Source organism: Budorcas taxicolor, chromosome 2, assembly GCF_023091745.1.
Source record: "Budorcas taxicolor isolate Tak-1 chromosome 2, Takin1.1, whole genome shotgun sequence".
In the NCBI taxonomy this organism is placed as follows: Eukaryota; Metazoa; Chordata; class Mammalia; order Artiodactyla; family Bovidae; genus Budorcas; species Budorcas taxicolor.
In genome coordinates this window covers 80,542,081-80,655,384 of record NC_068911.1, presented here as the reverse complement: position 1 = coordinate 80,655,384, position 113,304 = coordinate 80,542,081, and the positions used below count along the sequence as shown (strand labels likewise).

The window sequence follows — 113,304 nt, the reverse complement described above, 5'->3', positions numbered from 1 at the left end:
CTTGGAGCCCTGCAGGCTGCCTTCATCAAGAGAGCAGCAGGCCCAAAAGGACGAATACTTTTAAAGGTTGTTGTTGGCAGAAACCGATACAACTGTATAAAGCAATTTCCCTCCAATTAAAAAAGAATATCCAACTGCTCCCACCCCCATGTACCTCATTCTCAATATTGCCCAGACGTAGTCACTTTCCACAAAGACTTTTTTGTCTCTCTTTCCCAAAATTTCCTGCCACTTCCTCAAACCCAGCCGGGAAAGCATGCTCTCTCCCTTCCCCTTAACAGCTCAGTTCAGATCGACCAACTATTGCATTCTTGTAATGTTTCTGTTTTTTCTCCCAGGTCCAGCTGCCACTCTGGACTTGGGCACAAGACTTGCTGTAGCCCTTGACCCCTGGTGAGTTAGTGGAAAACTGTGGCTCTACCCCCAAGAGGACTGTGTGGGTTGGTGCTGGGGCGACTCTCAGCTTAGACGTGGGGGGCCAGGTAGAGCCAAGTGGCTCTGGGGTGTACATAAACTGGATCAGTACCCTGATAGTGTATATTTACTTGTTTGGGATAAAGAAATACATATATTTGTTTATATTTTTTCCTCTATGCTTCCTGACTTGGGAGCATAGAGACTAGTTATTTTGTTCATTGCTGAATCCATAATCATAAGAAATATGTCTGGCATACATTAGGTACTCAACAAAACTGACTGAATGAGTTCATTGAGCCCTTACTGTGTATCAGAGATTGTTATAGGTGCTAGAAGAGACAGGCACTGCTACCATTTTACAGATGGGAAAAACTAAGCAGAAAAGTGACTTTCTCAGGACTATTCAAAATGGGAACAGTTTCCAGATTTCCAGACATCTGGCCTTTAGTCTACAAGAAGCATTTTGTTTCTGAATATTAGCATGCTTAACTTGAGTTCCCTTGTCTTTTTGTAAAGAAGGGGTCTTTTTTCTGAGAGAAAGGACTTTTTCTAAGCTGACTTCCTTTGTGAGCATTTGGTCCCTCTCTGCTTAATTTTTCTGATTTGAGAAATGAGCATCACACCACGAAGTCTACAGATGGATGCTCAGGAAGACAGCACTACCTGACTCTTTGTTAGTTTGCTGGGTCTGCCATAACAAAGTACCACAGACTGGGGAGCCTAAAGAGAATAAATTTTCTCACAGTTCTGGAGGCTAGAAGTTCAAGAGCAAGCTGTTGGCAGGTTCTTCCAAGGCCCCTCTCCTGAGCGCCATGGTGGCTCAGACGGTAAAGCGTCTGCCTACAATGCGGGAGACCTGGGTTCAATCCCTGGGTCGGGAAGATCTCCTGGAGAAAGAAGTGGTAACCCACTCCAGTATCCTTGCCTGGAGAATCCCATGGATGGAGAAGCCTGGTGGGCTACAGTCCATGGGGTCGCAGAGTCGGACACGACTTCACCTTCACTTTCCCCTTGTCTTTACATGGTCTTCTCTTTGTGCATCTGTGTGACCTAATCTCTTCTTATAAGGACACCAATCATATCAGCTTAGAGTGACCTCATTTCAACTCAGCTCTTTAAATTTCTTAGCTCCAAGTGCAGCCATATTCTGATTAAGACGTCAGATTGTGAATTTGGGGGCGAGAATCACAATTCAGCACACACACTCACCCTAAAGAACTTCATTTTACACAATGTGGGGTAATGTCCAGACCTGCTTAAAAACCTTGCGATGTCAGTATTATAAACTTGCAGCAGATTACAGCCGACACTCTGCTGTCGCCTGCCTTCAGTGGCTGCCTCTTTCTGCTCTTCTCCTTGGCTGAGACCAGCAAAGCGGTCAGAACAGGTCACCCAGGAATACAGAAATCCAAGAAGAGGGTTTTGTGCCAGGTAAATAAAAGGAATTCTCATTCATCTAAGGTTCATTGTTTAAATTATGATGTTTATTTATGTCAATGCAAAATACAATAAAGCAACTTACAAAAAAAACACCATTGTATCTTCATGTAACATAACTCTTCAGTGAACAGAAGTACTACTGTTAATGTTTTGACCTTTGCAAGGTCCAGCCTTGGGTCAAAACAAGATGCAGAGAAAGAGCAGATTTTTTTCTACCTTCCCCAAGATACACACAAAGGAAATTTATATATCCTAAAATCCCATTCTAGTAGTAATACAAAAATATCACACGTAGAGATGAATACCACCGTTGTGTCATTGGAATCGCAACTTCCTTATTGCTTGAGATTTCCCACCAACCCTGGGCTTCAGTCAGGAATGCATGGGTACATCAGCCCTTCAGGTTTCCCAAGTGATTGTTTAGTAATTCTTTTAGTATAACTGTATACTCCCCAAGTGTCTAATTTACCTGAGTTATTTAGAAACCTGAAAAAAAATAAGTCTCTAAGTGAGCAAACTGTGTACCAAACTCTCTGACAGAATGGAAGAGACTTATCATAGATTATTCTGCGCCAGTTCAGTGGAGAAACATGAAGCCTCCATTACCTAATGAACTACTCACCTAGTAAAAGGCATCACATTACAATTTTCTCAAAGGTAATAAACATTGCACAAAAGTACAAGACCTCATCTACATTCCAGTAGTTTAAGTGCTATTTGTCTAGCCACTACATTTTCAAACAAATGGCAATTATCACTTAACTAACAAAATCTTTCTATCATTTCACTGATAAGAGTCAGTCTCACACTGTGGAAAGAAGCAGCAGCTTGGAGCTAGAAGATCTCAGTTCCAGACCAGTTCCACCCACTCTCTGAGGCTTAGTTTCCTTCTGAGGATCAATGAAATGAAAGTGCTTTGTGAAGCAGTATTAACTATAAGGAATAATATTCTACGGAGTTCATCTTTTCAATTAACCTGTGGATCCCTAATTACCCACATGTATTTTGCAAGTAAAATCCAACTTTTTCAAGTAGCATATTCACCATATGCAACTGAAATATGCAAGCTGGGTTATGCAAATGGAAAAAGAATACAGATTTAAGTAAGCCTATTACTCACAGGAGACTTGTATATTCTTGATATGTTTGGTTTAAACCATTAAAAATTTTATTCTGTTTAATGCATGGTCCTTTTGTGTTATTGGAGCTCAATTTGAATAAGCTATCTCACTATTTAAAATTTTTGACAAGAAATTAAAACTTTCATATGAAATTTACAGGGTTTACATGACTGTGAAACTGAGTTAAATGGGTTGAGAAATACAGAAGGAGTAAGTCTGAAAACTAAGGGTCAATAGGGAAACTGAATGTAGAAGTTTATTTTTCAGGCCATTAAACATAATCTAATGATAGGCCTGTTATTTTTGTTTTTTTACTGGTGACTACCTAATCTATAAATTACTTTTTCTTCATCTGTAAAACAAAAAAAATTTGACTTTTAGGGACATTCAAATCTGTAGAAATTATTAATACTTCATTTTCATTCTTACATGAGGAGCATCTTTAGGAGAACTATATCCTATAGCTTAAGTAAGAGTCAGTATCTCATTTTTTCATTGGTTAAGAAAAAAATCTTCCTTTAGGAAAGGGCAGATTTACTAAAAGTTTAGAATTCGTTGGCAAATTTGACTATATAATGTGGCATATGGATTTGTGACTTTGGTGAGACAAAGACTTCAGGTAGCTGTATTTCTGTAATAAATGAGATTCTAATTTCAAACATTTTTCAAATGCAAATCAGGCCTTCACAAATCATTCTGATGATTTTTTGAGGCATTAATGCAACAGAGTTAGTATTTTTGAAATGATCCCCAAAGTCACCCCATGCTAAGGATATCTCTCTTCTTATTTTGAAACTGTCAACATCGTCTCTAACCTTCACACAGAAAATGACTGATCTCCCAATGACCTATTATTATCTTAAACCAACCTTAAAACAACAAAGAGAGAAAAATTAAATAGTGCAATAACATTTCATATCAGTGAAACAAAATTTGTCTGTGCATAAAGTAGTTCTATCCATCCGTGGAAAGATCAACCTTTTGTTTTTCCTTGTGTTTATAGGTTACATTTTTAAAGGTACTGGTGGAGCCTCTGTACAGTGGATTTGTTCCCTAAAAAAGGAAAAAAAAAAATGGTTCAAATGAAAGTATGTGTATATTTTGTTACTACACAGTTTTAATATATCTAAATAATTTCGGTGTACATTACAGATTAGAAAAAGAAAGGCTTAATCTTGGAAGATATTTGAATAATTTTGATTAATTTGATATGTCATACTTTTAGCATTTAAAAATATATACTTTACTTCATTGTTTTTTATTATGAAAAATAATTCTGTATCCTAAAAATCTTACCCTTTTTGGAAATGCACTAAATCCTGGATTTTTGGAAATGCACAAGGAACAAAAAATGGCTGCTTTGTTCGCTGCTGTTTTACCAGAGCTGAAAACAGTTCAACTAGCCCATAGCAGGCACTCAGAATTTGTCAAACAAAGAGAATGAACCAACAGGTGACCCAAAAGTAAAATGTGAAAGATAAAAATGGGAAAAGTGAACTGCTAGAAGCATACAAAGATGAATGACATACACACTGAGTGAAGTCAGACAGAGAAAGGGAAATATTGTATGATCTCCCTAATATGCTGAATCTAGGAAGAAATGATACAAATGAACTTGTTTACCAAACAGACTCACAGACTTAGAGAACCAATTTATGATTACTGGGGGGAGGGTTGGGGTAAGGGATAGTCCGGAGTTTGGGATGGGCAAGCATACACTGCTATATTTAAAACAGATAACCAACAAGGACCTACTGTATAGCACAGGGAACTCCGCTCAAGGTTATGTAACAGCCTGAACGGGAAGGGGTTTGAGGGAGAATGGATATATGTATATGCATGGCTGAGTTCCTTCCCTGTGCACCTGAAACTATCCCAACATTGTTAATCGGCTACAATCCGATACAAAATAAAAAGGTAAAAAGAAATAAAAGTATCCACCTTTAAGAAATGGACATAGTATCCACCTTTAAGAAATACATTGAGATGATGAGAAGCATCAAACTAGGGCACAAATAATCTTGCTAAAGTGAAACCAAAATTCAGAAGGAGTTACAACTAGCTTCTTGGGACAGCAAACACCTGTTGCTGCTGCTGTTGTTGCTGCTGCTGCTGTTGCTGCTGCTGCTGCTGCTGCTGCTAAGTCGCTTCAGTCGTGTCCGACTCTGCGACCCCATAGACGGCAGCCCACCAGGCTCCCCAGTCTCTGGGATTCTCTAGGCAAGAATACTGGAGTGGGTTGCCATTTCCTTCTCCAACGCATGAAAGTGAAAAGTCAAAGTGAAGTCGCTCAGTCGTGTCTGACTCTTTGCGACCCCATGAACTGCAGCCTACCAGGCTCCTCCGTCCATGGGATTTTCCAGGCAACACACTGCTAGTACATAGTAAAAAGAATTTGGTGGCTTTCCCTTGCTAGAGAATAACAGTGTGGGAAGGAGAGAGTCACAAGAGCTGGGCATGTGGGATGCCGGGCTCATGACAGAGTACTGGTCCCCAGGAGGACTGGGCAAAACAGTGTTGCCCCCAGGGCAGTAGAAAGGTTGTGTGCAAAGCCTGGATAATTCAGTTGCTCTGTCTGGACTGTAGATGTGTGCCCAGGGGCCAACACTGGGACCAGACAGCCCAAAGCTCTCTAGGTGTTTGAATAAATGCTCAGCTTGAGCCTCCAACTTCTCTCCTTCAGTTTCATTGTTCCATGCAGGCACGCAATGTCTGGATAAGGAACATTTCCTTCCCTCCCATTCCCCAAGGTTGGTCATGCAGACTTTAGCTTCAGAAAGCCTCAGTTCTAACCCCGCTCTACCATGTAACCTTACTTAAGCAGTTCTGAATCTTGGCATTCTCATCCATAAGAGGGATTACCAAAGTGCCCACCTGGTCCATGAGGACCGTACTTCAGCAGGTACCTGGCACATAGTAAATGCTCAAAAAATTCTGCTTCTCATCAGTTCAATTCAGTTGCTCAGTTGTGTCTGACTCTTTGTGACTCCAGGGACTGCAGCACACCAGGCTTCCCTGTCCATCACCAACTCCCAGAACTTGCTCAAACTCATGTCCATCAAGTCGGTGATGCCATCCAACCATCCGTCGTCCCCTTCTCCTCCTGCCTTCAGTCTTTCCCAGCACCAGGGTCTTTTCCAGGGAGTCAGTTCTTCCCATCAGGTGGCCAAAGTATTGGAGCTTTAGCTTCAGCATCAGTTCTACTTACATATAACTTATTTGCATTTGGAATTTCCTTTTTTTAAGGTCCTGGATAGGGTGCTAAAAATATGCCCCATTTCTGGGCTTTGGGAATCAGCACAGCATTTCCAAATCCATTTTTGAGTATGTATGGAGTCTGGGTGCCACCTCTGACCCTCCAAATTATCATACTTTGGTCTCCTTATCCCCTGAATGGCAGAGATGGTAGCATTTTCTAGGCATAGATTTGAAAAAAAAAAAAAAAAGCAATTGTATTTGCTTTCTCAGTACATTTCTCTCAGCTCTCAGAAGAACTGAATAAAATTGAAAACCATTCTCTGGCCTCTCCCTCTTGTTTCCCTTGGATGCACTGCAGCATCTTCATTGTGAAGAGGAATCACACCTGCACCTGTTTCTGTGTTGCCCAGAGCCAGTGGCCTACCTCTGACTGAGCAACATGTTACCTTTGTCCAGGTGCCTTTGCAGAGAGATGCTATCTCAGTAATGAGGGCAAATAAAGAAGAGGTTCCCTGGTGGTGGGTGACGAGTGAAGGCCAAGTCACTATATTGCTTCTACTCCTGAGGTCAGCTTGGATAATCATGAGAACTCTCCAGTCCTTATTTAGTCCTACTGCAATAAGAACTCGAGATTTGGAGGGTATATGGCAGATGGATGTGGTCTTAGATGCAAGCAGAGTCTTGCTCACAAACAAAATTCATGTGTGGAATTCTATTAAATTTAAGAGATTAATTTAATTGCAAACTAGTAAGTTTAAGTTGGGTACAGAAGAATAAGGGACTTGACTGAAGAGGAGAGATGGGAGACAACGAGATGTGAAGGCTGGGAATAATGGGTGTGGCACTGTCCTGGAGGAATTGAGGGACTTAGGAAACCAGACGCTGTGTAAGAGGAAACAAGCTGTGAGTAGGGCCAGGGCAGAGCTTGTAGGACTAGGAGCTCTTTTGTGGATCCCATCCCAGATCATGTCAGGCATCCCACATCTCACACTAAACACAGCTGATATGCACAACAAAGGAGGTGACTTGAGTTGCAATTGACTGGATACACAATGCTATTGGGCAGATATTTTGTTGAATGTTTCATTTTGATTGTGCAATTTTCTTTCTATGTTTTGAAGCAACTTTGTTTATTCAAGTTTACAATATTTGGCGGGGGCAGGTGGGGGGAGGTCTCTTGCAAAGGTAGTCATAGGGTCTGGGCATGCTAACAGGGGTGGTGGACGAAGCAGATCCCAACATAGTACGAGGGTAAGGTGGAAGCTTAAAGCTAGGGTAAAAGCAAGTACATTTGATGCGGGCCGGTAGAGTTTTTGCTGGCCGCAGCTGATGATCAGAACTCAGAAGGATGAGTTCAAATAAAATGTTGTTGGCAGGAGGAAGCGGGGTGATGCCCAGCACTGCCTCCTTTAGTGCCGTGCCAATGGCAGCCTCTCTGCCTAGGATTTCCAGCTGAGACACAGGCTTGTGTCTGGCTCCATTTCCAGTAGATCTGCCCTCCTGCACTGTTTAAACAAGGTCAGGTTTCCTCTAACCCTCTGGAGTCACTAGGCTGACTCCCCCAGGAGTTCTGGGCGGTGCTAATTTAGGCTGTGGATTTTACAAATGTAATGGCACATTTTTTGAGCTTGAAAAAGTGGTAATAAGAAAGCTCTCTGTCATGACCCACAGCTGCCTTAATGACTGCCTAACTGCCAAATGTAGACCTGATTTGCTTAGCACAGTGCAAAATCAATCCATGACTGTAACGAATGTCAGACCGAACGTTCTTCACCTTTAGTTAATGACTTGTCATCCTAGGAAAAAATGTCTAATCAAAAATGGATTTAAATATCTTCCCTTTGTGTTTTCATAAAGACTATGGATGGGGGGCATTTCTAAAAGTGTAATAAGAGGTAACCTTTCTTTATAGTTGATGAATGAAATATTTTAGGAGGCAAGAACAAAGCTCTTTCTTATCCAGAGCTCTATCACCTTTAGAGTCTAATGGGGGCCTAGGGGTTGGAAGATCCCACTGTTGTCCCTTGAGATCCCCTGGGCTTGAAGACCAAATTCAGTTCTTCAAGAGGCAAAAGGTTTTAGATAAAAACAAAATCAAATAAAAAAACCCCAAAATGGATGCATGGAGCAGCATTCTTCTTTTTTTTTTTTTTTCCAAATAGGACATATTAGTGAAATTTGAATTGAATAATTTGAATTAAACCTCTTTTGCATCCAAGTGAATAATTATGACCTAGTCATTATCTAGTCAAGAACATCAAACATTTGTTATTCAAAGAAACTCATTTTAACAGGGAATAATACTTTTCATTTATGCTTTTATCTGTTTAATGCATATTTTAATTCCACTTTCGGTGAAGAGACAACAAAAATTCAGCATTTGAATTTCAGTCATGTTCTACATCCTAAGGGAAAACAATTCATGTTTTGGGGGAAATTAACTGTTAATTAAAATGTTATTTTAAAGATATTAATCACTTGTCAGGATTCATGCCTTTGTAGGAGAACATGAAAAAGTGCTGGTTAGTAGATACACATCATATAATTGCCCAAGTGCTTGTTTTCAGAACACCTGCCTATTATTTCTAGGACGGTCAAGGCTGTGCTTGGAAGAAAAGGCTGCAATTAGGATTTCAGCTCCATCATAAAGCAGCAATTTGGGAAATCTCTTATCCTTCCTGAGCCTCAATTTTCTTACATTCAAAAATGGGAGTATCAAGACTACTGCCTAGGGCTCGTGGTCTTTCAACTAACTACTGCTGTTGTGTTTTGTACTAACTTAATCACGCTCTTGTTTGCTTCTTGTCCAAAAATTTTTCCAGTTTAGGTTATTACAGAATACTGAATCGAGTTCCCTGTGCTATATGCAGTAGGTCCTCGTTGGTTACCTGTTTTACAATAGTAGTGTGTATGAACCTATGGTGACCACGGAAATGGGCTGGGTGGGTAAGGGATGGATTGGGGGTTTGAGATTGACATGAACACACTAGTCACATTGTTTAACCCAATTGCCTTCTGACCCCTTCCAGCCATTTTCTTGACAGTTGGTAAGAGTTAAAAACAACATTTATGGCCAGGGAGTCAGGTGAAGTTAATTGCTTCAGTACTTTGGCTTCATAGTACTGGGCTCTAAGTCACCAAGCTAACTTGTCAGGTTACATTTTTACCTCATTAGAGATAGAAACATTATATCTTCATTGCAAATCCTCATTTTACATTACTAAGGATTTTGTTTAATTAGGAAAAGTCTACACATACACAAAAGAAGAGGAAAGTCATATCATGAACCTCTGTAGACCCATCACCCAGATTCAGGGGTTATCAGGATTTTGCCACAGTTACTTCAACTATTCCTCTCTCTCTCTTTTGGCTGAATTATTGAAGGGCAAACCCAGTTTTCACTTCTTTTTTACTGTAAACCTTAATTATTTTCTATCAGCCTCATGCCATTATCCTACCTAACTGAATTAACCATAATTTCTTGCTATCAGTCTAATACCCAGGTCTATACTTTTTTCCAGTTGTCAAAAAATATATATTAGAGTGCTCAAATCAAGATCTAAACAAGATCCATACATTGCATTTGGTTGTTGCATCTAAAGGTATTTTTAATGGGAAGATAAAGCAGATAAAATTTTCATGGTCTATTGCCCTGCACCATATATTATATTTATTTCAGAATAACTGCATAAGATATAACATCCCTTATTAGGATAAATGTACCTAAAACAGAAAATTCCACTTGCTTTAGGTACGGAAGATATCATTACAGAACTAGAGAAAAAAGCGTTAACATCAATTGTTTGGGGAGATGAACCCAAAGGAGTATTGCATTTGCCTGTATTTTCTCCAGTGATATCATGGTTTTAAGAATCAGCAGTGTAAGGTAATTGCTATCAGATAGCTGGACACACCATTAGAGAGAGAGAGATGAAATTAAAACCATGAAATTGTTTCTATGGGCCTCTAGAAATGTAATTATCTCTCCTGTGGAAAAGAAACACAGAAAATTGGAGTCCTGTTTTGTGTTTGCCCACTGTGAAGAGAAGACACATAAATTATATCTACTGAGTACATATATTTAAAAGTTGATACTTTGGAGGGTTCCCCCCCCACCTCAGGTAGCTGTTTAAAATGGATGCTATTCAGAAAAGCTAACAGGATGGTATTTTAAAAGTCTTCTTGCCTTACTTTTTTAACCTATTATGAGTAATGAGTATTTCCACGGAAATTGGCATGAACTGTCATACTACTCCTGAACATTATTCCATTAGCTCTAACAGCCGATTTATGGAAATGTTTAGATGTAGCATGTATGCTTGTCAAATGGGGCCTGCAGGAAACTTCTGGTGGTAAAGAATAAAATGTGTTGCCTTGATGTTCCTAAGTAGCTAACAGTATAAGCAGTTTCATGAGACTCTTTAGGGGAAATCTTCATTGCAATGAGAGACAAATGAATGCTGTGAGGACTGAGTTCCAGATAATGGACAGAGGTCCCTTTGTCCCCAAAGCAGAACAGAAACCAGCTGTTGGGGACATGGTGAGAGGAGCAGAGAAAGAATGTGACAGTTTAACTCTTAGTGCAGAAGAAATCCAACACCCCTTCTTTTCCTCAGGACTAGGAGCAGCTAGCCCCTAGGTGTGCGCATACCGTTTGCCACTTGGCCTTTGACCTTTCTGCTTCAAATTTGGCAACTTCTTTCCTATCATGAAAAGACACCAGGAGCTTCCAAATGCACAGTAGGACGACTCCAATAAGAAGAATAGCCAGCGAAACCCCCAACATGATCATGGGAATATTTGGAGGTTTTGGACAGTCTGTGAAAACAAAGAAAATTACATTAAGGAGATTGTTCAATTAATGTTCTGATGCAGAGAAAACACTTCTCATTAAATTTTCAAACCATGCTTTTTCTCCAGTAGAGGAAAGATAATAATCTCTTTTGTTTTGCTGAATTTTAAAAAACGAGTTACTTGTTGAAGGATAGCCCTATTTCTTCAAAGAAAACAAACGATAAAGTAAGAACTTGATTATTCAAAGCAAATGGATATATACTTGAACGACTGACTGAAAAAGAATTAAAATTCAAAAGAGTGACAGTTAATACACATGAAGTATTTAAAGGATCAGTGAAAAGACTGTAGTTTACTAAAGATGACCTCTTCTGAGTATAAGACAAACTAGAAATGGAATGTGTACACACATATACACTTTTTCATGGATTTTCTTGAATCGTATAGGAGATTAACTCAAAATTAAATACAACCTACCCCCGAGAAGGACACTACTTGTTCTTCCTTTTAAAATATATAGACAGAAAATAATCATGATTTTCAGTTTTATTTTCACTCTAATGCAGTGCCCTGATGTCTTGGAAAATTCCTGAATTGGGTTCAGGAGAGGTGGGTTCCATTCCCATATGATGGACAGTACCTGCCTGAAATCCATTAAATCTCTCCATCTCTCTGAGCCCCAGTGCCCTCGTCTGTAAAACCAAGGTGTGGGGCTTCAGTGTTCCCTTACCTTCCTGACAAGATTAAGCCCAGGTGCTCATGCTTATTAAACCCACCTCTGAAATTCCTAGACCCATCCCCTGAGATTCTGATTCAGTTGGTTTGGATGAAGCCACAGACTCTTTATTATTAAAATATCCCAAGTGATTCTTATCTCCAGGGAAGTCTGAGAAATCAGGTGTTCTGCATAGCCCTTTCTCCTCAAACATTCTATGAGATGCTATTTTGACTCTATTGATGATACTGATACAATTTTGTAATTATACAGTACCTTCTCTCATTGACAGCAGAATGACTAATAATACTTGCAATAAGCCTGGGAGAGGATACATTTCTTAATGAAGCATTATAATTAAGCTCTCCCTCTGCTACCATGGGAAAAAAAATCCCCATAAAAATTATCATCAAATATCTGCCTCCCTCTGCAAGAAGTGAGGCAAATTCATGGCATCTCAGGAGGAAACGAATCATGCTTAGTTTATCCTAACTCTTATTGCTTTTAGATATTTAATAAGGAGAGTTATACACACAGGACGAGTCATGCTGCTTTCAAGGTAAGATCTATAGCTGATCTGAATTTGAGCGGGACTAATGACCCTCTAACAGCATGACGCCTGGCTTTACACAGTTTTGTTCTTTAGCCAAAAAGCCATGTAAGGTGATTAGGCAGAAAGAAGTAGAGGAGTTAATGAAATAGCTACTACAGTACGAAGATCTAAAGACGGTTTCTAGAATAGCAAATGAACCATGGCTGCTTCTAATAGGTTAGCAACACTCCTGCAAAGAAAGTGGCAAGCCTGTGTCCATGAGAATATATACTGGCTACATCTTTGACTATGAAATGTCTGGGGTGGAGCATAGAATGTTCTTGCTCGAAGCAAAATGAAGCTCGCTGAGACCCTGAAGCCAGAACATGAATTAGGAGGGCTCTCTGGTAGGCAATAAATATAGGAGGAGCGGGCATGGCCTGGTGGAGATAATCATTTTAAGAATTTAGAGTCACTGGGAATTAAACATTTCTCAAGCGAGGATTTTGGCCCAGCCTCCAGAGCAGGTATTACACAGAAGAAATCTCCACTTTCCATACTCTCTTTGGTATCTCTTGAGATGCTCATACTGAAGACATGTTGTAGGTAGGAGGAAAGGCTTTCTCTATCACTGTATGCCATCCAGGCTTGTCTGTTGAGTCCAGATCAGTGCGGCACCTAATTCTAAGGTGCTGAATTTCTAATACTGCCAATCTGGTAGTCACGTGTGGCTATAGCTCAATAGTCACTAGAAATGTGATTTTTCAGAATTAGACTTTGTGTTAAGTGTGAAATGCATAGTGATTTTGAAAACTGGATTAGAAAAAAAAGTACAATATCTCATTAACAATTTTATATTGACTGTACCCTGACATAAGATTTTGGATGTAATGGATTAAATAAAACATACTATTAAAATTAATTTATTGTATACTTTTTATGGGAGGCAGAAGGATGGCTCCAAGAGGGAGGGGATATAGATAAAATTATGGCTGGTTCGTGTTGTATGGCAGAAAGCAACACAACATTATAAAGCAATTATCCTCTAGTTAAAAATTATACAAAGGTTAACTAGAAATTTTAACAATACAATGTGGTTTGCATAACATTTCTATGGGAAAGGATTCAGATTTCTTTATGTTCGTTCAGCCAGTGGGAGGCACTATAGCACAGTAGTTAAGAGCACGGGTGCCCAGCCAGACTGCCAGAGATCCCAACCAGCGCTAGGATTTAATTGCTGCAGGACCTAGCAAATTATTAACGTCTCGATTTCCTTACCCATAAGATGGAAATGACAGCAACACCTGCTTTACATGGTTGTTGAGAATGTTAAATTAATACATGTAGAATATATAGGATAACACGTGACAGGGTGTTAATAAGGGCTCGGTGAATGACAGTTGCCATTATTGTTAGTAGCAGTAATAGTAGTGTCACAACAAAGGCGCTTCTCCCTTCCTGTCCTCACGACCTCAAGGCTTGGAATCTCCAAGGTGGAACCTGTGGATGTCAGATCTACACTCATATCTGTGCCAGGAAGCCTCCCCAGCTGTCATTCACCGTGGTTCTCACGGATGCGGCTGTTGTCTGCTGAAAGTGTCTCTGAAAAATAGATGAGTGAAGATTCACACACACACTGATGGTGACTCTTCACTTGGCTATCTTTTTCTATCTGGCTGGAGAACCCTGGGACTCCTTAACTTTCACATCCTCCTCTCTCATTTTGCCTCTTTTCTCCGGGTGCCTCCATCCAGCTGCCCTGGGGCTCTCTGGTCTTAAAGCTGTGAGAGGGAACAACAGACTGCAGGGCCCCCGGAAGTTCTGCTCTATCTGGGAACATTTACCAGGAAAGGAGCATCCTTCAAGCTGTCAGGGGACTCCTGTTAAACCTTAGGGAGGTCATTTCCCCCTCACTTTTTCCTGCTACAAAAGCAGAGAGGGAATAAAAAGTCTTAATAAAGAGACATCAGGGCAGCTGAGGGCTTCTCTGAAAGATGGCATGTTGACGTGCCACCCCTATTGTGTGGACAAAAGAAGAAAAACCCAACAGTTCAGTAATGAGGAAGCATTTAGCAACCAAAGGCAAGTTTCACAAGAGAGGGAAAAAAAAAGAAAATCAACTAGATACAAAAGTCCTTGAATTAAAAACAGAACCTATTCTGGAAAGTTTCATTTTTGCTTGAAACTTGCTTTTCCAATGGAGTTAATAGTATAAGGAGCGGCTTTGATTTCAGGAAAACTAGTTCAAGCCATTACCATGGTCACAGAGGGCAGGGGTGTAGGTGAAGAATTTGCCTTTAGAAAACAGATAATGAGGAGGCAGGTGTTTGTACTATAAAGTATTTCTTCTTGGTACAGCAGGAATCCCCTTAAATTTCCTTAACTAATGGCCTCTACAGTGCCCTTTATGTATGCATTTCAGACGATCGGGTGTGTTCAGGGTGGTATGGCTGTAGACAATATGTATGCATTTCAAAGAAGCTGATTTACAGGAGCTATGCAAGAGCAAGTCTCCAGGAGTGCTCTGCCCATCTGAGCGGCAAGGTCACCATCAGACAGCTGCATCTTGCATTGTGCTGACCTCTACCTCTCCCTGACCCTGAGCACTGCAATGTGGTGCTTTTCTAATCTTGTTTTCTTGGTGAGTTCACAGTGTTTTGAGCTTACTTCTTGACAATGGTATCATTGCTTTTCACACTCTCAAGCGATGGCAGTTTGGTGCTCTTGGGTTCACATTCAGGACTCAATGCTTCGTCAGCCCATTGATAGACCAGCACACACAACACAACACCTCGGCCTTCTAGCCTGCCTTGCTGCTATTTTCTGGGCCAGAAGTTGGGCTCCAGGCTTTTGGGGGAAAGGAGAGGAGGCTGATGACAAGAGCCAGAGGTCTGATTTCATGCAGCTTTCGTTCTGCTGCAAAGGTCTAGGGGCACATGATTAACCGAAGACAGAAAAGGGGAGGCACCTGTGAGTGTCCAAGCAGGCAGGCAGGCCTGTGAGGGTCAGAGTCGCCCAGAAGAGGCCTAGAAGCCAGCTGTATCACAGTTGCCTGCAGAAGTGTTAAAATGCAGAGTCCTGGGCCATATCTGGCCCGCTGACTCAGGACACGGGCAGTCTGACAAGCTCCCCAGGTGAAACTCACCAAAACTTAAGAACATCGCAACAAAAGTGCTTTTCTCACTATTTTCTTCTCCCCTGGCTATACGCTTCTCTCTCTCCTTCACTGAAAATGAAGCTGACTCCATGAATTGGTATGGAGGAAAACTCATAAGAAGCGATGGACTCTGACTTCCTGTAGAGATTACTTCCTTCCTTCTTTGTCACTCATGCCTTTTCTGACTCAGCTGTCATTTAATGACCCATTGGGTAAGTTATTAACCAGTACATGTTTTACATGCATTTTTTTCACTTAATCCTTGACTCAACCCTTAGAAGAAAGTACTGTTGTTTTTCCCGTTTTACAGATGAGGAAATAGAGACGTGCAGAGCAAGTATCTTCCAAAACGTCACTGAAGTGGTGGAGCAGGATCTGAGCCCAAGGTCTGCCTGATTCAAAGCTTGCTCTCTTAGACTGTTGTATTCCTCTTCCCTGTTAGTCTTTCCTAAAACCATACCTTTCGATGACCTCTAATTGGTCCACCTTTCTATAATTCATCAGCCACCTTTTTGGATTGGAACACTCTTCTCTTGTATTTGGTCTTAATAAGAGACATTGGAACATACCAAACCTTTCAATAGGTATCTTTCAGTCATTGGGAAATCAAAAATTTGGAATGTCTTTCCTGGCAAGCTACCCAGAGTATCTTTCTGGTTGTTTTCTCCTTTCCCATGTAGTATCTCTTATCACTGACAAGGGAAGGCAAGCCACCCACCTTTCTCGTTGATGCTGTGAATGACGGTTTTCCCTTCATTATCTGTAGTTAGTAGGAATGTAATAAGGCATTCATTTTCTCCTTGTAGAGAACAGGAAACAGAGCTATCCTTTGAGAAATCTGTAGATAAAGAAGTCATTCATTAGGTTAAATGAGTTTCCAAAAGATGTTTTTTTTTTTTTTAAAGCAAAGTAGTATTGAGTTTTATTAGGCAAATAGGAATTTCCAACATTGCAGAATAGGAATAGGAAAGACGGGATTTTCCTCCACCCACTGAGGGTTTAATTTCTATTCCTGTTCCAGAAGAACAGTTCCAGGTGTGGTCAATCAGGACTGACCATCAGATGCACCCATCAGTCTGAGAGGTGCACAGTTTCAATGGAGTGAAGTGCTTCAAGGCAGGTACTGTATTGGGAATAGAATGGCTCAGATTATGCCAGTGAGGAGGCCATATGGTTTCTTTGGCTCAGAGTACTGGGAAGAAGCCTAGATTACATTTCAGAGAGAGACTACACAGTTCAAACATAGTGGTATTTCTAAAGGGGCCTTTTCCACAATGTCCTAGTCAGATTGCTGGACATGTATGCTCACAACAGTAAATATAAGTCAATACGAGTTAACAGAGATTGAAGTGTTATATAGCATAGGGACCAACAGGATAAAGGTAAATCTCAGAATAAAAGGAGACTAGGAAACTTGCCTGCCAGTGCAGGAGGCTTAAGAAATGTGGGTTTGATCCCTGGGTTGGGAAGATGCCCTGGAGAAGGAAATGGCAACCAACCTACTCCAGTATTCTTGCCTGGAGAATCCCATTGACAGAGGAGCCTAGCTAGCTACAGTCCATACAGTTGCAAAGAATCGGACATGACTGAAACAATTTAACACAAACACACACACAGGACGCCCACTGGCCTACCACTCATATAGCCCTTTTCTCAATTAAAAAAAATTCAATATTCCTCAAATCTTTTTCAAATAAAAAAAAATTTGAGGTTATTCAAGAACCAGAGAATGAATGCCATGACAGAAATTGATAATACAGTAAAATGGTCAATAATGTTAATACTATGTATCAGACATTTTAGTGGTCTGGCACTTATGCCAAAATTATGTAAGGTTTTTCTAATTAAAAAAAAAAAAACTTACTTAAAATTCTCCTCTAAGTTAGAGACTTTTTAATGATACTGTTACACTTTCTTTTTGTAAACCTGTAAATAGAATGACTGTTTGCTTTTATCTTCAAATTTTAAGACATGTGATCCAAGTGAAAGTCGCTCAGTTGTGTCCGACTCTGTGACCCCATAGACTATACAGTTCATGGAATTCTCGGGGCCAGAATACTGGAGTGGGGAGCCTTTCTCTTCTCCAGGGGATCTTCCCAACCCAGGTCTCCCACATTGCAAGCGGATTCTTTGCCAAGCAAGCCACAAGGGAAGCCCAAGAATACTGGAGTGGGGAGCCTTTCTCTTCTCCAGTGGATCTTCCTCATCCAGGAATCCAACTAGGGGTCTCCTGCATTGCAGGCGAATTCTTGACCAACCAAGCTATCAGGGGAGTCTATATGATCCAAAGCGAGTGTCTTACAATACAATGGGTCAGAATCTGCAACTGGGATTGTCCGTCTCTGATAATCTTGGACATAGTCTTGTTAGATCTGTAACTTTTCTCATTAGCTTCAACATAAAATTTTCTTCAATAAAACAGAATCTAGCTATGTTCCTCTGACTCTAATGAAGAAAAGTTAAACAATAATCTGTTTTTGGTTTCACAATGCCATAGCCATAGAAAGACAGAAATTTTTTTTTTTTTTTTTTGCCTTTAATTTATAAAGTTAAACACCTCATGCCAAAGTCTTATAAGAGGTGTGCCTGTATATCCATAACAACTGAGACTGGTAAAACATTTGAAAGTGAAAGTTGCTCAGTTGTGTCCAACTCTCTTCAACCCCAGTGGACTATACAGTTCAGGGAATTCTCCAGGCCAGAATACTGGAGTGGGTAGCCTACCCCTTCTCCAGTGGATCTTCCCCACCCAGAAATCAAACCGGGATCTTCTGCATTGCAGGCAGATTCTTTACCAACTGAGTTATCAGGGAAGCCTTTAGCATTATTAATAAGATTTCAGAGGATAAATTTAAGTGAACAAACTGATCCTGAGTCCATTTGTTGCTGCTGTTTAATCACTAAGTTGTGTCTGTTTTATGACCCCATGGACTGTAGCCCCCCAGGCTCCTCTGTCCATGGGATTTTCCAGGCAAGAATACTGGAGTGGGTGGCTATTTTCTTCTCTAGGGGATCTTCCCCACCTAGAGATCAAACCTGCATATCCTGCATTGGCAGGTGGATTCTTTACCACTGAGCCACCTGGGAAGCCCCTTTGAATCTATTAAAAGCATCTTATTTACATAGGAATATTAAGAAATCTAATTACAAATTATTCTCATCTGGTCATTCCCAACAGTTTACCATCATCTAAATCACCTGGGAGGTTTCCCAGGCAGCACTAGTGGTAAAGAACCCATCTGCCAAGGCAGGAGACATAGGAGACACAGGTTCAATCCCTGGATCCAGAAGATCCTTTGGAGGAGGGCATGGCAACCCACTCCAGTATTTTTGCCTGGAGAATCAGACACGACTCAAGCGACTTAGCATGCCCACACGGAAATCACCTAGGAGTTTTGAAATGATGGATTCCAGGGACTCACCCTGGCTATTCTGAGAAGTCCGTGGACAGGAGCTTGCATATTCGTGAATTGTTAATAGTATCTTTAAAGAGGTGATTCTGATGAAGAGGTTTGGGCACCTCCAGGCAACAGTTGATTAGTGAAATCTGTGTTGTTTCATGTGTTTGACAGCAACAACACTACATATATAATTCATACTTTCTCATTTTCAGATGACCTCCACCACACATTCTCCTACCAAACCGTTCCAGTTAGCTAGGACTCATGGAATCTTGTGGACTATGCTTTTTCTAGCTGGAGTGTTTTTTCCCTTCCATTCCTGCTTTGCCATGACAGTGCACACCTGCCCTGCTCTTCTAAAACTTACTTAATGGAACATTTTATTCTCAGGTAGAAAATATGTGGACAGCTTATAATACTGCTTTCAGTAATACTAATCCTGCTTTTTTATTTCCTCTTAAATAGCTACACTGAAGCACAGGGAGGCTTAATTTACTTGGCCAGGATTTTTAAAGTTTTAATGGAACTGCTAACATGACCTTTGAGTCATGACTCCCTTCTTGCTTTAATTACTTCACCACTCCTTTTCATGACTGTTATGACTCTGGATTTTGCCTGTTTTGTAGTGTTTGGGTATTAAAATGGCATTATTGAATGTGCAGTGAAAAGGTCCAGCTTGGGCTGGAGATTTGCATAATTAGCTGCTAAGGTTTTCTTTTGTTGTTCATTAGAAATGGACCTCTCTGTTTTACCCACTTGTATGAGTGCTAGCAGCACTGTTTTAGAATAATAGAATGAAAATAAGATCTCAGGCAGTCCATGAAATCATACAGAGAAAAGGGAGAAATGTGAGAATGGAGGTGAAGAGGCCGGGGTCTGGGAAGGTCTGGGAAGGATGTGGAAAATATAAACTCTCTGCACCATTGACTCAAGATAACCATGTATTTGAGACCTTCCCTTTGAGGGATAGACAGTACTTCTCAGAGAAAACAGTTTCCCAGGAAAGGAGAAAAAAAAGGGTTCTGGGGTCAAATAAGTTTGGGAATCCCTCCCTACTCTAATTTTTCCTTTTGCCTCACCTGAAGCTTCACAATGCACATTTAATTTAATGTAAATGACAGCTCTCAGTCTTGCAAAGCAAACAAAAAGCTTAATTTCCCACTTGCAAAATTCATATGCCCATTGGTGCTTTTGTCCATGTGACATTTTCAGGACTAGGGTTCCATGGAACATACTTTGAGTAACAATGCTCTGAGTACATGAATGTTGGGGTAAATTCAAGACTTCTATTTCAGCAAAAAGGAATATGAAAGTTAAGCCACATGGCCTTAGAAATGCTCACACAAGTCATCATAGCACATTTGAGGAATAATTTATTTAGATTATGAAGTTTATACTTACTTTACTCTTCATGTTCTTGTGAGGGGAAGGATGAGCTGATAAAAGATCCCATGGAAGAGCAAATATGCAGTGATAATTTCAAGATGATATGATCAACAACATGACTGGGTGAGTAATTTGAAACAGGACTTATTTTAAAAAGGACCATTAGAAGATACATATGCTTGTGGCACTCGTGGTAAAAGAATCTGCCTGCCAATGCAGGAGACACAAGAGACATAGTTTCGATCCCTGGGTCAGGAAGATCCTTTGGAGTAGAAAATGGCAACCCACTCCAGTACTCTTGCCTGGAAAATCCCATGGACAGAGGAACCTGGCGGGCTACAGTCCATGGGGCCGCAGAGTTGGATAGGACTTAGCAACTTAATAACAACAAGAACAACAACCCATTAGAAGAGTGACTTTTAAATTCTCAGGCTGACAAAGATATTTTTTCTTTCAAGTGCATCACGATTACTGCTTTAAATGGTATTAGTCAACCAATCACTTTGATTTCTGAATTAGAAATAGTTATATTCCCCTATTTGGAAGATAATTTAGTCAATTACACCATAAGAATAATGAAACAATTTATAGGCTACTTGAGAAGATAATCTTCCTCTCAAATCCAGGCATTTATGATCATCTATACTCAGAAAGGCATTTCCACGGTGGCTCAGACGATAAAGAATCTGCCCATGATGCAGGAGACCCGGCTTTGGTCTCTGGGACGGGAAGAGTCCCTGGGGAAGGAAATGGCACCCCACCCAGTATTCTTGCCTGGAGAATCCCATGGACGGGGGAATATGGCAGGCTACCATCTATGGGGGCTCAAAGAGTCAGACATGGTTGAGCAACTAACACTAACTAACCATACTCAAAAAACTGCATATATACATTCCCTATTTGTGATTTACGTGTTTCCAAGGTTGATTTCTTTTTCCCCTCAGCACATTAGATATCCCATGCTGTTAGTTAATTTGGTTCCAGTCATTTGCAGGGCATTTTCTGCAATTTTTAGTCATTTCTTTGAAACACATGGTAAATATACCAACTGTTTGCTGTGAAATGAAGCCAGAAGGATATGCTGAGATTGTGGACTTGTTACTAATGTGGACAGGCCACAACGCCATCTTACTTAGTGCTTTTACCACATCTCATCTTCAGTATGAGTGTAAGGTACATACCATCTTGTCCAATTTATGGCTATTTGGCATATTTATCTTAAGGCACCAGAAACACACAGGCAAGGGGTTTCATGAGCACTAAACCCACCCTTCCATATAGGGTCATTTAACTGTGCACAGTCAGAAACCTCAATTTTAAAACAATGTTGGTAATTTTCAAAACAATAGAAATATCATTAACATATCACTTTGGAAATGGATTAATTTCTGTATTCTAGTTTCATTATTCAAGACGCATATGCTAGATTGTCATAAATTATCATCTTGGTTATTTCACTCCACCCAAAACACATCGGAGCCGCACCTCTAAGGTGTGCAGACATGAGCAGCGGTTCCTACCTCACGGCGGGTTTGTGATGATGGGAAAACAAATCCCCGCAGACAGTCCCTTTAGGAGGGGCAGTCATCAGTTTTCTTTTAAAGATCACAAATTAGTTTTTAAATGCCTTCTCAGCTAAAATACAACCTATTTACATATCTGAGATAACCTTTTGCCATTGTTAGAAGGAATCTGATTTTAAGTAAGTCACTTCAAAAATGGCAGACGGAAGCAAGAGCAGAGTTTGCTTAGCAGTTAAAGGTAACAAGGCTTCCCAGGTGGCACAGTGGTAAAGAATCTGCCTGCCAATGCAGGAGATGCAAGAGATGCAGGTTCAGTTCCTGGGCCGGGAAGTTCCCCTGGAGGAGGAAACGGCAACCCACTCCAGTATTCTCACCTAGGAAATCCCATGGCCAGAGGAGCCTGATGGGCTGCAGTCCATAGCGTCATAAAGAGTGGGACATGACTGAGGTACTAAGCAAGCACCTCCCAAAGGTAACAGGCCTTTGTTGGAGTTTGGGACTGAGGGCACAGGGGATTAATGATGACCATGTGAGGGGGCAGAGTGGGAGGGAGGTCCGTGACACGGGGGGATACATGTTTACACATGGCTGAATCTTTTCACTGTACAGCAGAAACTAAATATTGTAGAGCAACTGTACTTCAATTAGAAAAAAAAACGACGACGTAATATCCATGTTTGGAAAGTTGGGACTAAAAACATTGAGGGAAGGGGAGGAAAAATGGCCATTAACCAGAAACTGCCGGATGCCTGAGAGCTGCTGTCAAAAAACCCACTTGACACCTCACTTCTTCCTATCATGAAATAAGGCAGGCAGACGACAGAGGATGATTTCAAGTTAGGGGGCTAATATTTTGCTCTTTCTTCAATTTTCCTCTTTTCTAATTCAAAAAAAATTTACAGCATTCTGGAATTCTCTCCAGCTGCATGAGTTTAGCAGAGATGAATCTGCCAACAGAGCTAAGTCAAACAGAAAAGCTGGGACTTTAAATTGCTTGTATCCCAAACCATCAAGTCTTTAGCCTTCTGGAATGGATTTACTCTTAAAAATGAATGCGAGTGAACTAACCCCCTGGCACAAATGAGGTTGAGCTACTGAAAAGCCCTCCACAGAGTTTCTGCCTCTCTAAAACTGTGCAAAGGAAAGGAAAGCAGTTTAAGACAAGTAGAACCTTCTTCTTCGTTGATGGTCGCACCAGCTAGCTTGCATTTGTCAACACATTCTTCTTGGGCCTGGCCATCAGCAGACAGGTAGCATTCAATGCAGCTCCTGTGAACATTAGTCAATAGAGTTAATCAGTTTTGTGATGGTGTAAAAATGGATATGCAATTGGGATATTGCTTTCATGCTGTTACTGTAATTCTAGCTATAGAAATGTCTCAGAGAGGATGTTGTGTTTTGTTACTTTCAAAAAGATGGTTGGGTGATATCCAAGAGGAAACTGCTTTAGTTTGAATTCCACTCAGTAATCAATGCTCCCTACTCCAGTATTCTTGCCTGGAGAATCCCAGAGACGGCGGAGCCTGGTGGGCTGCCGTCTATGGGGTCGCACAGAGTTGGACACGACTGAAGCGACTTAGCAGCGGCAGCAGCAGCAAGCCAGCCTTGATAATAGCTGCTATCCTCATTATCGTTAATGATTGCTTCTGATTGGCTAGATTAAAAAAAAATTTTCCCCAACAAAAAAAATCCCAAATATTTTGGTTTTTAATTTAGCTATATTTTCATTATACATTTTCCTGGGAAGGGTTTATGCTGCTAAAATAAGATTAGAGACTAGATAAAGTGTGAATTTCTTAACAGAAATGGTCTGTATTTTAACAAGAATTCCAAAAATTCTCATATGTCATGAACGACTGTTTCAAAGATTCGCTTTTCTGTAACTCTTTTGAATGAGTTCAAACCTTGATAAGAGTATTTTCAAAAGCCGAGGATTACAGCCTGGATCCTCATTAATGCAGATTTTTAAATAAAGGATTGCTACTTATTTAAAAGTGTATTTCCAAGAACATAACCCAGGAATTAAGCTACCCTAGGAAGAAACACAAGCTGGAATCAAGATTGCTGGGAGAAATATCAATAACCTCAGATATGCAGATGACACCACCCTTATGGCAGAAAGTGAAGAGGAACTAAAAAGCCTCTTGATGAAAGTGAAAGAGGAGAGTGAAAAAGTTGGCTTAAAGCTCACCATTCAGAAAACGAAGATCATGGCATCCGGTCCCATCACTTCATGGGAAATAGATGGGGAAACAGTGGAAACAGTGTCAGACTTCATTTTTTTGGGCTCCAAAATCACTGCAGATGGTGATTGCAGCCATGAAATTAAAAGACACTTACTCCTTGGAAGAAAAGTTATGACCAACCTAGATAGCATATTCAAAAGCTGAGACATTACTTTGCCGACTAAGGTCCGTCTAGTCAAGGCTATGGTTTTTCCTGTGGTCATATATGGATGTGAGGGCTGGACTGTGAAGAAGGCTGAGCGCCAAAGAATTGATGCTTTTGAACTGTGGTGTTGGCGAAGACTCTTGAGAGTCCCTTGGACTGCAAGGAGATCCAACCAGTCCATTCTGAAGGAGACCAGCCCTGGGATTTCTTTGGAAGGAATGATGCTAAAGCTGAAACTCCAGGACTTTGGCCACCTCATGTGAAGAGATGACTCATTGGAAAAGACTCTGATGCTGGGAGGGATTGGGGGCAGGAGAAGAAGGGGACGACCGAGGATGAGATGGGTGGATGGCATCACTGACTCGATGAACATGAGTCTGAGTGAGCTCCGGGAGTTGGTGATGGACAGGCGTGCTGCGATTCATGGGGTCGCAAAGAGTCGGACACAACTGAGCGACTGAACTGAACTGACTGAGTGAGGGCTATACAGCAAAAGTAAAACTTAGATTCTGAATTAATCTTGTGCTGAAAATCACTTTACAAACAGACAGTGTTTGGGGTAATCCAAAGCTGCAAAAGTTTTCTTACTGTGGGCACTCATCATACTGCCTCTCTCTTACTCTGGCCCAGGAAAGGTACGCTCTTCTCAGCACTGGAAACACTCACCATTCCCACTCATGCCTTATCACCTCTCAGCCGAAACCACACTTCCTTAGGCAAGCTTTCCTAGCCCTTATCAGTTCCCTTGCAGTGGAAGCCTCTGAATTCCTCTGCTGGAAGGTCTTAGGAGCAGCACTCTCTGCGGAGTGGGGATAGGAATCTTATCTGGAAGTTGCTTTTGTACGGCAAGCACACTGCACTTATCAAGGTTATATATTTACTTGGGGTGGTTTTGTAGGGGGCTGCTGAAGATTGTGGAAGCCTTAAAACCTCTATCTCTTTGTGTACCCCATTGACAGCTGCCCAAGCTAGCCTGGTAGCTTTATCTCCTGCCAGAGAATTCTATTGTTCCCTCTTTATCCCCTATTATAACTGTCAGCCCAGATATCATTATAATTACTTTTTAAACGTTCTGTCTTTGCCAGTAAATGCTTAGCACCTGTGACAGCAGGAACTATAGCTGTTTCACTATCACTATATGCTATGACTTAACATGATTTTGGCCTGTAAGTAGGTACTTAACACCTATTTAATAAACAAGTGCATGAAAGAATAAATGGAAGAATGGATTCACCTCAAAACTAACAAATACCAAGTGGACCACTCTACTCAGTTCCTCAAATTCAAACTACTTTGACCATTAATTTCATACCTCATAAACCAGATCTAAGATCGAAACATGTCTGATGAAACAAATCTCTGGTTACCAAAGGGGAAAGGGGAGAGGGTGGGGATAAATGAGGAAGTTGGAATTAACATGCACATAGTACTGTGTATAAAATAAACAAGAATTTACTGTATAGCACATGGAACTATATTCAATATCTTATAATAACCTATAATGAAAAAGACTCTGAAGCAGAACATCTAAAACTAACACAATATTGTAAATCAACCATAGTTAAATAAAGTTTATTTTTCAAAAGAGATTAAACCAGGTTTACAGAGAAGATAAAATAGAAAAATAATGGAAGAAATACTTTCAAATAACATTTAATATTAAATTGTATTCAAGACTGCCAGAAGAAATATCAATAACCTCAGATATGCAGATGACACCACCCTTATGGCAGAAAGTGAAGAGGAACTAAAAAGCCTCTTGATGAAAGTGAAAGAGGAGAGTGAAAAAGTTGGCTTAAAGCTCACCATTCAGAAAATGAAGATCATGATATCCGGCCCCATCACTTCATGGGAAATAGATGGGGAAACAGTGGAAACAGTGTCAGACTGTATTTGTTTCGGCTCCAAAATCACTGCAGATGGTGACTGCAGCCATGAAATTAAAAGACACTTACTCCTTGGAAGAAAAGTTATGACCAACCTAGATAGCATATTCAAAAGCTGAGACATTACTTTGCCAACAAAGGTCCGTCTAGTCAAGGCTATGGTTTTTCCTGTGGTCATGTATGGATGTGAGAGTTGGACTGTGAAGAAGGCTGAGCAATGAAGAATTGATGCTTTTGAACTGTGGTGTTGAAGAAGACTCTTGAGAGTCCCTTGGACTGCAAGGAGATCCAACCAGTCCATTCTGAAGGAGATCAGCCCTGGGATTTCTTTGGAAGGAATGATGCTGAAGCTGAAACTCCAGTACTTTGGCCACCTCATGTGAAGAGTTGACTCACTGGAAAAGACTCTGATGCTGGGAGGGATTGGGGGCAGGAGGAGAAGGGGACGACAGAGGATGAGATGGCGGGATGGCATCACCGACTCGATGGACGTGAGTCTGAGTGAACTCCGGGAGTTGGTGATGGACAGGGAGGCGTGGCGTGCTGCGATGCATGGGGTCGCAAAGAGTCAGACATGACTGAGCGACTGAACTGAACTGAACTCAACTGAAGCCTAACTTTGGGCTTCCCAGGTCATGTGCTAGTGGTAAAGAACCCGCCTGCCAGTGCAGGTTAGACGTAAGAGACACAAGTTCGACCCCTGGTTTGGGAAGATCCCCTGGAGGAGGGCATGGCAACCCACTCCAGTAATCTTGCCTGGAAAATCCCATGGACAGAGGACTCTGGCAGGGTGAAGTCCTTAGGGCCTCACAAAGTCAGACACAACTGAAGCAACTTAGCGTGCACAGACACAAGCCTAACTTTGTGCCAGTGCTTCTCTTGGCATCTGCTCAGGCACAGTGACAGGGAAGTTTTGACACCTGAATAGTGAGTAAACACTGAGTGAATATTGGTAATATTGGTTTTCTTACTTTGTTCGCATTGGATATGCACATGTCCCCATTGTGGGTACCAAAGTTAATGAAAATATGCACTGCTGAAGCACATTTGCTGTCTAATACATTAAACCTGCAAGGTCATAACACAGCCAGTTTGGAGATTTGCTTTTCTTGACCTCAATTTTTCATTAAGAAGTTAGCTGCCAAGCTAAGAAGAATTTTTTTTTTAACTGGGAAAAAAAAAAGATTGCTTTTTGTTGTTGTTCGATGATAAAAAGAAAGTAATTCACAATAGCTCTGTAGAATGGCAACCAAAGAAAGTTGCCAAAGAGCATGAGTGGTAAGAAAGAGGGGAGGAATTGAGAGCCAAGATCATCTTTCTGCTTCTTTGCCTTTTTGAGCTGTAGATGGGAATGAATCAGTAAGATCAGGCTATAAACTCGATAAGAAGCTCCTCTGTTTCCCTGTAAAAAGTACTGAAAGTGAGTGTCAGTCCCCCCCCTGCCAGGGCACTCCTGATGTGTGGCTGGTATTGTAAGGGAGAGGCTATCTGATGTTATCAGTGTGGGACCTCAGCTTAGCTTCCTCGATAGGCTCTCATAGAAATGTGACTTTGTGGTCCCGGATAATCAGCATTGGGAGGTAATGGAGAGGCGATGTTCCAGGCTGATGATCACAGGGGCCCTTTGGGTTTGTGTGTTTTGATGGATGCTTGGAGACCAAAGCCAGCAAGAACAGTCTGAGGTCTGAGTTTATAAAATGTCGTTATAACTTTGATCATCATGAAACCTAGGGACAAAGAGACATTTTTGTTAGATGGTAGATACATTACCGTTTAGAGTTACAGGGATCGCCGCAGGTGGGACAACGTTCACAGGTGGGTCCCGAGGCTCCAGGATTTGTGCAGATGCACTTGCCGCACACACAGTCCCCTCGGCCACTGCAGAGGATCCCGTCTTCGGAGACACAGGGGTCCGTGCTGGTGGTGCAGTTACAGTACTCACCTGTCCAGCCGCTCCTGCACACGCACTCGCCACAGTCACAGTCGCCATTATCTGCAAAACAAAGTTCTGGGTTTCTTCGGGCTAAAACCACTTCCGGATTTTATAGACCATCTTTTTTCTTTGCCTTTAAACACCATCAAAAAGACTGAAGGGAAAAAAAGAGGGGAAAAAGTGAGTGCTGTGCAGGGGTGGGAAGGAGTATAGATAGGAGTTGTTTTGCTAATGGTGTGTATTTATTGACTTGGTCTCTTAACTGAAGATCAACTAGGTTGCCTGATGTTATATCAAATAGAATTTATGGGCTGGCTTCCCAGGTGGCACAGTGGTAAAGAATCTGCCTGCCAGTGCAAGAGACTCAAGAGATGAGGATTCAATCCCTGAGTTGGGAAGATCCCCTGGAGAAGAAAACTGCAACCACTCTAGTATTCTTGCCTGGAGAATCCCCATGGACAGAGGAGCCTGGCAGGTTCCATGGGGTTGCAAAGAGTTGGACACCCCTGAGTGACTAACTGTATTTATCGATACTGTAAGTTTACTAGATGAATCATCTGGCAGTACCTACATCAAAATCACCTTATAATACTGTAGATATTAGGCAAATTACTAATACTAGATATCAAAATTGAAAAGATAATGTGAAAAAGAAATTCACGTTTATTTACAGATATAGCTATTGATACATTGATAAAAGCAGAGACATTACTTTGCTGACTAAGGTCCGTCTAGTCAAGGCTATGGTTTTTCTTGTGGTCATGTATGGATGTGAGAGTTGGACTGTGAAGAAGGCTGAGTGCTGAAGAATTGATGCTTTTGAACTGTGGTGTTGAAGAAGACTCTTGAGAGTCCCTTGGACTGCAAGGAGATCCAACCAGTCCATTCTGAAGGAGACCAGCCCTGGGATTTCTTTGGAAGGAATGATGCTAACGCTGAAACTCCAGGACTTTGGCCACCTCATGTGAAGAGATGACTCATTGGAAAAGACTCTGATGCTGGGAGGGATTGGGGGCAGGAGGAGAAGGGGACGACCGAGGATGAGATGGCTGGATGGCATCACTGACTCGATGGACGTGAGTCTGAATGAACTCCGGGAGTTGGTGATGGTGAGGCCTGGCGTGCTGCAATTCATGGGGTCACAAAGAGTTGGACACGACTGAGAGACTGAACTGAACTGAACTGAACTGAATGAAGAGACAATGATGTGATTACTTTATGGCAGCCCAGTGTAATTAGTATCATTGCTTCAGAGTAGCCTAGCCTATACACCAATGAATGTATTGTTAAAATATTTATGGCTATAGTATTATGGACATATTCATATTACAAACATGATTCCCTTTTCTTGAAAACCACTTACCTTTAATAGTAGGCTGATATGCAGTTTCTCCAATTATGAGAGAGGCATACTAGACAGTAATATAATGCTTTGAAAGCAAAGTTATCAAACAGTAAGAAAACTAACACATTATTAATTTTACATTAAATATCACTTACTTTATGCCTATGTAAGAATAGAGCAACATCTATATATACTTTATGCATTTACAACATACGTAAATCTTCTTTTTCGGTATCTCTGTCTGGCTACATACTTCATCTGTGAATATTTTCAAATTGTTGCAAGTCTCCAAAAGTATTTCCAATATATTTATTGAAAAAATCTGCATATAAGTGGATCCATGCACTTCAAACCTGTGTTGTTCAAGGATCAACTGTGTGCATGTGTTTATGTATTATTTCCCTCCCAGAAATAGAGATAAGCTGTGAGTCCTGAGAAGTGTCTGTGGGCTTGGAGAGGAAAAGGGATGAAATTCAAGGCATGAGATGCCCAGGGAAGAGGGGGAGGGAGAGAGAGGATGGAATTCTTCAGATGACCAGACTGGGCTGCGAGCTGGATGGGGCATCTTTTTACTGCCCTCGAATGGAAGTAACTCATGTGGTGCCTTTTCCCCAATGCCTGGCATAGAAAGTTTCTAATTTTTAAGTGAATAGATTGCTCTGAAGGAGAGGGGGAAGAGCAGCTTAGGACAGGGAAGACAATGAGTTCATTTTTGGTTCTGTGAAGTTTGAAAGACCTGTGGGTGGTTGGATACGTATATACAGCCCTGAAGTTTGGGTTTTGTAATCCACTGGGGATAAGTGGCAGTTGAAGCTGATGGGGATGAGATTATCTGGGGCAAGCAGATAGAGTAAGTCCCTGGAGAGTATCAACATTTATAATGTAACCAGAGATCGTCATAGAAGAGCCAGAGGAGTAAGAGAGGTTCCTGAAGAGCTGGCCAGAGGAGTGTATGAACTACTACAAAATGGTAAATAAAGTGTTTCAGATAATGGGCCTGTGTGTTCTTGCAGAGTATGTTTTGGTTGCCTACCTTGCCCAAGATTCTAAGCTGGCATTTGATGATCCAAACAAGCAACTCTTACTTGCAAATTTTGTAACATACTTTTCTTCAGAAAAAGAAGTGTGCCCCAGGTATTGCCTCTCAAGTTTTGCTTCTTGGCAACATTCCAAAGACACATGGGTGTGGCGGTTGCTCATGGGTACACAGTGTGCGAGTGCATGGACATAGACGCTGGTGGCACAGGTTTGGATCCTGGCTCTGGTGCTTCTGCCTGGGCAAAGTTGGGGAAATTACTCAACCCCTCTGTGCCTCAGTTTCCTCATTGGTAAGGAGGAATTATTAATAGCACTACTTCATAGGACTGTTATGAAGATTACCTAAGATAAGACATAACAGTGTTTAGAACAGTGCCTGGCCCATAAATAAGCAGGGTGGGCTGTGCTGTGCTGTGCTGTGCTAAGTCGCTTCAGTGGTGTCCGACTCTTTGTGACCCACTGGACTGCAGCCTGGCAGGCTCCTCTGTCCATGGGATTCTCCAGGCAAGCATACTTGAGTGGGTTGCCATGCCCTCCTTCAGGGGATCCTCCCAACCCGGGGATCAGACCCACATCTCTTATGTTTGCTGCGCTGAAAATTGGGCTCTTTACCACTAGTGCCCACTGGGAAACACGAGTAGTGTATAAACGTAAGTTATTATCATGATTCCTAAATACTATCCAGTAGGAAGAATTTGATAGCAAAATTATCCAGCAGTATTAAAACTCCAGTAATTATACTGAAAACCAAACAGATGTGAAAGAAATCCCAAATGAGGCAGGTTTCCATTTTTTGGAGATACTGCCATATTCATTACAGAAAGAAGGATTCTGATTTTTCTCTTGTAAACTTTGGTCCAGTAGGTGGTTACTTTTCTGTCTTCATGACTCGGCCTTAAGAGGCATGGAATAAGTAATCCCAGAACAAATGATAAACCACAAAGATTTTGAAGCTAGATTCTGACTGCTCCTGGTATGTGTGTGTGTATATGTGTGTATGTACACATATGTACGGAGAAAGACAAAGAAAATATAACATACACTTTTCTAATGAAAGATGAGTTGAAATTTATCTGGATCCATGACATCAATGCTGCATTTCATAACCTATTTAATTCATAATTGAACTAATTAATTTAAAGCTAAGAATAGTTAGCTGATTTAGGCCAAAACCATTCAGTTCCTTTTTATATGTAAACTGTCATCTAAACTTCAATGGCTTTTTGTTTATTCCTTATCAAAGGGGGAAACTTACTTTCATGATAGGGAGAGATTTCTATACTAAAGTTTATTCTGAAAAATACATATAGTGTATAAATATTGTCAAATGAAATGAGCATTTTGAAAGGCTTTGAGAAAGCCCAAGTATATCACTCCATATAAAAATTACTTGGCAGAAATTTTAGAAACCCTTCTAAGAGGTCCTTGCAGAATTTGGAAACTCTCCTTTCTTTGGGACTTCAGAACCATTAACTGAGTCACAAAAGTTGTTAATTGATATCCACAAACAACTTCTTATCTAAAGCACCTGTAACAATAGCTTTATAATGACTTCATGTAGAAACAAGATGATAATCAAAGATCAAGGAAAAATTATTAGGCTTTTTTGATAGAGATAGATCTTTCTGGAATGTAACTGATAATTAAGAGCACAATGGTAGGAAGTTTTTTCTATAATGCTATTTGTCTGTAGGAGTTTCCAGTTTCTTAGAATCAATATTTTAAAGACTAATGGAATTTGGACAAGGGAAAAAAAAAATCAGTGGAGCCCTATAGCTTACAGATGGATGGAAGAAGGTATATGGGAAGAACATCATGATAATAGCCCTTTGGAAAAGCAACACAGTGCAGAGTCTATTTGTTATAAAATAAGTAGATTTACTTGAGAAGTGGGGGCTTCCCAGCTGCGTCTAGTGGTAAAGAACCCAGCTGCTAAGGCAGAAGACTAAGAGATATAGATTCAGTTCCTGGGTTGGGAAGATCCCCTAGAGGAGGAAATGGCAATTCACTCCAGCATTCTTATCTGGAGAATCCCAAGGACAGAGGAGCCTGCTGGGCTACAGTCCATGGGATTACAAAGAGTCAGACATGACTGAAGCAACTTAGCACGCACACACACACATGAGAAGTGAGGCTGTAGTATAGTCAGGCTGCTGTTGGAAACAACAGCATCAAGAGCACGTGTGTTCACAGGCCAGGATCAATTTTACCCCCACACTAAGCACAATGCCAGGCACACAGTACATATTCCATTACTCTTTCTTGAATTGAAAGCTAAGAATAGTTAGGTGATTAAGGCCAAAACTATTCATTTACTTTTGTACTTTTTTGTACTTGATTGTGCTCTTAAAAGAGAAAGTTACAGAGTGACATCATTTGAGATGTTACTAAACACAAAATTGCTTTTGAGAAACAGTCATGGTTGAGGATGGGGAAATACTCCAATAGATGAAGGAAAAAGGCATTGGTAAAGTTTTCTGAGTCCAATTGCAGAAATTATTGTATTTTCTATATAGAATTTCTTCAGTGATCATTGTATCTGATACAAAAAGAGGCAGTATTGTCAGACTGTCTGAACTACAAATGGATAGATCAAATTGACTCTTTGAATTTATATCTGTCTGCACGCATGACATAAAATAAAATGAAAGACCATCAAACCTTGGGACGAACTGTGTTGTTGAACACAATCCAGGATTTCTACAGCCTTAGATCTCTTTGACTTCAGATTTAAAGGGTAAAATATAGGTGGGGTCAGTATTGCTGTTATGCTGTATTTGATTACATTTCAGATTTTTTTTAAAAGGCAATTTCAAACGTCTTGAGCACATATTTTATTAAAGATTTCTATTAGAACTGCAATCTAAGGTCCTGCTGAATAGATTCTTTCTGAGATGCGGTGATGGTCTCTGGCTTCAGGCTGTGTTCTGGGTGCATCTTGTGAAAAGAGGACCGATGTGGGTTTGGAAACACACCCATTAGATAAGGAAAAACACCTTTGAATGAAAGAGGCGAGAAATGTGTCTCAGTCTGGACAGACACTAAACTTTTCACTCTCCAAGGGGAAAGAAAGAAGGCAGCCTCAGAGGAATCTGTTGCAGTAGCAGAAGCCAAGAAATGAAACGGGGGTGCCCTTCTAAGGGTATCAGATGGTTTTCAAAGAGCTTGGGATTCTCCGAGGCTTTCTTTCTCAGGCCTTTTCTTCTGAAAATCAGTCTCTTTTATATGTTCCTGACACTGTGGTTGAAAAACATAACTTGCTTGGTTTTCTCTAAAGGTAATGGCTTTCTGTTTTGAAAAGCTATCTGTTCACACACTGTGGAAAAAAAAAAAGATGTGAGGGCTTAAATTTAGCAGTCAGTTACTGTTTAAATTGTAACACAAATCTGTATCATTTAAAAGTATATGAACACATTTGTATTTCTTGTCTAACTAGACTGTACTTAGCTATATATGTGTATCTCTCAATGATTTTATCATAGTAATTTAATAGGTAATATATTCTTAAACTACAGTGATTTCACATCTAGAAGGGATACTAGAATGTAAATTTTTCTGCTATTTATAGTTTTTCTCAATCTCAAAAAATTCAAGCAATTGTTCATTTTTACCCTTTCCATAGCCTTTTTCACATATGTCCTTATTCATCTTGTTATGCATGCCTGCATGCCAAGCTGCTTCAGTTGTGTCCAACTCTTTGCAACCCTATGGACTGTAGCCCACCAGGCTTCTCCGTCCATGGAGTTCTCCAGGCAAGAATACTGGAGTGGATTGCCATGCTTTCCTCCAGGGGCTCTTCCCAACCCAGGGATTGAACCTGTGTCTCTTGTGTCTCCTGCATTGGCAGGCAGGCTCTTTACCACTAGCACCACCTGGGAAGTCCAAATGAGCTTATTATACCCAGTGCCTAACCTAGTATATCACATAACATGTGTGTGGTGTGAACAAAGGTCCTGAAAGACCATTTAGTATTTTTGTGTCCCTTGTCCTTTGCCGTGTGTCCCTAAAGCAGCCTGGCTTCTTATCTTCCCAAAGTAATAGGCATTTAAGAGTTGGGTCACATACAAGGAGCCTGAACTAGAATAGTCTGGAAGATAATGGAATTTGATTACATGCAGTTTTGTGGCATCTGAGTAATAACCAAAAAGAAGCAATCTTTTATCCCCAGGGAAATAATAATAGAGATGTAAGTTCAGTTGGCAGAGATCTCACCCCTAGGAAATGTCAGAGCCAGAAGAAATATAAGTGAAGATCGGTTACCTTAGTCTAAAGGTGAACATGTTCAGTTGATCAGCAAACATTTATTGAGCACCTATTACGTCCAGGCGGCTGTGGCACGGGCCAAGGATGCAAAGCTCCTCCTTGACACCTGCACAGTCTCCCAGGAAGGTGGATTTGGACATAGCCTACCTCCGCAGAGCAGCCCCTTGTGTCTCATGCAGGAGAAGTTGTCACACTGGCAGTAAGGCCCGTAAATGTTTCCATAGGGGGACAGGTGGCAGACACACTGCCCGCAGTAGCAGTCGCCTCTCCCGCTGCACGAGGGGAGCTCTGGGGCCTCTTTGCAGGACTCGGTGCTCAGCATGTCCTCCCCGCACTCACAGTGGTGACCCATGTGGCCAGGGTTGCAGGCACACACCCCGCACTGGAAGGAGCCGTTGCCGTTGCTGCACCTGGAGCTGTTCACCTCCACTTCTTTCTGGCAGTCACAGCTGCATTCCGGGCTGACGAGGATTTCCAAAGCATCCCCCAGCCCCACAGGCTTTAGGATAACGTGCCTGCTCCTTCTCTCACAGTTTGGTAAACTCACAGTCACGTTGAATGAAGCCTGGAAAAGAAAATACTAATTATCTTCTTCTAATCACCAGAATAATGGCAACCCACTCCAGTGTTCTTGCCTGGAGAATCCCAGGGATGGCGGAGCCTGGTAGGCTGCCGTCTATGGGGTCGCACAGAATCAGACAGGACTGAAGCAACTTAGCAGCAGCAACAGCAGCAGTCACCAAAATGATCTTCCCTCGTGGCTCAGTGGCAAAGACTCTGCCTGCTAATGCAGGAGATGTGGGCTCAATCCCTGGGTCAGGAAGATCCTCTGGAGAAAGAAACGGCAATTCACTCCAGTATTCTTGCCAGGCAACCCCATGGACAGAGAAACCTGGTGGGCTACAGTCCACGGGGTCACCAAAGAGTCAGATATGACTTAGTGACTAAATGACAAGAGCAACAAGCCATCAAAATGCACTGGAGTATACAGAGCCCATGGGAATCAGCTTTCCCGGAAGCGTTTATTAGGAACCCTTTGAAAACCGCTTTTGAAATTCTTGAAAGGAAAAGCCCAGCTTTACTGCACTAAGATAGCTTCTGAGAGATCGTCTGAATGACTTTTCAGATGCCCTGTTGATCTCTGCTTACCGTGTCTCCCACCTTCATGTGAGAGCATTTCTTTTGGTGTGGAAAGGGGACCCCGCTGTTACAGATGGCCGTGAATGACAGGTTTAGTCCTTCCGTGTCTCCCAACACTTCCAGCTCCACCTCAGACCGCAGTTCCTTTAGACGAGACATAAAGAGTTGAACAAGATCACAACCAAAAAACAGAGCCAGAAGAGAAGAATCTGTGATCATGTTCATTACACAGCAAATGAATAAAATTCAGTTTGGTCTAAAAGAAATTTACCAGATCACCAGTCAAGCAAGAAAGCGAGTAATACATACACACACACAAGCATATTTTATCAAGTCTAAGGTGCCGTCCATTACAAGATCCACCATTATTTTATGACAATTAAACTATGATAAAATACTTCGAGATTGTTCAGCACTACATATGAATTAAACCTGTCAGTTCATCATTGATTTAAAGATTATTTTATTCATCTTGAGGGTTTGGCAAATTTCTCTAGTCCTGAATTGCAAGGACTGGATTACAGTCCAGTCTGATGAATTATAGTCCAAGCATGGCATATAAAAGGCAAATCTTTTGCTTATATCTCAGTAGCAAAATATAACAATAGCTTCCTTTACCTGTCTCCTAAGTATCATCATTTTTTAGGTCCCATAAAGCAGCTGGTTGTTACTCTGAAAGGCATACAGATCATTCCTCCAACAATGAATACTTGCTTTGCTGATATCAGTATTTGCTCCCCTGTTATTCTGCTTTGGTACATTTCCACATAGATAATAAATTTTCAATATCAAATCATAGTGAAAATTTGGAAGATATTTAAAAATTGTGATTGTCCTCAACACTTTCAGTACCAACAGTGCACATAACGAATTGAAGTGACAACACATTCAATTACTGCCAAGTTATACATGTGCAGGCAATGAACACGACATCGTGACTTTCATTCTACTGAAAGCATCGGTAAGATATGACCAATCAAAATGCACCCTAATGTTAGAGATGCTAAAATGTGAGAGAAAATGTGCCTTGAAATCAATGCGAATTTATAGAGTCCCTTTTGTACATTTAGTATAGAGCCAGGTCTGGGGGAATGCGTATAAGATAGGGTTTCTGCCATCAAGATGATCATCTTGCTGAAAAAAAATAAGATGCAATCAAGTGAAGCAGTTAGCATACAGTGTCAGTCAGTGTACCATTAAATTAGGAAAAAAAAAATGTGTAATACATAAGGGTTTGGGAGACTTCAGAAAAGAGGGTAGTCAGTGAAGGCTGAAGTATTAGAAGACTGGACCTTAATGGCTGTGTTGGATTTAGATTGCTGGAGGGGATGACAATGGTATTTCAGGTGAGGGGGCCAGAAAAGAGAAAACTCTGTGCCAGGAGTGGTTCAGAATGGAGACAAGAGGGGCTCAGCCCACGCCTACACCCCAGCTGTCTGGGGAGATACCCGACCACAGAAAGCCCTATAGTTTGGAGAGATGAGTTAAGACCTGTGGGAAACATTTCCTGAAGCTTTAAAACAGGGGCCTGATTTACTGAAAATACCACTGCAGGGAGGCTGTCTGGAAGGTGTGTGCAGGATAGGCTAGAGGAGAGGATAGGAAAATTTGAGTCAAGGAAGCTGGCATGTGGCTGCATTCACCCCTGCCTGAGGCATGATGAGGAATGGGACTGTTGACTACAAAGGCAAAGGAGAGGACTAGATAAAAGTTAAAAGATTCCTCTTTCTTTCGTAAAAGAGAAGTCTGCATTTGGGGGACAAAAATAAATTATGTTTTAAAAACAGAATAAAAACAAATTGTAAAATATTATGAATTAAGTGATGCCTCCTCTAAAAGGACTGGAGTCCCTATGCACATTCCATTGATAGAATTTTAAAGGCATATTCAGATTCAAACTTTCCTGAAGTATACTTTGTCAACTGCATGTTAAGAGGACCCCGCCTTCCTTGTAATTCTAAATTGCTTACTGTAAATTCTAAGTCCCTCCTCTTCCCTGCTTTGTTATTTGTTCCACATGATCGCTCCTTCCACTGACAGACACAGGCCGACTTTTTAGAATGTAGTCTTTGTCAGAGATTAAAGTGTCATTTCTCAGTCCTAAAGATTATTCACATCATGTCTTAAGATTTCAAATTCTGCCAATTTAGCATTAAAATGAACCCTGCAAATCTGTTTTATCTTAGCTAGCTACATTTCCAATTTATTCACTCAGAAAATATTTATTGAGTGGCCACTATGTACTGGGCACTGTTCTATAAAACCTCTAACATAGCTGATCCCTTGACTGAGTTTATACTCCAGTGTGGGAGGACAGAAAGGAAACCACACAATACATAAGAAAATTATGTAGTGCTGGAAGGTAATAAATGCTACAGGAAAAAGTTAGGGTGGGATAATGAAGATTAAGATAGTGTGGGCAAGGGGGTATAGGCTGTGATCTTTTAAAAGTGGTCAAGGTGGGATTTGTTAAGAAGGTGATGTTTCAAGAAAGCGAGAGAAAATTAGCCATGTGTATTTATGTGAGAAAATGTGTTTCAGGAAGAGGATGCAGCCAGTGTGAAGGCCCAAAGACAGGATGATGTCTGGAAGCAGAACAGCAAGGAGGGCAGAGTTACTGTCCTAGAGCAGAAAGTTAGAGTTAACAGAAGGTGAGTTCAGAGGTAATGGGTGGAGGGGACCAGACCTGGTAGGGTACTCACGGAATGTTATAAAAACTTCAACTTTTACTCTACGTAAATGAGAAAACAATTGGGGTTACCTATAGAAGGGTGATGGTAACCTGCCTGCCAGTGCAGATGTAAGAGCGGCGAGTTTGATCCCTGAGTCAGGAAGATCCCCTGGAGAAGGGCGTGGCAACCCACTCCAGTGTTCTTGCCTGCAGAATTCCATAGACAGAGGAGCCTGGTGGGCTATGGTCCATGGGGTCACAAGGAGTCAGACACAACTGAAGCAACTTGGCACACATGCAGGCATGCACAGAGAAAAGTGATAGGAGTTAATATTTTTAATGAAAATTCTAGCTGCTTTGTTGAAAGCAAGATGCAGGAAAACAGAAGTAGAAACAGGACATAGCACTTAGGAAATTTTGCAATAATTCAGGTGAATGAGGAGGGTGGCTCCAACCAGGATGACAGTGATTGGACCAAATTCTAAGTAAATCTGAGGGTAGAGTCCATAAGATTTCCTGATGGATTAAATGTAAAGTGTAAGAGAAAGAGAGGAGTCAGGATCATTTCAAGCATTTTGTCTCTAGCAATGTGAAGAATGGAAATTACCATTAGTTGAGGAGGAGAAAACTGTTGGTGAAGTGTGTTTGGGAAAGTCCAGCTTATTCTGCTGAATAACCTAGACTAACATATCAACTGACTCCTAGATATCTCCATTTGGATGTTTAATAGAAACATATATCCTGGTTGCCAGGCAGCATGGAGGGCCTGCTTGAGGTCCATGATCATGAATTTAAAGTGAGACCAGGTAGCATGACTGTATGTTTTTCCCACTTCCATTCAGCTGTGCAGAGTGACTGGATTTGACCAGGACTACAGTTGGCCAGAAACCTCAAAGGAGCAATAAGGTTCAGGGAAGTTGAGAGTATATCTAAGGAGTGGCCAGAATAATTGAATTTAAACTGGAGAACCAGGTGAGAGAACTGTACAGAGAAGATATGGTCAATTAATTCGAGATCCTAGTGGGGCTGGAAAAAACATTAGGGGAATTAGCAAGAATAAGGTGAAAAGATTAGAAATGGTGAGTGGGCAACTGATTGCACACAATTGCTATTATGGAGGTGTTTATTGGCAAGGATAAGGTTTAAGGTATGACAAGAGAGTGAAGATATGAAGAAGTAATTAAGTGGGAAGGGAACAAGGTCATTTCAGAATCAGAGTTCAAGAAACTGAGAGCCCATGATATGGGAAGGACCATATATATGGGCTGAAATCATCAAAAAAATAAGATAGGAGTAGCACTGGAGATAGAGGCACAGTGAACTAAATGAGAAATGAGGGATATAACCTGAAAGTCTGTAGATTACAGCAGTTAGGGGTAGTGAGTAACATAATCTAGCCAAAATGAAGGAAATCTCAGCATTGATATAATACATCCTATTGCAGATTTCGCCAGGAATATTTGAATATGAATTTGCCAGAGCAAGGACATAAATATATGTCTGTAGGTTTCATCTTTTCATTCACTCATTTTTTGAGCATCTACTATGAGTTAGACAAAACAAAACAAGTCACTTCTCTTCTAGAACTTAAATGCCAACCGGTGAGCTTACCCTTGGGAGCATTAATATTTCAACAGTTTTATTATGTGATTAGAGAAGAAAAGAGAGTAATAAATGATGGCCACATGAATACACATCTGGTATTTAAGGTTTTTTTTTTTAATGTCTGTGTAAAATACTGAGCTGAAGTTTGTAGTCACTGAGTATAAACACAAATTGTTTTCCCCTGCTCCACTACAAGTCAGAAGTGTTTTATGTTTTCTCTCAGTATGGTCTCTTTCCTTCTCTCTCTTTCTCTAGGTTGGGAAGAAATCCAGTCCATGGGTCCCCATGTTTTAAAATCCTTTTCAGTTCAGTTCGGTTCAGTCACTCAGTCATGTCCTTTTTGGATACATTTAAAAATTACACAATAGAAAACAAGGTGAACTAGTGCCAAGATTTGCTGCGTGCCTCATAGTGACTCATCGAGTTTCAGCCATAACTCCAGAGCAGAATTGTTTGATTTAGACACTTCATCATTTTGAGACAGTAAAATAAAACACAAGATTCACTTCAAATGTTTGATGTCTTGATTTCAACTACTCTGTAAGTTATGTGACTGGGGACATAAAGTGAGACATAAACTCTGACAGAGCAAGCAGGGGCCTGGACAGGGCTGGTCAGACGGGAGGGGAAATATTTTTGACAATTCACAGTTTTATAATTTGCTTACCTCCTGTGAAGATGCTAGTAGCCAGCATTTTTGAGAGTCCTGAATTAAAGAAAATTGAGCGTGTTCTAACACAGTGAAGGTTTGCCACGTGATTTTATTTGATTCTACACATTAAAACTTTATTGCTTGAGAGGGAGGAAGGTTTTTATAGTATTTTGTTGACAAGCTTTCCTGTCTGGAAGAATTTCAAGCATGAACTAACATGGTGATTAATTTTTGATGTGAGCTAAGAAAACTGAAGTTTCTGAGGATATGAATTAAAAACACCCTCATCTCATAACTTTAATGAACCATCTGTGTTTTATTCTTTGAGAAAATGTCTTTGAGAAAAAATACCTTGCTTTCCCCTGTTAGAGTCTCAAAATTGGTGGGGTGATGTCAAAAAAAACTGGGGTGGGGAGTTTCTTAAAATATGTCACTCTTCCTCCCCTTAAAGTTCTCCTAAGACATTTGTGAAAGGAATCTAGACACACCTATTTTAAAAAAAGCATTCCAGGTGATTCTGAAATGTCAGGGAACACGGGTTCTGTATATGCTAAGTATTGTTATACAGTGCATGTGTATCACTTATTTGTAGTTTTAAAACATCAAAAATTAGCATTTTATTCATTTGTTATTATGCAACTGACATTTGGAGCAAATACGAGAGCTTTACTGCTTTATAAAATGTCATTTTTTTCATTCCTGTCCTAATGTAGAATTTCATCTTTTTGTCTGTATGTGTGTTTCTTTGTAAGGAAAAGCAAAAGAGGGGCTGATAGTGATATTTAGGAACCAAAATAAAAAGAGTTGGCAACAGGCCACCCACTGTTGATTGGGTTATGAAATGGAGACAAAGAGAGAAAACAGAGCAACACTGTAGGTATGTATCTTATTTTAAGGGAAGAATTCTGTCCTCAGGCACTAATTTACAAAGACAAGGCAAAAAAAGAAAGAAAGTTAAAAATGTATGTATACGATATAACACTAATGGAAAATTTCCCTGATTCCTCAAAGCAGGGAATCTACAAAGCAGTGTTCCTGATGTGTTTTGCTGTGTTTTCCCCTGAGTTATGATGGAGTCTCATTAAGCCTGTGGAGTTAGTTCTCATAGCTGTTATTCATTGGCAATTTAAACAATTTTTTTTTTTTAGGCAGAGAAGAGGAAAGCTTAATTGTATGACTCATGAAGCCTTTTCAGTAGAATTAAAATTCTGCAGGTGACAATGCTGCTGTTGGTTATTACTATAAAAACAACCTTAATTTTATGATCAGGTTTATGAGTTTTCTACCTTCTGCCCCACCTTCTGGGAAAAATATCTGCAAATAAAGTGAACAAAATTTACATTTTGGCTGCATTAATGCAGAGAGATTTTCTACCAACTATCTCTACCAACAAAGGAGAGTGCATTTATCCACCTGAAACGTAGTTTTTAAACATCAAATAAATGCAAAAAGACCCCAACAGTAAAATATCATACTTCATAAGCTGAGATGATCAGCTGGAGAATGTTTCCAGAGTCCTTCTGAAGTACCCCTACTGTAGCTCCAGGAATGAGTTTTGCATAATTCTGTAAACAAACAAACAAAATAAGTCAATCTTTGCTCACTGTAACTGAGAAGCATTAAGCGTGGGGTTCAACCTATGGTTGAGATCACCTCTATTTAACTGGCCGGGAGAAACAGGTTCCTGATAATAAACGGTGTTTGTCCTGAAACTAGTTGTGCCTCGTGCTGCTGCTTCCCGAGCTCAAGCAGGAAATGAATGGCCAGAGTTGCTGCCGGGGAAATCTAATGTCTGTGGTGGCCTTAGTCTAGGGCTGTAATTAACATCACAACAGGAGTTAAGTCCCAAATAGAAATAACATGTATATAATGTTTTTGATTTGGGGAACATCCTTTTTCTAAAAAGCTCTGCGCTCACTGCCAGGAACTGTCTTCCTTTTTTTTTTTTTTTCCTGTAGCATTGCAGAAACTAAGGTTGGGCTCTGAGCTCACTACCAGGAACTGTCTTCCATTTTTTTTTTCTGTAGCATTGCAGAAACTAAGGTTGGGGTCACTTGAGTCCCTCACTGCCCTCAGACCACCCCTCAGGTCAATCAGCCCAGAGGTCTTCCTTGTCAGTCATTGTCAGTTGTCCGTAGAGCAAAGGAGTGAATTGTTTGAATGCTTGCTGTTAACTCCTCCTTTCCTAGCAGTAATGAGTACTCCCTTAGGGATGTCAGCACCGTACTGGAGTGGGCTGGAATCGCTCCTCACTCGTGAGGATTGTGTGAATCAGCACTTAGCTCTAAACCATCTGCATTCTCCATGTACATTCCTTCCCCTGAGATGTCGTTCCCACCAGAGGAGAATTCACTGTATTAGTTCAACCCTTCAGGTATCAAACATGGCTAAGGAGTGAAGCATTGCAAAGAAAGCAATTTTCTAGACTGCTGAAAATTGTCCCTTCCTTAAGTTTCTGCTTTAAAACTGTTTTCAAACAAAAATTTTCTTAAAATATATAGGACAGACTTCTGTCTTCTTAAATCAAGACATTCAAGCATACCTTGACATTTTTCTTGACTAAATAGTCATACTTATAATATTAACTATAATTCTATAATCATCAAAGACTTCTAAAATTTAGAGATGGATCACACCCTTACCAAATGGACCCCACTCTCTGTGCTTTTGTTTCTTTTGTTTTTAAATAGTTTCTGTCTTCTTGTTAAGCTGTAAGGTGTCACTCACCTACCAAGTCATTCATTCATTTGCTATTGCATTCAGCAATATCTATTAAGTGGGCTTAATATGCTGTGCTACATCAAGAAGAAACAATCACTCATTTTGTCAGCTGTTCTCTTCTAAAGTATTTGTGTGCTGTGAAATTAAATGACTGAATTTATTATAATTGTAGGGAAAAAAGAGAAATAAGCTTTGAGTGAAGAATTTAGGGCATTTCCTATGGTTCAAACATAGTAACACCCTACCTCATTTAAGTAGTTTTAAAAATGCACGAAACTAAATTAGAATTGGGGCTTCCCCAGTGGCTCAGCAGTAAAGAATCTGGTGCAATGCAGAAGACACAGAAGACATGGGTTTGATTCCTGGATTAAGAAGATCCCCTGGAGGAGGGCATGGCAACCCATGCCAGTATTCTTGCCTGGAAAATCCCATGGATGGAGAAGCCTGGTGGGCTATGTAGGCCATAGGGTCGCAAAGAGTTGGACACAACTGAAGTAACTGAGCACAAATTACATTAATTTTTATTATTAATTATAATCATGATGCTAAATAAATCAATCAAGACAAAGGGAATCAAAGAGAGGAACAAATGAAGCCTAGCTGATGTGGGAGGTCTCCCACTAGAGGTGGGCACCCAGGTTAAATCCAAACCTTCTACTCCGTGTATACGGGAAAATGAGCTTTGGTTTTAATTTGTGGGTTTTGTCATGTCCTACTAATTTCACCGTTTGTGATTGTGTTTAAGTTTGAAGTGGATGGAAATCTGAACTCTTAAAAGAGTATCAGTTGTCCGTCTGTTTTGATCTGCATTTTATTATTGAGGCGGCTGTGGGTAATCATCCAGGTAAGCTGGTTCTCTGCATCACTGCTTGTTGAATGGGGCCCCCTTTGGTTTCCCCAAGTCAGGTAGAACTTGTCAAAGATGAGGAAGGCACCGGTTCATCGACTTACCTTTTCAAATAAACACATGTCAAAAGGGCCATGAAGCATGAGAACTGTGGTTAGCAGATACCTAAATGGGAACTTGGATTTCACTCAAGTGGAGCTGGAATGTGTGTAAATTTGACTGGTCCCAGAAGAGAAGGTAGAGGGAATCTTTAGAGCTTGTCAAAGAAAGGTTTAGAGCCATTTGACAAAGAATTCCAAGGCCTTTAGCTCTGCATGAAGCTGTTATCCTTGAAAAATGTCCTGGCATCCCCAAGGCCAATATATAATGAATATTTTCTAGAAGCACTAGTTCAAGTGGCCTCCAGATTTGGAGTTAATTCTTGGTTAACAAAGCCAAATCCATCCACTTCCTAAAGCATAATTATGATCCTGCCTGTGGATGACATTTGACTTTTGGCTGTCAGGACAAGTGGTTTAACGTTAATAGCATTTGCTGATTGCCACCAGAGCGAGGGTACAAAGGAGTTGGCAGCTAGTAGTACCCAGGGATGACACTGATCATTGTGGAGAGGAAGACTATTAATTAATTTCTGGATGCTGATTCCCTGTAAAAGCAGTGCAAATAACTAACTAAGGATGTGGGCAATTTGGCTTTCTGATCTAACACTGTAAAAAAAATTACACTTTAAATCTTGTAGTAGTATGATTACTGTAAATATCATGTGTCAAATGCCTCTCTTTTACTAAGACTCTAAAGTGCTATTATAAATTGCCCTGATTAAACATGTTTAATGTTAGAAAAAGGGTGACTTTGCATGCCTGGATGTGAAAAATTATAGCAGTGTGATTGGGAAAGAGAACTCTTGGATATTAGAAATGGTGAACTCTGAAAACACAAGGTTGTATGAGCTGATTAGATAAGCAGACTTCTCTGCTTGGGCCTGATTTCCTGGGCTTGTGATCCCTGTTACCTGTCCATGGATTTTCCTAACTATGGATTTCCCCCTCTTCCTCACCACCATGCCACCCACGAGTTCCTGAGGTTGCTTTTCTCACTCGTGTTTGCAAGGTTGGCTTTTTCTGCTCACCTTCATTTTCTTGACTTCCTTCATCAAGCCCTACTTTTTTCTTTTTGGCTTACTTTGCCCCCATCTCAGAAAAAAATTTTTTTGTCCAACAGTCTCCATTTGCTCCCTGGAAATCGCCTGTCTGTCAAGGGTAGAGGATAAGACAAGGACAAAGAGTGATTTAGCTGGCAGGCATCAAAGCCTTCAGAGGACCGTGCCTGAGTTCACACCTGCACAGATCGGGATACTCTCAGACAGCGTCTTTAAGTTCAGGGCCTCTGGGTGTCTGACTGCCAGAACTGGCTATCAGGTGCGGTCTTGTGGTTGCCCGAGGGCAGAGGAACCACAGATCCACATACCTGCCGCCCCAGGTCACCATGGATAGGCCATCGGGTTGTTATTCTCCTCGGAGACTTGGGCTGAGGACTTGGCTGCCCCTTGGCTGCTTTTGACGCTCTCTTGCTGTCCTCTCCTTGGGAGAGGCGGCTCCCGAAGGGGCTGCCGCTACCGCTTTGATGGCACTTCCTGTTGGGTTAACGCTCATCTTCAGGTTCAGAGCCTGGCTCTGTTCTTCGATATGGTTTATTATTAGCTCTATCCTTGCTGGACATCGTGATGGGTTTTTGCCTTTGGTGGTGACTCTCCTGGACCCATATATCCTTCTCTTGTGACATTTCTGCTGTTGTGTCCTGGGTTCCTCACCACCTCAGACTCATCTGCACCATTTTGTACAGACCACACTATAATATTCCTTAGCGGAGGAAGGGGGCTTCCCCACTGGTGCTAGTGAACCCTCTGCCAATGTAGGAGGCAGAAGAGATGCAGGTTCAATTCCTGGGTCAGGAAGATCCCCTGGAGGAAGTCATGGCAACCCACTCCAGTATTCTCGCCTGGAGAATCCCATGGACAGAGGAGCCTGGCAGTCTACAATCCATGGGGTTGCAAAGAATCGGACACGACTGAAGTGACTTAGCATGCACATAGCAGAGGATGAGAAGCCAGAAGTCAACTTGCCATCTATCTGCTAGTAGCATTTAAAAAAAGAATTTGTAAAACCAAATATTTAGAGCAACCTGCTGCTTCTCTTCAGGCTTGCTTAACTCTTTCTGTGGAGCCTCATTAATACAGAGGGATTTTACACTCAGCCCTGTTTATTTTCAACATTATAGGATTAACCAATGCCACTGTTCTCATTCTTTAACTATACCTACTAAATGTTTTCCTGCTAAAATATATTTATTACAAGGTCAGCTTATAAGATTAAGAATCTATGAGCTTATATATACTGTTTACAAATATTTTCTCTAGTCTTTCACTGTATTTTCTTTTTGGTCATTATCTTAAAATCTCTTTCTGTTCGTGCATTTTCTGTTTGTGCAAAATCTCTGTTGTACATTTTCTCTCTCCTTCTCTCACAACTTTAGTAGCAGTATAATATATACACAACATACAAGGAATAAGTATATAGTTCACTGAATAGTTAAAAAGTAAACAAGCAAGTGTAACTACCAAGATCAAGAAATAGAACACAATCAGCCCCTAGAATCCTCCCTTGTAGTAACTACCTCCCAGTCATTGTGGAAAAAAAAAAAAAAGAATGCAACAGTGTTAGTCGCTCTTTGTGACCCTATGGACTGTGGCCCACCAGGCTCCTCTCTCCATGGGATTTTCCAGGCAAGAATACTGGAGTGGGTTGCCAATCCTTTCTCTAAGGGATCTTCCTGATCCAGGGATCAAACCCACATCTCTTGCATTGCAGGCAGATTCTTTACCATCTGAGCCATCAGCTCATTACTCCTCCTCTAAAAGCCTACCCAATGTTTTGACTTTTCTCACTATAGATAGAAGTCAGGGGAGATAACTTCATGCCCTACACCAAAGCATAAAGGAAAAGATAAATAAATTAAAGAATTTCTGCTCTGAAAAGATGCCTTTACGGGAATGAGAAGAAACCGCTGAGTGGGAGAAAGTATCTATAACACATGAATCTGATTTGGTACCAGAATGTCCAAACAACTCCTATACACCAGCAAGGAAAAGACTTCTTTTAGTTTAAACAAACAAACAACAACAACAAAATATATATATATAATATATATATATATGTGTGTGTGTGTGTGTAAGAGGCAAAAGAATATGTAAAAAGTGTTCAGTATCATTAATCATTAGATAAATATAAATGGGGGCTTCCCTGGTGGCTCAGTGGGTACAGCGTCTGCCTACAAGTGGAAACCACAATGAGATGCCAGGCTGCATGCACCACAATGGCTACAACTGAAAAAAGTGACAGTGCCTGCACGTGCTTCCCACAGGAGCCTAAACAGGTAGGCAGTAGTCACTTTGGAAACTGGCAGTAGTTACTATGGCTGAACTTGACCTAGCAGTTCTGCTCTTAGGTACATCCACATAGCAGAAACAAACCCACAGTATATGGGTGTTCTGAGATGAGAAAACGCGCAGAGAGGTGAACATTCTGTTGTCAAGACGATGCTTCTCGGTGGTCATCAACGCATGCATGCTAAGTCACTTCAGTCGCATCCGACTCTTTGTGACCCTATGAGCCATAGCCCGCCAGGCTCCTCTGTCCATGGGATTTCTCACACAAGAATACTGGAGCGGGTTGCCCTGCTCCCCTCCAAGTGATCTTCGCGACCCAGGGATCGAATTGGGCACCTTTCACGTCTCCTGCATTGGCAGGCAGGTTCTATACCACTGGCGCCACCTGGGAAGCAAGACGTCACCTAAACTGGAGAAAATGCCAGTAATTCTGAAGTAGTGTCAGACCTTTCGGGTGTTGGCCACAGGGAATAATTAGCTTCTACCAGGATTCCTTCTGCCTGGGGGGTGGGCCTAAGGGAGGGGTCCACTGGGCAAACTCCTCCGCATTCACAGAACAGCCTGACTTGCTTGTTAACCTCACACCTTTCACAGGAGTTGGTTTCAGGACAGAGTCCTCCTGAGCTGCAGTTACCAATTCAGGGGGCCTCGTGAAAGGATGGAGCGGTCCTAGCTAGCTTCCTGACATCTCCAAGCACCTCCTGCTTTTTGGCGCCTGCATCCTCAGAAACTCAAGACTCCTGGAGAATCTGTTGTTTTGAGGACTCTGGATGGGCCTCAGGGAAGTTGCAGGAGCGCTGAGGAGGGGATCCTATTGTTTGTCTCCTCAGTTCCATCCACATGGCTCACTGGTCTGGAGTGATGAGCATACAGTGCTGAGGGGGATAAAGGAACCAGAATTTGCCTGATCCACTAAACTACTATGATCTGAGATAGAATAAGTGGCCTTGACGTTCCTACCTGACAGTGTCATCTATTTAGATTTCCACAGAAGCTCTATTATTGTACTTAGATATCATTATTATCTGCAATAATATCCATTATTATACCAAGATAGTGAGGCCCAGAGAGTTTAGTTAACTTGGCCAAGGTCAACCAGCCAGGAAGTAGTCAAGTTAGACCCACCTGTCATGCTCTGCCCTGGAGTTAGCTCTCTTGACCAGACCACGGACAATATGTGCCTGGAAATGGTTCTCCTGGTCTAGAGACATCATTGGTGAGCCAGAAGTTAATGAAAAAGTCTAAATTAGCTGGGTGCATTCGCTTCCTGGGGCTGCTGTCACTAAGTAGCACTAACTTGGTGACTTACAACAAACAAAAATTGTTCCACAGTTCTAGAGGCCAGATGTCTGAGAGTAAGTGCCTCATGCTGCTCCTGTAACCAGTTGGGGAGAATCTTATCCTTGCCTCTTTCTAGCTCCTGGTGGTTGTTGATAGTTCATGGCTTTCCTTGACTTGTAGATTGTTACTCCAAATCTGCCTCCATCATCTCTTGGTGCTTGCTCTTCTGCATCTCTCTAAGATCACCAGTCTTACTGGATCCATCCTGCTCAGGTATAGCCTCATCTCAACTAATTACACCCACAAGGCCCTATTTCCAAACAAGGTCACACTGAGGTACTAGATATTAGGACTTTAACATATTTTGGGAGTTGGGGGTAGGGCCTAACTCAACCCATAACATTCTGCTAGGGCTCTTTTTATTTCTTTAACTTTGAAGATTTTAAGCCTTCATTTTAGCTGGAGAAGTGGGTACCTTGCCTGGTCACAGAACTAATACATGGTAGAAACGGATCTTGACTTCAAAGCCATTGCTCGCTTGGCTCCCCTTGCTCACTGTGCAAATGCCAACAGCCATGAAGGGGCTGTCTCATTAGAAAGTTAAGACAATAATGGCTGGTACTTATATATATATATAGGGGCTTAGAGATTATAGAACACTTTCTTGCTCAAAGTAGAGGGAAAGGAAGAGAAAGGGTTGTGGCTGTAATCGCTTTCAAATTCAAGGCTACATCTTGAAAGAAATGTAGGAAGTCATGAAACCATAGAGGCAAAAAACATGTTTTTTCCCTGTAGACTGTATTGCGCTATTTATCTGGTCAAAGGAAAACAGCTCTTTGTGGATGGAGGCTTGCTTTTGTCAGGCAGTGTGCTTCTCCCAGAGCTAGGGGCCAGCTGGTTTGACTGAAATAAGGCCTTCTGAAGGTAATCAGAAGGATTTCTTCCCAAGAGGTCTTTCATTCTTGTGAGATTTTATTTTTCTGTTCTAAACACAGGGCTCCCAATATTATGCAAAAGTTTACCCTGAGGCTCGACTGTGTTACTAGGACACCCAAGATTCCAAAAAGAATATGTAATTCGTTTTGGCACAAGGTAGCGTGAATGTCTATCTCTGAGTTGCACGATACCTGGTTTGCCTTTAGGCTTTTAATTGTCAGCTTTCCGCAATCTGGCGGGCAGGGATGGGGGTGTGCTAATTAGATCAGGTGCTTGATCTAGAATTCTGCACCAGCAATGACTAGGTAGTTGGCTTCGGAACTTTTGAGCACTCCCACTCTTTCTCCCTGTCTGCCCAGGAATGTAATTATCTTGTCAGCCGAGAAGCTGCAGTGCACAGCTGAACGAGTGCTAGGCAGCAGTCACAGAGCGATAAGGGGAGACGAATGGGCCCACCATGCGTGACTGTTCTGAGACAGACACACGCACAGAGAGCCACTGGAGAATGGAGGCGGGGAGAACAAAGGGGCACACTGAGTGTTTGTTCCTGAGGATACTTCAGACCTTCTCTTAATAAGATAGCCTGCTTTTTGGAGGGATTGCACATGCAAATCCCAAAGCTTTGGAAAGCTTCTTTTAAAGCTGGAAGACACGTTGGGCTCAGTAGCTAGCAGCCTATGTGCTTTGCAGACCAAAAAGCAGGTAATAGAACTTGAAGGATGGCTGGTAGGAACACAATGAAGGGACCGAAAAATAGAAAGCAGGTGTCTGGGTAGATGAGGACTGCTAAAAACCTAATGGCCCTCTCTGCTCAAAGAGGGGGGTTGGGTAGACCAGTAGCATCGGAAGCTTCTGAGAGATGCAAAATCTCATTTCTTAAAAAACTTTTGGGCAAAACTCCATATTTTTTTCCATAGTGGCTGCACCAGTTTACATTCTCCCCAACAGTGCACAGGGGTTCTCTTTTCTCCTTCTCCTCACCAATACTTATTTCTTTTCTTTCTAATGTTAGCTATTTCTAACAGGTGTGAGGTAATATCTTATTATTGTTTAGATTTGCATTTTCCTGATAATTTGCATTTCCTGATGTTGAGTATCTTATCATGTGCCTGTTGGCCATATCTTCTTTGGAAATATATGTATTCAAGCCCCCTGTCCATTTTAAAATCAGATTTTAAAAAAACTATTGAATTGTATGAGTTTTTAAAATATGAGATATTAACCCTTTATCAGGAATATGGTTTGCAGATACTTTTCTTCAATTCTTTGGTTGCCTTTCATTTTGCTGATTGTTTCCATTGCTATGTAGATGCCTTTGAGTGGATGTAGTACCACTTGTCCACTTTTGCTTTCGTTGCCTTTGCTTTTGAAGTCAGGTCCAAATGATTACTGCCAAGACTAATCTCAAGAGTAGCTCACTACCTATGTTTTCTTCTAGGAGTTTTACAGTTTTAGGTCTTCACATTCAAGTCTTTCATCCATCTTCAGTTAATTTTTGTGTATAGTAGAAGATAATGGTCTACTTTAATTCTTTCATATGTGGACATCCTGTTTTCCCAGAACCATTTATTGAAGAGACTGTCCTTTTCCCATTGCATATGCTTGCTTCCTTCATCATAGATTGATTGACCACACATGCATGGAGTTATTTCTACCATATGATCTAGCAATTCCACTTATGGGTATTTATCCAAAGAAAATAAAAACACTAATTTGAAAAGATACATGCACCTCACGTTCACTGCAGCATTATTACAATAGTTAAGATATGGAGGCAGCCTAAGTGCCCATCAATGAATGAATGGATAAAGAAGATGTTGTATACATATACAATGGAATATTACTCAGCAATTTAAAAAAAGAAGCTTGCCATTTGCTACATGAATGGACCTTGAGGGCATTATGCTAAGTTAAACAAGTCAGAAAAAGACAAATACTATATGATTTCATTTACAAATATGGAATCTAAAACAAACACACAAATCAAATCAAAACAAACAAAAAAGCCAGAGTCATAGATTCAGAGACAGGCTGGTGGTTGCCAGAGGAAGAAGGAGGGGGTGTGGGTGAAATAGGTGAAGGAGTCAAAAGTTAGAAACATTCAGTTATGAAATAAATAAGTGATGGGATGTAAGAAATGGTGTGGTAACTATTGTTAATAATACTGTATTGCATACTTGGGGTTTCCCTGGTGGCTCAGATGGTAAAGAATCCTCCTGCACTGTAGGAGACCTGGGTTAGATCCCTGGGTTGGGAAGATTCCCCTGGAGAAGGGAATAGCTACCCACTTGAGTATTCTGGCCTGGAGAATTCCATGGACTGTATAGTTAATGCGGTTGCAAAGAGTCAGACATGACTGAAAGACTTTCATTTCACATTGCATATTTGAAAGTTGCTAAGAGAATAAATGTTAAAAGTTCCCATCATGGGAGTGGAGTTTGGAAAATAGATACGTGTATATGTATGGCTGAGTCCATTTGCTGTTCACCTAAAACTATCACAACATTGTTAATTGGCTATAAGTTCAGTTCACTCACTCAGTCATGTCTGACTCTTTGCGACCCCATGGACTGCAGCATGCCAGGCCTCCCTGTCCACCACCAACTCCCGGACTTTACTCAGACTCATGTCCATCGAATCAGTGATGCCATCCAGCCATCTCATCCTCTGTCATCCCCTTCTCCTCCTGCCTTCAATCTATCCCAGCATCAGGGTCTTTTCAAATAAGTCAGTTCTTCACATCAGGTGGCCAAAGTATTGGAGCTCCAGCCTCAACATCAGTCCTTCCAATGAATATTCAGGACTGATGTCCTTTAGGATGGACTGGTTGGATCTCTTTGCAGTCCAAGGGACTCTCAAGAGTCTTCTCCAACACCACAATTCCAAAGCATCAATTCTTTGGTGCTCAGCTTTCTTTATAGTCCAATTCTCACATCCATACATGACTACTGGAAAAACCATAACTTTGACTAGACAGACCTTTGTTGGCAAAGTAATGTCTCTGCTTTTGAATATGCTATCTAGGTTCGTCATAACTTTCCTTCCAAGGAGTAAGCGTCTTTGAATTTCATGGCTGCAATCACCATCTGCAGTGATTTTGGAGCCCTGAAAAATAAAGTCAGCTACTGTTTCCACTGTTTCCCCATCTATTTGCTATGAAGTGATGGGACCGGATGCCATGACCTTAGTTTTCTGAATGTTGAGCTTTAAGCCAACTTTTTCACTTTCCTCTTTCACCTTCATCAAGAGGCTCTTCAGTTCATCCTCACTTTCTGCCATAAGGGTGGTGTCATCTGCATGTTTAAGGTTATTGATATTTCTCCTGCAATCTTGATTCCAGCTTGTGCTTCCTCCAGCCCAGCGTTTCTCATGATATACTCTGCATATAAGTTAAATAAGCAGGGTGACAATATACATACAATATACATACAATTGACATACTCCTTTTTCCTATTTGGAACCAGTCAGTTATTCCATGTCGAGTTCTAACTGTTGCTTCCTGATCTGCATACAGATTTCTCAAGAGGCAGGTCAGGTAGTCTGGTATTCTATCTTTTTCAGAATTTTCCACAGTTTGTGATCCACATAGTCAAAGACTTTGGCATACTCAATAAAGCAGAAGTAGATGTTTTTCTGGAACTCTCTTGCTTTTTTGATGATCCAACAGATGTTGGCAATTTGTTCTCTGGTTCCTCTGCCTTTTCTAAATCCAGCTTAAACATCTGGAAGTTCACAGTTCACATGTTATTGAAGCCTAGCTCGGAGAATGTTGAGCATTACTTTGCTAGCACGTGAGACGAGTGCAATTGTTCAGTAGTTTGAGCATTCTTTGGCATTGCCTTTCTTTGCGATTGGAATGAAAACTGACATATTCTAGTCCTGTGGCCACTGCTGAGTTCCCCAAATTTGCTGGCATATTGACTGCAGCACTTTCACAGCATCATCTTTTAGAATTTGAAGTAACTCAACTGGAATTCCATTACCTCCACTAGCTTTGTAGTGATGCTTCCTAAGGCCCACTTGACTTCACATTCCAGGATGTCTGGCTCTAGGTGAGTGATCACATCATCATGATTATCTGGGTTGTGGAGATCTTTCTTGTACAGTTCTTACGTGTATTCTTGCCACCTCTTCTTAATATCTTCTGCTTATGTTAAGTCCATACCATTTCTGTCCTTTATTGAGCCTATCCTTGCATGAAATGTTCCCTTGGTATCTCTAATTTTCTTGAAGATATCTCTAGCCTTTCACATTCTATTGTTTTCCTCTATTTCTTTGCACTGATCAGTGAGGAAGTCTTTCTTATCTCTACTTGCTATTCTTAAGAACTCTGCATTCAAATGGGTATATTTTTCCTTTTCTCCTTTGCTTTTTGCTTCTCTTCTTTTCACAGCTATTTGTAAGTCCTCCTCAGGCAGCCATTTTGCTTTTTTGCGTTTCTTTTTCTTGGGGATGGTCTTGATCCCTGTCTCCTGTACAATATCACGAACCTTTGTTCATAGTTCATCACGCACTCTATCAGATCTAACCCCTTGAATCTATTTCTCATTTCCACTGTATAATCGTAAGGGATTTGATTTAGGTCATACCTGAATGGTCTAGTAGTTTTCCCTACTTTCTTCAATTTAAATCTGAATTTGGCAATAAGGAGTTCATGCTCTGAGCCATAGTCAGCTCCTGGTCTTGTTTTTGCTAACTGTATAAAGCTTCTCCATCTTTGGCTGCAAAGAATATAATCAATCTGCTTTCAGTGTTGACCATCTGGGGATGTCCATGTGTAGAGTCTTCTCTTGTGTTGTTGGAAGAGGGTGTTTGCTATGACCAGTGCGTTCTCTTGGCAAAACTCTATTAGCCTTTGCCCTGCTTCATTCTGTACTCCACGGCCAAATTTTCCTGTTACTCCAGGTGTTTCTTGACTTCCTACTTTTGCATCCCAGTCCCCTATAATGAAAAGGATATCTATGTTGGATGTTAGTTCTAGAAGGTCTCCTAGGTCTTCATAGAACTATTCAACTTCAGCTTCTTCAGCATTACTCATTAGGGCATAGACTTGGAGTACTGTGATATTGAATGGTTTGCCTTGGAAATGAACAGAGATCTGTTCATTTTTGACAGAACTGGCTATACTCCAATACAAAACAGAAAGTTTAAAAAACAAAAAACTTTCCATCATAAGAAAAAAAAAAAACTAGTAACTATGTATGGTGACAGGTGTTAACTACACTTATTGTGGTGAACCCTGTGGGCAGTGTATAAAAATACTGAATTGTATCACACATCTGAAACTAATATAATGTTATATGTCAGTTACATGCCATTTTTTTTAAGGAAACAAAAGAATGCAAAATCTGAAGTCCCAGCCCAGACTTCCTAAATAAAATTCTATATTTTAACAGACTCTCTGGGTGACTGGAGATACCGAGAGAGACTTTTAAAAATACTGATGCTTGGGTCTCCTAAGATACTGATTTAATTGGATCACAGTGTGGCCCAGACCTTGGGTTTTGAGAAAGTTTTTAGGTGATTCTAATGAGAGCTAAAGTTTAAGAATGCTTGGTATAGAATGGCCTGTCCATATCATTCTTGTTGTCAGGAGAAGGTTTCCAGGAAGAGCTTTGGCAATTTGGAAAATAAAGGTGCCATGATTTTAAAACTGTACACACATAATCCATATGGGATTCTCAATCTAACATATACCTGTGACATCTATTTTCTGCTCAACAACAAAAGTGGTGTTTTCGAATGCCTCCTACCCATGGAATAACACTATGCTTACTTTCCTTGGCTTTCAAGACTGAGGAGTTTGGCTTTAGCCTACCTTTCCCACTCCATCCCCTTCTACCCCAGCTCACATCAGGTTGTGAGCTTGTATACACAGTCCTTCAGGTTGCAGCTTTATTTGTAATCATTTCTTAAAAAGGATATTCCCTGAAGATCCTACAGAAGTAAGGTTCCACACTCTTCTCTTCCATTATTCCCCAATGCTGTACATAATTCTCCATTTTTCTTTTAGTAATTCTTCCAAAACTTTTAGTATGTAGCCCAGATATTGCATGGAACATACTAAAACATAAAAAATTATTTGTTGTTTATTTGAAATTCTAATTTGATTGGATATCCTGTATTTTTATGTGTGAAATCTGGCAATCCTAGAGAAAAAGTATGCCAACCCCTGAATTAGTAAATAAAATGCATCCAAACTGTTCAAGCTCAACAAGATTTTCTGTTTTAAAAATTTTCTGTTTACATTTTGAAGATTCAAGTCTATAAGGGCAACAAAACACTGAACCATGTTGTAACAAATAGTGGCCACTTTGTAGCAATGTTTGGGCTGTTTCAGATAATCAGCCATAATGTTAAAAATATATAATACTATCAAACTTTTCTTATGCCTGGGAGATATCAATTTAATTTGTCCCTTGTGCCTTACAGTCCTCTATAATTGTGTAAAAGGCTGTGTCATGAGCGTATCAGTTCAGTTCTGTCAGTTCAGTCGCTCAGTTGTGTCTGACTCTTCGCAAAACACAGGTGCAATTAAAATCTGCCTGGTGATGCAAGCCAGGGTGAGCTTCCTTTCAGCATAACTATAGCTTGGGCCAGCCCCACAGACACAGGGGCTTCTCTGGTGGCTCAGCAGTAAAGAATCCACCTGCAGTGCAGGAGATGCATAAGACATGGGTTTGATCCCTGGGTCAGGAAAATCCCCTGAAGGAGGGCATGGCAACTCACTCCAGTGTTCTTGCCTGGAAAATTCCATGGACAGAGGAGCCTGGTGGTCTACAGTCCATAGAGTCACGAAGAGCTGGACACATCTGAAGCAACTGAGCACATGAGCACAGACAGGGTGGCCACCTGCAGCTATAGAAAAGGCTACAGGAGATGGATAGGTAACTGAGTTCCTGCATGCTGTGGGCCTTCCTTGAAATGGAAGGGTAGTCACGCAGCCAAGGGTAGGCACTTGGCAGTCTGGAGAAGAGCCTATGAAGAAACTGAATTTGTTCACAGATGTCCTCATTGATAGGGCACTTTCAGGGATAAGAAAACAGGTACTAGAAATAATGTGCTGTTCCTATTGAAGATGTTGCATGAATGTTTAATGAAGTAACCAAGTATCATTTGAATTCAAAGTAGAAGAGGGGGCAGAGGATGAGATGGTTAGATAGCCTCACAGACTCAATGGACATGAATTTGAGCAAACTCTGGGAAATGGTGAAGGACAGGAAAGCCTGGCATGCTGTAGTCCATGAGGTCACAAAGAGTCAGACATGACTTAGTAACTGAACAACAGCAATAATCATTTGAATATGTAAAAACATATTCTGTAGGTAAAAGTGTAGTAACTGTGGACCTTCTGGAGCTGCTAGGGATGGGGAGCAAGTTCATTTTTATTTGAAAACATACACCCTTTAAATCTGGCAGTCACTGATTCAAAATCTTGTAGAATTACCTTGATTTCATCTAATGTTATTCTTATTAATAAAAGCAGTTTTTTGATACAACTAAGTGGTCTAATTTTTATGACTGTAAATATACAAATGCATTCTAAAAATTTGAACATAATGTATACAGTCTTATGCCAATTATGTTAAAGCACGTAAATGTATGTAAAGACAAAAGAGAGGACTTATTCTAAAATGTCAAGAATGGTTAGCTGTGTCCGAGTGGTGAGTTTATGGGTGATCTTTAGTTTCTTCATTGTGCTTTTCTCTATGCCCTTCTTTTAAAAAAACAACATATTAATTTTATCATCAAAAAAACAGTAATTTAATGTGTGTCTTTTTCTTTTTTCTGTTTCTTTTCCCCCTACACTCCCACATTGTTAGGCTTTCCCTGGTGGCTTAGATAGTAAAGAATCTGCCTGCAATGCAGGAGACCCAGGTTCTATCCTTAGGTTAGGAAGATACCCTGGGGAAGGCAATAGCAACCCAATCCAGTATTCTTGCCTGGAGAAGCCCATGGACAGAGGAGCCTGGTGGGCTATAATCCATGGGGTCACAAAGACTCAGACATGACTATGCAACTAACAGTTCTACTTCCTATGTTGCTGGCAGGAGAGTAGCTGATGAACCACTTGGAAAACAACTTGTATACACCCAGGAGGGTTGAGGATGCCCCTCCCCTGTGACCCAGGGGCTTCACTTTCAGAGGTTCATCCTCAACAGAGAACATGCCCGCAAGGGTGTCTGTGGCTGCAGCAAGTGTAACACTTGCTGGACTAGAAATGATCTGAAGCCCTCAGTTGCAAATGAACATATTGCAGTAAATACACACAGTGGAATATATAAAACGGTAGAACAGAAAGAGCTTCTAGTGTCTCCACGAATAAGCCTCAAAAAGGAACAACGAGCATCACAATGTAAATGTACTTAATGCCGTAGAACTATATACTCAGTCCATAAGAAGGTAAATTTTATGTTGTGTATGTTTTACCATAATTAAAAAACCCAAAGCATAACACTGAATCAAAAGGCAAACTGTAGAAATAATATATAGATGAAATTTAACTTGTGAGCCCAAACTATGTAATTAGTTACGGGTAGACATATGTTTTTAATAGTACTCAAAATAAACATGGAAATGATAAACACTAAGTTTAGGATACTGGAGACTCCTGTGGAAGGAAAGAGGGAGGTGGCTTCAGAGTTAGTAATTACACAGCAAGCAACTGGGTCTGGAATGTTTTGTATGTGTGCGCTCAGGGGCCCAGTCTTGTCTGATTCTTTGTGACCCCATGGATCCCATGGACAGAGGATTTCCCAGGCAAGAATACTGGAGTGGGTTGCTGTTTCCTCCTTCAGGGGATCTTCCTGACCCAGGGATCGAACCTGCATCTCCTGTGTCTCCTACACTGGCAGGCAGATTCTTTACCACAGTGTAACCTAGGAAGCTCTCTGGAATGTTTTATTTCTGTAAGATATCTGAAGCAAATATAGTGGCAAAATGTCAAGATTGAAGAAGGCTGGCCAGTAGGTATGTGGGTGTTCATTGCGTTACTCTGTTTCCATATACTTGAAGGGTATCGTCATAACAGACCTACAGCCTGTGTCAGACCATGTGTCTGCTTTTCCCCACCAGGCCAGGACCTTGATGGTGGTTACCTTAGAGACTAGGTGTTTTGGGTGGGGTGGCCAATGGCATAAACTCTCTAGCTGTGGGATCCATTCTTATTGCTCAGAGCTTAAATAACACACAAGGCAGAATCCAAATGTGTCTCTGTTTTCAAGCCCACACATCTGCAGATTGCTCTGTTTGTCTAAGTTAGCAGCAGTAAGTAAAATCCAAAGTTCCCTGGCCTTGAGATCTCTGCCGTTTGCAGGAAATGCTCTGCCGTCTCCTTGTGCTCTGTGCTCTTACAGTTCAGTGACTTTCAAAGTCGTTTACTGTGGGAAACGGCTGCTCCTCTCCTGGCCTGATAGCTAGGAATGGGTGTGCTCTTTCACCGCAAAAACCCAGGTTCAATTGTGACTTACCTCAGTGGTTGGGGCTGACTCAGATTCTCTGGGTTCAAATCCTGGCTCTCACATGCAACTTGCTTTTGAATTATTTTGGGTACTATAGCAGTAAAAAGGGATTTCCTAGGTAGCTTAGCTGGTAAAGAATCCACCTGCAATTCAGGAGACCCTGGTTTGATTCCTGGGTCAAGAAGTGCCCCTGAAGAAGGGATAGGCTACCCACTCTAGTATTCTTGGGTTTCCCTGGTGGCTCAGGCAGTAAAGAATCCGCCTGCAATTTGGGAGACCTGGGTTTGATCCCTGGGTTGGGAAGATACCCTGGAGGAGGGATGGCCACCCACTTCCATATTCTTGCTTGGAGAATCCCCATGGACAGAGGAGCCTGGTGGGCTAGAGTCCTCAGGGTTGCAAGAGTCAGATGTGACTGAGTGACAAGGCACAGCACACAGAACATAGCAGTAAAAAGGAGATTAAATAATAAAGTGAGTTAAAATACTTAACCACTGCTGCTGCTGCTAAGTTGCTTCAGTTGTGTCCAACTCTGTGCGACCCCTTGGATGGCAGCCCATCAGGCTCCCCCATCCCTGGGATTCTCCAGGCAAGAACACTGGATTGGGTTGCCATTTCCTTCTCCAATGCATGAAAGTGACCCGCAGCAGCCACCTAATACGCCCTCAGCAAACCTTCTCATTTATTCTCATGGTCATAGTTACTGATCCTCTCTGGCCCTCAGTTCCAATGGTACCCTTAACATCAAAGGTCGTTTTATGTTTGCCAATCAATTTGCTGTCCCTCCTAACAAAGCTGGTGACTAGGAAAGAGTTAAAAACATTGATGTGAAACTCTGCCCCCTCAGAAAAACTCTCCCTTGGGGGTCTCTAAAATGTTGTGCTCTTTAGGTAAATCATTGGCTATGAGTTTGTTAATGCTCTATAGGGCTTTTTGAGGCAGGCATTGTGTCTTTTTCTTTCTAGTCACCAGCCCTGGCCTGGCTCCTGGATGTTTGATGAATGAATGAATGACTATGGTAAATAGCATGTTGGTTCTCTCAATGTTAGACATTCTGGGTATTGTGTACTTTTAATATATTTAGACCTTGTATTGATGAAATTCCATAGTTCTATATGGATGGGCCTAAGAGGGCAGCTCATTAAAACCTTGGTTTTCAATCTGTATCTCTTTTTCTGTGTGTGTGTGTGTGTGTGTGTGTGTGTGTGTGTGTGTGTGTTTTCTGAATTATAAGTCTTTGAGCTCTTCAGAAGAAAATTATGTAATCTAGGGGGTAACTACTGACGATTTTTCATGTTTCTATCTTATTAATTAATCTGTAAAATACTTCTACCCAATTCACCCTGATAATCCAAGGACATGAGTTTTTATTTCCAAATATTCCCTCTCTGAGAGGGTGTTAATTAATAAGGAAAGTGTGGGCAACTGGCTCTCCTTTGTCTTTATTCCCAGGTACCTTCAAACAAGGGCTAGTTGTGCTAGTGATGAAGAACCCAGCTGCTAATGCAGGAGACCAGGGTTAGGTCTTTGGGTCGGGAAGATCCCCTGGAGAAGGGCATGATAACCCACTCCAGTATTCCTGCCTGGAGAATCCCGTGTACAGAGGAGCCGGGAAGGCTATAGTCCACAGGGTCATAAAGAGTCAGACACAACTGAAGTGACTGAGCATGCATGCACCACTGAACAAAGAGAAATCAAGACCCTTTTCTATTACCCTTGAATTAAGAGCAAATTATCAACTCATAATTCAGAAAGTCATCTTTTTAATTCCTAGATGATTATATTTTTACTAAAAGCATGAACTTGGAATACCCCACTACAGGATGGGGTTGATAGATAAAGAACAATGTTTTAGACCATTCCCTGAAATTAGCCATGTTACAATTAGCTGTCCTTTATCTGTGTATAAATCATTGGAATTTGTGGTGATCCCCCCACCTCCAGGTGCAGAGTCATTGACTGCCAAAGCTGGAGGTCATCTGGTCCAGTCTATTTAGTTAAAACTGAGGCTAGTGATATAGGGATTTTCACTGGAGTAAATTTGTTTCGATCTTTTTCAGCAGAGGATATTATAAAACCAAACAACGATAGAACAGGCTAACAAATGGCAAAGGGTCAATTTTTGTTTTCTCTCCCTCCCTAATTTCTCTGCCTTCTTTCAACTCCCTTACTGTGGTGAAACACTCAAAAGATGAGGGAAAAGAAGAAAGAAAGAGTGAAATTAAAACTGGGTTTTTGGTTCCTGAAAAACTGAAGCTTGCATATGTTTCAAAAGCCATACTTCTGAAATATCAGGCTCATAGCATACTGCAGCACCTTTCATGCTGTTGCTAGATTAGTGACTATCAAGTGGTTAATCACTCAGGGGGTTTCCTTTCACAGACTAGTAAAGAAGCTGGGGGATGGGGGTGGGGCTTCCCAGGTGGTACTAGTGGTAAAGAACCCACCCGCCAATGCAAGAGATATAAGAGACTCGAGTTCAATTCCTGGGTTGGGAAGATCCCCTGGAGAAGAAAATGGCAACCCACTCCACTATTCTTGCCTGGAGAATCTCATGGACAGAGGAGCCTGGTGGGCTGCAGTCCGTGGAATCCCAGAGTCAGACACGACTGATGTGACTTAGCACACACACAAGAAGGCTCTGGAGCTTATTCTACAAGGTGGTCCCAAGACTGACAGAGTGTTCCTTCCCCTCTCTGGTACCATCTGGATCCAAAGTGGAAGGATGGAGAAAGAATAGCCAGAGCCGCAGATGACCACAGTGATGGGTCAGGCACTCCCACCTGCTCTTGTACAGGGGTTCCCTTGACCTTGACAGACATTTGTCACACAAAACTCCACATCCCTATTTAGAAATTTTGACCCTATTTGAGATAATATGAAGTGCTTGCATTGCAGTTTTTTTAAAAAAGAAATTCATTCAACAAATATTTACTGAGAATCTACTTTGTATTGAGAATTAGCCTAAACAGAAAGATGGGTAAGATCCATTCTGCTCTTTACAGAGCTGATTATAGAAGGCTTTTTTACCTGCAGAGGGAAGGGCCTTTTGGTGGTAAAACAACCTGTTTGGGTCCCTGTTCTCATGCTTTAGACACGTCATGTATACTTAGCCATTCAGTCGTGTCCAACTCTTTGCCACCCCATGGACAGAGATGGGAATACCAGACCACCTAACCTGCCTCTTGAGAAATCTGTATGCAGATCAGGAAGCAACAGTTAGAACTGGACAGTTAGAACTGGTTCCAAATAGGAAAAGGAGTACGTCAAGGCTGTATATTGTCACCCTGCTTATTTAAATTATATGCAGAGTACATCATGAGAAATGCTGGACTGGAAGAAGCACAAGCTGGAATCAAGATTGCCGGGAGAAATATCAATAACCTCAGATATGCAGATGACACCACCCTTATGGCAGAAAGTGAAGAGGAGCTAAAAAGCCTCTTGATGAAAGTGAAAGAGGAGAGCAAAAAAGTTGGCTTAAAGCTCAACATTCAGAAAACGAAGATCATGGCATCCAGTCCCATCACTTCATGGGACATAGATGGGGAAACAGTGGAAACAGTGTCAGACTTTATTTTTGGGGGCTCCAAAATCACTGCAGATGGTGACTGTAGCCATGAAATTAAAAGACGCTTACTCCTTGGAAGAAAAGTTATGACCAACCTAGATAGTATATTCAAAAGCAGAGACATTACTTTGCCGACTAAAGTCCATCTAGTCAAGACTATGGTTTTTCCTGTGGTCATGTATGGATGTGAGAGTTGGACTATGAAGAAGGCTGAGCACCGAAGAATTGATGCTTTTGAACTGTGGTGTTGGAGAAGACTCTTGAGAGTCCCTTGGACTGCAAGGAGATACAACCAGTCCATTCTGAAGGAGATCAACCCTGGGATTTCTTTGGAAGGAATGATGCTAAAGCTGAAGCTCCAGTACTTTGGCCACCTCATGCGAAGAGGTGGAAAAGACTCTGATGCTGGGAGGGATTGGGGGCAGGAGGAGAAGGGGACGACCGAGGATGAGATGGCTGGATGGCATCACGGACTCAATGGACGTGAGTCTGAGTGAACTCCGGGAGCTGGTGATGGACAGGGAGGACTGGCGTGCTGCGATTCATGGGGTCGCAAAGAGTTGGACACGACTGAGCGACTGAACTGAACTGAACTGAACATGGACTGTAGCCTGCCAGGCTCCTCTGTTCATGGGATTCTCCACGCAAGAATACCGGAGTGGGTTGCCATTTCCTTCTCCAGGGAATCTTCCAGGGATTGAACCCACATCTGCATTGCAGGTGGATTGCTTACTGCTGAGCCATTGGGAAGGCCCTTTAAACACATCACTCTGTCCTAATAACCACAAGGACGTCAATTAGTGGCCTCAGATATTAGTGGGTGAACTGAAAGTGTCTTTTACCAATACATCTTATTTACTTTCTAACTGCTTTTTCAACATTACATCATAAATACCAGGTCATATAGTTATATATAATGAAAATTAGCACTATAAAACTCTTCTTCTCCAGTCAGAGGTAGATGTTTTGAAAGATAATGGGACATTTTAAAGTCTTGCAAATAATTCTACGTGATTAATAACAGGATTTGACAATGTAGTCAAAAATGCTAATTTAATTGCTTTTCTCTCAATATCTCATTAGGAAGGAAAGACTAGTCAAATTAGGTAGTTGGAGTTTAGTAGCCTGATGCTAAATTGATGTAAATTAACAGTAAATATTTGAAAACAACAGAGGCGGCAACAAAATTTTTTTTTAAAGCTTGAGTAATTGAATCCCGATTCAAAATGGTATTTAGCAGTAGAATGTAATATACTACCTACTGCTCAGCCTATTATCTATCATTATCTTTTGAACCCTGTAATTGGACAAACAGAAAACTATTCATAATAATAAGTTTGTTCAAAATCATCTGTTTGCTGGAGTCTGAGTGCACACTGCAGTCATACTGATCTGAAGACAGAATTGCTTACTATACTTTCCCACAGTTTGCTCATCACTGTTCCCACAAAGCACAGTGATACTACACACCTGGGCAGTCCAAAGCATCTTACACAAATCATCGAAAAAATAGCCATTTTTGCCCCTGCATTCCATGAATAGGCAACACAAATCTTTATTTTCTGCATGACGGGTGCCATTGAACCTGACCCAGCCCCTTCCTGGGGTGTATGTGCACACAACTATGCTGAACACAACAAGGGCAAACAGATTGCCTCCTGGAATTTTCATTAGACCCAACCACTTAGCTCTTTTATTTATCCTATCTCTGGTTTTATTTTTCCATGATTCTTTGGTAGTTACGTTGCTGCTATCACAGCTATCCAAACATTAGGTCACACAGGGCTCCTGCACACACAGGGCTCCTTCTAAGAGATTTAAATGGAAAGGCAACCCAAGTCATTATTGGTCTATTTTCAGTATTCATTATCAATAAAACAAGAGATCAGCATTTTCATGCTGTGTGAAGCCTTCAGGGAAGTGCAGGGTTGCTGTCATTATCTCTAGATCAGGCTGCAACCTGCTACCTGAAGAGGAAATGATGAGTCCATCAAAATAAAAATAAAATAATGAAAGGGTTAGAGTCACAAAATGGGCTGCTGACTGTCCCCTGCACGGCTCCCTGAAAATGTCCTTCTGAATTTAGTGGAGCCTAGATGGTAAAAACCGCAGATCACAATGGAACATAAATTCACCTCGTAATGAGATTAGTAGGCAGGCGAATAAACGTCCTGCTGTAACATCAGAGGCAGGCTCTAATCTGGTGTTTTCCTTGGAAATGATCATTTCCTTTGCAACTGGGGAATGGTGGATGCAACCTGTTTAAATCCGACAGATTCTGTTTTGCCACCGTCATTTTTCATCTTGCTGGGTCTTTTTAATGGCAATCTTGAGGAGGCATTTAAATGAGTTGTGAGTCTTAAAGACTATTACCAAAGTGAGTTATGGGAGTCTGTCCTCATGATTATCAGTTGTGTTTCCCAGATCCCCCTTTTAAGAACATGGTGCAACTCCCCCTCCTCTTTCTAAACAGAAGCTCAACTTTAGAAAAGGCGTGGTGACCCCCAGAGTCCTCTCACTCTAGCTTTAGGAATCAAAGGTAGAATAGACTCACTATTGTATTTGGAGTTTAAAAAAAAAAAACTTTTACAGCAACTTTACTACTTAAAACCACTGAAAACAAGTATCGCATACTAAAAAGCCTTAAGAAAATGCCCAGATCAGGTGAACCCACATAGTCTTTGAGTAGAACAAAGCCCTCGGGTGTGTAGCTTGATTGCAACGGACTTCCTTGGTTTTCAGCAGAAGGCAGTCTCACCTGGTGCACAAAGCCCTCTTCTCATTAAAAATGCAAGATGGGATCTCCTCGTGGAGCCTTTCTACAGAACCTGCTGGAAGCTGGCTGCATCGTCCTTAGCAGTGAGTGGCATTTAATCAAAGCCTCTGTGAAATAATCTCAGCATTTCCTGAGCTCTGTGAAGTTATCAAGCAAGTTAAGAGGTCCTTTCAAAGGAATGGGAGATCAGACTTTGAATTTAGGAGTATTTGAAGCTTCTGCATAGAAGGTACAAGCAATGTAACAGACACCTATTTTCTCTACTTTTTCTAGGACTCAGACTGAAGACGTTCCTGCTTCTCAGTGAAACTGTGCATTAGGAATAAATCATTTGCTAGTACCCCAATTCATGGCATTTGGGCATATTGTTTTCCTAAGGCTGGAAAGAGACCACAAAAAACACTTGTATTTTGTAGTTTGTGTTTTACTGTGGATGCAGTGGTTTATGAACATTTTTCTCACCTAGTGAAACAATTCCTTTTCTGCCATTGGTGTTTCCATTTGAACTGCAAATCCAGATACTTTAAAGGAGAAATTATTTGGGGGCCCAGTTTAACAAGCTTTTTCTTTCAACTTTGCATGTCTCAATAGTTTAATTTATATCTCTCCATTTGTGTATTTTCTATACATTGAATTTGCAAAGGTCAGAGTTTAAGTCAATTCTCCTCCCATTCTCATAATTTTCTCTGCCTTCTGTTAACTCTTTCCTCATCAGATGAAAAGTTCAAGGAAAGATAGGTTGATTTTCCATTAGATAGGTAATCCTATTTATGCTAATTTGTACTGTCTTCCAACTTTTCATTTCCATAACTCTCCCTTCCCCTTCCCTTTGTATCTGTCCCCCACTCCTTGCTGTACCTCTGTGTTTATAATTTAAATTGCAAACAGTATCTGAATCCACTTTGCCAGTGTCCAGTATATCTGGTATGTGTTAATAATTATCTAATGGTCTCCCATGTATTAAACTCAGAGTTAAAGTTTCATGTCAAATAATCTCCCTGAAGGAATTTCCCCAATTATGTTTGCTTACCTCATACAAGTGAACTTGTTCTTGGGTTACAGCAAAGATCAGTAACACGTTATTTTGCACCAGTTTATCAATGAGTTGTCCAATTGTTGGATATTCCTAAAATTTAACACATAGATTTTAAGTATCTTAACAAAAGTATATGAAATAAAGGAATATTTGTTTCAGAAATATCTTACTGAGTTTGGCATTTCAGTTCTCACAGGCATTATTGTGTCTATCATGCCAAGTAAACAAATACACAATTAGCATTACTTTCTTAATTGGCTTAGTGACTGTTTCTCAGATCTTGTAAGTCCATTTAATTCCTCAGAGTCAGTGCCTGTCAATGTGGAGTATTATGCTCTTTCACTTCCAAGGAGATCACTAAATTTATTTAAAGACTTATAGTGTGTCATCTTTTCAAGGGTAGAGATGCATGTCTTCTTCTAAGTGCCACTTGCCAGCAGGCTGACATTGTTGGGGAGGTTAGAACCGAGGGAGGAGCTGTTAGACTATGATGAATGTGACCAAGGGGACTCTTGCAGCTCTGGCTGGAACTGGATGGGCCAGGATGAGGGTTGAGCAAGGGCGAGCCTGCTGAGGAAGGACACACTGCAGTTCCTAAATCCCTCTAACTTGAGATGTTCCTGTGCACTTCTCTGGTTTGCTCTTACTGCCTTTTTAATGTCATGAACTGGTTTTATGGGATGCTGCAATTATTTTTACAGGACAGTTGAAAGCACATTGCATTCAGTTTACTTCTGTTTCATTGAGGCATTCATTCATGAGTGATATGAGCATTTAAAAAAATAAAGTCACTCATTATCATATTGGCAGATGACCGTTACTTTCCAAGACTAGAAAATATGAAGCCCATTTGCCTGGCCTGACTCCAAATATGGATAATATACAAAAGGGAAACTCACATTAGAGAGTGGTCTGCAAGCAAGTCAGCTAAGAATACCATGTTGGTTATGACTGCAGACAGCTCATGTACAGGCACACTGACAAATAGGCCTTCTTGTACATGAATGTGCTCACTGCATATATTCTCAGCAGTTCAGGAATGTTTTTCTAATGTGTTCTTCATTCAGGTTGAGAGAAAAGTATAATTTTGCCTAAGATATTCAAGTCAATTACCTAACTGCAGATCTGGCTGTGTAATGCACACTTTCTATCCCATTTGGATTTTTTTTTAATTACAGGATATCAGTAGAATCCAGATAGTATAAAGCTCGTGAGTCTGACATTCTCAGCCTCCTCTGAGTTTCAATTGCCCAAACATTAAGTATCCTTCACTCTTAAGCCTGAATTCCTCTGGTGCTGGTTTCTCCTTATCTCCATATGTTCTTCAACCATCCAACCGCTGTGCCTGTGTAGCTAGGATGGCACCATGTAGCCCTCCATAGGCAGGTGAATATGATTTTCTACTTGGTCCAGAGATGCTGGTTTAACTCCCACAGATGCACTGTAAGTTCCTCAAGGCCTGGGATCATGCCCTGTTACTTTGAGGCCCCAGGGGGCTGGCCCAGCGTTGAGTGCATAGGAGGCGCTCAAAGGCCCTGGGGACTATGTTACAGGCCAGGAACTAGCCCACGGCTCTGCGCACTGTAGCCACTTACTCAGCAAGAATGAGTGTTAGAGGAGAAGGTCATATCAGGTAACAGGCACTATTTGCTTCTGTGAGCCTGGGTTTTCTGAGATGTCTACTATGGGGCATTTGAAGATTTGCAAGGAAAAAATAACAAGAAAAGTATCAATTTCTCAGTTTCTTCCCCTCATTGGCCAAAATGCAAAAATATGGCTATCCTCACTTATAATATGGAAGGACAACCTACATGATTAAAACATATATAAATCTGATGAACGCTACTGATCAAAATTTGGGCTTCCCTGGTGACTCAGATGGTATAGAAACTGCCTCAAATGTGGGAGACCTGGGTTCAGTCCCTGGGTTGGGAAGATCCCCTGGAGGGAGGGCATAGCAACCCACTCCAGGATTCTTGCTTGGAGAATCCCCATGGACAGAGGAGCCTGGTGGGCTACAGTCCATGCTGTCGCAAAGAGTCAGACACGACTGAGAGACTAAGCACATTGATCAAAAGTTAGGTAGAAACATCCACGCTGAAGTTTAGAGATTTAGGTCAAGAAACGGTAGCAGGTAATTTATGAACCATTCAGTTCAGTTCAGTTCATTTCAGTCACTCAGTCGTGTCCGACTCTTTGCGACCCCATGAACTGCAGCATGCCAGGCCTCCCTGTCCATCACCAACTCCCAGAATTTACACAAACTCATGTCCATTGAGTCGGTGATACCATCCAACCATCTCATCCTCTGTCATCCCCGTCTCCTCCTGCCCTCAATCTTTCCCAGCATCAGGGGCTTTTCAAATGAGTCAGCTCTTCGTATCATGTGGCCAAAGTATTGGAGTTTCAGCTTCAACATCAGTCCTTCCAATGAACACTAAAGGACTGATCTCCTTTAGGATGGACTGGTTGGATCTCCTTGCAGTCCAAGGGACTCTCAAGAGTCTTCGCCAACACCACAGTTCAAAAGCATCAATTCTTCGGCTCTCAGCTTTCTTTATAGTCCAACTCTCACATCCATACATGACCACTGGAAAAACCATAGCCTTGACTAGACAGACCTTTGTTGACAAAGTAATGTCTGTGCTTTTTAATATACTATCTCGGTTGGTCATAACTTTCCTTCCAAGGAATAAGCGTCTTTTAATTTCATGGCTGCAGTCACCAACCGCAGCAGTGATTTTGGAGCCCCCCAAAATAAAGTCAGCCACTATTTCCACTGTTTCCCCATTTATTTGCCATGAAGTGATGGGACTGGATGCCATGATCTTATTTTTCTGAATGCTGAGCTTTAAGCCAAATGAACCATCAGATTTTTAAAAACTAATTGCCAATACTATAGTAAGCATTTCTATACATTATCTCACTAAAAGTTTTTTAGAAAATGGTTTTCCAATCTGATATTAAAATTCTGCATTCTCTTTCCTTTTTCTTTCTATGTCCTACATACACCTCTGTAGCATTGTCATTTAAAGAAGTCACTTAAATTCTCTGTACAATTTAATACCAAGTATTATGTGGGGATAGTATAACCTTTTCCAGGTTACTACTCCATAATTCAATTGTATTTTAGCATGTTCTAAGCACCGTGCTATCAGGAAATAGGGATAATAAACCAATTCTGGCACTGAGGATGCGTGCTAAAGGCAGACAGATACCAGCAAACGCATTTCCATCTAGTGATGGCCAAGAAGCCCTCTGTGTACAAGACCTTGGGAGAGATGATTGCTTTGGGGCCCAGCAGAAGTCAAACAAGAGAAGTCACGATGGAGCTGGGTTTTAACAGATCGCTAAGAGTTTCTCAGCAGCCTTGGGGGAAAGGGCATTTCAGGCAGGGAATAACGTGCAGCAGCATGGCAGCCTCATGGTCTGCTCGAGGGAAGCAATTAGACACTCAAGGTTCTAGTGAGGATCAAATCAGATCATATACACCAAAAGAGCTCTGAAATTTTTACCTTGTATTGCAAAAGTCAAGTTTTTTTTTTTCTTTGAATGTCACCAGAATTTTTTAAGTGATAAAAATAAGCCAAATTTAATAAGCACCGGTCAAGCAGCACCTGATTAGTGATTTCCCAAGGAGCCCCAGGGTCCATGAAAACATGGAATTACTGAGGGAACATGACTCTGGGACCATCACTCCTAGGGTTAGCCTGAGCCTTCCTTTCTAGGGCTGTGGTTCAAACAGAATGAACTGACTGTATTGCATTTTGCTGCCCTCTGGCTCTTTGAAAAATCGGGGAGGTTCTGGGATCATTCGTGTTATAGCAAATCTAGACTTATCACATATGCCCACTGCCCCCCTGCGCTCCTATGGGAACCTCTCAGGACGAGGAGAATTGAGAAAGGCCAATCTGTTAACCTCGAATCAGAAAAGGCACACTACTTCTACTAAGTGTGGGTCACTCTACTGTGTGTTACAGCAATTGTTGCTTCATTCGCCTACTTGTAGCCCTGAAAACAGTATATGTAGAGTATAGGTTACACACCAAGATTGTTGACATGGAGTATTCATTCTTGCTGTCCAAGTGACAGAGCCCATCGTTAGGAATGACAATGCCTGCCAGTTTGCTGTCCATTCCAAAATGAGAGTCGGCATCACTCACAAAGACCAGGAGATGGAGGGAATCATTCCGCCACCCAATTTTTTCCTACAATGATAAAAAGCATTTGGCTTGTATGGAAAAGAGGCAGGTATTTATTGAGAGTGAATCACTTATGCTTGGACACATTCGGATTATCAAAAAAGATATTGCTAGTCAGTCTATTTTAGACTTTTTCATCTATTGTGAGTTGGTAATATTAATGTATTAAAAATGAAATTATGTGACATTTGTTTTATCCTGGATTACATTTTCAGATGATTTAGGCTTCAGAAAAAAATAGTTTCACTACAATCAGTATCCAGTTGATCTTGACTTTTACATAGTTAATTATTTTTACTGTCCAGCTTTTAATTTACCAGAAAAATGGGAGAAGGGAGTGAGGGAGGCTGTAGATTATCCCAAATCCAAGCTGAAGCAAAACTAGTTAAGAGTGCAATACAGAATGGACTTGAAGTAAGCCTATTTTACCAAGATTTCACCCAACCTGTAGACATATTTCTATGAAAAAGAAATATTTCTCTTTTTGAGTAAAAAAGGCATATTTCTCTTTTCACTGTTACCATCCAAAAGTTATCAGCATAATACAAGGATAAGAATTGCTTATCAAAGTACTACTGCAGAGCACTGTAACTGCTAGTTAAGTTGGTCTGTTGTCTGTTTCTTCATACAGCTCTCCCTTTAATTAAGATTTGTCCAAGAACTAGTCAGCTTCTCTGGTGTCTCGGCAGTAAAGAATCAGCCGGCAATGCAGGAGGCGCAGGTTCAATCCCTGGGTCAGGAAGATCCCCTGGAGGAGACAACCCACTCCAGTATTCTTGCCTGGAGAATCTCATGGACAGAGGATCCTGGTGGGCTACAGTCCACGGGGGTCACAAGAGTCAGACATGACTTAGTGACTAAACTACACCCACCACCATTGCATCAGAAACTAGTAGGACAAAGTTCATTGTAGTTATCCCCCGTACCTTATCTTTTTCCTTCCTTCCCTAATTCCTTGGCCTCTTATGTTCCAGGACCCTCAGTCCTATCTGTTTCCTGATATTTTCCATGAAAGTCATCTGAAAACAGAAGAGTTGTTCCCATGGATATGTGTCTGATTGTCAAGGAGGAGAGGTATTCAAGCATTATTGTAGACACTGTGGCTTTTGATGTTTATTTTGTTGGTTCAAAACAATAGCTAGCTCATCATATGTAGAAATTTATTCTGAATCAGAGCTGCTGCTGCTAAGTCACTTCAGTCACGTCCGACTCTGTGCGACCCCATAGCCAGCAGGCTCCGCCGTCCCTGGGATTCTCCAGGCAAGAACACTGGAGTGGGTTGCTATTTCCTTCTCCAATGCATGAAACTGAAAAGTGAAAGTGAAGTCACTCAGTCATGTCCGACTCTGAGCGACCCCATGGACTGCAGCCCACCAGGCTCCTCCGTCCATGGGATTTTCCAGGCAAGAGTACTGGAGTCGGGTGCCATTGCCTTCTCCATGAATCAGAGCATTTTTACTTTTTTCATTAATTGCTACATTTGATTTTTTTTTTTTTTTCACCGTGGTTAGTTCAAAAACTAACGAATACAACCTACATCTTTGTTATTTTTCTGGCTGCACCACACGGCATGCGGGATCTTAGTTCCACAACCAGGGATCGAACACACACCCGCTGCAGTGGGAACACAGTCTTAGCTACTAGAATGCCTGGGAAATTCCTGATCTCGATCTTTGAGAATTATTTATATATGACTTCTTTTAGCCAGTTTTCCCCAACAGTAGTATAATTTTATTAGATGATTTGAACATGAGGCATAAAAATTATCCTCATTTCAACAAGATGGAATAAATGGTGTGTTTTAAGAAAAGTATCTGTTGTAGAAATATGATGGCTAAAGGAAAGATAAAGTTAGCTAAGCTTTTCAAAGATTTGTTCACAGGAGATGAAATTTGGGTTAACAGAATGAAACACTGCTCAACCTCAGCATACCTTACACACAGCAGCTTGCATAATTGCATCAAATCCACCTTCTGGAGTGTCAATATTAGCAGAAATTTTCTGATTCTTCACAATTTCGTTGAATCTTTCAGCATCATTTGTCAACGGCAAAATGTGCTTGAATCCAAATGTAGGCAAACAAAAGTATGGAATACTACTGCAAAAGGAAGATGTGACATATTCTTGATGAAATATGATATAACACACAATGAATGGGTTTAATAGCCTAACAGCATTTCCTTCCATGAAGATGCATTTCCTAAAGTGCCTGGCTCTATAACTTGGCTCTGAGTCTCACTGTTAAGGTTGTTTTATCATCTCCTACCCACCCCTTCCAAATGGGTCACATTAGCTAACACAAAGAGCTTGCTGTGTGTCTTGCATTGGTTCACAGAAAACAGATAATCAGGTGATCAAATGCTCCTTGGATGTAGTCACTACCTTCTATTGTCTCTGCACCAAAGCCCACCATTAAGTTTACCTGATGACAACAATTCTTTTGTATTCTGATAGCTTAAATTGTCATCAAGGATGTCATCCTGTAGCAAGACTAAGAGAGAAATCTGCCTTCTTCTTCCACTCAGTCCTGCCTGCCCAGGGCCTGAAAATCAGAGACTAAGTCTCTTGATTCTGGAGCCCAACTTTATTGTGATAGAACAGACCATGTGGGCCAATCTGGGGGTAAAGCCACTACTAAAGACAGTTTACATTTGGGGAAAATGCCATGTTTGGATGAGATCTGCCCTAAAGACATCACAGTAGAACAGAAATTGCTGATCCTAAATTCAGTAACATTTTATTCTGAAAGCCAGCTAGTAGTTGTACATGAGATTTTGAGCAAATACTCAACCCTTCTGAGCTTTGGGTTTTCCTTTGTGAAGTGGAGCTAATAATATACAGCAGCTTCTCAAAGTGTGGTCCTTGACTAGCAGCATGAGCATCACATGGGAACTTGCTATAAATGCAAAATCTGGGGTGTGACTACAGACCTGCTAAGTCAGAACTAGTAGGAGTGGGTTGAGAGACCTGTGTTGAACCAAGTCTTCCTGATGCATTCCAAAGTTTGAGAAACACTGGTGGAGAAGCTCAGAGACAAAAAGAAGTAGCCACCAATGAGGTTTCGGTGTGCTGCCTAGGAAGAGCTGGTTGACTTACATGAGCAGCTTGGCAAGTTCAAGAGCCTGCCTTGTCAGCATACAAAGCTGATGCAGCTTTCAGGATTCGGCTCTTTTTCACCAAATTTATCTGTCTGAGGTATAGAGTCAATTCTCATTATTCACAGATTCCATATCTTTGAAAATTCATATTGCTAAAATGTATTTGCGACCCCCAAATCAATCCTTTGGGAACTTCTTCAATCATTCATGTACATGAATGAGTATACGAAAAAATTGAGTCACGTGACATGCATGTTTCCAGGGGAGGTCAAATACGACTCTGACTTCTTGCTTTATCACCCATACTGTAAAGAAATATTCTTTTCAGGGTCTATTTGGTGACATGTGTATTTGCTTTTTTGTGCTTTTGGATGATTTTGTTGTTTAGAGTTGCCCCCCAGTGTAGTGCTGAAAGGCTGTCTGGTATTCCTAAGTGCAGGAAGACTGTGATGTGTCTTATAGGGAAAATACATGTGTGAGCCTTGTTCTGACATGAGTTACAGTGCTCTTGGTTGTGATTTCAATGCTAACAAATCAGCAATATTTATTAAATAAGACATCTTTAAACAGGAACATGCAGAAAACAAAAGTTATTGCTCAGTGGTGAAAAAGTGACCAGAGATTCGCAGGAACCTAACCCTGTGTTTCCCCTAGGAGCAATACTCAGCATTCTCCAATGCAGGGTGTGAGGAGACTTTACAGAACAAGACTTCTGTAAATGTTGACAATCAACTAGATAGACACGTCAAAATGATTACAGACTTATTTACACTGAGAAATGGAGCTCTGCCAGAACCAGAACGCTGGTGTCTGCACGGATAATCATTTACTTCCTGTCAGTAGACTTTCACAAAAAGCAAGCCATAAGCTGATGTATTCTCAGGCTTCAGTACAAGGGGAGTTTGAGTTCCATAGCATCGAATGGTACAGTCTGAGATGTCCCATTTCCTTAATGAGGTATTTTTAAAATTTTCTGATGATTTTAAGAACTCTATCTCTCAAAAATATGAAATTTTTTCTTGGTAGTTGTAAAATTCAGTTTACAATGTTCTTGGATATATATACCTTAAAACCTTTTATGTAGTCAAGTTTTTCCCACCTTCAAATAGGAAATGTATTTTAAAATGTGAAATGAAGAATTTTTAAAAAGTTAACCTACAAAATGATAATAATTTAGCATTTTTATTAATTGCCTCTGTAATATTTAAAGTAGCTATGCTGCTGCTGCTAAGTCGCTTCAGTCGTGTCTGACTCTGTTCAATCCCAGAGACGGCAGCCCACCAGGCTCTTCCATCCCTGGGATTCTCCAGGCAAGAACACTGGAGTGGGTTGCCATTTCCTTCTCCAATGCATGAAAGTGGACAGTGAAAGTGAAGCCGCTCGGTCGTGTCTGACTCTTCGCGACCCCATGGACTGTAGCCTACCAGGCACCTCTGTCCATGGGATTTTCCAGGCAAGAGTACTGGAGTGCGGTGCCATTGCCTTCTCCAAAAGTAGCTATAGAGTAGAAGAAAATGTGTAGATTTAGAATAAAAAGACTGAATAGTTATCTATCCTTGGACCTCAGTGTCCTCATCTATAAAATGAGGGTGCTAATAATAGCTACTTCTAAAGTTGCTGTGCAAATTACATTAAAAATATTTTATAAAAAGTATATAACTGTGTTTTGAGGTTTACATTGTCCCTGGAGTCCAACTAGTCTTGAAAGTGAAAGTGTTAGTTGCTCAGTTCTCTCCTACCCTTTGTGACCCTATGGACTGTAGCCCTCCAGGTTCCTCTGTCTATGGAATTCTCCAGGGAAGAATACAACAGTGGGTAGCCATTCCCTTCTCCAGGGGATCTTCCCAACCCAGGGATCGAATCCTGGTCCCCTGCATTACAGACAGATTCTTTACTGTCTGAGCCACCAGGGAAGCTAGTTTTGAAAACTGTTTAATATTTTATAGGGGGCTGTTGGTTCATACTGTATCAAAATGGCATTAAAGCCTCTTCTGGAGTCAGAGAACTAGAATCCCGACTGTCTGGTCAGAAATTTGTATCTTTGTTCGTTAGAATTATTTGCTATGTAGTTCTTACTAGAACTCTAATCTTCTGAAAAGGAGAATACATTTTTTATTAATTCAAGAACCATATTCATGTGCTGGGAGATGAATGTAACTTAAGCAAAGTATAATGTCAGAGCTGGGTCACATCAGGAAATTTTGAGTGGAGACTGCCCATTTTGGTCAGAGTTCCTCCTATAAAGAATGCTTATATTTAGTTGTTATTTTCTTAGATAGCAATTGAAGGAATTACTTGCTGCTGACTATAAAGATATATAACAAAAGGTTAACACCATCATTTTTAGTGGACTTAAAAATGATTTCCATTTTTTTCTTTATGTCTGCATTTTCACATGGTCTTATTACCTTTGAAATTTAAAATTATATATTCATTTTTTTGTGTGTACATATAGGAACTCTAAACATTCATGTTGAGTTTTCTTCTTTTCAAAACTGCAATGAATTCCTCATGGTTCAAGTCTTCAAAACAAAACACCAAATTAAATGTGAAATGATGTTTTTATAAAAAATCCCTCAAAATATTTGATGGAGAAAATTTTCTTTGTCCTGTTAAATATTTTTAAGTGTATATTATAATTCATTACAAATATAGAAAATATGATTTTTATTGCTGTGTCTTAGACAATAGCATAAGGGAAACTTCTTTCAAAAATGTAAACCATTCAGGCTTCCTACATGGTGAAATTTTTAGTGACCTTCAATGGCAACCCACTCCAGTACTCTTGCCTGGAGAATCCCATGGAAGGAGGAGCCTGGTTGGCTACAGTCCATGGGGTTGCAAAGAGTCGGACACAACTGAGTGACTTTACTTACTTACTTTACTTCCATCTGATGAAGGTAGAGAAAGCAAGCTACTGCAAAAAGCACTAGAGATTAGATTAAAGGTTTTAAAAGTGTGGTGTGCAGACCCACAGAGGTCCCTGAGACCATTTAAGAGAGTTTTTCAGATCACACGTTCTTCATAATAATAAGAGATAATATTTGTCTTCTTCACTGTTGACATTTTCACTGATGATGCCAAGTAAGAGTAAGTAAAACTGCTGGTGTCTTAGCACAGGTCAAGGCAATGGCTCCAAACTGCCTGGCATTCCTTATATTTTTTACCATCAAACATACATCATAATAAAAAAAAAGGTGCTACTTTCACTTGATTACCCTTTTTTTGTTTCTTTTCTTTTCTTTTTTTTAATAGAAATTTATTAATTTTAATTGGAGGCTAATTACTTTACAATATTGTATTGGTTTTGCCATACATCAACATGAATCTGCCACGGGTGTACACGTGTTCCCCATTCTGAACCCCCCTCCCACCTCTTTCCCCATACCATCCCTCTGGGTCGTCCCAGTGCACCAGCTCTGAGCATCCCGTATCATGAATCGAACCTGGACTGGCGATTCGTTTCACATACGATAATATACATGTTTCAATGCCATTCTCCCAAATCATCTCCCCTTCTCCCTCTCCCACAGAGTCCATAAGATTGTTCTATACATCTGTGTCTCTTTTACTGTCTCACATGCAGGGTTATCGTTACCATCTTTCTAAATTCCATATATACGTGTTAGTATACTGTATTGGTGTTTTTCATTCCAACTTACTTCACCCTGTATAATAGGCTCCAGTTTCATCCACCTCATTAGAACTCATTCAAATGTATTCTTTTTAATGGCTGAGTAATACTCCATTGTGTATATGTACCACAGCTTTCTTATCCATTCGTCTGCTGATGGACATCTAGGTTGTTTCCATGTCCTGGCTATTATAAACAGTGCTGTGATGAACATTGGGGTACACGTGTCTCTTTCAATTCTCATTTCCTCAGTGCGTATGCCCAGCAGTGGGATTGCTGGGTCATATGGCAGTTCTATTTCCAGTTTTTTAAGGAATCTCCACACTGTTCTTACAGTGGCTGTACTAGTTTGCATTCCCACCAACAGTGTAAGAGGGTTCCCTTTTCTCCACACCCCCTCCAGCATTTATTGCTTGTAGACTTTTGGATCGCAGCCATTCTGACTGGCGTGAAATGGTACCTCATTGTGGTTTTGATTTGCATTTCTCTGATAATGAGTGATGTCAAACATCTTTTCATACTTGATTGCCTTTGATGAAGCTGTGTGTGTTAGTCACTCGGTTGTGTCCAACTCTTTGTGACCCCATGGACTGTAGATCACCAGGCTTCTCTGTCCATGGGATTTTCCAGGCAAGAATACTGGAGTGGGTTGCAGTAATTTTATTAAGCCTATGCCCTTGGATACATGTTTTTTGAAAATTATTCCTGTGTGACCACATAGGAAACATGCATACAGTGTTACTGCTGTACACTGAAGTACCTGTTTACAGTGGAAAAGCACTTTCATAGTTGTTTGAACTGTTGTTTATGGAACAAGCATTTTACCTGAAAAAATGCTTGACAACCAAGCCATCATTTCAACTTACGTTTTTGGCAGACATCTTGATTAAAATGAAGAAAGTAAGTCTGTTACTTTCAGGAAAACAACTATCAAGATTTGTTGCCAATGATGAAATTTGACATAACTAGAAAATTCGAATTTCACAGAACTTTCATCTGCCACCCATTAACAGCTTCTAAGTACTTCAAGACTTATCTGATGGGATTAATGATAATATTAACAAATATAATTTTTTAGATGTTCTATCATGAAATTTTAAGATCCATGTAACTCACTGAAACTTCGTTTTCCAAATGACCAAAGCGTTATATTACAAAACCACATGCACACACACACCAATGAAAGAACCATTCAGGCTCTTTCCTGGTGGTCCAGTAGGTGAAGAATCTGCTTGCCAAAGCAGGGGACCCAGGTTCAAGCCCTGCTCCAGGAAGATCCCATATGCCACAGCGCAGCTAAGCCTGTGCGTCTCAGCTACTTGAGTCTGCACCCGAGATAGAGCCTGTGTTCTACAGCAAAGGCAGCGCAGCAAGAAGCCCACACACCTCAGCTAGAGAGCTACCCTGCTCTCTGCAACTAGAGAAAGCCTGCGTGCAGCAGCAGAGACCCAACAGAGCCAAAATAATAATAACAAAAGCCATTCAAAGTTCAAAACAGATCAACGGTTTTTAATGTAACAAAAATAGGAAGTTCACTGATATGTTTTTCAGATTCCACACTGAAACATAATTTACCTCTTGTCCAGTTTGAATGTAATGTCAAAGAAGAAAGTCTACAGTCATTGGAAAAATCTATGAACTGCTTTCCCCTTTTTCAACTATACATCTAATGAGGTTTGACTTCCTTCATGGAATTCAACCAAAATACTACCAGAGATTAAATGAAGAAGCAGATGTGAAAATTCAGTTGGCTTCTTTTAAATTAGATATTTTAAGAGATTTGTAAAAATTAAAATAGTGCCACTTTTCTTGTTAACTGTTGTTCTATTTTGGAAAATGTAGTTATTTCTTCTAAAGGTGTGTTATTACAGTAACATGTAGTGTGTTTTTTATTGTAATTATCAAATAAATTGACTACTAATTATTTTAATATTTTCTTAGTTTTACGCTCTAAGACACTGAATATTGATATTTTGAGGATCTTAATTTTTAGGAATGTAAGAAGTTCTGAGATCTAAAAGTTTTAGGACCGTTAGATTAAAATAATTAGAGAAAATTAGCATTAATGAGAGGAAGGACATTAAAACTGGTTTGAATGTCTATTATGTTCCAGCCTACTCAGTTCTCATGATAGCCCAGGAAGTGAATATTATTATCCCCATTTATAAATAAAGAGACTGGCATTCCAAGGTTATGATTTAAGCCCAGGTCTGGAAAACTCCATGTTTTTCCCTTTCACTTCTCTTAGCCTTCTTACTAAAGAACATTTTATTTCTTAATTATAGGGTTTGGAGTGATCAAAGGATTGACTTTTGAGTTTGGTGTTTGAATTCTTGGTGTGTAAATGTATAGGGAGTAGAATCTGGACAGAGAAACTTGGAGAATTAAGGACATGGTTAAAAAAAAATTTAATGTTGCAGCAAATTTTTTTCATTATTTATAACTTTAGCTAGTGGTAAATTTTGCCAATAAGAATAAGAGAAACACCTCTGGAAAACAGGAAAACATTGACCTTTCAAGTGCTCAAATATGTGGTCCTCATTAAGGCTCCTATTCACTGTAATTTGTGCAGGGCTCTGGCCTCACTTCCAGTAGTCATGTATGGATGTGGGAGCTGGATCATGAAGCAGGCCAAGTGCTGAAGAATTAATGCTTTTGAACTGTGGTGCTGGAGAAGACTCTTGAGAGTCCCTTGGACTGCAAGATCAAACCAGTCAATCCTAAAGGAAATCAACCCTGAATATTCATTGGAAGGACTGATGATGGAAGCTGAAACTCCAATACTTTGGCCACCTGGTGCAAAGAACCAACTCATTGGAAAAGACCCTGATGCTGGGAAAGATTGAAGGCAGGAGGAGAAGGGGACGACAGAGGATGAGATGGTTGGATGGCATCACCAGCTGAAAGGACATGAGTTTGAGCAAGCTCTGGGAGATGGTAAAGGACAGGGAAGTCTGGGGTGCTTCAGTTCATGGGGTTGCAAAGAGCGTACATGACTGAGGGACTGAACAACAACAACTAGGCCTCCCTTTACCCACTCTACTGGTGTTGATAGTAGCTACCACCCACTGGGAGCTTCATGGTCAAGCTCAGTATCGAACATTTCCTTTCATTATCTTACACACTCCTTACAACCCCCTCGGTGTGATCGGTATTGTCATTCCAAACTAAAGTCTGGAGAAGCGAGTGGTTCCCCTAAGGTGACATTATGAGTGAGTAGATGACTGGGTACATGGTTACATGAGTATATTTAATGAATCAACGGTTTAGAACAGAATGTCCGGAATTAGACACACATACAGATAATTGCTTTCTAAGAAAAGCGTCAAGATATTTGAATGGGGAAAGGAGAAACTTGCTTAACAAATAGTGCTAAAACAACTGGATAGTTGCATGTAAACAAAAGATAAACCTAGACTTTTCTTCATTCCAAACAGAAACACTAATTTGAGATCATAGACCTAAATGCAAGTGCTTCAATCACAAAGCTTCTAGAAGAAAACATAGGAATCTTTGAGACATTAGGATAAACAAAGATGTCTTAGGACCAAAAAAATACACTAATCATACAATTAAAAATTGGGCTTCATCAAAATAAAAAGGAATCATATGATTTAGCAATTCTAATTCTAGATATCTATCCAAGAGAAATAAAAATATACATCGACAAAGAGACTTATATGCAAGTGATCATAGCAGTATTTCTTCATGATGGCCAGAAATTGGGAAACAACCCAAATGTCCATCAATGGACAGATACAGTAGAATAAATCTGTACAAGGGACTATTACTTAGGACAAAAGGGAAGAAACTGCTGATAAACATGAAATCAGGGATAAAACTCAAAAACATGATGTTGAGCAAAGAAGCTAGATACAGAAGGTGTATAGCATATTTTCCATTCATGTGAAATCCAAGGGTAGGCAAAATCAATTTAACTCATAGAAATCAGAAAACAGTTGCCTCTGGGAAAGCAGAACTGACTATGAAGGGGCATAAGGAAACTTTCTGAGGTGACGGAATTGGTCTATGTCATGTTTTAAGTGGTGGTCACATCGGTATATTCAACTGTCAAAACTCATGAAATTGAACATTTCTGCTGTGTGTATTTCAGTACATGTCAATTATGCCTTGAGAAGTGGGGGATTGGGGACAAATATTATCTCTGATATCTACAGCTGAACACAATTCTTGAGTTGCAATCAGTGATGAATTCTTTTCAAGGTCAAAACACTTTTGGCCATCAGATTCTCGTTTGGAACCACATTGAAATGTCTTAATGATACTGCAAAAACTGTTTTACAGAGACTAATTTGTTGATGTAAACTAGTGTTAAAAGTCAATATACGTTTGGAAAGCCATTTCATCTATACTAGATTCAGAGTAGTAAAAGGCTTGGTTTTGGACCAACCCAGATCTTGGTATATCATTGATTAGTCATGCTGCCACAGGTTAATTACTAACTTCTCACAGCCTTTGTTACTTCCTGTCAGTATAGAGATGATGAAACCTGCTTTGACCTGAAGTTATTATGAAGACTGAATGAGGTCATGCACATAAAACCTTCAGCATAGGGTCTGGCACAGAGCAAATGGAAGTTCTTTTTCAAAAGAAGGATATCAAATACTTTTATTTTGACCATGTCATTGACATGTAGAGGTAAGCTATCAAAAAGCAGCTTACCTTTGACCATCACCCAGATAATGCATGGTTTTAGTAACTGATTAGAGCATATTACAATGGATCCATTGCCTCATTTCCTACTGAATTTGATAGCAGTAAAGGCTACAAAGCCATTTTCCAAGCAATAAGAGAAAGTCACATTTCCCAAAGTACATTAGAAATCACTCCAAAAGCTGTTATTTTGGCAGCAGTCATTGTAGTGGAGACAGATACTCTTGAGAAAATGTGACTTGCTGTCAATAGCCTCAGAGAGTGGTGGTCATTGAGGATAGAAAGCCTCTGAGGGGCTGAGGATGGGCTCAGGCCAATGGAACCTACAGTAAAAGATTCCGTCCCTGTGTCTGCAGAGTACAAATACAAATTTGTCACAGCCTGACTTCCAAAGCGGAGAAGGCAATGGCAACCCACTCCGGTACTCTTGCCTGGAGAATCCCACAGATAGAGGAGCCTGGTAGGCTGCAGTCCATGGGGTCTCAAAGAGTCAGACATGACTGAGTGACTTCACTTTCACTTTTCACTTTCATGCATTGGAGAAGGAAATGGCAACCCACTCCAGTGTTGCCTGGAGAATCCCGGGGATGGCGGAGCCTGGTGGGCTGCCGTCTATGGGGTCGCACAGAGTCGGACGTGACTGAAGTGACTTAGCAGCAGCAGCAGCCTTCCAAAGGGAGGCAAATATGGCAAATGCTGTTAAGACCCGAGCTAGAACTGGATACAGTAAATCCTGTACATACAAACCTTCAAGTTGTGAACTTTTGAAGATGCAAACATGCCCCTGTATGCCCACTTTTTACTGTACTACTGTACTTTTCAAGGTACTTTACTATAAGATTAAAAATGTTTATTTTGTGTGTTAGTTTTTTATGGGTTGTTTGTGTGAAAGGTTTTATATACCTATTACAGTACAGTACTAGATAGATGATTGTGTTAGTTGGGTACCTAGACTAACTTTGTTGGACTTACAAAGTGAACTTACGAATGCACTCTCAAAACAGAACTCGTTTGTTTGTAGGGGACATATGTATTACAGTGGTGTCTGCTTGAGAATGGAAACATGTATATGTATGGTTGAATCCCTTTGCTGTCCACCTGAAACTATCACAGCATTGTTAACTGGCTTTACTCCAGTACAAAATAAATGAACTTTTAAGTAAACATAATAGTTTACTTAAAAAAAAAAGGATGACATCCCTTTAGTTCTGAACAATCTGGGCAACTGAGAGCTGCTGACATCCAATCAGATGGGAGGGAACTGCCAGGAACCAGCAAGCTCCTGCCAAGCTCAGCTCAGAGCAAGCCTATCTCTATAGGAAATCAGTGTTTGAAGATCCCGGAAAATCATTTACTTACCTGCAAGGGTTGGCGATTTCCTCTGGTGTTGTTTTCATAAAAGGGGAGATGGGTTTCTCCACAAAAGAGCCGAAGCCCAGTCTAAAGTTGCTGGTTAATTTAGACATCTCCTTGGAGAGCAGGGAGCCCAGCTCTTTGATGGTGTTGAGGTCATCGTCCATGGAGGCCGAGAGGTCCATGAGGTAATACAAGTCCACAGGGTAATCCTCGGTCTGGCGAACTTGAACTTGCAGGGTCTGTTCAAGGCCTGTAACACCCTCGCAAGAAAAGATGATCCATAAAAACCCATGGAGCCTTAGTTGTGACTAGACTGTCACTAGCTATTTCACTTCAATAAGAACTTACCAAAGATACTTGCAATTCATATACTACGTGGCAAAGTTTATAAAGGAATCAACCCATGAAAATCTTTCACCCAAGAATTTAGAGCAACTGAAGGAGGTGAAAGTTGGGATATTTTATATCTCCTGGGGAGAATTAGCATCCATTTAGATGGAAGATAAGCTGATTTTTTTTTTGTATGTGGGTTTAGAAAAGAAGAAAATAAAGAGGCGATTAAAGCTACATTACAACCCTTGAAGAAATGTGAGGTTAGCCTTAACAACATTTGAGTAATTCAAACGGTTACTATTAGATGAGGCTTTTTTTGGTAACACATTTGGAGTACAAAGTGACCAATGTGAATAAAGGAAAGTGTTAGCCTAGCAATTCTCTATTTCCTTAAGAATGGGGAATCTGAGTAGTAATAAACAAGGACGTGTAATATGGTACAAGATGTATTCATGGAATAGCTGTATTATTATGTGTGACATTCCTGGAGGAGGGCATGGTGACCCACTCCAGTATTCTTGCCTGGAGAATCCCCATGAGCAGAGGAGCCTGGCGGGCTGCAGTCCATGGAGCCACAGGGAGTTGGACATGACTGAGCGACTAAGCATAGCACAGCATATATATGACATTCGATTTACTCAGATGAGCCAGTGACTGTGTAAATCCTAACATACCTGGTCTCAGTTTAAGAGCCAAGCTTTGAGGTGAAATCTGAACGATGTTGGAGCTATTTTTCTGTCTGCCTGTGCTGAGAGGCTTATTTGTAAGTATTTCAACTTGGGAGACAGGGTTTTCTATGAAGGTTAGTTGACATCCTTTAGCTAAAAGATTTGCTGGGGTATCACATCTTTCTCCAACTCCAGATAGGTGGGTAAAATTCTAAAAGAGAAAAAAACAATAGAGAGAGAAAGACAACAATAAAGAAGAAAAAGAAGACATTTTTTATAAGATTATTTTTTGCATATTTGCTAGTTATCTTCCCTTGATATATTACACCCCCTCGTGCCTGACATTGATTGTAGGTCTAAAGTTATAGCAAAATAACCAGAGAATTCTGCCAGTAAAATTCTGAGTAAAAGTGGAGTTTCTTTTTAATTGTATTCAAGTGAATTCACCTGACTTATTTTTTCCTTTTCTTTCATTTTTCTTTTTAATGCTCACTTTTTAAAAGCTTCTCCTGCGCTGTGAGCAGATCTTTGAAATAACTGGGTCACAGAGCTGACATCATCAAGTGAATTATCATTGAGGATAACCTGCAGGTATATGCGATCCTGGGACTGTCCAAATTCTCAATGTGTCCATTGCTAAATCCAGTGACAAAGAGTCTTTTCCGTGGCTTCCCAAAGGTCAAAGTTTGTGATATTGCCCTATCTATTCTCTGTCCTGGTTTAATGTATGGATGTATTACTCTTATATTACAGTATTACTTCACCAAAGTTGACCTCTTGGGGACGTTATTCTAGTTAAAGATCTTTTAGAAATTTCTCCAACATTGGCATGTGGGGAAGGAAAATGAAAGAGAAATGGTGTAAGAGATTGCTTTCCTGCTTAGGACTCAGGAGTTTCCCAATTCCCCTCTGATCCACCTGAGTTTCCAGAGGCAGGGAGATGGGTGTTCCCAGGCAGAGATACAGCCATCCAACCCTGGAACACTCCAAAGAGAAAGACGTAGTCAAGAGATAAACACCAATCTTACCCATCAGCCAAGGCTGCTCTTGAGTTGGAGAGGCTCTAGGCAAGGTTGAACTTCAGGCCTGTTGTCTCTCAGACTTGGAGAGAAACAAACCAAGTTCATACTGTTTTCCTTCATTCACTGGAATTCTAAACCACTCCTGCTGTTTCACCAACTAAGAAAGTACATTTCTCCCGAAGTTGACTTTTGAGAATATAATTTGTTATCTTTCAGCCAGGCCTGTGTGCATTTGAGTCCCTACTGAGGGGTAACAAATTCTGTAATTTCCCATGATTTATCCAAAGCACAAGGTGGCTTAACAAGCCCTCAGAATCCTTCTTAACACTGTGTCTCTGATACAACCTATAATCACTATGTCTGCCACAAGATCAGAGGTGGTGTTAACCCTGGAACCATTTTTCTGTCTGCTCTAAGCAGAAGCCTAATTTACTTTTGGCTCCAACTGTCTCTATTGATAATAATAATTCTACTATTAGTTGTATCAGTGAGTGATCTCTCAGAATAATCTGGCCTTTTGACTAGATTTGACTACAGAGTATTAGCCACAGAAAACCTATCAGGTGTAACTTAAGAGGCTCTCTTCAATGGGTGCAAAGAAAAATTTTTTTATATGAAAATTCTAGAGGTGGGCACTTTGTTAGACTGATCTGTTGTTTTATGTCTCTGGCATGAAACTAACATGTCTTCTTCAGGGAGTCAATGTCAAAAAATGTGGGCTTTCCCTCTCTGTATATTCCCAAACCTGCATTGATATATGAGCCCAAAGTCACTGCTCTTCTGCTTGACCCTCTTGGTAGAGGTCAGGGAGTGAATTGGGTTTGTGCTCTGCTCTGTGAGCCCTCCCTCCATGGACACAGGTAACTGAAATGTGGGGTTTTAATAGCCACAGCCTGGTTTTGAATTGGGCAACCAGGTTCTTTCCCCTTGAACATGCTACTCAGTTCTTGCTGAATTTGGCAAGAATCTGACAGGTTGATTTGTGTTGAGATTCTCTTTATGAGACTTAGTAAAGAACTGTTTTCAATCCAGAAAGAGCTAACACAGGTCTTTCTTACCAGGAATCATTTGCAGATTCCTCTGTAGTGTCGCTGGAAGCCGTGATTCAGGATGGCTTGTTACACACTCCCCAGTCCGCCCTGCTACTTTCACGTAGTGTTCAGTTTGATCAGATAGGGATGTCTGCTTCAGGTTTTGTCATCATTGTGGTACACAGTCACCCAGCGGATGTAATTTTTAAAAGAATTGGATAATGTTTGAACAGTAAAGTTTACCCCAAGCCTTCTCTTGGATCCTGTTAGTGATTCAGAAAGGATGCTGGTCCCCAGATGGAATAGAACTATGATACTGAAATTTAATGTATGTTTAACTTGAGAAAAAATCACCTCCATGAGCTCTGGTTGCCCAGAGCCTCAACATTTTACGTGTGAGCAGGAGGAAATGGCCTTAAAATAAGAGGAGGCATCAGGTCAAAGAAAGAATCTTGAGTTCATATATTTCAAAATAATTTGACATTCACTCCTTTCTCAAATTGCTTTTGAACGTAATCACACGAAGAACACTTGGCATCACTAATGTTTACGTTTTCCCTTCCTGATTTGTGTCACTCCTGTAACACCACGGAAAGCGGGACACTGTGAGAACAGTCACAGACGAATTACCGTAAATGTAAGTGCACTTTTTACAAACACGCTGCGGTCGTTTGTTTTACCTCCTGAGAACACCAGGCACACTGAGGTCCAATGAGTAAGCAGTCCTCACAGGTCTCCGCACCCCCCACAGCACAGCCACCTGTGTTCAAACCCAGCAAGACACAAGGGATTCAGCACACTCTCAGCCACTCCACTCGTGAGACCTACAGCTCTTAAAGCACTTGAACAAGACAGTATCAGAGCTCATTTTTCAGGCTTCGGAGATCAGTCCTCAAAATGTTAGCAAGCCACAGTGAAGTTCGTATTTTACATCTATGACATTAAAAATATGCATGTCTTAGCAGCCAAAAATAAGCAGTCTCTCTCTGTTTTTCTTTCTTAAAATGTGAAAGTATCTCAGCGTTCACAAATACAGGATCATCATACTTATCACCTTCATTCAGCATCACCCCCCTTCAATTTTTCAGAATTATTCACAGCCACTAAAGAATGCTTCTCTTTCAAATGTACTATAGCTTTATTTTAAAAGATAGATCCCCTTTCTGTCTCAAGGTTATCACACTCTCAAGTGGAAGGCCTTGTTGTACAATAAGACAGCTAGAAAAGTTACCAAAATGGTTGTCACAAGGGTATTAAGAAATCCTTTTGCGCATAGTGCTATTTAATTCTCTCATTAAGGTGCCCATGCAACCTTTGTATTTATTTACCTAAAGCCCGGGGCATTCGCTGTGGGAACAGTCCTGCGTCTGCCTATAATTTGTTAAAGTGTTCGTTCAGTGGTAAAGAGCAATTGAACAGCTCAAGTGAAAAATGACTTCAGATCTAGTTTCTGAGCCACATGACAGGTTTGTCAAGCGTACCACAAAAGCAATATATCGGAGAAAGTAAAAGTCTTACCTTGTACGTGATCATTCCTTCCTAGAAATAGAAAGAACAGGCAAAGCAGTTCAATCCCCATCCGTTTCAGTTCTCGCTGTGCAGACAGATTAAAAAATGAATTACCTTCAACATTACAGGACCAAAGCTGAACACTGTTAAAAGTCTTTCTTTCTTGAAGTGTAAAGTTGTAAATACTACTTACGCTGCTTTGAAAAGAAACTTGAGATGTAAATAAAAAAGTTTTCATTAAGACTGAAATGAAAACAGAAGCTACCTGGACAGGTAAAGAAGAAAAGCTGTGTTTAAGAGCAACTCCAACATGATTTACTTCCTTGTTCTCCTTATAAGGAAGGCAGGTGTACAATCACCAAGAAGGTGGGGAAATTCATTCAGCAGAAATTTTTGTGCAGGTTCTATTAGCCTCTCTGCATCCTAGAGGAAGTTGATACCTTTAGTAAAATAATGACTGATGAAACGTCAAAAGAATAATTGAAATATGATCTAAAGTTGTTTCTAAAATAGTTATAATTTAATGTAAACAGTAAAGATGATAAACAAAAGCATGAATATGTCAGTTATGTATCAGGAGGGTTTAAAAAATGAGCTAAAGGCAAATACCTGAGATTTTTATGTTCCATTGTTAAGTCCTCTCAGAGAATTGAGATGAACTCTGAAAAATAAAAATCACTATTTTACAATTTATAATAGAAGGCAGGCTAGGGAAAGCAAAATACTATGTTCCACTGTTTTTTAAATTGGATGAAAGATATTTCTCCCCATAAATACCAAATTTCTATTTAAATCTATTATTAGAAAAAGATAATATATTAAAATTAAATTAGAACAAAATTAGTCTCAACCAACAATGGAAACAGAAAATAGTGGTGCCTAAGCTTTTGATCCCCTCCCTTCCAGATGGTGACCAAGTTCTCTTTCTTGTGTACCATCCCTGCTTCCAACTTACTACTTGGCACACAGAAGATGTTTATTTGTTGGACAAAAGAGAGATTTAAATATATATATATAATCTATCACCAATTTCAAGAGTCTGATTATGAATGTTTCCACATGTATTCAAGATAGTGTTTGGGGTATATAGATATTGCAAACAAATATTCATTTTGTAACTCTCCAAACTGCTTAACCTTAGACCGGCTCCTTTGTGGCTGGAGTTATGTCCTGGGAGACTATCTTTTAAAAGTGTATTTCTAGGCAAGTGTGTGAAACCTGTGTGAAGAGAGGAAAACTAATTATAGACTGCTCAGGTTCTTCTCAGAAGGCTTTGTTCAATTTTGAATTCACAGGAATCTGGAGAGAACATGGCAAGAAGCCTGCAGAAAGAAGCCAGGTTCCTCTGTCCTCCATTATCTCTCAGAGTTTGCTCAAATTCATGTCCCTTGAGTGGGTGATGCTGTCTAACCATTCATCCTCTGCTGCCCCCTTCTTCTTTTGTGCATCAGGGTCTTTTCCAGTGAGTTGGCTCTTGGCATCAGGTACCAAAGTATTGGAGCTTCAGCTTTAGGATCAGTCCTTCCAATGAATATTCGGAGTTGATTTCCTTTAGGATTGACTGGTTTGATCCCTTTGCTGTCCCAGGGACTCTCAAGAGTCTTCTCCAGCACCACAATTTGAAAGCATCAAATCTTCGGCCCTCAGCCTGCTCTGTGGTCCAACTCTCACATTTGTACATGACTACTGGAAAAACTATAGCTTTGATGATATGGATCTTTGTTGGCAAAGTGATGTCTCTGCTTTTTAATACACCCTGTCTCTGGATAATACTGTATCCCATCTTAGCCATCATTCATTGGTTTATTTATCCATTTATTCAACAAATATTCATTGAGCATCTACTTTGTGTTAAGCATTGTTCTAAAAGCAGAAGATATGTCAGTGAACAAAGCCAAGCTCTTGGCCTGTAAGGTGTACGTTCCAGGCTGGGGAGACAGACTCTTAAAATCAGGCTGTCCTAAGGGGCTATGAAAAATGATAATAAATCTGGGTAGGAGGAAAGAGGAGTAGGAAGGGTGTGTTATTTTACTATCTTCTGTGCAGACTTCCACCCTGCCCCTAAAGTCCTAATTGCACAGCTTTATTTACCATCTGTCCTCAGTCACAGCCTCTCTGATCTTCTGTCCTCCCCCACCTCCAAGCCTCTGCACATGCCATTTGCACTGCCGGGAGGCACGGGCCTCCTCCTCATTCCTCTCGTTTGGCTGATTCAGCTCACTGTCCACATCTCCCACAGACAGCAGTGCCCATAGAGAGACATTTTGAGTCTCACCAGGCCTCCCTTCCAGGATGGCCCTTTCCAATCTTCTTATAATTGCTGAAATCCTTGCATCTCTCCCCCAGTAGACTGTGAAGCTCTTTAAGGCATTGATCTATTCAACAAGTAGTTATTGAATTCTTTACTATGTATCAGGCAGTGACTGTGTCTCAGTGATCTTTATATTCCCAGCAAGTAGCATAAAGCCAGATACTTTGTAAGTAGTCAATATGTATCAATAAATGGATAATTTTTAGCTTGTCATTATCTAGTATTTTACCTGTGACAAAGCTGGTACTCCACGAATAGTGAGTAAATAAATAAATAAATGGTTTTAGAAGGCACAGCATGCCGTTAGAAGTGGGGAAAGACGTTCCCTGCTTGGGCTGTGAAAGGGCTTAAAATGCAGGGTGGAGAAAAGGGGCAGAATTTAAGAGAAAATATAAAGAACAATGCTACAAGAAAAGCTCCATTCACTCTGGATGATTCATCATAGGGAGAATATTCTTGCTTCCTGAAGATCTGGTGCATGGAGGCCTCACCTGAAAAGTACGTAACCATGGCCATGGGGATGCAAGGAGTTCTAGCTGCTCCCTGAACTTGCTTCCCTGGTGGCTCAGCAGTAAAGAATCGGCCTGCCAATGCAGGAGACAGGGGTCTGAACTCTGGCTTGGAAAGATCCCCTGCAGAAGGAAATGGCAACCCACTCCAGTTTTCTTGCCTGGAGAATCCCAGGGACAGGGGAGCCTGGTGGGCTGCCATCTATGGGGTCGCACAGAGTCGGACACGGCTGAAATGACTTAGCAGCAGCAGCTGTATATACATAGAACTTAAACTGGGAAATACAGACTAAAAAAATCAGGGCTTCGATAATGGCAGCTGAAACTGGCAGAGACAGGATATCAGGTTGCATCAGAAAAAGATGCTTCAGGAGTGTTGGGAGGAATCGGCAGCTCTGAGGAGACAGATGAGGGAGGCAGACGAGAACTCTAATAAGTCAACAAGAGGACAGGTTGCGAATGTCACTAGTGAAAACAGCTGAGGAGGGTGCCTGAGTCACGTGAATGGAAAACACCAGAGTTAGACCCCCACACTCACTTTGTCACGGGGAAGGAACATGGCCCAGGCCATGATCCCAAATGCCCTTTCAGACTGGCTCTTTCTCAGGCACAGCCCTTCCAGAGTTTCCCCAGGATCTTATCTCTTTTAGCACAATGTGCATCCCTTCAGTAAATTCCCATTGCTTAGAGGTGATTGAGAGTGTCTCCATATTCCTTAAGATCCAGAGATCCTAAGCCACACGATCTAGATTTTCAGATACGCTGCTTGGCCCATAGGATAGAAGCCTACCATCCCAAGTGCTCAGACTCCCAGCCTAGGACTCTGGGGGTCTGACCCTCTTCAAGAGACCTGAGCCCAGGTGTGGGTAGAGTCGCAGAGCATCACACAGCCCGAGGAAACAATGACCCCTGCACCCCACTCCTTCACGGCCTTTGCTTCTGAGACTGTCTTCAGTGGAATCCTGACCTCTGGAAGTCACGTGAGCTCATCTGACTCACTCTGTTTGGCTTGGATCTTGCCTGGACCCAGCCCCTCATTCACATCAGACAATAACAATCTGGGGCCGGCTAGGCCAGCCCTGGGGCACCTCAAAACACTCCTGGGGGAACAAACACTGAGTAAACCTGGCTGGGAGCCAAACTGAACTCTAGAGACCTAGTAATGACTGCCAGCGCTTGGGATGGGATGGCCTCTCTGTGTTATCAGCTTTATTTCAAGGACAAGAGACAGATCTCCCTCCAGTAGTCTTTCTATGAAACTGTTTCACAGTGAACAGCTGAACGGAGACAGTGGAAGTGGAGACTTTGCTCTTGGGTCTGGTGCTGGTGTAACTGTGCGTGTGACGCACAGCCTGGTGGGCTGTTGACGGAAGGTTGTAGCTGACCTGCAGGTGTGTGTAACCTGGGGAGCACAGAATCTGGAAGTGCTGATGCTCAGTCACTTAGTCGTGTCCCACCCTTTGTGACCCCATGGCCTGTAACCTGCCAGGCTCCTCTGTCCATGGGATTCTCCAGGCAAGCATACTGGAGTGGGTTGCCATGCTCTCCTCCAGGGGATCTTTCCGATCAGGGATTGAACTTGCATCTCCTGCACTGGTAGGCGGGTTCTCTACCACTGAGCCACCAGGGAAGCCTGAATTTGGAAGTGGACACCTTCATTTCAAATTTCAAGACCTTCAGAAAAATTATTTTAAAGGAGGATTTGTAGCAGTTTCCTGTCACCTTTGTGTGCAATGTCCAAAACATGCTAAGTGCTAGAGAAAATTTTGTGGCCTAGGTCTTACCTTCTAGTACAGAGTTTCCTTTTTCAATTTGGTAAAATGTACATAACATAAAATTTACCGTTATACCTGTCTTCAAGTGTGTCATTATTGGCATCAAGAGTATCTATACTGCCATGCAACCTTCACAACTACCCATCTCCAGAAAATTTTCACCATTCCAAACCAAAGCTCTGTACCCATTAAGCAATAATTCATATTTCCCCCTCCCTTTAGCCCCTAGAGGCTACCATTCCTCTATGAATTTGAGTGTTCTAGGTACCTTGTATAAGTGGAATCATACAATAACGCCTTTTGTGTCTGGCTTATTTCACTTAGCAAAATGTTTTCCAGGTTCATCTACATTATAGTATGTATCCGAATTCCATTTCTTTGTAAGTCTAAACAATATTCCATTGTGTGTGTAGACCACATTTTATGTATCCATTCATCTGTCCCTGAACATTTGGGGTGTTTCCACCTTTTGGCTATCTTGGATAATGCTGTTATGAATATTGGTGTAAACAAGTATCTGAATCTGGTCCTACTGTATTCCTTGGGAATAGCATTTATCTCTCAGGATTTTAGTTTCCAGACTGTGAGATAGTGACAATATCCACTTTTCAAGATTATGGTAAATATTTAATTATATTATTCTGGGATGAATCTAGATTTTGTGAGGCCTGAAGATTATATAATATAGGGGGCACTTTTTAAGAAAAGGAATGTAAATGAGAAATAAATTGGAAATGAATGTGTATCAATTTAAAAATGAGAAAGAGAGAAAGACGACAACAAACTACTGAAGCCTTAAAGATTCCAAGCCCTTTCTTCTTGAAATTACTTTAGACAGTCAACTGGAAATGTTTACCTAGAAACGCTTCCTGATGGTCATCTGGTTTCCCACTCCCCTGGAGTCACCTGCAGCTCTCAGCCCTTCTGCCTGGGTGAGCCAGGGGCTGGGCCTGAGGCTTCATCTATCTATGGTAAATCCCCATCTGACTTCTTTTGGGATTTGTGTTTATTGTAAACCGCTTTATTGGGCTCTTCCTATGTGTCACGTACTGTTCAATATTTTATTAGTATTGTCCTATTTCATTCTCACAGTTCCCCTTTGAAGTAGTAACTATTTTATCTCCATTTACCAGATGAGGAAACAGGCAGGAGTAGCTACATAACTTGCCCACTGTTTCAACTCACTCAGGCAGCAAGCCCTGGAGACAGATTTCTTCCCCCAGCCTGAAGTCTGCATCACCGTGCAAACTGCCTCCTAGTAGATATGAGATGTTCAGAGAATGCTAAAGCAGCTGTCAGCAAGAAATGTAATTCTCCAGGGGGCCTTTCAAAAAGTCTCTTTCTCCGTCTCAGACCCCTTGTTCCAGCGCTAGCTCTCTTTCCAGGTGTCTCCTTTCTGGTTTGTTTGTTGTTCATCCTGTGGATCATTTGCCACCGAAAATGAGACAGAAAGGTGGTCCTGGATTATACAACCTTTTCTTTATTCCTCCTTAGACTTAAATCCCAAACAATCACTTAAAAGCAAAGGAAACAAAACACATTGCCCTTCAAGGGAAGGTGACAGAGCTGAGCCTGACACCCTGTCCAGGAGAGGGCGGTCACTGGCATTTCCTGTGGGCTGGAGATGACTCAGGATTAATTAACTCCTGGGGCTCTGTCACAGCCGCCCTGAACCTTACCCAGGAGCTCAGGAGTCAGTCCCCTACTAGTAACAGGAAGACAGTTCTCACTTGGCAAGTCTGATGCCAGTCTTGTATGTTAGACCTGCTTGAGAAAATCACTTTTCTTGGGTTAGGGAAATTATTTGAAGTCATAAAAGAACTGAGCTCCTTCTGTTTCCTACTTGTAGAATAAATGCAAAGATTGGATTTTCCATGAAATAACAGTGAATATAAATTTAATCTAATTTGACTCTCAGAATGATTCTTTTCTTTAATTTTTTTGATGTGGACCATTTTTAAAAAGTCTTTACATTTGAATTTGTTATAATTTTGTTTCTGATTTTGCCGTGAGACATGTGGGATCTTAGCTCGCTGACCAGGGATGGAACCCACACCCCCTGCATTGAAAGGCAAAGCCTTGACCACTGGATCACCATGAAATTCCCTCAGAACAACTCTCTCTTCATGCCCCTATTTCCCATCTGTAAAGCAGATGGTAAGGAGGGCAAGAAGTCCACATGAACAGACAGAAACTTTGACTGCAGAGAAATTCACTCATTCATGTCTTGCAAAACTGCTGAGCATTCTTTTTCCTTTTAAAAGATAACTCAAGCAGTCTAACCCAAGGTTAGGATTCCTTGGTTTTAAACAATTTTTTTCTTTTTCCCTGATGAGCTCCATCTCTTCTGAGGCTGCAATGGGCTGGGCATTATTAGTAAAAATAAACTCTGATTCATTCACTCGCTCATTCAAGGAAGTATCTACTGAGTTCCTATGTGCTAGGTACTGTTTTAGAAACACCATGTTGGTTAAAACTAACAAAGTTTCTGCCTCATGGAGCTTGTGTTTCTGTGGGAGAGAAAGGCAATAAACACCCAAACAAATAAAGATGTGTGGTGGTGATAAATGCTGGAACGAAGAAAGAATGGTAAGAGGTCAGAGAGTGAGCAGGGTGGGGTGGCCAGGGAAGCCTCTGATAAGGTGACATTAGTACCACCCCCTCCCCTGCCGGCAGGAGTGTCTGGGGACAGGCAAGTCAGGATGACTGGTGACACTGGAGTGGAGCGTAGGGCAGGGGAGGGGAGCACAAGGAGGTACTGGGGGACAGGCCAGAGAGGCGGGGGGATGGTGGAGAGCTGTCGGGAGAGCCCCAGAGCCAAAGGCAGAACTCTGGCTTTGCATTCTGAGTGTGAGGGAGTTTTTACGGAGTTCTAGTGGATTAGGATGTAGCTTCTGTTTTAAAAGGACCACTCTAAGCAGACTACAAAGGCAGCAAGGAGGAAGCAGGGAGACCTAACAGAGGCCATTTCTACTTTGGAGGCCAAATGTGAAAGTTTGGATGAGGAAGATTCTGAGAAGTGGCTGAATTCTGGATATCCTTCTAGAGGAAGACAGGGGTTACAGATGGATTGCTTATAGCAAAGGAGCAAGATCAAGGGCTCCAGGATGACCCCAAGAGCAGTGGAGACACCTACGTGGCAACTCCACCATCACCACCAACAGGTTTCTCTGGAACGTGTTATCTAGCACGCACCCACGGTGAGAGTCACAGTGAGCTCTAGGTGACTCTCGTAACCTGGGAACTCAAAAATGTGCAAAAGGCGCTCTGTGGCTGAATAGGAAAGGCCAGGACTATGCAGGCGACACTCTGTGGTGAGACCATCTACGTGCTTGTGCCGTCAGCATTCCTCCGGCCCAGTGAAAGTACGATGAGCTGGCATCTTCTGTTCTGGAATTCACCATGACTTGCTTTGAGGGAGCAAACAAAACCCTGCAATATCCCCATGGTTCTGCAGCCGTCTCTAGCAGCGGAGACTACTGGGGTCAGCTTCAGTAAGGACTTCCCTGGTGGTTCAGACAGTAAAGGGTCTGCCTACAATGTGGAAGACCTGCATTCAGTCCCTGAGTCGGGAAGATCTTCTGGAGAAGGAAATGGCAACTCACTCCAGTACTCTTGCATGGAAAATCCCATGGATGGAAGAGCCCGGTAGGCTACAATCCATTGGGTTGCAAAGAATTGGACACGATTGTGTGACTTCACTTTCATTTCACTTTCAGTAGCAAAAGAGTCTGCCCCAACAGATGTTTAAAAAACATATTCTTTATTAGGCTGCTATAGGAAGACAGGTGAGATGAACATATTTTACTCAAAAAAAAACTTTCAAAGTAAGATTTCAGACTCCTTTTCATCTTAAAGGTGCAATTTAAACAGCTACAACATCAAAGAAGGTGGTTATTCTTTAAAAAGCTGGGGGAAATGGTGACCAATGATTATGTTTAATGAATATACTTAAGGAGGTCCATGGAGGATTTATTTCAACTGCACTTTAGGAACCTCCCTGATGGTTGCTGATGCCCACTCATTGAATCAGGTCAGTATGTTTACACATGCTGCCAGCACCCCTAGGATCATAGAAAAAGCAAGGGAATTCCAGAAAAACATCTATGTCTGTTTCATTGACTACCCTAAGCCTTTGACTGTATGGATCACAACAAACTGTGGAAAATCCTTAATGAAATGGGAATACCAGACCACCTTACCTATCTCTTGAGAAACCTGTATGCAGGTCAAGAAGCTACAGTTAGAACTGGACATTGGAAAAAAAAAAAAAGAGAACTGGACATGGAACAATGGACTGGTTCAAAATTAGGAAAGGAGTGTGTCAAGGCTGTTTATTGTTACCCTGCTTATTTAACTTCTATGCAGAGTACATCATGCAAAATGCTAGATGAAGCACAAGCTGGAATCCAGATTCCCAGGAAAAATATCAACAACCTCAGATATGCAGACAATACCACCCTAATGGCAGAAAGCAAAGAGGAACTGAAGAGCCTCTTGATGAAGATGAAAGAAGAGAGTGAAAAGTTGGCTTAAAGCTCAACATTAAAAAAAAAAAAAGGCAAATGGCGTCATTCAAATGGCATCCAGTCCTATCACTTCATGGCAAATAGATGGGGGAAAAGAGGAAACAGTAGCAGAGTTTATTTTCTTGGGCTCCAAAATCACTGAAGATGGTGACTGTAGCCATGAAATTAAAAGACGCTTACACCTTGAAAGGAAACCTATGATAAACCTAAAGAATATAGTAAAAAGCAGAGACTTTACTTTGCTGACAGAGGTCCACGTAGTCAAAGCTATGGTTTTTCCAGTAGTCATGTATGGATGTGAGAGTTGGACCATAAAGAAAGCTGAGCACTGAAGAACTGATGCTTTTGAATTGTGGTGGAGAAGACTCTTGAGAGTCCATTGGACTGCAAGGAGATCAATCCAGTCAATCCTCAAGGAAATGAACCCTGAATATTTATTGGAATGACTGATGCTGAAGCTGAAGCTCCAATATTTTGACCACCTGATGCCAAGAGCTTACTCATTGGAAAAGACCCTGATGCTGGGAAAGACTGAGGGCAGCAGGAGAAGGGGGCAGGAGAGGATGAGATGGTTGGATGGCATTACTGACTCGATGGACATGAATCTGAGCAAACTGCAGGAGATAGCAAAGGGCAGGGAAGTCTGGCATGCTGCAGTCCATGGAGTCACAAAGAGTCGGACAGGCCTTGGTAATTGAACAACAACAACATTTACACAAAGTCAAATAGGGAAAAGGACTGAGTGTGATGCAAAGAACCTAATCATTAAAAAGGCTAAACAATATCATTCTAAAAATCTGTTCAAAATTAACTGGGTGATGTCTCAAGGATTAGAAGAGGAGAAAGAAGAAAAGCCTTTAAAAGCAAACTCTGCTGCTGCTGCTAAATCACTTCAGTCACGTCCGACTCTGTGCGACCCCATAGACGGAAGCCCACCAGGCTCCCCCGTCCCTGGGATTCTCCAGGCAAGAACACTGAGTGGGTTGCCATTTCCTTCTCCAATGCATGAAAGTGAAAAGTGAAAGTGAAGTCGCTCAGTCGTGTCCGACTCTTAGCGACCCCATGGACTGCAGCCCACCAGGCTCCTCCGTCCATGGGATTCTCTAGGCAAGAGTACTGGAGTGGGGTGCTATTGCCTTCTCTGAAGCAAACTCTGCTGGTATCTGATTGAAAGTATGTTGAGTTTTTAAACAGAAGTGGTGAATCTATATATTATTGGGCCTGATTACTTTCAGAAAAAAGTGGCTTCAATGAGCTGTCAGGTGTGAGAGGTTTGTTTGATAGCCACCTGTTTGTCTTGCAACTTGTCTCAGCATCACTCTGGGTGATGCTGTGCTTCCAGAGGCCCCTTCCCAAATCCAGGTAGCTGATGGCAGAGTGACAGGATGTCAAGCCATCCCTGGTACAGTGAGACACTCAAGCAGAGTTTCAACATTTATTAATAATTTTCTTCATATCAAGTTCAAAATTTTGAAGTTCCAGCCTAAACATATATAGTGAAAAATTTCTGATAGAAGAAAATTGCTGTTAGTTGCAAATATTTTGGGAGGTTTTAAGGGGCAAATATTCCTTACACATGTATGAAACTATGATGTCTTGAACATCCATAACTGTGCTGTGCTTAGTCACCCAGTCACGTCTGACTCTTTGGGACCCCTGTGACTGTAGCCCGCCAGATTCCTCTGTCCATGGAGATTCTCTAGGCAAGAATACTGGAGTGGGTTGCCATGCCCTGCTCCAAGTGATCTTTCCAACCCAGGGATTGAACCCAGCTCTCCACTGCAGATGGATTCTTTACCATCTGAGCCACCAGGGAAGCCTGGACATCAATAGAGTTGTGCCCAATAGCATGGAAAATGCAGCTGTCAGCCCCGGTCTCAGTCCAGACCTTAGTGGATTATTGGCCAGTTGTTGCATCGTGTAATCTATTGGAATGGTTTGGAGACTAAACTTTAGGCAATCAAGGGTGAGGAAGACAGGACCGAGATGTTAACTGACAGAATGCTTTGTTTTCATGTATGTCTCCGGGGGTAGAACACTGAATAGAGTATGGGCAATGTATGTGTGTGCGCTCATTCGTGTCTGACTCGTTGAGACCCACAGACTGCAGCCCGCCAGGCTCCTCTGTCCATGGGATTTTCCAGGCAAGAGTCCTGGAGTGGGCTGCCATTTCCTCCCGCAGCGGGTCTTCCCAGTCCAGGGATTGAACCCACGTCTCTCGCATCTCCTGCACTAGCAGATGGATTCTTTACCACCAGCGCCACCTGGGAAGCCTTAAAGTGTGGACTTTAGATAATAACCAGGTATCAATATTATTTCACAAACTGTATTCTGAAGAAAGCTGTTAATCTTTGCCCTGAAAATAAAATGTTCCTAGAGTTCAGTTAATATAGACTATTAAATCTCCCCTATTAGAAATTGCCGATACACACTACACTATTAAACACCCTAAGAAGCCCCACAGTGAAGAAAATTGCTTACCTTTGTTTAACAATCAAACAAAAAGTGTTTGAGAAAAAGCCTTCCCCCTGCCCCCCGCTCCATCTACTTATTAATATTCCCATCTACTATAGTTTCAGAGGTGCTTGAAGAGAGCACAGATGTGATGAAAGTTTTATGGTATTTTACCCTCCTGCTGTCAAGGAGACCCAGAAGCAAATTTAAAAATGGTTGCCAGATTTCTGAAGAAAACTCTGATGTGAATTCCTTCTTTTTCTGTTGCACTTCGAATGTATTATTTAATTCAAAGACTTCTCAAGATGGATTTTCTTGAAGATAATTCCCTTTGCTGAGGGAAGTCTAGAGGGCGGGTCCATTTAGATGGTTCAGATAAAGTACTTGGAACAATAATGACTCATGCCTACATTGAGACCTAGGCCCTGACTGTGGTTACTTAAAATGGCCAAATGTTACAGTGAAGCTAGGCTAGTTTTCCTTGTGAAATGGATTCCAAGCACTGCTGTATGTTGCTGTCTTCTGATGACTCTTGAAACCATATTCTTTAGACTGAGACGTGAACCCACAGTCTTTTAACTGAGATCACACACCTGGTTTCAGGACTTCATGATGCTCAGATTCTTGATGTCTAATTAAAGAAAGAATTAAATGAGAACCAAAGTGATACAAAAGAAGTGGATTTATTTAGAGGGAAACACACTCCACAAGCAGAGTGTGAGCCCTCTCAGAAGGTGAAAGAGTGGTCTCGGACTATGGCATGGTTAATTTTAATGGGCTGGGTAATTTCATGGACTAATGTGGGGGAGGATTATTCAAACTATGTGGGGGGAGGGGTGGAGATTTCCAAGCATTGGGCCCCTACTCACATTTTGCTCTTTGATGGTCAGTCTTAGAGTTGTCATGGAGCCTGTGGGAGTGTCATTAAGCTCACGGATGTGTTCCAATGAGCATATACTGAGAGGTTCAAGGTCTAGTGGAAGTCAGCTTATCCACCAGCTCAGACCCACATGGTTCTAATCAGTTTATGTAGTGCCCTTGGGTTAGGCCATTCTTTCAAAGGTTGTCCCCTGCCCCCTTCCTCCTGTTTCACTCTCAGCTGGGCGCAGGACTCCCCCTGCTGCTTGAGTCTGCCCTGTGCCTGCTTCTTTTTGGTCCAACAGCTCATCTTCAAGCTCTCCGTCTTACAATCAACCCAACTTGCTTGTAGAAGAGTACTTTCTTTAAGACAACAGCATTCTCTTTTTGGTAGGAATCATCTCTTTAGGTAAACCCATGGTTTTTCCAGTATTCATGTACAGATGTGAGAGTGGGACCAAAAGGAAGGCTGAGTGCCAAAGGATCGATGCTTTTGAATTGTGGTGTTGAAGGCTTTTGAGAATCCCTTGGACAGCAAGGAGATCAAACCAGTCAATCCTAAAGGAAATCAACCCTGAAATTCATTGGAAGGACTGATGCTGAAGCTGAAGCTCCAATATTTTGGCCACCTGAGGTGAAGAGGTGATTCATTGGAAAGGACCCTGATGCTGGGAAAGATTGAGGGCAGGAGAAGAAGGAGGAGAAGATGAGAAGAAGGAGGATGAGATGGTTGGATGCCATCACTGACTTAGTGGACATGAGTTTGAGCAACCTCTGGGAGACAGTGAAGGACAGGAAAGCCTGGAGTGCTGCAGTCCATGGGCTTGCAAGGAGTTGGACACAACTTAGCAACTGAACAACAAATCTCTTTAATTGTCAAAATGCAGCAGTTTGTTATAAATTTGTTTCTGTTTCTGCTTTCTCAAGCCCTTAGGACAGGCTCAAGGAGGGGACGACCCCTTGCCTCTGGATCTCTGCTCCTGACAGCATCACCCTCCTGAAAATCCTGGCTTCTTGCAAAGGTTAGCTTTATGTCCTTCTTTAACAGTAAATGTGTTCTTCTTTCACTGAGCTGGGAACCCAAGTGAATATATAAGAAACACTTAATTTGTCTGCCTTGTGGGTTGTCAAAAATAGTAGCCGTTGTAACTCATTCTGCTTGATTTTCCAAAAAAAAGAAGGTGAAATACAGTGTAGGTGTTTTTCAAAAGTTGAATCTAGTAGCAGAGTTTGGAAAACCTTACACTAAAAATAATAGCATCATCTTACTTAAAAAAATTATTTAGCTTATTTAATGGAAAATTTCAAATACTATTGATAATTCCTTGATCTTGATACTAGCTGTAAAATAGTAATTGCTCTTACAATGTGCCAGGCACTGTTTCAAATTTTTATCACACTGTGAGATGAGATACTAAAATTTTCCCTTTTAAAAAATATTTAATGCAATATTTTAGAATAGTTTTAGATTAGTATAGAGAGTTCCCATATGTCTCGCACTTAGCCTTGCCTAAGTTTCTCTATTAGTAACACCTTACATTAGTATAGCACATTTCTTACAGTTAATAAACCAATATTGATACATTATTATTATCCAAAATCTAGACTTTATCCAAATTTCCTTAGTTTTTACTTAATGTCCTTTTTTTGATTCAAAAATTCCATCCAGGCATAAACAACAGGGATCTACTGTATTTACTGTATGGCACCAGGAACTATACTCAATATCTTGTAACAATCTGTAATGGAAAAGATTCTGGAAAAAAAAAAAAAAAAGAATCCCATCCAGGAAACCATGATACAACTGTGGTCATGTCTCCTCAGGCTCCTCTTGAGTTCTCTCCATCACACAAAAGGAAAAAATGTGGCCCAGAGAGAGGCTGAAAAACCTGCCCACAGTCTCATATTTACTAAGCAGAAAAACGGGCCTCAAATCCAGGCAGTCTGATTCCAGGCATTGGTTAACCTTTGTCTGTTGTTACCCTAGTAGTAGTATTTCAACCTGAATTTCTTAAGTTATTTGTCAGTTCAGGCAGCAGAGAGATGAGCAAAGCTGACCCAAATGACCCCTGTCAGGGATTGGCCATAGTCAGGCGGACATTTTCAGTAACAGAACCACAGCTCCCCTGATTCTCAGTGCCTTGAGTGGATAGAACTCGGAGGAAGCCAGGTGGCTTAAAACAACTGAAATGGATGCTCTCACAGCTCAAAAGGCCGGCAGTCCAGAGTCAAGGTGTTGGCAGGGTTAGTTTACTCTAGAGGTTCTGGCGGAGGAGAACCTATTCCGTGCCCCTCTCCTCGCCGCTGGCGGCTGCTGGCAACCCTTGGCATTCCTTGGCTATAGACTCTGCACACCAATGCCTTGTCTCCATGTGGCCTCCTCTCTGTGTTCTGCTTCTCTGTCTGGGTCTTTTCTCCTTTGATGAAGACACTTGTCATTAGATTTAGATCCCACCCAAATAATCCAAGACAATCTCATCTCAAGATCCTTCACTTAATTATATCTGCAAAGACCTTTTCTGAATAAGATCACATTCATAGATTCTGGGTGCACATGTCTTTTGATGGGACCACCATTCAACCCACTATAGAAGTTGGTAATACACACCAGGTTGTTGTGAGGATCAAATTAGACAAAATTACATTAGGTATACCTTATGCTGGCTTAGACATGTTTTTAAAAATGACTGCCATTTTTATTATTACTCTTTTGTACAATATGAAGGCCCCCAGTACAGAAGTGTTGACTTGGATAATAAATTCATTCATCGATGTCTAGTTTATATGACTATTATTATCCTTATTAATTGCTTCATACTATGGGCTTCTTAATGGGATTCCCTGGTGGCTCAGTGGTAAAGAATCTACCTCTTCATGCAGAAGACTCAGGTTCAATCCCTGGGTGGGGAAGACCCCCTGGAGCAGGAAATGGCAACCCACTCCAGTATTCTTGTGTAGAGGTTTCCATGGACAGAGGAGCCTGGTGGGCTACAGTCTGTGAGATCGCAGAAGGGTTGGACATGACCGAATGACTGAACAGCAACAACATCAGCAACAATGGTCTTATTAGTTGGTAGCACATAGTCCTGCCAGGAACATCACTGGGTTGAATTCAGCCTTTCTTATTCCTTTTCTAGGTGTTAAGGGCTGAAGGGAATCCTCAGTCAACACTTTCAGCTATTACACTTGTCAGAAACGCAAAAGGACTTCAATTGTATCAATGATCTTCTCTTCAAGAGAGTTATGAGCCAGGCACCGGATGAGTGAACCTCCTGTCTGTTGCCCAGGCTGATAGACATGCCACAGAAGAAGCAGCTGGGCAGCCTCAGCTGTTTCTCTGATCTTTGGTCGCCCTCTGTGGTCACTGGATGCAGCAACCCCTCTTTCTTTATCTCTCTGGGGACAGAGTTATGAGTCAGTGCTGAGCTTTCAACCCCCGCCCTACTCCACCCCCATCTCATTGCATTGCCCCCTCCCCTGCCATCCCCGCTGACACTGTCTCCTGCGGTCACTTCCTGGCAGCCACAGGATTCCATGAGCTGGCTTCACTGAATTCCTTCTGCATTTGTCAGACAGACATAGGGCCCCAGAATGTTACGGCAGCAGGAAGGGCCTTTACAGAGCCAAGTCTAACCCACTGCATTCTCTCCAACGCTCTCTTCAGTCCATCAGTGCATTTGCACTGAGCATCTACCCTGAGTAAGGCATGATGCAAGGGGTTAGTTACAGAGCAGCTTCCCAGAGGGACAGTGGGTCACCTCTACATTCCTGAGTAGGTGTCTAAACAATCTCCCATGAGCACTGACAGCTTATGTTTCATGTGCTTCGCCGCTCAGTCGTGTCCGACTCTTTGCGACCCCATGGACTATAGCCTGCCAGGCTCCTCTGTCCATGGAATTCTCCAGGCAAGAATACTGGAGTGGGTAGCCATTCCCTTCTCCAGGGGATCTTCCCAACCCAGGGATTGAACCTGGTCTCCTACATGGCAGGCAGATTGTTTACCATCTGAACTACTTATGTGTTACTTAGAAATAATTCTTTAATGTATGTGTTCTTCACCTGAGCTCTGTCAACAGCACCTGCGGGCAGGGAAGGCAGTCCATGTCCTTGGAAGGGGAAATAAATTGTATATTCATTTGCACTATCCCAGACTGAAATTAGACATTTCCTTTCATTATAAATGTAGACAACAAACCAGGACTAGCAGTACCTGTAATTCTCACCAAGAGGAATTACAGATACACTTCATAGATCTTGCCAAGACCTCAAAATGTTGTCAACACTGACAATTGTGTCCAAATCATAGTAGTCATTAGACCCGCCACTGGGCCTTGATAAAGTGTTAATAAAGAAGTCTGTGCATGCGTGCTCAGTAGCTCAGTCATGTCCAACTCTTCTGCGACCCCATGGACACCAGGCTCCTCTGTCTGTGGGATTTCCCAGGCAAGAATATTGGAGTGGGTTGCCCCTTCCCTCTCCAGGGGGTCTTCCCGACCCAGGGATCGAACCTGCGTCTCCTGCATTGGCAGGCAGGTTCTGTACCTCTGAGCCACCAGGGAAGCCCTTACTTCACTTTACATTGTCTTTAAGTAATCTCTCATTTCCCAGTCCTTCTTCCTCCCTTCATATATTACACAACTATCTGAAACACTACATTTATAAGTCAACTATCTTGCTTTCAAAGCCTTCCATAACTTTGCTCCAATCTATTTTTAGAACTTATTGTCCATGACTCTCCTATGAAAATAATGGTTTCTGCCAAACAGGTTTCCCCCTATTTCTGAGCAAGCCATTCCTACTGATTTCTGCTTAATCCCTTATCCTTTTGTAAATGCTTGCACTCATCCACCCTATCTGCTTAGATCACATGTATCCTGAACACCCATAATTGCCAAGCTCAAGTGCAATTTCTTTCTTAGTACCTTGGCCACAATGCCTGCTTGACATGAATTTCCATAGTCTTGAATATATTACTCATTTGAGATTTGTTAACCTCAACTATATTGAGATTGTGGTATTTATTTTTTAAGTAAATTGTGTTTCTTTTTTTTTTGTTTTTTTGGAGTGAGAACTGGACAATATGAAGCTACTAAGAGTCAGGGAGACCCAAAAAGATCTGTGGGAATACTTTTATTTTTTAGTGTGTTCTTATTGTGTTAAAAGTCACATAATACAAAGCATATTATTTTAACCATATTTTAACTGTACAGTTCAGTGGCAGTAAGTACATTTACCTTGTTATGCAATGCTCACCATTATCGACCTCCCGAATTTTTCACCTCCCTAAACTGAAACTCTATCTCCATTAAACGCGAAGTCCCTGTTCTCTCCCCACCACCCACCCCTCCATCCCCAGCTGCACACTTTCTGTCTCTATGAATCTGACTCTTCCAGGTTCTCTCTCTCTTTCTCTAAGTGGAGTCAAGCAGTGTTTGTCCGCACTTACTGTATATTGGAATATATTGCAGAAATGCATTACAGAGACGTAGAGAACAAATGTATTGACAACGGGAGTGGATGGGATAAAACAGATAACTAATGAGAACCTACTAAATAGCACAGGGGAAAAAAAGAGAAAGAACTACGTCTTGGTAGGACATATATTAAGTTAACCTTAAAATATTCATCCCCTCGGATTTAATAATTCAGGTGTGAGGTGACAGGATCCTTGACTAGGATGGTGTGGTAGATTTAAATATATATATGATTATTTATTTGACTGTGCTGGATCTTTGTTGCTTTGAGTACTTCTCTCTAGTTGCTGTGTGCTAGCTTCTCGTTGTTGTGGCTTCTCTTGTTGCAGAGGATGGGCTCTGGGGCCTGTGGGCTTTAGTAGTTGTATAACAAGGGCTCAGTAATTGGGGCGCCCGGGCTCTAAGGTACAGGTTCAACAGTTGTGACTCACAGGCTTAGTTGCTCTGCAAAATGTGGGATCTTTCTGCACCAGGGATCAAACCCATGTCTATTGCACTGGCAGGCAGATTCTTTACCACTGAGCCACCAGGCAAGCCCCAGATTTATTTAAATCAAAATATCCATTTTATGCATTCATGACCACTGATGTCAAGCTTAGCCATATGCTTTGCAGTGCAACTTATTTAATGAGTGCCATACATCTCTTTGCACTGAACTCAGGAGAAGCCATGTGGCTTTCTTTGACTAATAAAATATGAGTGGAAGTGATGAATGTTACTTCCAAGCAGAAGCTTTAAGAGCTCAGTATGAGGTCCCACTAGCCTTGCTTTTCCCTCTGCCATGAAACTAGGAACATTCCTCATAGGACCTGGTCCATCGGCCTAGATTGCTGCTGTTACCGCAGCTTATTTTAGCCTCAGCTGAGGCTGCAAGGAGATCCAACCAGTTCATTCTAAAGGAGATCAGCCCTGGGTGTTCTTTGGAAGGAATGATGCTAAAGCTGAAACTCCAGTACTTTGGCCACCTCATGTGAAGAGTTGACTCATTGGAAAAGACTCTGATGCTGGGAGGGATTGGGGGCAGGAGGAGAAGGGGACGACAGAGGATGAGATGGCTGGATGGCATCCCCAACTCAATGGACGTGAGTCTGAGTGAACTCCGGGAGTCAGTGATGGACAGGGAGGCCTGGTGTGCTGCGATTCATGGGGTCACAAAGAGTCGGACACGACTGAGTGACTGAACTGAGCTGAACTGAACTGAGGATGTAGGAAACAGAGAAGGCTCCATTAAAGAGAATGCAGGGAGGAGGGAGTTTTGAATTTAATGAGGGAGAAGAGAGCAGCGCCTCACGAGCTCTGGGTGTCAGGATGTCAGCTCAGCCATGACAAGGAGCTTACTAAAATTGTCCTGCTCTGCCATTCTGAATTAGGGCACCCAGAGGGAGATTCCTCAGGTGTCAGACCTAGCCTGACTCCCTTCCCACTCCTTACTTTTCTAATTTGACCCTGATATGGGGAGGGCAGTGCTAGATCCAACGGAAAGCAGCATTTCTGGGGCTCCTACACTGGATTGCTGAGTGTGTCTTATGTCAACACAGGAATCTGGCCTTCCATCTGCAGGCAATGGGACTCTCATGAGTTAACAGCAGTGCGGTAGGAAGGACCACTGGACCCATGGCCATGATTGAGATGGACCTGAGGTGGGAGAAGGGCATTAATGAATCTGGGCAAGGGGCTTAGGAAATATGACCTAGTTCAGAGAACTGTGAGCGAAGAGGGATAGGCATTTTAGAGATCTGAAGATCTAAGTCTAATTTCCAGACTTCCTACTATTTGATATCACTTGTGTCCTTATACTTCACCTGAAATCAGTGAACCTTTTAAAAAGGAATCCAAAATTATCTCCACTCTCACAATCAGCCTCTCACAAGTGTCTGCCTTATCTTCTATCTAATTGCCAAGCCCACTTATCCATCATCATCACAATAATGATAATAGTAGTGATTTAGCATCTGCTATGCCTGGTCTTGTGCTAAACATCTTGTGTACAGTAGCCTTCCTTATCCACAGCGGATATATTTCAAGACTGCCAGTGGATGCCTGCAACCACAGATAGTACTGAACCCTATATATACACTGTTTTTTCATAGACATACATACCTGTGATAAAGTTTAATTTATAATTAGACAGTAAGAATTAACAACAATAACTAATAATAAGTAGAACAATTATAACAACATACTATAGTAAAATTTGTGTGAATATGGTCTCTCTCTCAAAATATCTTGTACAAATATAATGCCTTTTCTGACTTGACTAAGCACTGTGGCCATAACTTTTGCAGTTTAAAGTGAGACAATAAAACAAGCGCAGTTTTGTTTTTCTTCTTCTTCACAACTTCATGGATAGAAGATTCCTTTTTATCATAGATCTTAGCTACCTCGGGCAATGACTTTTTTTGTCTCCTTATTAAGTTGGGAGCTTTCACCTTTTCACTTAAAGGAAGCATTTTGCAGTCTCTCTTTGGTTTTTGTGAATTGCCAGCATCACTACTCCTGAGTTTTGGGGGCCATTAGTGAGTAAAATAAGCGTTACTTGAACACAAGCACTGGGATCCCTCAAGAGCTGATCTGGTCTGATAATCAAGATGACTACGAAAAGACTAGCAGCTGGGATGCCCTGGACAAACGGGCGATTCGCATCCCAGATGAGATAGAGTGGGACAGAGTGAGATTTGATCACACTCCTCAGAACAGTGCACAATTTAAAACTTAGGAATTGCTTAATTCTGAAATTTACGTTTAATAGTTTGGACTGATGTTGACAGCAGGTCAAAGCTGCGGAAAGCAAAACTGAGAATAAGGGGGGATGACTGTACATATTTTAAAATTTAATCCTAACTGTGAATGGGCCATTTGGTAGAATGTCTCTGAGTTCCAGACTTAGCCCTCTAGACCCTGCTCTGCAATGCTGAATCCGGGACTCTGCAAACCACAGTTCTGCTTTGCCAGCTGCTTCATGTTAGGTTCTGTCAACAGGGGCCATGGAGGGAGGCGGCAAGGCAGAGGGAGGGAGAGGGACCTGCCGGTACTTGTCTGATTCCGGTTCCAGAGTCTCCGCAGCCGCCCTGGCAGTGGAGTTCACTGGAGTCATGGGAGTCTGATCCAGTTTGCTGGTTTTCCAGCACTCACAGCGCCAGCCTCCTCATGCTCACTCGGAGACCCCAGTGCCAGCCTGGCAACACCCCTCCTCAGATCTCCGAGTCTTGGCCCTGTGAGAATCCTCCTTAAATTTCTAAATTAATAATTCCAGATCCCTCCCCCTTTTTTCCCCAGTCCTAAGGGTGGTAGACGCTTCCTGCAGTTGCTACCTCAGTGACACCAGAGTATCGCTTTACCCTTTCAGATGTCGAGGTAGAAATTTTGTGCACAGTCAACAATTTCTTATAATGAATTCTATCTGTTGAAATAACTCGTGTAGTTTCTGTCTCCTATTGGGATCCCTCCTGGTACAGTGAGGTGAATAGTCTTCTTTCCATTTCATGAATAAGGTAACTGAGGCTTGGCCAAGAGCCATTAAGTAACTTGCCCAATGTCAAGCTGATAGTAGTTGAATTCATATAAGGATTCAGACCCCCCTTTTAGCTCCAGAGCCCAGGTCACAGCTTGTCCCATCTCTGCCTCATTTTGGGCCTCACTCTTTCACTCACTTTTTGAGCACTTCTCTCCTTTGCATCCCTGTGTGCCCTCACTAGGCAGGCTGCTCTTTCCTTATTCCCTGGCCACTCTGGGGGCAGGGGGGCAGGCCCAGGGAGTGGGTGGTGCAGCCCAGTCTGGGACCAGAGAGATGGTCCGTCCAGCTGCTGCTGGTGCCCACACCTGCCACGTCAAGGGTTCAGGACCTGGCGTCCCAGGAAGCTCTCGGCCCCCCGCCTGAGAGTTCTGTCTGCTGCGCGTGAAGAGACGTGGGGCACCAGAGTGTACTTCCAGGACAGCCGGGAGCCCTGGGGGAAGAGGGGTGCTCACCTAGTGGGGGCGAGCAGGCGGTGGGATCTGCTAGGGGCTCCCCAGTGTTTGGCCTGTGTGTTTGAGAAGGAAGCTGAGACTTTAAATCTCAGTCCTCCACGAATTAAGCCAGCCCTGGGTGATGTGGTTTGGCTTCGTTCCATAGCTGGAATGCCCTTCTTCAAACCAAATGAGCAGAACAATGAGAATAGTCATTCCTCCCAGCTTCCAGCTTCCAGGCCTGGGGTCTGACAGAGAGGCCCGTGCTGTGGGTGAGGCTGGGCCTAGCGGGATGGGGCAGGAGGAGAGCCTCAGTCCTGTGGCCCCCTCCCAGAGCCTGGAGGAGAGGGAAGACACCAGTCTTAGCACCTGGCCAAACCCGGCCTACCCTGCACCTGGAGCCTTTACCTTCTGCTCCATGTGTATGGCCAGGTTAACATCTGGAAGGTAGCTGGAGATGGTCTGGGAGGCAGGCAGGACTCTCACACCCCTCACAATGTCCTTGCTCCCATTTCACAGATGGAGAGAGGGAGGCTGGGAGGATCAGTCATCTGCAGATGACCGAGAACTGTGGGAAGGGCCAGGTCATTGCCTGTGCTCTGATGTCGTTGTACACGAATAATCGCAGACTCCAAAGGTTGCCTACAGTGTTTCAGGCCCTGGATGAAGGTGCCTGCTTAATTCAGATAACCTGAATAGTGGGGCCGTGAGGAAGCACATTTCACTTGTTGACATTGTAGATTTGTCTATTTAATACGATAATTTTCTAAGAGATAGACATAAAGTGTCTTGAGGAAGGGTTATCTTATTTTCTAACTCGAATAAAGCCACCACTTGGGTATTATTTGTCTCCGCAGATCACCCCTGTCTTGACACACATGTACCGCTATCGATTTCTGTTTGTGTCTATTGGTGGCTATAAACAGCAGACGCACAGACCTCTTTTTTTCCTTCTTAGGGAGGAAAATTGGAGAAGAAGCTGCTGGAGGTGGGAAAGGGTTCATTCCTTACCCTCATCCTGATTGGAGGACTCTGAACTCTGGTCATGGGGCAGATGGCCCAAGTAGATAAAGCCTGCTCAGGAAGCCTTAGGAGGTGAGGTGTGGTCAGTGAACGACCTCAGGTCCAGCGACAGCAGCTGGGAGAGACCCACTCCTCTTTGCCTGGTGCCCAGGACTCTCCTGGCCCCTGAGGTCTGCAGGCCTCAGGACGGGGTGGTGGCTCTACCCTTGACAGGAGCCCCGCCCACCCCAGGATAGGTGGTGGCAGAAAGCTTGCCCATAGCTTGTGAGCAAGGAACAATGACAGGGGGAGAGAGGTGCTCTGTTTGTGGCCATAACTACACACCTCACAGATTTAGAAGTCACTCCCCCTGGCCATAGCTGGGAGACCTTTGGGTGAGGCTGAGGTGCTGTTTTTCATTCATCAAATGTTCAGGGAGTGTTGGGGAGGTTTCATTGGTTATTTTATCCAGCTTGGTCAGGGTAGTCCTCTCTATGAAAGTGACATTGTATCTTAGTATTTGTTTGTTTATTTTAAAAACTGTGTTTTTTGGCTGCACACGCAGCATGTGGGATCTTACTTCCCTGACCGGGGATCAAAGCTGCACCCCCTGCGTTGGAAGCACAGAATCTTAACCACTGGATCGCCAGGGAAGTCCTGACACTGTCTGGACTTAAATGACTTAAATGACTCTAGAGGAGGAGTGTACAGGGGGTAGGGGCCATTTCAGGGGGAAAGAACAAGTTCGAAGTTCTTGAGACTGCAGCATGTTGTTGCTCTGTGTGCCAGGGCCATAGGGTGGTCTGGGGCCATGGGTTTGGGGAGAGTGAAGGAGGTGGAGGCAGAGAGCTAGCAGGGGGCTGACCTTGAAGGTTCTAGAGTGCACTTGAATTTTCCTCTCACTGAGCTGGAAAGCATTAGAGGGTTCTGAGCAGAAGAGTGATGTGTGGTTTGATGTACGCAGATGAGGCTTTTAGATCAGCAGCCCTTTGAGGTTTGTTTACAGCGACCGTTGATGGAAGTATCTGGGGTCTGAATCCAAGCAGAGTGAGCCATGCTTTTCATCACCAATGGCTTCTGCCTCTCCACTGCTGAAAAGCTTGTTAGGCTGCAAAAACATTTTCCTCCTAGCCTGGTAGTAGATGTGACAGCACCTTCCATGCCTGCCAAGTCCTTTCTGACCTCCCAGGAATTTATTTCACTGCAATCATCCTTCCCACTTATTGGAACGCCCACCTGTCTGCCTTCTCTAGGGGCCGCAAATGCCTCTGGGCTAAGGATCTTATCTCAGTTTATTGCAAGACCCTTTAGGATGCCAGAGATCTAGTCCCATTAAAGCCTGCACATTTAAAATAAGTCCAAATGCTGAGGCTTGGGAGATTGCCTGCCTGGTAATACAAATCTATAAATCCCAGTTCCTGCTGCTTCAGGCTGACTGTAAATACCCTGAAAATTCAGCTTCGGTGGAAATGTTTTGACCATTCTGCTTCTGGCTCAATGGGCTGTAATAAATAAATATGAAAAGTGGTGGGGGAAACACTGGATTACGTTTATTTAAATCTTAACACGGCTTGGCTTGGGGAAAGGGTGGCTAAGGACGGCAGGCTTGTTCCTGTCGTGACAGACTTGCTCTTCTCGTTCCTAAGCCCAGGCCCTCAGGGTCTGGACAGCCACCTCCAGCCTCTGTAATGATTCACCTTCAGCTCTGAAGGCAATGGAGACAGATGAGTCACCGTTATTTCAAAAAGAACAGTTGATGGAAAGAACCTCTGTTTTCCTCTCTGACTAGGACAGTTACACATTTCCGACCCGTGGGAGGCACCAGCATTCACAAGGGCTACCGAGCCTACAAAGAAGCAGGGTATCAGAGGCTGGGGGTGATCTAGGAAACCTGGGTGTTTGGCTGAACTATGTCATATGAATTTGAAGTCAGGGTCTGGGGGCAGCCTGAATTCTCTAAAATAGGGGGCTACCCTATAGGACTGATATATTTCCTAAAGCAAACTTGCCCTTCTGGTAACTGCAGCTGTAGTGAAGCAACAGTAATGGTTGTGTGTGTGCTCAGTTGCCCAGCCATGTCTGACTCTGTGCATACCCCAGACGGTAGCCCACCAGGCTCCTCTGCCCATTCTCCAGGCAAGAATATTGGAACCGGTTGCCATTTTCTCCTCCAGGAGATCTTCCCGACCCAGGGATTGAACCCATGTCTCTTGCCTCTCCTGCCTTGGCAGGTGGATT

General features: G+C 41.7%; 1 protein-coding gene across 1 annotated transcript; it reads right to left on the bottom strand.

Annotated features, from left to right (window-relative positions):
* Positions 1-3,813: 3,813 nt before the first annotated feature.
* Positions 3,814-88,447, bottom strand: ITGB6 (integrin subunit beta 6). The gene is made up of 16 exons (XM_052661669.1): positions 88,403-88,447; positions 88,219-88,294; positions 87,381-87,460; positions 84,654-84,858; positions 83,650-83,896; positions 72,817-72,982; positions 70,729-70,890; positions 66,677-66,772; positions 42,084-42,173; positions 35,690-35,824; positions 34,688-35,105; positions 27,732-27,954; positions 22,856-22,953; positions 16,093-16,212; positions 10,828-10,994; positions 3,814-4,031 (listed from the first exon to the last, which is right to left on the bottom strand). The coding sequence occupies exons 1-16, from the start codon at positions 88,445-88,447 to the stop codon at positions 3,933-3,935; spliced, it is 2,427 nt and encodes an 808-aa protein (XP_052517629.1). The 3' UTR covers positions 3,814-3,932.
* Positions 88,448-113,304: the final 24,857 nt, after the last annotated feature.

Bases quoted from the DNA above. Each gene is read 5' to 3' on its own strand.
- ITGB6 (XM_052661669.1), bottom strand. From the start codon at position 88,447: ATGAAAACTTTTTTATTTACATCTCAAGTTTCTTTTCAAAGCAGC. The intron at 88,295-88,402 runs GTAAGTAGTATT...CTGTCTGCACAG, and splicing joins AAGTTTCTTTTCAAAGCAGC to CGAGAACTGAAACGGATGGG. The intron at 70,891-72,816 runs GTATGCTGAGGT...TTATCATTGTAG, and splicing joins TGCAAGCTGCTGTGTGTAAG to GAAAAAATTGGGTGGCGGAA.